Source organism: Theobroma cacao, chromosome 9, assembly GCF_000208745.1.
Source record: "Theobroma cacao cultivar B97-61/B2 chromosome 9, Criollo_cocoa_genome_V2, whole genome shotgun sequence".
Lineage (NCBI taxonomy): Eukaryota > Viridiplantae > Streptophyta > Magnoliopsida > Malvales > Malvaceae > Theobroma > Theobroma cacao.
This window is the reverse complement of record NC_030858.1, coordinates 36,775,341-36,914,056: the sequence shown is the minus strand read 5'-3', so window position 1 is coordinate 36,914,056 and position 138,716 is coordinate 36,775,341. Positions and strand designations below refer to the sequence as shown.

Sequence of the window (138,716 nt, the reverse complement as noted above, 5' to 3'; positions counted from 1 at the left end):
TTTAGGCCTAATGTGAAATGTAGACTATGTAATCAGCTTGGTCATGTTCAAAAGGTCTGTAAATTCAAGAAAGGCAGTGAAGAGAAAGTAGCAGTGGCTGAGCAGACTGAGGAAGCTGATGAAGTGTTGTTCATGGTTAGCTTAGAAGCTGAGTCGATTAAGAAGAATGTTTGGTTATTAGACAGTGGATGTTCACATCATCTCACTGGCAATGAGGAATTGTTTTCGAAAATTGATCGGAGTTTTGTAGCTCAGATCAAGATTGGGAATGGAGTCTTTCTGAAGATATCAGGAAGAGGAACTGTTGCTGTTGAGACACTATTAGGTACAAAATATATTTCTGATGTGTATTTGGTTCCTGAGTCAGACCAAAATTTGCTTAGTGTTGGTTAGTTAATAAGGAAACACTATGCATTGCTTTTTAAGGATGATGTATGCATTATTTTTTATCCTTCTAGTGATGAATTGTTGACTGTCAAGATGGAAAATAATTGTTATCCTTTAAATCTGAAGAATATTGAGCATGCTGCTTTTGTGAGTGAGGATAATGTTGCTGAATTGTGGCATAAAAGTTTAGGCCATGTGAATTATCAGTTACTGATGAGGTTAGCTGATGATAAGTTAGTTGAAGGCCTACCTGGTTTTGGCAAAGTAGAGAAGTTGTGTCAAATTTGTCAGCTTGGAAAGTAAAGCAGAAAACCTTATCTTAAGCATAGAAGTTGGTTTGCAAAACAAAAACTTGAGCTGGTGCATACTGACTTGTGTGGTCCTATGAGAATACCTTTTCTAAGTCACAACAGATACTATATTATTTTCATAGATGATTTGACCAAGTTTAGTTGGGTTTATTTCCTGAAAGTGAAGTCAGAAGCTTTGAGCAAGTTTTTGAAGTTTAAGGCTCAAGCAGAAAATTTTTCTGAGAAAAGGATTAAGATACTTAAAACTGATAATGGCTTTAAGTATACAGCTCTTAAGTTTGAAGATTTACTAGCTAAGTTGGGAGTAAAGCATCAGTTAACTGTAGCTTATAATCCACATCAAAATGGGGTTGTAGAAAGGAAGAATAGAACTTTAATGGAGATGGCTAGATGCTTGATGTTTCAGAAAGATTTGCCTAAAGTTTTCTGGGCAGAAGCTGTGAATACAGCAAATTACATCTTGAACTTGACTTATTCAAGAGTACTGCCTAATGTCACAGCATATGAACCTTGGTATGAACAGAAGCCTAATGTTTCACACATGAAGGTTTTTGGTTCTGTATGCTTTGCCAACGTACCAGATGAAAAGAGATCAAAGCTTGATCCTAAGTCTACTCTGGCTATTTTCATTGGTTATAGTGATTTGTCAAAAGGTTATAGGTTGTATGATTTGAAGTCAGAGAAGATTTTTATTAGCAAAGATGTGAAGTTTGATGAAGGGCAAAAGTGGAATTGGGAGAGTAAAACTGTGCAGGATTCTGATATGCAGGATTTTGATGTTATAGTTGCTAATGAAAATGAGCAGGAGCCAGGAGGTGATGATGAGTCACTTGATCTGGAGGATGAAAGATTGGCTGTAAGAGGGACTAGATCACTTGCAGACATCTATGAAAGATGTAATTTAGCCTACACAGATCCTGTTAGTTTTGCAGAAGCTAAATCTGATGAGAATTAGAGAAAAGCCATGGATTTGGAAATCAACATGATATTGAAGATTAGAACTTGGGAGTTGGTTGACAAACCAAGTGGACAGAATGTAATTGGTGTAAGGTGGGTTTACAGGACTAAGTTAAATCATGATGGATCAATTAACAATTATAAAGCAAGGTTAGTGGTGAAAGGGTATGCATAGATCTATGGTACAGATTTCTTTGAAACATTTGCACTAGTAGTCAGGCTTGATACAATTAGACTTCTAGTTGCTTTGTCAGCTAGGGAAGCTTGGAAAATATTCCATTTAGATGTTAAATCAGCTTTTCTAAATGGAATATTGAAGGAGGATATCTACATTTCTCAACCTGAGGGTTATGTTGTGCAAGGTTCTGAACAAAAGGTCTGTAAGCTGGTCAAAGCCTTATATGGACTTAAATAGGCTTCTAGAGCCTGGTATGAGAGGATAGATAAGTATTTTAGAAATCATGGATTAAATAGAAGTCTCATTGAGCTTACTCTGTATGTTAAAGGCACTTGTGATTCACTGCAGTTGATAGTTGCCTTATATGTTGATGATTTGTTGATTACAGGACCTAATGTAATGTATTTACATGAATTTAAAGTACAAATGATGATGGTATTTGAGATGACAGATTTGGGGGAGATGTCATATTTTCTGGGGATGGAAGTTCTACAAAAATCAGGACAGATTTGTTTGCATCAGTCAAAGTATGTTAGAGATTTGTTGAAGAAGTTTAATATGGAGAGTTGTAAAGCTGTTGACACTCCATTAACTATTGGAATTCAGTTAAGCAAAGATGATGGTTCTTCCAAGGCAGATGGTTCACTGTATAAGAGTATCATTGGATCATTGTTATATTTGTCAGCCACAAGGCCAGACATTATGTTTGCCACTTGTTTGCTTTCCAGGTTTATGCAAACTCTTTCAGTGATTCATTTCAAAGCTGCAAAACGAATTTTAAGGTATGTAAAGGGTACTTCTAATTTTAGATTGGTATATTTGAAGAATGAAAGTAGTGGACTTCAAGGATACACAGATAGTGATTGGGCAGGATCTGTGAATGACTCTAAGAGTACAAGAGGATTCTGTTTTTCGTTGAGAAGTGCTGTATTTACCTGGGCTTCAAAGAAGCAAGAGATTGTAGCTCAATCCTCTGCTGAGGCCGAGTACATAGCAGTTTCAATAGCTGCTAATCAAGCCAAATGGTTAAGGAAAGTGTTGTTGGATATAGGATTTATTCAAGGAAAGGGAACTGTTATATATGTGGATAATCAATAAGCTATTGTGATAGCTAAAAATCCTGTTCATCATGGGCGTACTAAGCACATTAGAGTGAAGTTTCATTTAGTAAGAGAATTTGTTAAGGATCAAGAAATTGAGCTTGTTTACTGTCAGACTAATGATTAGTTAGCAGATATATTTACTAAGGGTCTCAGTAAGAAAAGGTTTGAGTTACTTCGAGCCAAGTTAAGTGTTCACTAGATTTCAGATCAAGGAGGTGTGTTGAAAAGTGATCTGAAACTGGTTGAAGAAATAAGTTGAAGCAAGTTGAGTAGTAGAGAGCAGCTAGAAGCTGAGAAGGAAGCAACGACTAGTTGGAAAAGTTTAAACAGAAAGTCAAAACGTCATCGTTTCACAATTATTAACCAAGAATTGTGAAACGAATCGTTTAGTTTTTAATGTTTCTGTTTTTTTGTTTCTGTACGACTTGCTCTCATGTCATTTTAGTTTCTTGGTTCTAAACGACTTGTAAGCTTGCTGTTTTGTTCATCTTCTTTAAATGTTTGTTTTGACCGTTGTGTTGGTCGGTTGAGTTTGTTAAGAGTCGATTGAAAGTTTGTTTTGTGTGATTCCCGAGGCTACATCTTAGCTGAGGGTAGTTTGATTTGAATTCAAATATTTTTGTATAAATGTTGAGTTGGAAATAAAATGTCTTAAGTACAGTTCAATATTAAAAAAAAATTTTCTTCTTCTTTATTCTCTCTGTCCTCTGTTTCTTTGGTATTTCTTACTCAATCAATCCTCCGTTTCTCTACAAACTGATGTCATTTAGCTACTCCACTTTGGACAGGTAACTGAATCCCACATGGCTACCTCTGAGGGTAAAAGGATGAAGACAACTCTTTAGTATTATCTTTTTCCCTCCTGCAAAAGTAGAGAAACGCAGCAGCAAAAGGATGTTACCTGTCATTCTGTAAGGCGAAACTGTTTAATTACTTGGGACATACTTTATGTATTTGTTGCGTATGCTTTACTTCACTTCTTTATATACTTGTTGGTAACTAATTACCCTTTCTTTCTTTGACAATTCTTGCACTTGAAAGAGGACTTGATTCTGTCCAGTTTCCACTATGAAAAATATATTTATCCTTTTTATTATTCCAATTCCCAACATATATTCCTTTAGCAAAAAAGTGATTTCCTGGACAATACTGCAGCTATAACCTGAAGCATTACCTGCATCATGATAAAAGCTGTTAGTTGGTGAGATGCAAACCAGTTGGATGCTGTTATTTGATGGGTGCATTGAGATTTATTGATTGAAATGGCGAATCTAGCCAATCCAAGTTAAACATTTTGCAATTCAAGAGGTTTAGTGTGTAAGTTCGAAGCAGATTCCAGGTACATGATTGGATAACATATGAGTGTACCGATGGAGATGTGTGATTTGCTCGAACTCGAATCTTTTGAGACTGCCAAGTATTTGTCCTTCAAGTGGCAAATGAGATAAGAAATTAAGAAAATTAAGCGAAGAATTCAAAGCAGTACAAGTTTAATTAGTAGGCAAACTATGTAAGAGCCGAGGACTATAAGGCCAGTCGAACATAAATTAAGGATTGTCAAGCTTCTTCATCCAAGAAATGGCATTAAAGAAGCAATTAACAAATAGTTTTCAATTAAGAATTCATGATCCACACGTTAAAATAATTCGACAGCACGTGTAAATGGGTGAGCTGGGTCCATTTAGTTTGGAATTCATGGGTCAGGTTTGGCTTAAAGTCTCAAAAACCACATTGACAGAAGGTCATTCATGTTGGCGGGGCTGTACAGTTTAGTGAAAGTAAAGAAGAGGCCATGTGGGCAGAACCATAACTTTTTACATGTACAACAAATAAAGAAGTAAGGTGGGTGACATCTAGGTTTATGATAAACTGACCTCAATGAAGCATAATTTGTAATTGCTTTGTGGGGAAAAGAGAGAATGGTCCCATGAATGGGCTTGAGAAATCATCTCAGTCCACAACTTTTTGGACAGCACAGCAGCAAGTTAATCATGGCATCCCGTGTTAGCCCGTTAAAAGGTTTTGCATCATCAGTCCTCAGGGTATATGAGTAATTGTTTTGGTAAGAGAAGAAATGTATGACTATCCATAATGAAATATCTTTTCTTATGTTCAAAGCTACTATTCGGAAATACTCTTATGCTGCCATTGCCTTCATAGATGATTAGTTTTTTTTTTGTTTTGTCCCAACTGTTTCTTTATTGCCAAGCAAATTGTTCTCCTTTGACTTCATTAATGTACCCTCCATGGCTAGCTGTGGTCTTGGTCTTTATGTTTTAGTTCAATTGTTTGCATGTGCTTCACTGTATACAGATTAAAGAGTAATTACACTGCCATACTAGCTTTATTCCAAATCTCAATCAAGATTTTGGCCTTTTCCCACTAAGAACTACGTTAGCTGAGTCTTGGATTAGGCAAAGCAAACTCTCAACTAGCCTTATTAACTGCCATATGGACTGCCTTAGATGAATATCGTGTCAACCATATGCAAACACGCAGAATAGTTTCACTTGGCGGCCATAAATTGAAGCTGAGCACATGAAAAGTATTCTGGGGTTTGAATCCTATTTGCTTTTGAAGAGGAAATACTTAATTTACCCCTTCGAGAGACAATTAAAATGGTACTATTATCCTTGCAAGTCAAAAAATAATACCAAATTTTAAATCAATTGACAACATTAATACAGATTTAAGATTATTATAAATACATATGACAGAATTAAAAATTTATATAACTCATATTTAGTATAATGTTTGCTGAAGATGTTGCGGAAATGATAAGGACAGTAGGTCAGACCCATTCTCTCTTCCGATTGATAGGAATTTTTTGTTTTAGGACTTCACAATAATTGCTCCTTGTCTAATTAAGGGTTACTTCAGAAAATTTTGGCTAACTTATTGGCCGACAGAGGAATAAAGCTAGGAGAGTACCAAGCTTCTTGGGACATTAGGAACAAAAGATTCTTATCTTGGCATAGTAGAGGCAAAATCTTGAGGTGACCTTAACAGCATCTCTTTAATCATCTTTGTAGATTTGTTAGTATCTGAATGCATATTGACATCTAATATTCTTCAAAAATATCGAAAAGTAAAAAAAAAGTATTAATTAGGTGGCCATGTGTTTGTGTTCATCCCGAGTTGTAAATTTGTTTGAATTCATGATTTCTATCCCATGCCTAAAGAGGGCATTGCTTATATGATTTTCAATGACACAGGATCTTTCTTGTGTTAAAAACCAAAGGACATGGCTTACATTGATGTTCTTAGTACACCAGCTCAGGCATAAGAAACTTATCTAGATTTCTTTCATGGCCGCTGTAACTATACTGTAAGGTGAAATGCAAAATATATAAGCTTTCCTATAAATTTGCAATGCTGAAGTATTGGAAATTCAGTTTGTTAGAACACCAAACTGAAAACTTAGAAATTGGCTTCAAGACGTGTATCAATGCCACTGTCTTTAAGGTTTTATTCACCCCCACTTGTAGTGTGCAAAAGAGTTTCTGGCGTATAAACCTTGAAGATACAATGAAGCCCAATGATTGACGACGTTTTGCACTGACGAAATCAATACACTGAGCACTCACCGGAATATAACAAGATTATCAAACTTCTATAATATTTTTCTGTAGGAAAATAGTATAGAAGAAAACTTGAGAAATTTGAGAAAGAAAAGAAAGTTTTTTGTTTTTCTGATGTATGTTCTGTTGGATAAAGGGAGTCTCTTTTATAGGCATAAATGCCTGTTCCCAACAGACACTGTTTGTGTCTGTTTCAAAGAGTTGCTTTCTGTTGGTCTTTTTCAACAGACGTAACTTTTTTTCTTATTTATTTATTTATTTTTTAATTTTATTTATTTATTTCCAACAGACACAACCCTTCTTTTAATTTAATTTCCAACAGTCATAATTTTTCCTTTTATTAAGATATGAAATCATATTTTTTTTTATTTGAAAATATCCAACAATCCCCCACCATTTTCAAATTAACTCAAATTTTCGATAATCTTGGTAATCAATTGCATAAATGAAGGTATCTTCCGATTGAGCCTTCACTTAGTGAAAACATATTAAAGTTAATCGAAATTGCATGGTAGACTATACTTTGAACCAGCTATTCCATTTCGTAAACCGAATACATCTCACACAACGATTTCAATACCAATGAATGCACAGTATCTCACGATGCTTTTATGGCCATGAGTTTGTATCTTCTTTTCATGAGTGCTGTTAGAGCCAAGCTCTGGAACTCCTAGAAGCGGCCACACTTCACACTCACATAAGTAGATCCCATGAATGCCCCCGTAACTAAAACATTCTAACGAAATATGTTATGGGTCTATTAAGATATATAAATCATCATTTCCTTATCATTACGGGTACCTAGCACTTCACTTAAGATAAAATATAATATATTATAGTGCTAGCAGCCACATACAAATGATGTACTTTATCTCATTGAACTCAAGACTTGACGTTATACCAAGCATTGAGTCGAGTTTCCAGTACTAGTGACTTTCAATTTATGAGCTTGAGTCCCATCCCTTTTGAGGTCTTATTTACAGGATCTTTAGCAAGATTTTTTGTTAAAGGATCCGCCAAGTTTTCACTAGACTTCACAAAAGTTATAGTGATCACTCCATCAGAAATTAACTGTCGAACATAGCTATGTCTTAATCCAATATGTCTAGACTTTCCATTATACACTTGGCTATATGCTTTTGCTAGAGTTGCTTCACTATCACAACCGATAGAAATTGGAGAAATTGGTTTAGGCCATAAAGGCACACCATAGAGTAAATTTCTTAGCCATTCAGCTTCTTTAGTGGCAGCAGCCAATGCAATAAATTCGGCTGCCATGATAGAATCAGTTATACATGTTTGTTTCTTGGACCCCCAAGAAATAGCACCCCCACCAAGCATGAAGATCCATCCGCTTGTGGAAGCATGATCTTCTAAACTTGTAATCCAACTAGCATCTGAATATCCTTCTAGTACTGATGGATATCCATTATAGCAAAGTCCATAATTAATTGTTTTCTTTAAATATCTTAGTACTCGATTTATGGCTTGCCAATGCAAAGTACCTGGATTACTTGTATATCTACTTAACTTTCCAATAGCAAATGCTATATCTGGCCTTGTACATGTCATTGCATACATCAAGCAACCAATTACTCTTGCATATTGTAATTGATCAACAGCCCTATCGGTATTAGGTACTAATTTAATTTGAGGATCCATGGGTGTAGATGCTGGTATACAATTAGTAAGATTAAACTTTTCAAGCACTTTTTCAATGTAGTGCGATTGAGATAAAGTTATGTTATTTTTATCTCGAAATATTTTAATTCCTAAAATGACATCTGCTACACCCATATCTTTCATTGCAAAGTTTTTTGACAAAAACTTCTTTGTTTCCTCGACATGTTCTAAATTCGTACCAAAAATTAACATATCATCCACATATAAGCAAATTATAACACCTTTACGATTTTGAAATTTGCTATATATGCACTTGTCAAATTCATTTATGTTGTAGCCATTAGCTAAAACAATTTCATCAATTTTTTTATGCCATTGTTTAGGTGCTTGTTTAAGCCCATACAATGATTTGATAAGTTTACAAACTTTATGCTCTTGTCCTGAAACAACAAACACTTCTGGTTGTTCCATGTAGACTTCCTCTTCTAATTCACCATTTAAAAATGCTGTTTTGACATCCATTTGGTGAATTACCAACTTATTAATTGATGCAAGGGAGATTAAAAGTCTAATTGTAGCAATTCTTGCTACTGGAGCATAAGTATCAAAGTAGTCAATCCCTTACTTTTGCGTAAATACTTTGGCTACTAATCTTGCTTTGAATTTGTCTATGGTTCCATCTACTTTAATTTTCTTTTTGAAAATCCATTTACAACCTATTGGTTTGGAACTTGGTGGAAGATCAACCAAAATCCAAGTATTATTTTCCATTATTGAGTCTATCTCATCATTGATTGCTTCCTTCCAAAATGCAGAATCTTGAGACTTCATTGCCTCATCATATGTAACAGGGTCTGATTCTAAATTAAAACAATAAGGAATCTTATTGTCAATATTTTCCCCTATTCCTTCTACAAGGAACATATAAAAGTCTGGACCAAAATCTTTTACCTTTCTAGCCCTTTTGCTTTTCCTTATTTCTGGTCTAGATTCATCATTATCTTCATTTTGTTCCAATGGAATGACATTTGACTGAATTGATTGTAGTGGCTGTAGTTGTCTTAAAACAAATTTGAATATATTTTCATCAAATATTGCATCTCTTGATTCAATAACAGTATTGACATGAATTGAATCATTTAGTTCAATTACCATGAACCTGTATGCTTTACTATGTTGTGCATATGCTATGAATATGCATTCTATTCCTCTTTCACCTAATTTCTTTCTTTTGGGTTATGAAATTTTAACTACAGCTCTACATCCCCAAACCTTCATATAATTAAGGTTTGGTTTCCTTTTCTTCCATTGCTTATATGGGGTCATTTTAGTTTCCTTTATAGGAACTCTATTTACTATATCACAAGCTGTTAACAAAGCTTCTCCCTAAAAACCTTTTCCAAGTCCTGAATATGATAACATAACATTTACCATTTCAGTCAAGACCTTATTCTTCCTTCTGCTACACCATTATGTTGTGGTGTGTAAACTGCTGAAATATGATGGATTATTCCAATGGAGGCAAAATAACTTGGACTATAATATTCTCCACCTCTATCCGATCTTAAACATTTGATAAAAGATTCACATTGTAATTCAACTTCTGATTTATAAACCTTAAATTTATCCAGTACTTCATCTTTAGAATGCAACAAATATACATAGCAATATCTAGAGAAATCATCAATGAATGTGACAAAATATTTCTTTCCAGCTAATGTAGGTGTACTATGCATATCACACACATCACTATGTATTAATTCAAGTAATTTGGTATTTCTTTTAACTTTAGGAAAAGGATTTCTAGTTATTTTGTTAGCATGCATGTATTACATTTATCAATATTTGGATTGAATTTTGGAATTAAGTCCATTTTATACATGTCATCAAATCTTCTATAATTTAAATGTCCTAATCTATAATGCCATAAATAAGAAGATTCAACCATATAAGCAAAAACATCTATCTTATTATTGACAATATTTAGTTTGAACATTCCATCACACATATAACCTTTCCCAACAAAAATTCCCCCTTTGGACAGAATGAATTTATCTGCCTCAAATACAAGTTTGAAACCAAACTTATTTAATAGACTTCCAGACACTAAATTTTTCCTAACTTCTGGAACATAGAATACATCTTTCAAAGTTAAAGTTTTTCCAGAAGTGAATTGAAGTTCAACAGTCCCTTTGCCTTTAATCATTGCTGTAAAAGAATTTCCCATGTATAGGAAATTTTCACACTCACTTGGTACGAAATTCTTGAAAAGACTCTTATCATTGCACACATATTTTGTTGTTCAAGAATCAACCCACCAGACATCATTTTCTTCAAGCACATTGATTTCAGAAATCATAGCTATAAAATTTTCAGAAGCTATTCTCTTTGAAGAATTATATTTCTTCTTTAATAATCGACATTCATTCTTGAAATGTCCTGGTTTTTCACAATAGAAACATGTGCTTTTATTTTGTCCTTTGAATTTCAGACCATTAACAATCTGCTTGAACTTCTTTTTGGCAGGTTTAGTGGTCTGTCCTTCCTCTACAACATGTACTTTGGCTTCACCAAAAACAGCAACTTGTTCTTGTTTCCTGTATTCCTCTTCAATTCGAAGATGATTTGCCAAAGCCTCAAGAGTTATTTCTTCCTTTTTGTGTTTTAGACTTCTTTTAAAGTCTTTCCATGATGGAGGAAGTTTGTCTATAATGGAAGATACAATTATAGTTTCATCCATTTTCATTTTAAATTGTTTAAACTGATTAAGCATTCTTTCAATTTCTCGTAGTTGTTCTATAACAGAACGCCTATCAACCATTTGATAATTAATAAAGCGACTAACTAGAAATTTCTTACTTGTTGCATCTTCTGTCATGTACCTGGCTTCTAGTTTGTCCCATAATTATTTTGCAGTAGCCTCATTCTGGTATGTGTCAAATAAGCCATCAGCCAAACCATTCAAGATGTGACATTTGCACATATAATCGGCATTTTCCCATTTTTGCCTTTCTCTCGTTGCAGCAACAGACTCATTTTCTTCTTCTTCTGGTCTAGGTGTGGTCAAAACATAGACAACTGTCAAGGTTGATAGTAGGAAATGCATCTTCTTTTGCCATCTTAGAAACTTGCCACCATCAAACCGATCCAATTTTACAAAGTCAGAAGCCAATTCTCTTAGTGTCCCACTTGCAACAGCCATTGTTGGAACAGAAATAAAACCTTAAGATTGTTAGAACACCAAACTGAAAACTTAGAAATTGGCTTCAAGGCGTGTATCAATGCCACTGTCCTTAAGGTTTTATTCGCCCCCACTTGTAGTGTGCAAAAGAGTTTCCGGCGTATAAACCTTGAAGCTACAATGAAGCCCAATGATTGACGACGTTTTGCACTGACGAAATCAATCCACTGAGCACTCACCAGAATATAACAAGATTATCAAACTTTTATAATATTTTTTTGTAGGAAAATAGTATAAAAGAAAACTTGAGAAATTTGATAAAAAAAGGAAAGTTTTTTGTTTTTTTGATGTACGTTCTGTTGGATAAAGGGAGTCTCTTTTATAGGCATAAATGCTTGTTCCCAACAGACACTGTTTGTGTCTGTTTCAAAGAGTTGCTTTCTGTTAATCTTTTTCAACAGACGTAACTCTTTTTCTTATTTATTTTTTAATTTTATTTATTTATTTTCAACAGACACAACCCTTCTTTTAATTTAATTTCCAACACTCACATTTTTTTTTATTAAGATATGAAATCATATATTTTTTTTATTTGAAAATATCCAACACAGTTAGCTTGTACTACAAATTTGACAAAGTCTGAAAATGGAGTTCTGCAAGATTCTTTTTGCTGCCATCTTTCTTCTGCTATTTGTTAAAAGCAATGGTAATTAGGCATTTACATCTATTGCTTATTTGCAGGTTGTGAGCCATAGTTACAGGGAAAAAGCAAAAATAACCATGCCCCTACTTTTGATTGGTAACAGAAGAACTATTCCATGCATCCTTTCCAGTTGATTCATTTTCTAGGAGTATTTTCCATTATAGTAGACAGTTAACATGAATAGAAGAATATATAAACATTTAAGATAGGAGAAAGAACTGTAAGAAAAGATTTCTCCCTTTCATTTTTATTGTGTAAGTTTGCTCATTTGGTTGACTTTTTTCTTGTAGCAGCCAATTCCAAACTCTTCCAGGAGTATATTGGTGCGGAATCTGACTCGATCAAGCTGTCTGATGTGCCTATAAACTCGAATGTTGAATTTCACTTCATCCTGGCCTTTGTAGTTGACTATACTTATGACTGACTATACATCACCTACTAACGGAGAGTTCAACATATTTTGGGAAACCGACAATTTGGGTCCATGTCAAATTGCCTCAATAAAGGATAGCAACTCAAATGTAAAGATTGCTGTGAGCTTGGGGGGTGATTCTGTTGGCGATGGTAAAGCCTTCTTTGCACCTACCTAAGTCCAGTTCATCTTGGGTTCATAATGCTGTTTCATCTCTTACTGATATGATCAAGCATTACCATATTGATGGAATTGACATTGACTATGAGCATTTCAGCACAAGTCCTGAACTATTTGCAGAATGCATTGGACAGCTCATAACGAGTCTGAAAAGAAGTGGAACTATCTCTTTTGCTTCAATTGCTCCCTATGAGGATGACACAGTTAAAAGCCACTATTTAGCATTGTGGAGAAAATATGGGCAGGTCATTGACTATGTAAACTTCCAATTCTATGCATATGATAAGGTCAGTGTTCCACAATTTATAACAAACTTCAAGATGCAAGCTTCTAATTATGGGGGAGGACAGCTGTTGGCCAGCTTTCAGAGTGATGGTGGTGGAGGCCTAAGACCTAGTGATGGATATTTCGAAGCCTGCAATGAGTTGAAAGACCAAGGGAAGCTCGGTGGCATCTTTATATGGTGTGCTGATGAATCAAAAGGAAACAAGTTTCAATATGAGAAAAAATCTCAGGATCTACATGCTGCCTGATCAAATTTGTATCAATTATTTGTGTATTATAGTATGAATTACACTTCCAGTGTAATAAATTCCTGTAATAGCTGCATTGCCTAATAAAGGGTTCAATTTACTACTCTTTTTGTTATGTATTTACTGCCCACCGGCATTGAGTTTCTCTTCCTGCAATACCAAGCAAGAATTCTGTTGACTGGCACAGCAAAGTAATTATTTCATTTAAAATTGTAGATTAACATGACAGTTTACAAGCATGAATGTGATGCTGAAGCAGGAACTAATGCTGCAAATCTGTGCCCAATAATTGGATTTCTCACACTGTAGATGCCACTGAAAGGAGAACAATAGGACAAACTTATAAGACTTCTAATGATTGGGTCATAGGGTGCTGCCTTCCAGTCGGAAGCTTTTGTATGAGTGTATAACAATTGGACTTTTCACACTGTGGGTGCCATCTGACCATTCCAATGATGCAGAAACCACAGAGAAAAGACTCAAAGCATCTCCAGTAACAGTCACATTAAAAGACTTTTTTTCCTTCAAGGCCTTAAAGGAGAGAACTTCAGGGTCCACTTTTACCTCAAGTTTCGAGTTTGATGAGACTTTTGCCTTGTAAGTAGAGCTTGCTATGCCAACATTTGTAACTGTTCTATGAAAACCAACTGTGAACGACTTGTCTGGCAGAATTTGAGCTGTAAGTGAAGGATAATTGAGATCCCTTGGCAATATATTTTCAGAGGTCTTAGAGCAAGTGCTGTTATCTCCTGATATTCGTCTAAGTTTCTCTGAATCATATCCAATGCTGCACAAGAATTTTATATAGTCCCCTTTAACAACTTCATATACAAGCCCAGGATCGGTGGCTTTTACTGGGTTGACATGCCCTGATCCATATGCTAATTCACCATCTGGATTGGTAGACTGATCCATGGGAAAAGCTACAGAAAAAAGAAAATTTCGTGAGAAATAAAAAATTTAATCAAGTGAGATACACATGTTACAAGAATGTTATGATAATCTGAAGCCTACCAGTTGTCATAAGAGCAGATTGGATGGCTGAAGGAGACCATTCAGGATGAAATGTTTTGACATAGGCAGCTACAGCAGCCGCATGAGGGCACGACATAGAAGTTCCAGATAAAATGCTGTATTTGACTTGCCTCTTGTCTGCAGGATTACCTGAGGGTGAACCGATTGGTGAAAATGCAGCCAAGATATCTACTCCTGGGGCGCTTAAATCCGGCTGCATATATATAATTTAGAGCATTACTTCAGCAAATGCAGAAAAGTGATCAATTGGTCACAAAGGCTGCAGGTAATGAGACACGCATACCTTCATAATATCTGGTTCCATGAAATTCGGTCCCCTTGAAGAGAAGGGAGCAACTACAGGAGCAGCTGAATCTTCAATGGTTTCACTTCTCAATATTTCTGCTACAGGTCGTCTATAACATAAGACCGAGGCATCAGTTTATATTTGGTTAACACACACAATATGCTATAGAATGCTATTTCTAGATTCCACATACTTGGTAGAATTCAAGTAGGACTTGACTGACTCATAGTTATCTGTGCTTAGAGCCGAAGCAGGCAATGGGAGAACGAATGAAACATCATCAATTTCAGTTTTCAAAATTGATCCCGCAGCACCAGCATCAAGAGCGTCATTATTTCCTCGAAACTGATCACATAGAATAATTTTGTCCTTTACCAAAGTACTGTTCAGGCACCCTGTCTCACACACCCTGAAGGGAAAAACCAGTACCAAACATTATGGCTCATTCTAAATCACTTTATAGGACAAAACTAAATCAAATTGATTGTCCAGTTGAACTAACCGAGCAGTGATCTCCTCATTGCACGCTAGATTTGCTATCTCTTTCCCATAAACTAGTGGAAACTTGGTTTTTTTAAGATCAAAAGAATTAATTGAAAGCCCCTGCTTGCAAAATGGAAATAATTAGAATGAGCAACCATTAAATAAAAAATATCCCATTGTGCAGTCCAAGGCCTAATGGGTCTCCATATGTACCAAAAAGATATATAGTATGATACTTACATTGAGAGTCTTCCCATTCCCAAGGACAACCTTGCTAAAGAATCGACGATCAATGCTGCTTGCTGCAACAGAAAGGATCCATGGTACTACACTTGTCACTCCTTGTTTTCCTAACCTACCTTCATTACCTGCTGATTGTACAGTAAGTATTCCTTTCTCAGCTGCATGAAAAGCACCAATGGCTATAGAATCCTGGTAAAAGTCAGACCGAGTAGTTGATCCTACTGAAATTGTTATTAGATCAACTCCGTCAGCAATAGCATCATCAAAGGCTGCCAAGATATCTGCCGAAGCACAGCCGTTTTGTTTGCAAACTTTATATGCAGCAATCCTCGCGGAAGGAACTCCCCCTCTTGCAGTGCCTTGCGCCAATCCGAAGAAACTAGCATCCTCTACATTGTTTCCAGCGGCTGTAGATGCAGTATGAGTTCCATGACCGTCTCCGTCCCTGGCAGACTCTTCTCTAGGCTCCTCTGAGTTGTAAAATCGAGCTCCAATAAGCTTACTGTAAAATAAGCGTTAACTTTTTATGGCAAATTCACAAACATTTTGGGCAATATAAATATGAATATGATGGTACTTGAAGATGTGATCTTATAAAGTGAAAGGAAATATTTACTTGTTACATGTGAAATTTTTGCCACCACTGCAAGAACCCTTCCACTTTTTGGGAGCAGGACCAAAGCCTTTATCACTAAAGCTTTCAGACTCAGGCCAGATTCCAGAGTCAATGACACCAATAATGACATCGCTCTCAACAGTCGGATTACGTTTAACACTGTCTTTGAGTCCCATGAAGTCCCATGATCTTGTTGTTTGAAGGTGGTAAACTTTATTTGGAAAAAGGGCGACTACTTCCTTCATGCCTATATATCATAGCAATATGGCCCAATATTGGAATCATATCCTAAAGCAAAAATTGCGGAAAAAACAATAAAAGAGATTTTCTCCTCATACTTGCAAGTTTGTTTGCCTCTTCATTGGTGAGCTTGGCAGCAAATCCGTTGAAGCTTCTCTTGTAACTTCTGATTAAGTAATTTGCTACAGAGCTGGAGAGAAGGAGAGATTTCAAAAGAACAGTTAAAAAGTGGCTTATCTCAACAAGCAGATGTCCTACCTCTGCTTAATAACTGCTTGAAGCATGCTAAAATGGTGAGAGGATGGACTGTAATCTCGTTCAGGAAGTGATCCAAGGTATGCAATGTAAACCTGCATGATGACCATCATCGACATAATCAGACAACATCGTTCATCTGATCATTCATCATTTAAATAATAAACTCAATTGATAAAGCTGTAAAGATAATACATGCCTTTCTGTCTTCATCTGTAGCACCAGGCGAGAGGCTCATGCTAAGCATGAGAACGAAGGATAGGCCAAGAAACATTTCAAACACAGACTTTGCCATTGTTCACTGTATGACTTGAGTATCCACACAATGGTGAATGGGGTATTTTATAATGGGTTCAGGGAAATGAATCTCTGATTTCCATTCCTGGCGACTTAAATATCTTTCCTTTGATAGCCAATGCATCTTTGGAAATTCTGCCAAAGGCCTGTATAGGATGAATTAAGAGTGATTTATGACCATTTCAGGCTGATATTGTGATAGGCAAATCCAATGAATTTACAAAAATGCAACGAATTTAGCAATTGGAGGCATTTTTGCTGATACATTTAGGAGCCAATTAAGCTTTAGTTAGTTTGATTTAAAGCACAATCGTCGGCTTCCTCTTTCACATGTGGAATTGAGAGGAACAATATCAATCTATCACCATTATTTTCTATGCATTATAATGATATACACGAAGTTGAACATATGCTACCACGAATGCCATCACATCCCATGCAAAAATAGACAAAAAAAAAACATAATATTAAATATTATTCTTCCATGCTGCATGACTGTTGCAAAAAGGTGAAATCCCCCCTACCCAATATTTGTTAAAAAAGTGGTTAATTGGGGCAAGACTATGAACCTATATATGGAGTGGAACCTTATAAGGAAATTGGGGGAAAAAAGGGGAAGAAACCTTATATAAGGAAAGTGGGAGAGGCTGGCAATTGATTAGGGTTAGATTTTAGTATTTTAGTTTAGTAAGGTGAAAAATCACATATTAGTTTAGAATTTTCAGATTTTTCAGTAATATCAATATATCATTTCGATGATTTTTATTGTAAAATTTTTTTATCAAAATCTTTTTTTTTTATAATTTTTAGGACACAATTTGATCGAATATTTAAAAATATATTAAATTTTTAATGTTGTTGAAAATGAATTTTTGATAACTTTCACAACTCAACTTTGAATTATGGGAACTTCAATGTTTTGTTAAAGTTTTTGGTCGATTCTTTTTTTTAGTATGAAATGTAATCTTTATTTTGATTTTAGTGACTTGATAAATGCCTTTTGAGCTAAGAGAACATGGAGACTTTAAAGTAAACCAAATGATTATGAAAACTTAAGCATTGAGTATATTGGTCAGGTTTATATTTGGTGCACTGATAATATATAATTTTTATACACTGTTAAATCATCAAAATGTGCTATCTCATTAATGAGGTGAAATTAAGAATTTTTAAGAGCTTAACAATAAAGATTACAAATTTCTTTAAAAATATATAAAAAATTCATAAAAAATAATTTTTTCTCTCTCCAACTTCATCATCCTCTTTTCTTCTTTTTATTTTTCCATTATGAACAAATTTGATAAAATTGTGTAACTTTAAGTGTAAAAAGGCTTAGGAAAGTCTTAGATTGATTTAATGGACATGGGTTAGAAAAGTCTGGGTTTTGAGAGGGCTCTTATTTGGGACTTTGATTGCCAATGTTTTTGCTGCTTGTGTAATGGCAGCACTCTCCATAGTGAAAAGCTGGTAAGATTTAATTGAATGCTTAGCCTTTCAAAATAAAAATTCATTTGAATGGTTTTTGTCCCTGCTATTTGGGCCCCAATCCAAGATTTTTGCCAATTTTTTAATGATGATAAAATTTATTTGTTGTGGGGAAATAATCATTTTGTTTTTTTTATAATGAAATTTTTTTAAAATTTCAATAACTAATTTTGTTTCATATTAAACGAAACAAAATTTAAATTTTAAATCTCAATATTTTAAAAAAAGATAAGAATTATTTATTGCATAGTATTTGTTACGACTCATTAATATTTGTAAATGTATTAAGAAAAGTCGAATAAAGATAGGTGTGATTTTATAGAAAAATAATAAAGAATGAGTTGGGCTTTTATTGTATATGAATATTATTTTTAAAAAGATTTTTTATTTTATTTTTTTTACGTAATTGGAATATTGGATAACTAATTTAGGTATGAAAATTGCTACCAAAAATTCACCCGTTATGCCTTTTTCCCATGCATGAAAGCACCAAGCAATCAATGCTAATGGAGGAGTTCGTATTTATTAGAGTCTTTTTGGTCTATAAATTAATGATTTTGTTGGCTTGATTTTACATGATAAAGACTCCCAATTTTAACCCACTATTCTTTCTTTTGTCTCTTTTTTGAAAAAGGGATTTGAAAACTAAATTCACCAAAATTAACTAATTTTTTCAATAAATATTTAAAAAATGAATGTATTTTTTTCAAATATATTATTTTTTTTAGTTTTATCTATGGATGTTCCAATGTTGTATAGTTTAACTTATTTTATTCAATGCATAATTACCCGACTTAACGTGAGTCCAGTAATAATTACATTTTAAAAAAAATTTGCATCCCATTAAAAGGTATATTTTCATCATCTATTTAAAAAAGAAATGGATACTTGAATTTAGACAAAAACGTGGATGTATATGTACATGTACATATACCTACCTGAAATTGAAATAGACAACTTAATATATTTGAAAAGGAAAGCAAAAGAAAAATCTACAAATTGAAAGGATAATGTACCAAACACCATTAAAAGAAGACTAGGACAATTACTGATAAAAGGTCAATGGTTAGAATGCAAGTTAAGTGTCACTAGCAAACTCTTTGATCTCAAACAAGCATTTAACTACAATAATTAATTAATTCTAATTAATTTTTTCAGTCTTAACCAACAAAATTAAATTATGGGAATGAAAGGAGGAGGTGGTAATTTAGGTAAAATGTCAGAAGGATTGGGATAGAAAGAGGAAAANTGTTAGTTACTTGCTGAGTAGTTGGAGTCACCCCTTCCTTCAAATTTTTTTCGGGTTGTGATTTGGTCAACCACGCGGGAACTTTGGGGAGTGATGTTTAATTTAGTAGCACTTAAATTATCTAGGATTTATTTAAATATTATGAACATCGTACTATCTTAATTAGTATTCAGACTTTTATCTTGACTTAGTAGCTTTATGGTTTTGGAGATTTAATTTTGAATATTGTCGAATTATGATATTTGGAAATTCTGTCAACAGATATAGTTTATAAATCACTAAATTCTTCAGGTATATCAGTTTCTTTTAGTAATAGTTTAAGATATATATTTTAGAGCCTTGCATGTCTGTAGGATTATACCTTATAGGTATGCGGCGTTTGTCATGTCTCGGGTCTGGGGCGTGACAATATGCTACCACGAATGCCATCACATCCCATGCAAAAATAGACAAAAAAAAAACATAATATTAAATATTATTCTTCCATGCTGCATGACTGTTGCAAAAAGGTGAAACCACCCCTACCCAATATTTGTTAAAAAAGTGGTTAATTGGGGCAAGACTATGAACCTATATATGGAGTGGAACCTTATAAGGAAATTGGGGGAAAAAAGGGGAAGAAACCTTATATAAGGAAAGTGGGAGAGGCTGGAAATTGATTAGGGTTAGATTTTAGTATTTTAGTTTAGTAAGGTGAAAAATCACATATTAGTTTAGAATTTTCAGATTTTTCAGTAATATCAATATATCATTCCGATGATTTTTATTGTAAAAAAGTTTTATCAAAATCTTTTTTTTTATAATTTTTAGGACACAATTTGATCGAATATTTAAAAATATATTAAAACTTTAATGTTGTTGAAAATGAATTTTTGATAGTTTTCACAACTCAACTTTGAATTATGGGAACTTCAATGTTTTGTTAAAGTTTTTGGTCGATTCTTTTTTTTAGTATGAAATGTAATCTTTATTTTGATTTTAATGGCTTGATAAATGCCTTTTGAGCTAAGAGAACATGGAGACTTTAAAGTAAACCAAATGATTATGAAAACTTAAGCATTGAGTATATCGGTCAGGTTTATATTTGATGCACTGATAATGTATAATTTTTATACATTGTTAAGTCATCAAAATGTGCTATCTCATTAATGAGGTGAAATTAAGAATTTTTAGGAGCTTAACAATAAAGATTACAAATTTCTTTAAAAATACATAAAAAATAATTTTTTTCTCTCTCCAACTTCATCATCCTCTTTTCTTCTTTTTATTTTTCCATTATGAACAAATTTGATAAAATTGTGTAACTTTAAGAGTAAAAAGGCTTAGGAAAGTCTTAGATTGATTTAATGGACATGGGTTAGAAAAGTCTGGGTTTTGAGAGGGCTCTTATTTGGGACTTTGATTGCCAATGGTTTTGCTGCTTGTGTAATGGCAGCACTCTCCATAGTGAAAAGCTGGAAAGATTTAAAAATTAAGCGAAAACGAAAATCATATATTAAATACAAAAGTAGAAAATCATCCTCTTTGAAATTGATAAGGCTTTTATTTGATAAGGGCTCTTAATTTAAACAAAAGTAGAGAAGAAAAGCGAAAACGTCTAAATACAATACATATTTGTCTCTAAAAACAAAAAATACTAGACAAAAAACATAACATAGAAACCAATCCAAAAGTTTATCCTAAAACCACCATCGAACAAAAGCCATTATAACACCAACAATAACATAAATCTAAGTCTAATTTTCACCCCATAAGAACCATCAAACAATTTCCAAATCAGCATAGAACAAAATCCATCGAACCATTATAACATTCTTACCTTTTTTTCTCCTATTTTTCATCAATTTTTTTGTATTTAAATTTGATGATGGGCTCAAATAAATCCACCTCACTTACACCTTGACATTTTTTGATAATATTCTGCCTTCTTCACCATCCGAATCCGACATTGAAACCTGTAACCAGGGAAATGAATCTGATCAGATTTCCATTCCTAGAGACTTGAATATCTTTCCTTTGATAGCCAATGCATCTTTGGAAATTCTGCCAAAGGTATATACAGCAAGAATTAAGACTGATTTATGACCATTTCAGGATGATATTTTTCCTTCAATAAAAAATAAACGGATAGGCGCAATGCAATGACTGCACTATAGGTTGGCTTTACCATATAAATCTATGCAAATGTCAGCTATAAATGGCCACATTAATTCAGAAAGTAGGACTAAATCTCTTGCAATAGCTCATGTTGCCAAGTTTTAGCAATTGGAGGCATTTTGCTCGTATATTTTTACGACCCAAGCTTCATATAATTGGATTTGAAGCACATTCCTTGGCTTCCTCTTTCACATGTTGAGATGAGAGGAAAAATATCAAATATTAGGAGTGGCCATTATCTATGCATGAATGCCATCACATAACAAGCAAAAAAGAAAAACATAATATTAAATATTTTTCTTCCATGCTGCTGCATGAGTACTGTTGGTAAGCCTATAGTTAGAGTGGAACAAAGAAAAAAAAAGAATTGTTTGACAGTTTTTGGTCTAAGAGACAAAGAGAGAAATTGGGGGAAAAAGGGGTAGAGGAGAGACTGGAATTTGAGAGAAGTTCCCATTGATTGAAAAATTAAGGTTAGATTTAGTATTTTAGTTTTATAGGTGTAAAATCATATATTAGGTTATAATTTTTAGATTTCTCCACTAATACCCACATCATTCCAGTAATTTTCACCTTAAAAAGTCTTATCAAGATTTTTTTTTAATTTTTATGGTACCTCATTTGATCGAGTATTTAGGAATATATTAATTTTTAAATCTTTTTTGAGAATGAATTTTTTACAATTTCAATAACTCGATTTTGAGTTATCGGAATTATATTATTCATTAATGTTTTTAGTTGATTCTTTTGTAATGTTTATAATATAAGATATGATTTTTATTTTGAATTCAGTGATTGAATTAGGATTTTTTGTGTTAAAAGAATCAAAATTTCAATAATAAGTCAAATGATTTTGAAAATTCATAATTTTTAATTTACAAGTGCCGCTTTAGCGACTTTTAGCTATTGCAAAATAGGATTTAGGTCACTTTATTTGTGACCTAAATTTGGGTTTTATAGCAAGATATGGAAGCTTTGTTTTGATACTAATCACAACTATGAGTCAAACTTGGATTGTTTATTACGAGAGTTTAAAGTAGGCTAAATAATTATTTATAAAAATATGTTTTAATTATTTTAAAAATTTATTTTTAATCAATTTTTGATTAATTATACTATAAAACAGTGAAAATTTTGATATATAAATTTCAATGAATTTTTAACAAGAATCGATATATTTTTGAAAATAATTTTTGAGTTAGCATATTTTCGAAAAGTTTGTTTTTTTTCTAAAATTATAAAATTTTAAGTTTTAATATGCCAACCATTCATGCTTCATGGACATTCTCCTGCTTTCTTTCTTAAACATTTAAAGCTGATAGAATAAATTTTTGACCTTAACATAAACTGGGAGCCATGACATGATTGCAGGCTGACTAATAGGACTTAAGATCAAACTTGGAGAATCTGGAGCTTTTGGATGGCTGAATGGAATGTTCAAGGATGCATGCCGAATACTGCCTCAACATTTTTCATGGCTTGGAATGACATGTACGTTGAACCAAGGAAAAAAAAGGTATGGAAAATGTCGTTCTTTATTATTTTGTGGGTGGTATGGATGTCGAGGAATGAATTGGTGTTCGATGGTAAAGCTTGGGACACGACCTTACTTTTAGAGCTCATCAAGATGAGGGTGGCTTGGTGGGCTAACTATAAATGGCCTAAGGAAAATAGTTCCGTGCTTGATATCTGGAGGCATCCTTTAAATGCTTGTGTAAATTCAAAAGACATAATCAATAAAGCTGCGGTTTCATGGGTAATTCCCCCAAAAGGGTTGATGAAGTTTAACACGGACGGTGCTTGTAATGGTTCCACTGCCCAGATAGGTGTAGGGGGAGTTCTACGAGATGATACTGTGGCAGTGAAGATGACTTTCTCAAGATCAGCTGGTTGTGGTGATGCCATCTCAGCTGAAATCTTTGCCATTAAAAAGGCAATGGGCTTGTTTTTAGCTTCCTCCTGGGCTGCAAAGAAAAGTCTTATCTTGGAAACTGACTCCATAAATGCAGTACTCTGGATTTCTAAGCCTTCTGAAACCCCATGGAGGTTTCGGCATATTGTTTCTCAAATTAAGTCAATGAGTTCAAAGCTTCTGGGCTGGGATATCAAATTCATCCCCATATCGGGTAATGAAATAGCTGACAGCCTTGCCAAAGATGGGGTAGGAAGATCGGAGGATTTATTGTATTTCTCCCCTGAATGATTCCTACTGTCTTGGGAGTCTGGTCTTTGATTTCCTGGATCCTGTCAGCAAGGAAGGTAACGGTAGTTCTCTGCTTCCACTAATTACTGGTTTGTTTAAGATTTTGGATGCTTGTAAATAGATGTGGGACCGCTCAAGATACCATATACTGGTTGATCCTTATTTTGGCTGTGTTTTTTGTAAGCCAGGTTTGTAACTGACCGCTATCTTAAGTCAGATTCTTTTGTAAATTACAGGGACTCCCTGTCTTGCTCAATGAAAATCCTTACTTATTCAAAAAAAAAAAATTACCAGAAATTTACAGGATGCATAATCATGGGATGCTGACACCCCTATCAAAACCTTCAAATGTGTGTACAACAATCGGACTTCTAACACTGTGAGTTCCATCTGACCATACCAATGATGTAGACAACATGGATGATCCGTCCAAAGCTTTTCCCGTAACAGTAACATTGTAAGACTTCTTCTCCTTTAAGGACTTGAAGGACAGAACTTCAGGAATCACTTTGACCCGAAGTTTCGAGTTGGAAGAGACTTTTACCTTGTAAGTAGATCCTGCTACACCAACATTTGTAACTGTTCTATGAAAACCGACCGTGAAAGACTTGCCTGTTGGAACTTCAGCTGTGAGTGAAGGATAATTGAAATCCCTCGGCAGCATATTTTTGGAAGTTTCAGGGCAAGAGCTGTTATCTCCTGTTATTTGTCTAACTTTGCCTTCATCATACCCAATGCTGCACAAAAATCTTATGTAGTCCCCTTTAACAGCTTCATATACGAGCCCAGGATTGATAGCTTCTACAGGGTTGACATGTCCAGATCCATAACCAAATTCACGATCTGGATTATTGGACCGATCCATTGGCAAAGCTATAGGAAACAGGGAAAAGAAATGGTGAGATTGAAAGCAAGCTAGATGAAGTCAGACTTGTTACAACAAGGATGTTTGACAATATGAAGAATACCGGTAGTCATGATAGCAGATTTGATGGCTGAAGGAGACCAATCAGGGTGAAATGTTTTAACATAAGCAGCTACACCGGCAGCATGAGGACAAGCCATGGAGGTTCCAGATATTAAACTGTATTTAACTCGCCTCTCGTCTGTTGGAGTATCTGAAGGTGAAGCAACAGGTGAATATGCAGCCAAGATATCCACTCCAGGGGCGCTTATATCCGGCTGCATGACATTTAGAGCATTACTTTGTGAAAAAAAAAAAAAGCAAAAATGTGAAGCGAGAGCTATGGGTTAGAAGAAATGCATGCCTTTAGAATATCTGGTACGATGAAATTAGGGCCCCGTGAAGAGAAGGGAGCAACCATAGGAGCAGCAGAATCTTTAATGGTTTCACTTTTTAGTATTTCCGCTTTAGGTTGCCTGCGACAGAAAAGAATGATATCAGTTTGAATTTGCCTAACATATGGCAATGTGCTTTAGAAAGCTATTTCTAGAAATCTACATACTCGATGGAATTCAGGTAGGACTTCACTGAACCATAGTCGTCATTTTCTAAAGCTGAAGTAGGAAATGGGACAACAAATGAAACATTTACAAGTGACGTTGGCACAATTGATCCTAAAGCACCAGCATCACGAGCTTCTTCATGTCCCGAAAACTCATCGCACAGCACAAGCTTACCTTTTACCAAACTACTTTTCAGGCATCCGATCTGGCACATCCTGAAAGGGTCATCAAGTATCAAACATTTTTATTATTCTAAATCTTTGTGAATGAATAACTAAATCAAAGGCTTGTCAAGTGGAACCAACCCAGCACTGATTTCATCGCAATCAGATGTTACTTCTATCCCATAAACTAAAGGAAACTTGGTTCCGTTAAAGCTGAAAGGATGAATTGAAAATCCCTGCTTGCGAAGAGGAAATTATTAGAATAAGTTGAAACTATGATATTAGCAAATGGGCAAGAGCAGTATGGTGCGTACATTTAAAGTCTTGCCATTCCCTAGAACAACCTTGTCAATAAATCGGCGATCCGTGCTGCTTGCTGCAACAGTAAGTATCCATGGTGCTACACTTGACACTGACTGTGGTCCTGAGGTACCGCTATTGCCCGCAGCTTGCACGGTAAGTATTCCTTTCTCAGCTGCATGAAAAGCACCAATGGCTATAGTGTCCTCGTAAAATTCAGACGGAAATCCTGGCCCTATTGAAATTGTTATAAGGTCAACTCCATCAGCAATAGCATCATCGAAAGCTGCCAAGATCTCCGCTGAACCACATCCTAGCTCGCCGCATACTTTATATGCGGCAATCCTTGCAGAAGGAACCCCTCCTCTCGCAGTGCCTTTAGCAAATCCAAAGAAACTTGCATTCTCTACATTGTTCCCAGCTGCTGTAGACGCGGTATGAGATCCATGACCAATTATATCCCTGACAGAGTCTCCTACAGGTATTCCTAAGTTGTAAAATTGAGCTCCGATAAGCTTACTGTAAGATAAGTTTTCATTTTTGTTAGTAAACTCACAAACAAAACAACAAAATAATGAGTACTAGAATATCACTTCCAAGGTGTAATCTTGAAAACAAAGAAATATGTTTACTTGTTACAAGTAAAATTTTGGCCACCCTTGCAAGAACCCTTCCACTTTTTGGGAGGAGGACCAAAGCCTTCATCACCGAAGCTTTCTGACTCAGGCCAGACTCCAGTATCAATAACCCCAACAATGACATTACTCTCAACAGCCCGATTACGTTTAGCAGTCTTATTGAATCCCATGAAATCCCATGATCTTGTTGTTTGAAGGTGATAAACTTTACTTGGAAAAACAGAGACCACTCCTTTCATGCCTACATATCATGGCAGTGTGAAGATATATCATAAGGCATTCTAACTATTTCCTATATTAAAAGCTGCAGATAAAAGAGATTTACACCACTTACTTGCAAGTTTGTTTGCCTCTTCATTAGTGAGCTTGGCAGCAAATCCGTTGAAGCTCCTACTGTAACTTCTGATTAAGTAATTTGCCACAGAGCTGGAGAGAGGCAGAAACATCAGATTAATGGTAAAAAAAAAAAAAAACTGCCTTATCTCAAAATCCCTAAATCCTACCTCTGTTTCAGAACTGCTTGGAGCATACTGGAATGGTGAGATGATGGAAAGTATTCTCCTTCAGGTAGTGATCCCAAGTATGCAATGAAAACCTGCATCGTGATTATAAATATGAGGCAATTCAGATAACATTGTTAAAGGCTCAAATTATGAAAATCCTTTTTTTTTTTTTTTGAAATATCAATGTATATTCATAACAGAGGGGAATTAATCATTCACCTCTGCAAAAGCATACAGCAGATTTTGCCCTGTTACACTCTAGTTGTAAGTATAACATAACAAAATCAAGCTAATACTTCAAAAGCTATACTAGAATCTGGAGCTTTCGATACCAAGCCTCAAAATCTCAGTTTCTCCAGAACATCAGCAAAAGAAATCACAACAAAAACATGACCACTATACAGACTCATCAGACAAGAAATAATCACAATTATGAAACTCATTTGAAAGCTGTAAAGATAACACTTGCCTTTCTATCTTCCTCTGCAGCACCAGAGGGTAGGCTCATGCTAAGCATGAGAATCAAAGAAATGCCAAGAAACAACAGGATACCTGGTTTTCCCATTGTTCTATATTTCAGTATGAATGAAATTGAAAAACTGATAAATGGTATTTTATAGTGGTTTCAGAAGATTTAATCTCATGTCCAATTCACTGTATCTTACATTTTTTTCCATAGATAGCCAATGCATCTTAGGAAATTCAGACAACTGTAATGACAGCATGAATTGTTATAATTTATGACCATTTCAGGATGATATATTTCCTTCAGGTTCAGTATGTTTGGAAGGTTTGCTGTAGACAGGATTTTGCACCATCTGAAGCTACGCAAATGTAACGTATGAATGGCCACTTTGAGAAAGTAAGACCAAATTTCTTGCAGTATTTATTGCTGCTAGCTTTTTCTTTTAATAAAGGCGAGATCATTTCATTGAAAGAGCTGGCAAGGGGATTGCCAGAAAAGATGAGAGGGTAGAGAATTATCCCTTCAGTTGATTTCCCTGTTACAAAGAGACCGAAAGGCCTACACAATTCAGCCATGAGAAAGCTATAAGTCCCCTGTTACAAAGGGTCCTAAATGGCAACACAGTTCAGCCACAAATACACAGGACAGGATAAAAAACAAGGGGTGCCGAAAATATTAATACCCTACTGTTCATGGATAAATTAAATAGATAAACAACTGAAGAGTGGCCACAACAGATTTACAATAAACTCCCAAAAATGAATGTCCATCTTCCATACTCATAATCAAGGAAAAGGTAGGGATGAACTGGAAACCATCATATATCATTATCATCAAATCAGTGGCAAGCGAAGCATTAAAATACTACAGAGAATTTACCTGGTCACATAACAGCTGCTTTGGCAAGTCCATCAGCAAGGCTATTGTCTTCTCTAAAAATGTGCTTGAATATAGTACCTTTGACATCACAGTTGAGAGCCTCAATGCTATTTGATAAGCTCTTCATACGTCAAGGAACAAACTATGGTTACTCACCAGTTGATGGCATTGCTGCTAGCTTTTTAGCAGCTGGATAGATTGTGGTCATACTTTTACAATCCAAGGAATCAGCCTATAACTTCATAAAATTGGATTTTGAGCACATTCTTGCTCTGCTTCCTCTATTTAAAATGAGGGATTTAGGGGAATATTAACATGTTCTTGCAAGGAGTCCTAGTCCGCATGAACAAAAATGCTGTCCCATGCAAAAATCTGAGTAGTTCTTGCTACATGGCTGGTTTCCTGGTATTCAGTAATGGATACTAGAAACTTCTAATGGTCCAAAAGTATAACTTTATAACATAGATACAGAAACAATATTCTGCTGTAATCACAGAATAATTATACAGGTATCTAGTAGAAAAGAATTTAGTTATCAGTATTATGAGTTTACATAGGAGAAGCATTTTTGAGACACTGTTCTAGTATAAAGAAAAATTTCTTACACTTTTAGAGGTTGTAAAACAATTTTTCTGGATCAATGAGTTTAATTCTGCTAATTCAAAAAATTTTTACATTCACTTTTGTATTTTTCTGCTTCCAAACATGAAAATGTACTGAAAATTTCTTTCGAAAACTTTTTTATGCTTTCCAAGCTCATAAAGATATTAATCCTTGACCCTAAAATACCACAAAAACTTTCTGCCCAGGGACAAACTTCTGAAAATTTCACAAGAGGTAAGTTTGACTGCTGAGCAAAAAAAAAAAAAAAAGGAGGTAAGGTTGACTTGTCAAAAATGAAAGTTTAGCCACTTTCCCTAGGCTAAAAAATGAGTCACAAGGATTACCAGCAGATATTTTTCCAATCAATGGAGATTATTGTGGTTCAAACCTTCTTTGCAGTGGAGCCTTCCTCAGTGAAATCCTTGGCCTCTAATGCTGTCACTTCACTCACACGGATCATAAAAAAGTATGATCTGGATGGAATTGACATTGATTATGAGCACTTCTAAGCTGATCCTGAAACCTTGGCAGAGTCCGCTGGGTTGCTTATAAAGACTCTCAAGAGGAACAAGGTAACCTCATTTGCCTCTATAGCTCCATATGCTGAAGATGAAGTTCAGAGACAGTCCTTAGCCTTGTGGAGGAGATATGGGAACATTATTAATTATGTCCACTTCCAATTTTATGCATATGATAGAGGAACCACCATACCGCAGTTTTTGGCGATGTGAGCCGAAATGTGAATCTATTGGACATTAATCTGCTTTCTTTCTTAACATTTAAAGTTGATAGAATAAATTTTAGGACTCGAAAATGTGACTATTATTAATGCATTGCATGAAATTTGATTGTAACATAAACTGGGAGCCATGACATGCTTGCAGGTTGTACAACAAGTTTACAGGATAAATAATCATGGGATGCTGACACTCCTTTGGGCATCTACAAATGTGTATACAACAATTGGACTTCTTACACTGTGAGTTCCATCTGACCATACCAATGATGTAGACAACATGGTTGTTCCACCCAAAGCTTCTCCGGTAACAGTGACATTATATGACTTCTTCTCCTTTAAGGACTTGAAGGACAGAACTTCAGGAATCACTTTGACCTTAAGTTTCGAGTTGGAAGAGACTTTTACCTTGTAAGTAGATCTTGCTACACCAACATTTGTAACTCTTCTATGAAAAACGACTGTGAAAGACTTGCCTACTGGAACTTTAGCTGTGAGTGAAGGATAATTCAAATCCCTTGGCAGCATTTTTTTGGAAGTGTCAGGGCAAGAGCTGTTATCCCCTGTTATTTGTCTAACTTTGCCTTCATCATATCCAATGCTGCACAAAAGTCTTATGTAGTCCCCTTTAACAGCTTCATATACAAGACCAGGATTGATAGCTTCTACAGGGTTGAGATGTCCAGATCCATAACCAAATTCACGATCTGGATTATTGGACCGATCCATTGGCCAAGCTATACGAAACAGGGAAAGAAATGGTAAGATAGAAAAGAAAGCTAAATGAAGTCAGATTTGCTACAACAATGATATTTATATTGAAAATATGAAGAATACCGGTAGTCATGATAGCAGATTTGATGGCTGAAGGAGACCAATCGGGGTGAAATGTTTTAACATAAGCAGCTACACCGGCAGCATGAGGACAAGCCATGGAGGTTCCAGATATAAAACTGTATTTAACTCGCCTCTTGTCTGTTGGTGTATCTGAAGGTGAAGCAACTTGTGAATATGCAGCCAAGATATCCACTCCAGGGGCACTTATATCCGGCTGCATGACATTCAGAGGAGTACTTTAGTGAAAAAAAAAAAAGCAAAACAAAATTGTGAAGAGAGAGGCATGGGTTAGAAGAAATGCATACCTTTAGAATATCTGGTACAATGAAATTAGGGCCCCGTGAAGAGAAGGGAGCAACCATTGGAGCAGCAGAATCTTTAATGGTTTCACTTTTTAATATTTCCGCTTTAGGTTGCCTGTGACAGAAAAAAAGGTTTCAGTTTGAATTTGCCTGACATATAGAAATGTGCTTTAGAAAGCTATTTCCAGATATTTACGTACTTGGTGGAATTCAGGTAGGACTTGACTGAAAAATAGTCGTCAATTCTTAAAGCCGAAGCAGGAAATGGGACAACATATGAAACATTATCAAATGTAGTTGCCACAATTGATCCTAAAGCACCAGCACCCTGAGCTCCTATAATTCCCTCAAAATCATCGCACAGGACAAGCTTATTCTTTACAAAACTACTGTTCAGGAACCCAACCGGGCAGAGCCTGAAAGGGGCCACCAAGTATCAAACATTTTTATTATTCTAAATCTTCGTAACTGAAAAACTAAATCAAAGGTTTATCAAGTGGAACTAACCCAGCATCGGTATCATAAACTAATGGAAACTTGGTTCCATTAAGGCTGAAAGGATGAATTGAAAATCCCTGCTTACAAAGCGGAAATCATTAGAATAAGTTGAAACTATGATATTAGTAAATGGGCAAGAGCTGTATGGTGCTTACATTTAAAGTCGTGCCATTCCCCAGAACAACCTTGTCAACAAATAGGCGATCCGTGCTGCTTGCTGCAACAGAAAGTATCCATGGTGCTACACTTGACACTGACCCTAGTCCTGATGTACCGGCATTGCCTGCTGATTGCATGGTAAGTATTCCTTTCTCAGCTGCATGAAAAGCACCAATGGCTACAGAGTCCTGGTAAAATTCTAATGAAAATGGTGTTCCTATTGAAATTGTTATAAGGTCAACTCCATCAGCAATAGCATCATCGAAAGCGGCCAAGATATCCGCTTCACCACATCCTGCTGCACTGCATACTTTATATGCAGCAATCCTTGCAGAAGGAACCCCTCCCCTCGCAGTGCCTTTAGCCAATCCAAAGAAACTTGCATTCTCTACATTGTTCCCCGCTGCAGTAGACGCGGTATGAGTTCCATGACCCTCTGTATCCCTGACAGAATCTCCTACAGCTAAATCTAAGTTGTAAAGTCGAGCCCCAATCAGCTTACTGTAAGATAAGTTTTCATTTTTGTTAGTAAACTCACAAACTAAACAACAAAATTATGAGTATGAGAATATCTCTTTCTAGGTGTGATGTTATAAAATATAGAAATATGTTTACTTGTTACAAGTAAAATTTTGGCCACCCTTGCAAGAACCCTTCCACTTTTTGGGAGGAGGACTAAAGCCTTCATCGCTGAAGCTTTCCGACTCGGGCCAGATTCCCGTATCAATAACGCCAATAATGACATCGCTCTCAACAGTCCGATTACGTTTAGCAGTCTTATTGAATCCCATGAAATCCCATGATCTTGTTGTTTGAAGGTGATAAACTTTACTTGGAAAAACAGAGACCACTCCTTTCATGCCTACATATCATGGCAGTGTGAAGATATATCATAAGGCATTCTAACTATTTCCTATATTAAAAGTTGTAGATAGAAGAGATTTACACCACTTACTTGCAAGTTTGTTTGCCTCTTCGTTAGTGAGCTTGGCGGCAAATCCGTTGAAGCTCCTACTGTAACTTCTGATTAAGTAATTTGCCACGGAGCTGGAGAGAGACAGAAACATCAGACTAATGGTAAACAAAAAAAAAAAAAAAGTGCCTTATCTCAAAATCCTTAAATCAACCTCTGTTTAAAAACTGCTTGGAGCATACTGGAATGGTGAGATGATGGAAAGTATTCTCCTTCGGGTAGTGATCCCAAGTATGCAATGTAAACCTGCGTCGTGATTATAAATGTGAAGCAGTTCAGATAATCATTGTTAGAGGTCTGTCACTCAAATTAAGAAACTCATCTGAAAGCTGTAAAGATAATACTTGCCTTTCTATCTTCCTCTGCAGCCCCAGAGGATAGGATCATGCTAAGCATGAGAATCAAAGAAATGGCAAGGAACGACAAAAAACCTGGTTTTGCCATTGTTCTATATTTGAGTATGTATAAAATTGAAAACCTGATAAATGGTATTTTATAGTGGTTTCAGAAAATTGAGTATCATATCCAATTCGCTGGTATCTTACATTTTTTTTCTATAGATAGCCAATGCATCTTAGGAAATTCAGACAACTGTATAGACAGCATGAGTTGTTGTGATTTATGACCAGTTCAGGATGATATATTTCCTTTAAAACAAATAAACAAGAAGGCCAGGTTCAACGTGTCTCGAAGGTTTGCTCTGGACAAGATTGTTTACCATCTGAAGCTATGCTGTCAAGCAAATCTAAAATATGAATGGCCACTTTGAGAAAGTAAGACCAAATATCTTGCAGCATTCATTGCTGCTAGCATTTTAGGTGATTTTATAAAGTATAACTTTATTCTATAGATACAGAATCAATGTTCTGCTGTAATCACAAAACAAAGGATTTTAGTTATCAGTATCACGAGTTTACATAGGAGAAGCATTTTTGAGATACTGTTCTAGTATAAGGAATGCCAATTTATCAAGGAAAACAAAGCATGTCATCACTGCTTCTTGACATTCCCCCGGCTTCCTCTTTTAACCTTGCGGATTAGAGTGAAAGAACAAATTTTAGGGAATAAAGAACTTTTCACAGAATTTTTTTTCAATAAATTAATTTATATTAGCAAAAGGAATGACTCAAAATATTTTTCAAGCCCAAACCCAGACCACAATCCAAGCCCAATAACTTTTAGATTCTACATTAAGAACCCATACAAGCCCAAACCCAACCAACAAGGAATCTTCCACAGAGCTATAGTAAAGCCTTGCTGACTTGATAGTTCATTACTTCATTGTCATTTTGCCTATTCATATATGACAAAGTTGGCAGCCCATAAAGGATTATTCCTGACCCTCAAATGCCAGAGAAATATCTTCTTTCTAGGGACAAACTTTTGACAATTCGACAAGAGGTAGGGTTGACTAGTCAAAAAGTCAAAGTTTAGCCACTTTCCCTAGGCTAGAAAATGAGTCACAAGGATTTCTTTTATGATTTTTATCCCCTTGGTATTTCCCCAGCAGATATTTCTCCAGTCAATGGAGATTATTGTGGTTCAAACCTTTTCTGCAGTGGAGCCTTTAAGCTTTATGCTTTTGTCTTATCTTTGTTTGCCCTGTCAACTTTATACATGTAGCTCTATACATGTAGCTCTACAGTAGGCTTGCTTCAAGACTTTTGCTATATGATATGAAATCAAGGGTGCTTCCATAAAATAGAAAGAATGGCAGGCATCTTTGTCATTTGGTCTGATGAAGCAGTTCTGCAATTGCTCAAGGCATGATATAAGAGGAGAAACAAGATATTTGCATTAGGATGATTGAAAAGATAAAATATAAAAATGCTGCAAAGGAGAGATTAAGCCAAAAAGTAACATGAAAGAAAATTCAGAAAACTAATGTTTGAGAAATTGATCTTTAGTCTTCATATTGGTATTGTTTGAAAATTAAAAGATTGAAACAAACTTTCCTACTACAATTCGCTCCTTCTAGTCCACAACACAAAGTCATAGCTAAACGCTCTAGCCAAAAGAGAAAAACAAAAAAAACGCATTCCTAATAGTATATAAGTACACCTACATTATTTTCCTCTCACACAAAATCCTGCGGCATAGAACTTTTATCCCAACAGCAATGGAACCTTACAAGCTTTTTCTCACCCTTCTCATTCTTCAAGCTCTACTGATCTGCCATATATCAACCCTATGTGTTGCAAACTCAAAGCTTTTCAGGGAATACATAGGAGCTGAGTTCAAAGATGTGAAGTTTTCTGATGTCCCCATTAACCCAAATGTTGATTTTCATTTCATTCTTTCCTTTGCCATAGACTATGACTCCTTAAGTTCTCCATCTCCCACCAATGGAAAATTCAATGTGTTTTGGGACTCCAATAATCTCAGCCCCTCCCATGTTTCTTCCATCAAGTCTAAACATCCAAATGTAAAAGTGGCATTAAGCCTAGGAGGTTATAGTGTGGGCAGTGAATTTGCTTATTTCAAGCCTTCCTCAGTAAAATCCTGGGTCTCTAATGCCGTTGCTTCACTCACAAGTATCATAAAAGAGTATGATCTGGATGGAATTGATATTGATTATGAGCACTTCCAAGCTGATCCTGAAACTTTTGCAGAGTCCATTGGGTTGCTTATAAAGACTCTCAAGAGGAACAAGGTAATCTCCTTTGCTTCTATAGCTCCATATGCTGATGATGAAGTTCAGAGACAGTACTTAGCTTTGTGGAGGAGATATGGGAACATTATTGATTATGTCAACTTCCAATTTTATGCATATGATAGGGGAACCACCATACCACAGTTTTTGAGTTACTTCAACACCCAATCCTCTAACTATATTGGTGGTAAGGTCTTAGTGAGCTTTCAAAGTGATGTGAGCCGTGGGTTAACTCCAAAAGATGGTTTCTTCACTGCCTGCAAGATGCTTAAGAGTCAGAAAAGGCTTCATGGTATCTTTGTGTGGTCTGCAGATGACTCCAAGGCAAACGGTTTCATATATGAGAAGCAATCACAAGAAATATTAGCAGCTAATTAGGTCAGTCATTTAATAGCATTATATAGAAGCAATAAAGGTGCACTATCCTAGCTGATGAGATCACTTGTCTGGATATAGATTGGATCCTATTTCTCCAGGAATAGAGCATATGTTCTTTTTTAGCTGTAGAAGAAAGAAATGAAAAGAAATACCAATAAAAATTATCAAAAATACAAACTCTGTTTTTAGCCCAAATTTTTATCTGTCTGATCTAAAACTGTTGGATCTTCTGCCCAAGAAATCTAGCACTATATGTTGTTGCTTGGTTAAGCATAGGCAGGTTCAATGTGGTACTTTTGTAGTTCAGTATCCTCGTCTGTTGTGCCAAAAAAGGAACAAAAAGTGGCACTTCAGTTCCAAAGGGGGGCATGGGCTGGGACTGTATGAATGTGTAATTGTTTCAGCCCGTTTCTGTTCATGCAAATCCCAAGGCAAAAGTCGAAACGAAACAGCAAAGCAAGCTCAATAATCAGTCGGATCAAAGCATGACAATGTTGTGCTCTAAAGATTGAATAATAATTTGCTAAACTGATAAATGTTATCATGATAATGGCTTCCACAAATACTTCTGCAACAAATAATTCTTGTTGCTCTTCAAATCAATCTTGAAATTTCATTCTAATTTTACAAAATAACGATGTCTTCATTTATTGTTAATCAATTTTAAATTTTATGTTTGTCTTAAGAAGAATCTTTAAGATAGAAGAGTACTTTTCTAGTGGGAGGAGATGAGTGGTATGGCATTATTTGGTTAAGTGGAATGCCAAAGCTGTCTATATTCAGACCGCACTACTAGGTAAAATTAGTTTGTTGTTCATGCGATGATGCGTTTGGGATGGTCAAATTTTTTTTTTCTAATTGAATTGAGAATACTTTGTGAAATAAATATAAAATAGTAATTATATTATCATATCTAATTGTTAGTATACATTGACATGTACAAAATATTATTTTACAAAATATGTAACTGTTGTTATTCTAGTAACCATTACTTGTATTTTTTATTATTAATTTTGATATAATATTATCTCTTAAATATATTTTTAATGTTTTATATTTTATTTTTATTTTTTATTATAATCTTATATATTTTACTTTCATTTCTTAATGTAATTTTCTATATTATATATTTTATTTTAATTTTTTTGTTTAAAAGATAATATAAATTTTATTGATAGTCGCCATGACTATTAAGAATAAAAAAAAGACATTATCGAAATCCATATAAAAAATAAATTATAATATTATAAAATATTTTTAACAAAATAGCAAAATTGAACGGTAAAATTGTCATTAACAACTTTACAGAGTGCAATACAATCTAATTGTATTGATTTTAAACTGCAAGCACATTACATTCATTGGCTATAATGTGATTCATTATAATTTTACATTACAATAGTTTGCTGCAAAGCAAACACTATAATATAATTTAATTGAGCACGTTGTAAGGAATATGATTCTACTTTTTTCATACCAAACACTATTTAAGGGCAAACATATACTTTAGCAAAACTATATATGAGTCCATCATTTCTTTCTTTTTCTTTTTTCCTCCATCTTGATATGTTTGTAAATGGATACTAAAATTATGCCAATGGATATATTCAAATTCTCTTATATTGTTATTTTATTAGTTAGTATTTTTTATTTTAGAAAGTAAAAAATATAAAGTACATTTAAATATAAGAAAACTTATTTTTTAAAATTTAAGATTTAGAAAAATTAAAATTGAACATTTATAAATAACAGTGGCATATTTCAATTCGATAAAGAAAATTATATTATATAATTTGATTGAGTAATTGACATGTATATATATATTTTTTTAAGTAAATAGTTAGATTCAAATTTTTTAATTTTTAATGTAAAGAAAAGATAATTATATTTCAATTGTTATTTTAATATTTATTAAATATAATTTGATATTTAATAATAATTATTAAAATATATATATATATATATAATAATCATATGGAAGGAAGGAAGGAAGGAAGCCCTTGGGATTTTCCTGTAAATATAGTTATTGATAGATAGATTATAAATTAGTCAGAAACTTTTGTCTTGCTAGGTAAGCTTTTCATAGGCACCAAGTGTATGAAATATGAGATACTGACCCAGGCATTAGGTTTTCTAGGTGAGGTGGGAACTGAGTTGGTGGCTTAAAGCAATGTGGCCTGTGGCTGGGGCTTTCTCTATGATTTCGCCGAGTGTCAAGTAAGGAAGGCCTTGGAGTTTTCTTTAAATATAGTTATAGATTATAGATTAGTCAGAAACTTTTGTCTTGCAAGGCCGGCTTTTCAAAGGTGCCAAGTGTATGAAATATGAGATATAGACCAGGCATTTAGTTTTCGAAGTGGGGTGGGAACGGAGTTGGTGGCTCAAAGCAACGTGGCTTGAGGCTGGGGCTTTCTCTATAACTTTACCAAGTGTCAAGTAAGGAAACTCTCCGGGGCCTCTTTTAAATATAGTCATAGATAGACTATCCCCGCCCCACAAGCAGCAGAAGAAAACATTGGAAACAGAAAAGTGGAAAATCAAAGAGATACTATAATAATATGCCTTTAAGGCAATTCTAGATCCATTATATGTTGTTCCGATCATAGGATAAACTAACTGAAAATCTCTTCTAGAACAAACTGCCTGAATTTCAATACTATTGGTCAATTTAGAAGTTGACTTGTCAAAATGGGCAAAAAGGTGTTGATGAAGGTCAATGCGGTTGTGCATTGAACAATTAAAGATCGTGATATGTGCTTATCCTTTAACTACGAGCAACAAAATGTTGAAAAACACACAAAACAAATTATTCAAAGGTCAAAAATTGCGGATTCCTCTTATTCCCGTACCAGGAAACTAAGTCCGAGTCTACCATTCTGTCCAAGGCACTATTCTTCCTTTGTTTAGAAGATAAAGACGATCTTGGCTTAAATGCTAGTATAACCGAGCCACAAGACAAAGTAACAGTTCAAGATATTGAATAGTAGCCCATTTTGCTCTAATTAACCAGGATAAAGATCCCAGAAGCATGATTTCGGTGACGGCAAACAAACAATTTCTTTACTTTTTAATTTCCCCTTGCCCCAAACCTTTGTATTTCGTACATTGTGCCTATATAATAACCTTCTAACAAGAGTGATTCAACTCAAAGCCGACAGCAGTAATCTACTTGGTTCAGAAAACAATGGACCTTTCTAAGCTTTTCATTGCCCTTTTCGTATTCCAAGTTTTGTTTCCCTGCCACATGTCAATCCAAGCAACTCCTGCGAATTCAAATCTCTTCCGAGAATATATAGGAGCTGAGTTCAATAATGTTAGATTCACCGATCTTCCCATAAATTCGGATGTTGAATTCCACTTCATTCTCTCATTTGCCATAGACTATGAGACCACAGGTTCCCCCTCTCCAACAAATGGGAAGTTCAATGTCTTCTGGGACTCTGACAACCTCAGTCCTTCCCAGGTCTCTGCCATCAAGAGCCGAAATTCTAATGTTAAAGTAGCCTTAAGCCTAGGAGGGGACAGTGTGGGAGATGGCTATGCTTACTTCGATCCTTCCTCTATAGATTCCTGGGTTTCCAATGCGGTTTCTTCTCTCACAGATATCATCCAGGAGTACAACTTGGATGGAATTGATATCGACTACGAGCACTTCCAGGCTGATCCTCACACTTTTGCGGAGTGCATTGGTCGCCTTATAACAACCCTTAAGAAGAATGGAGTAATCTCATTTGCTTCCATAGCTCCATTCGATGATGATGATGTTCAAAGCCATTACAAGGCCTTGTGGAAGAGCTATGGTAACCTCATAGACTATGTCAACTTCCAATTTTACGCCTATGATCAAGGAACAACAGTTTCTCAGTTTATGAATTACTTCAACACCCAAAGCTCTAACTATAATGGTGGTAACGTTTTAGTGAGCTTTATAAGCGATGGGAGCGGTGGCTTGTCACCACAAAACGGCTTCTTTACTGCCTGCAGTAGGCTCAAGAGTCAGAACAAACTCCACGGTATCTTTGTTTGGTCTGCAGATGACTCTAAGAGAAATGGTTTCCGCTATGAGAAGCAATCACAAGCTCTACTTGCAAGTTCCCACTAGTATTTATGTGTTCCTATCCACTCTAGACCCTATTTTACTTTCTATGAAAGCACTAAATATGAATTAGACCCTAGGGGATGTGCTATACAAGTTACTACCTGTGTATTGCTTTCTGTTGTATAAATTCTATTACATATATCTATTGTCTGCCTTTCTGTCAAATTAATGTGCCTTTAAGTTAATTGCACTTGCTCCTACCCTTATGTAGTAAATCTTCCTCATGAAGATCTAGGACATGTTGATATTAGACAAGCAATCTCAAAAATCAGCCACAGTATTCAACTCCTATAGACATGAAAGATCTCACAACTTTCTGAAATTTAAATTTGCAGCAGTATTAAAGCTGCTGCAAATATGTTACAGCTTGAGTAAGAAATAGCATTTTGACTAGCTAATCATGACTTTCTGATATTGTAGATATTGATTTTGACACATTTTTTCTTAAATCTAGTAGCATATTAGAATGGATGATAAACAATTGGGCACATTGCTTCTCCAGAATGCCTGGCAAGCAATTTAATTAAACAAGGCTACTAACTTTCCTTTTTTTATGTTTCAAGTTTAAAGGTCAAATGCTGAGCCAAGGTCAGATGGATTCCCTCGAGATTGCTAAAACAGCTGAAAGACGTGCTCCATACATGATTTACCATGAAGCCCTGTTTGGAAGAAATGTATACAAAATACAAAAGTTTCATTTAAAAGTGTGATATTGCGAAGTCGTATTTTTTTTTTTTGAAAGATTGGAGTTTCATTGCAAAGAAGGGTGGAGTAATCCCTTTCAAAAGACATCAGAAAAGAACCAGTGATTTGTGGGCTATACTTGGGCACAAAAAGCAGGTATATTCCCCAAATCTTACTCATAGCTACCCACAAGAATCTACTATACAAAAATTTGACAACCATATACTTCTCATGACTGACACATGCACAATCCTACCTATACACAACACATCAAGTCATGGCAATAGAACAAAAAGAACCCGACCTTTCCAACCCTTAAAAACCATAAAAACTTTAGAGGAAATTGTGAGAAAAGAACTTCGTGATAAGGTGATTTCAAAAATAACCACCCATATAAAGTTATTTGTTTTTAGCTAAAAATAAGTATGAGTATACCAAAATGCCTTTAAAAACATCGTTTCAAATAAATGCTCTGCTGTTTGAGCTATTTGCCTCCCGTTAGAGAGAAAATAGAAAAAAAATAAATAAATGCGCTCAGCTGTTTGAGCTCAGTCATCTTTCTCTCTGAACTCTCTGAACTGTCTCAACTCTGGCAAGTCTCTGTTGAGCACCATCTTCGTCAGCTCTCTCATATCTCTAAACTGTATGAGCTCTGTCAACTCTCTGTTGAGCACCATCATCATTAGGGCTGTGGTCTATCTCTTGGCATCTGGCCACATTGTCGTAGATTAACAGATCCTATAGCAGAGATGACATCAAGGTACCTGTTGTCGGGTTTATTTCTACAATACACTTAAATTTCTGAAACATTTGGTGTAAATTAAAAGATGAATTAGAAACATTGCCCAGAGTTGTTACACGCCATGCATCTATAACATGTGTTAGCGTTATTTTAGCATGTCACGGCTATTCCTGGCGTGTTGTGGGTTAACTAGTTTTTTTTATTGTTAGCATGTCACGGCTGTTCCTGGCATGTTGTGGGTTAACTAAATTTATGGGTTTTTGGCGTGTCACGGCTCTTCCTGGCATGTTGTGGGTAAACTGGTTTTTTAGGTTTTTAGTGTGTCACGACTGTTGATGTAACGAGTTAGTAATTACAGTGATTGGCGTGTCATGATAATGATGCATGGCGTGTCACGATACTAATGCATGGTGTGTCAGTATATTTGACTTGATATGCATGACGTGTTACAACATTTTACGTTATATGCATGGAGTGTAACAACATGACTGACAAATTTTTGATCATGGCATGTATTGTGTAAAATGATTGACAATATTTTTTTTTTCAAAATTTCAGTGGGGTTCTAATTGTGCGCTTGTGATAAGACACTATGGTCAGTGGGTGGATGGCATTTACAAGGGTGGTAAGTCACGAGTGATTTGTCGTTTGCAAGCTTGATGAAGCTGGTTGAAGATGTTATTGGGGTAAACTCAAAAATTGACAAGATTGAGTTACATGCTATGATCAGTACACCTGGAGAGCTATCACGGCCAATTATCAAGGACGATAAGGATGTTGCATTAATTCTGCTAAAATAGAGGAATGTTTCGGCTATGTATGTCAGCATTAAGGGACGCCAAACAAATGTTATGTCACATGAAATAGTTAGACAACATGGTAATCAGCTCAATCAAAATGAGATTTACAATGCTTCACATATACCACAACATTCGTTCCGTAACCCACAACAATGGCAATTGAGGTATGCACAAGAGTTTGTGCAGCCTGGTAAACAGACGACATTCATATAACAGTTAGCTGCACAATTTCGATCAAGATGTGCATCAAATCAATTTCTTGTTTCTCTCAAACAAATGCAATGATCGAGTGAAACTGTAGAGTGTGTAATGCCACTGTCAAATGAGAATACAACAGTTGAGGACAACAATGTGAGGTTGGAGGGTGACACTGCGACGTTGGAGGATAATACTGCATTTGATGAAGGAAATGAGGATTTGTTCGTTGCCGATGAAGAAAGATTTGATGACACTTTAGATGATGGGCTTGAACAATGGCAAGATGACAATTCAGACGATGACTGCCTTTATGACAGTTACATTCCAATTTGTTATAATGTTGAAGGCGAAACGGAACCTGTTGGAGGTGTTGATGTATGAGATGTTCAGTGTGATAACCCCATATACAATAACCCATCATTGATGAGAACGGGATTCGTTCCCTTGATACATTGCTCGATGACAGTGATCAGGAAAAGGGAAATGCAAGGATATCTTGTACGTGGGTAATTGCAGATGCAAAAAGGTTCTTCTTCCAAACAATTACCACTGAGGAGTCGACTTGTGCCGAAGATCGTTTATACAAAGGAAGAATGTTTTCATCGAAGGCCGAGTTGAAACGAGCTTTGAACATGTTAGTTATAAAAGATAAGTTTGAGATAAGAGTAAAAAGGTAATGTAAAGCTCGTTATGAGGTTGGTTGCAAGGACAAAGCATGCAAGTTCAGTGTGCGTGCAACGAAGTTACCTGATAGAGGAGAATATTGGCAAGTTCGAACATTCCACAAAGTACACACCGTAACCGTTGATGGTTTGCAAGGGCGGTTTCCAACTACGAGTACAAAGATGATTGGTGAACTTATGTCACACAAGCTTCGAGCTAATAGAGTAGCATTAAGACTTAAGGACATAATTTGTGAAATGAGAGTTCAGTAGGGATTTGAATGCTTGTATGGTAAAGCTTAGTAAGCGAATAAGTATACGGAGAGGCTTGTTTTCGATCCACTGAAGGAGTCATTTCAACTATTACCCTCATATTTTTATATGTTGGAACAAGAAAATCCTGACACAGTGACTGCAGTGGCTACTAATAAGGAAGAAAGATTCAAATATTATTTCTGATCATATGGGTTTTGTATTCGAGGGTTTAGGGATGTAGTACGTCCTACGGTTGCAATTGATGCGACACATCTGAAAGGCAAGTTGAAGGGTGTTTTGTTTGTCACTATATGCAAAGATGCGAATGAGTGCATATATCCAGTTGTGTTTGGCATTGGCCATGTTGAGGACGAAGACTCGTGGACGTGGTTTCTTAGCAAGCTGCGTGATGCGATTGGTTGTCCTGAAAACACTATGTTCATTTTTTATTAGCATCTCGGCATTAAGAAAATAATCCAAAATGCAAACCCAGAAGCGCACCATGGTTTATGCGGTTACCACTTGAAAAAAAAACTTTAAAAACAAGTTCAAGCTCGACGATGTTTGTATGCTTTTCACCCTTACTCGAGATTGCTATAAGGTGGTCAATTTCAACAGACATATGAACCAGCTACAACAGATTCACTCGGGAGCCCACGTTGACCTTATGAGAATAGGGCTTAAGAAATGAGCACGTGCATGTTTACCGGTAAGGCGATACCAAATGATGACATCCAACATTGCGGAATGTGTTAACTCATGCTTGAAGCATGCAAGACAAATGCTGATCACTGTTTTGATCGAGTTCATCAGAGACATGTTCCAGCATTGGTTCCATGATCGGTACAAGGAGGCCGTCAAGGTGACCATACCCCTCAGCCCTTGGGTTGCCAGGTAGTTGAGCAAACGGTTCAATGATGCACATCGCTTTGTAGTTAAGCCTATCAATCGAGTAGAGTTTGAAGTTTAAGACAGGAAGATAGGCAGACTTGTAAACCTGTCAAAGAAAATGTGTTCATGTTATGAGTTCCAAACAGATTTACTACCATGCAGCCATGCCATTACAGCAATAAGGTTAAAATATCTTTATTTCTTATTTGAATCGTAATTGACATAGCATTTACATTATGCTTGAAGATTGAGTTTATTGTATTTTTTAGTAAATGTAATCGTGAAGCCATTGAATTCTGCGTTAACTACTACAAGACAACTGTTTTGGTGGAGGGTTATTCAGGATCCATTAGGCCGGTAGGGCATCCTAGTGAGTGGGACATCCCACCTCATGTGAAACAAATTATCGTCTTACCCTCACCTTGGCTAGGTCAAGCGGGAAGACCTAGGAGGTGAAGGATTCCATTAGCTGGTGAAGGTAGTCGAGCATGGAGATGTTCGCAATGCAAGAAGTATGGGCATAACAGATAGAACTGCCCATCCCCATTTGCAGTTCCATCCATAAATTCGGCACCATCTCTAAGTTAATCGGCGCTTTCACAAGTACGCCAACCCAAAACATGTTCAAGTTGTAGATAAATCAGTCACACACGTAACAACTGTCCAATATGAAGGACAATGTCTGAAAATGTATGGTGTGTTGTGGATGAAGACAGCTTGTCCACCTAACTAAATGTGTTTAAAAATTATAGTTGAATTAGTTTTGCTTTACGAATTTGTCTGCTCGGTCATTTTATAAGCCATTTTTAGTTATGGACTTTGTTGCCAAACATTTCAGGTAGATAAGCTTGTCAAGGCTTGTCTGATCAAGATCGTGTTAAAGTACATTCTTACATTGTTTGTAAGAATGTTTTCGATTATAATCTCCATCAGACAAGAGCCTTGACAGGCTTATCTGCCTAAAATGTTTGGCAACAAATTTCGTAACTAAAAGTGGCTCATAGAATGACCAAGCAAACAAATCCGTAAAGCAAAACCAGTTCAACTACAATTACAACATTAAGTACAAGTGGCTACACAAATCTTATGAAGGAACAACAAGCATGGAATGGCTACCAATATTAAGAGATAAAGTCCTTATACTGTTACCCCATTTGTCACATTTTATTACCACTTGTATTAAACAATTAATTATTTGATTTAATTCCTTTCTATTTCATTTGATTTAACTGTTTATGTTCTTACAATGAAATTTCTTTCTATTTCATGAGTAATTAAATTTCACCAATATCGGTTAGTCGACTAAGAGCATTCTGCTTGCAAGTCTTATGTTGACACGTTGAGTGAATGCAGACTTATAACGTGACACGGTGACCTATTGCAGTCTTGGCGAGTGACACGACAGGGGCCAATTATGGTGACACGTTGAGTAGAAGCATACTTATAGCATGACACGCTGAGTTAATTCAGACTTATGGAGTGACACGCTTACTTAATGCAGACTTATGGCATGACACGCTGACTTAATGCAGACTTATGGCATGACACGCTGACTTAATGCAGACTTATGACGTTACACGCTGACTTCTTGTAGTCTTGATGGGTGACACGACATGGGCCAATTGTGGTGACACGTTGAGTGCATGCAGACTTGGCATGACATGCAAACTAACCTGATATTTTAATTATTATTTGGGGCATTCCAGCTCTCATATGCTTATCCATACTCAATATTAAAACCCACTGTAAGTGGTCACAGCTGCATTACATCACAAAGACTCTTAAAGAGATGGAAGAGTTCAATGCAGTGAAGCTTATGTGCTTCGGGGAAGCTCCTGGATGTTTATCCACAAGCTTTTTCAATCAAACTTTGACCTTGCTTGCACAGTTGAGTTGATTGTAGTTCGGTACAGTTTTTCTAATACCTCAAGGGAAGCATACATGGGTTTGTCAACCCTCTACATGAAGTCTGAAAACTCCCTTAGTTTCAGGGATCAAGGCATCTCAATTGGTGCTTTTGTCTTTGCAAAATCAATAGCCATATAGTGAAGAGTTGTCAATTCTAGGTCCATGATTCGAGGTCTAGATCCAACCTAGAATTGGCAACTCTTCACTTTATGGCTATTGATTTTGCAAAGACAAGAGCACCAGCTGAGATGCCTCGATCCCTGAAACCAAGGGAGTTTCCAAACTTCATGCAGAAGGTTGACAAACCCATGTATGCTTCTTTTAGGGTACTAGGAAAACTGTACCAAGCTACAATTAACTCAACCGTGCAAGCAAAGTCAAAGTTTGATAAACGAAGCTTGTGGATAGACCTCCAGGACCATCCTAAACACATACGCTTCACTGCATGAACTCCCCCGTCTCTTGGAGAGGCAAAATGTCAAGATCCTCATATTGTTTGCGTTGGATCTGCAAAACATGGCACAAATGCACCAGTAAGTTAAGCCATAATGTGCAACAAGGTATACTGAAGAAATAAATAAGAAATAAATGTTGTGACACGTCATGCAAAACAAGTAAAATCTTGTGATACGCCGTGCATATCAAGTAAAATATTGTGACACGCCATGCATAACAAGCAAAATATTCTGACACGTCATGCATAACAAGCAAAATGTTGTGACATGCCATGCATAACAAGCAAAATGTTCTAACACGCCATGCATAACAAATTAAATTGTTGTGACACGCCATGCATAACAAGTAAATTTTTTTGACACGCCATGCATAACAGGTCAATTGTTCTGACACGCCGTGCATAACAAGCAAAATGTTCTGACATGCCATGGATAACAAATAAATTGTTCTGACAAGCCATGCATAACAAGTAAATTGTTTTGACACGCCATGCATAACAAGTTAAACGTTGTGACACGCCATGCGTAACAAGTAAAATGTTGTCACATGCTAACGCTGACACGCCAATAACTAACTATATATAAAAAGAAGCACAAAATTAGTAGTACTAGTGTGTAATTTTATATGTACTATTTTATATTGGCAGGATAGAATTTTGGCCTAGAAATAACTGAAAAAATAAGAGATGATGGATGGATGGAGTGGCTGAGCATGAAATAGTATGTGAAAATGGAAGGGAAGGGGAAAGTTTGAAAACGTTACATAAACATAAAGAATCAAAGATTTGGTCGTGGAAGGTTTGAGAAAAACACAACAAGGTAGGAAGAGATTTCATTAGGGAATATATATACATGTAATAACCAAGAAAGAACAAGTCGAACCCCAATTGGGAGATGAACGGAGACCTTGGATTTAATTATTGTGGCTTAATTCTCAAGTGGAAAAGTGATCTCAATGACATGGACACGCATCATTCAATTTCATCATCTAAACAGAATAATCCACACGAAACAAAATTCTCATGCTGTAGATGCAATTAAATGGATGGAAAAATCTATATATTCAATATTAATCAATATAATGTTGGGCTAGTGCAACTGGCGTGCCTCGAAGAGAAAGATGACGAACTTGAAAATTAATTAATGCCAACTTGGGTTGAATACAGAGACCACCGGAGTGAGCGAGAGATAATTACTACGTCTGAATCTGATCAATGTGAATTATATATGTGGACGTCAGAATCGGATTCGCCTAAAGTGATCTTGGCGCCTATGTTTATGGTTTAGACAATATATAATAAAAGATTAAGGAGAATTTATAGGATTCAGCTGTCATGCTTATGAATCTATAAATAGGCAGCGATGGAGGCAAATGCAAAAAACACCTTTCCTATAACAATTGAAATTAACTATAATAAGTGTTTAAAATGAAAAATGGCCTTAGAATATTCTCATTTATTTGTTTAAGGTTTAGGAATTAATTTAGTGGAAGTCCAAACGGTTACCACGTTAACTGTCTATTTTTTTTTAACTTCAGTGGAATTTCAAATGGTTACCATGGCGTGTCAGCTGTTCAAGCAATGGCGTGTCACAGTCTTGTCACATATTCTAACTGTGGCGTGTCATAAATTCTGAACTCTGCTGTTTCATAATCGTGACACGCTGAGTGCAAGCAAATTTATGGCGTGACACGGCTGACTTGGTGCAGTATCGTGGGGTCACACGTGATGGCCCAATTGTTATGACATGCCGAGTGAAAGCAAATTTATGTCATCACATGCTTAGTATCTGCAGATTTATGGCGTGACACGGCACGGTCCAATTGTTCTGACACGCTAAGTGGAAACAGATTTATGAACTGACACGTTGAGTGTTAGTGGATTTACAGCGTGACACGCTGACTTCTTGCAGATTTATGGGGTGACATGCTAAGTGCAAGCAGATGTATGTGGGGACACGCTGACTAGTAGTAGACTTATGGCGTCACACGTTGACTTTTTGCGATTGTGTATCAAATTAAATATATTGTGTATAGAAAAGAAAAAAAAATTCTTTGTATGAAATTAATTATGTATAGGCAAAAAAACTAATTATGTATAAAATATATTGTGTATACAGAAAGAATTAATTCTGTATACAATGAATTGTATAAAATAAATTGTGTATACAAAAAATTTATGTATAAAATTAATTGTCTAAAAATAATTTTGTATACAAAAAAATGTACAAACAAGGGCCAATATGTTCAGGGTTCACTCTCACAACTTTTCAAAAAAAATTTCTAGAGCGTATTACCGACGCATTTTTGCAATCATATTCTGCTTAACTTCGATCTGTTCCAATTGTAAAATATAGTCCATGTACCCTATCATGAACATACCGTAACTGACACTATCATTCTGCCAATGCACTTTAACTTTTGGCAAATGAATATCCAATGGCATCGGAGTCAAATCCCGTCTCTTTCGACGTCTGTTGTTGAAATAACTGACTTGGTGGCAGACGAATGGCATCATTGTCGTCAAGGGTGTCATCTGACCTGCACGAACTCCGTTATCCTTAGCATCCGAAATTCTTGCGAAGTCCAGCACCTTGATCGTCCACCTCACCAAGTCGATCTTCGCAACCACCCAATGCCCACCAACGTTGCAAGGTGCAAGGATGAAATCCACATCTTCCCATTTTTTGCCATATGTCGGCCTTTCACCCTTCACGTACCCCCATAACTCATCTGAAATTTGAATTGTGTCTCGGGCATCTTCTATTGGAAATTTCGTGTGAAGCATACGGATGGTGCCTTGTGAAACATGTAAACATTAGCTTTCACTTCATGCAATCAAAAACTTAGTATTTATAGAATTGAACAATTTTCAAATAAACTTACGAAGAATGTCATGTCAACCATGCATGCATGGGTAATGTACAGCTTCTACTTCAGCCTTGTCATTCTCTTGCAAAATAGGCTGAGGCATGCGTCGATATGTTCACTTATCATTTCCTCATTGGGATCCTCTAAGATTATGAAAAAGTCAACCCCTTGATCCCCTAAGATGCCGATGTTACGCCTTCATATGTAACATAATGAATTTCATAAGTCTTTGTTGATTAATGTTTCATTAAAAAACAATATTTGCAATGTTATTTATGAGCTTACCTCACGGACTCGTCTTTCTTGAAAGCTTCGTAGGCTTCTACGATTGTATCCTTCACATCTCGACGAGTCACTAAGGGGTCGACGTATGGGCTTGCCATGTATTTGCTAGCCATTTTCAGTCGTGCCTGCTCAATTAGGTCTGAAATTTCTGCTGCACCATGATGGACAGCAGATGACTCTGGTGATGACAACCATATCTCAACTGCATCAAGAGTGCTCTGATGATAAAGAACGATAGCTCCTGTTGTTGCCTCGACGAATGCATCGATCGGAGGAAGATGCTCTCCTTCAACCACGATTAAGTCAAGGTCCCCGTCCCCTCCAACAGATGCATCGATAATGAACTCGGGTAGAGGAACATGCTCTCCTTCAGCATCATCTGATTAAAGGGTCACATCCACTACCACAACTTCATCGACGACGTCATTGACATGAGTTACATGCTCTCCATCAGCACTAAGAATGTCATCGTCAATGTGAACACTAAGTTCATGATGCTACCCATCATTAGCATCATCGTGCTTAAGACCAGCACCGTGAGATGGACCGCCCTACAAAATGGGAAAAACCATTAGTTAGCTCATAAAATACCACAAACCATAACCAGTAAAATGTTGTAACAGGCTATGCATATCAACTAAAATGTTGTGACACGCCATGCATAACAAGTAAAATGTTGTGACACGCCATGCATAATAAGCAAATTGTTGTGACACGCTAAGGATAACAAGCGAAATGTTCTGACACGCCATGCATATCAAATCAAACATTGTGACACGCCATGCATAGCAAGTAAAATGTTCTTACATGTCATGCATATCAAGTCAAATGTTGTCACACGCTAAGGCTGACACGCCAATAACTAACTATAATACAAATGTCCTGACCCACTAATTACCAAAAATCAGTTAAACCACTACCACTTAAGCCCAAAAACCATCAAACCAACAAGAAAACATAATCTAAACAGTTACTAAACGTAAACCACCAGAAAACAAGCGAAGATAGAATAACGTACTTGTGATTTAAGGTCGTCAAGAATTCGAGCAACGATACGGTCCTCAAGCGTCTGCATTGCTAGACTCAATGACTGAATTAAAGCCTTCAGCTCTAACATCTCTTTTTCATGCTTGTGCATGATCCGTCGAAGCTGACGAGTAGTGACTGCTCGGTCATTGACTCTTCTCGACTGGGTCAACTGCAATAACATATATAATTGTGTTATTCAATAATCATATATGAAATTGTTGAACATTAATCATTACAACTTTAATATCCTAATCGACGGCTCGTTAGCAGTCTGTAGTGGAGCCGGATGGATCAGTGCTTGAGGACCTGTCGTTGCTTTTGTAAATTGTAATAACATATATAATTGTATTATTCAATAATCATGTACGAAATTGTTGAACATTAACCGTTACAATTTTAATATCCTTACCAGTGACTCATTAGCAATCTGCGATAGAGCCAGACCGATCGATGCTTCCATAAACTGCAATAACAGAAATTACTGTGTTACTCGATAAACATATGTGAAAATGTAGAACACAAATCATTAAACCGATCTTACCGATGGGTCATTTCCACTATGCGTCTGAGGAAGACAAGTGGGTGGTTCTAGAGCTACTGATGCATGGTCCAACTGTAAACATAGAAATATTATTCGATAATTACATATGGAATTAGAGAATACAAAACCGTTAGAATTGTCCTTACCAGCTGTTCACTACCTTGACCATGGTCGTCCCCTTCATCCATCAACTTAGGGCCCGACAACTCATCAACTAAAGCAACGGCGGTGCATATCTACTTCGTGCCACCAGAGGCTCTTTTCTCCTTCATGCTTCTCCTTTTTTGCCTAGCACCTAAGCCCCAATCCAACCGATCCTCCATGTGCCCTATTGACACGTACTCATGGCCCTCCAATAATGGGAAATCAAGGTCCACAAAATACTCACGGAGGGCCTCATCCAGGTGGGTTCCAATGTCTCCAGTGCCCACAATTATAAATAAACAAATTAAATGTTGTCATTATCGAATAAGAAAAATTATTATACAAATATAAAGCAAAAATTAGCAGCTATTCACTCACATACTCAGATGACTTTAACTTCTAAATTGCCTTGTAGAAGTCTTTTGGCTTCTGATTGCAATCCCATCTGCACATTCGTGGGTAGACGTTGTCCTTTGGACCAGAAGGGGTAACTATTTTTCAGAGGGCCAGAATTGCCTCCATTACCCAAAATTGCAAGTCATATGTAACCATTATCATACCATAAATCATAAACGAGTGCACCCATAAATTATTTTTTCAAAAGGAAATTGAAAAATGTTACGTGATAGTACTTGTCTCACCCATGCAAATCCGTAAATGTTGTAGCGTAACCAGGTTTCCTTTGTCACGCTTGAGTCAGGCACTTCGAATCCCTTCAAAAGGTAATGCAAGTTCAACTTCCAAACATAGTGCCCCTATGGGAAGACATTCTAAGTGTCGATGTCCTCCACCAATGACAACAACCAAGGCGTCACCCATCTACGGTAGTCTTGACCAAATAAAATATTATTCACAATCAAGACGAGTGCCATCTTGGTCGTGTCTTCTAGTCGTTGGAAGTTACCCCTAGGAACGTATCAAGCAAAGTTTGTAGCTTAACGCTCTCTTGCCTGTTCTAGTATCTGGCATGAATTCCCTCCGCAGCAACCTTGTACGGTCGTCTGAACACATAGAGCATTGGGCCAAACTTCAGCTTGGTGATGAGGCAGAACTCTTGCTTTAATAGTCGCGCCTTGCCCTTGCCAATGGCAAACCATAGCTCGTGGTCCATTGACTGGCTCTTGGTGATCCGACGAATCATGATCCTGGGCAGGAGTCCAACGCAAAAGTACCCCTGTGGATAGAAGTTCAGGAGCATTTCGAAGCACATACGCTTAACTGCATCGTACTCCCCCTTCTATTGGAGAGTCTTTGTGATGTAATGTAGCTGCTACCACTTACAGTGGGTGTTAATTACAACGTTGAATGCCCACTTCTCCCTCAGCATGATCAGCAAACTGTCAAGATCCTCATACTAGTTGTGTTGGATCTACAAAACATAGCACACATGCACTAGTGAGTTAAGCCGTAATGTGCAACAAGGTATACTGAAGACATAAATAAGGAATAAATGTTGTGACACCCCATGCATAGCAAGCAAAATGTTGTGATACACCATGCATAACAAGTAAAATATTGTGACATGGCATGCATAACAAGTTAAATGTTGTGACACGCCATGCACACGTCATGCATAACAAGTAAAATGTTGTGACACACCATGCATAACAAGTAAAATGTTGTCACACGCCATGCATATCAAGTATCAAGTAAAATGTTGTCACACGCCATGCATATCAAGTAAAATGTTGTGACACGTCATGCATATCAAATCAAATGTTGTCACATGCTAAAGCTGACACGCCAATAACTAACTATAATAACAATGACGTCACACGGTAAACACCCAAAACCCCTAAAACCACTACGACTTAACCCTAACAACCATCAAACCAGCAAGAAAACACAGTCTAAACATTATAAAAACAAAACAAAAAACACGAACATATCAAACAAATCCAGCAAAAAAGAAAAAAAAATTAACAAACACAAGAATGTTTTAATTTGAGACTCACTGACCTTTTCACTCATGGTCGACATTGTTGTTGGTGCTGTGGTGTCGTTACACTTACAAAGAGCCTTTTCGAACACTCCGATACCAGCGAGAATGAGAAATGAATCACACAGACGTTAAGAATTTTGAAAAAAAAAATTGTTTAAAATGAAAAATGGCCTTGTAATATTCTTATTTATTCTTAAAAAGGAGAATTAATTTAGTGGAAGTCTAAATGATTACCACGTTAATTGTCCATTTTTTTCCTTTCTCTATTTCAAACCATGACGTGTCAGCTGTTCAAGCACTGTAGTGTCACACACTCTAAACCATGACCATGGCGTGTCAGCTTTTCAAGCAATGTCATGTCACACACTTTAAACCATGACCATGGCGTGTCACCAACTCTGAACTCTGACATGTCATAGCTTCCTTCCATAACATGTCACCAACTCTGAACTCTGACGTGTCACAAATTCCCTCTATGGTGTGTCACCAACTCTGAACTCTAGCGTGTCACAGATTCCCTCCATGGTGTCTCATGAACTCTGAACGCTAACGTGTCACAGATTCGCTCCATGTCGTGTCACCAACTCTTAACTCTGACGTATCACAGATTCCCTCCATGACGTCTCACCAACTCTAAACGCTGACGTGTCACAGATTCCCACTATGGCGTGTTACTAACTCTTAACTCTAGCGTGTCACAGATTCCCTCCATTGCATCTCACCAACTCTAAGCGCTGGCGTGTCACAGCCGTGTCACACATTCCCAACATGACGTTGGACAAACTCTAAACCCTGCCCTACGACAGCCGTCTCACATATGGCCTGCTATAGCAGGACCATTTCCTGCTTTGGATTCACATCTTTTTCCTTTCAATTCACCACCGTATCAAGGATTTCTGGTTTCACATCATTAGCCAAGCTTTTTCATTCATCACTACCGGTTCCTCGTTCGATTTAATATCTCTCTTCTCCTATTATCTGAATGTCATGTCCCAAATCTCTAAAAACCCATCTCATGCAACATTATTTTGTTTTGCACAACCTTCGCAAAAAAAAAAATGGGTGTTTTGCACAACCAATCTTTACATATTTATTTTTTTTCTTCCATTTTCCGCCTATTTGAGAGTGCACGTTAACGAAGATGGCTCATTAAGGGCATTTTTGTCCCAAAATCTATTCTGATGACTAAAAACAGTTAAAATTATCCTGAGGGTTATTTACAAAAACACGTTTTTTTTAAGGGCTAAAAAAAAAATTCCCCCTAACAAACAATAAAGAAGCACAAAAATTATCAGTTCAAGAGCAGAAGTCGGATATTTTTAATAATAATAAATGTGAAATATAATTTTAAATTAAAAAAAGAGTGTTTATTAAAAAAAATGGAGGTTGAATTAAAATGAACTTATATGTAAATTAAACCATGTTCAAATCTTGATAGGTCTTGAAATTTAATTAAGTTAATATATTATTATTATTTAATAAAGGCACATGACAGGTGCAGGTACAAGTACGGTGATTAAATAATAAATTATTTTAAATTTAAAGTTTAAACTTTGAATTAAATGATTATTAATTAACTATTAATGGCTAGTTAACTTGTTATATCTAATAGTTATATTTTAATTGTGTCGAATAAGGAACTCATCTAGTTCACGAAAACACATAAACAATTAGTAAATAATCTCTCATCCTCCAAGTATTTCTTAAATTGTTCCTAATTTAATTTGTTATAGAAAAATTATATAGGAATTTGATAATCTTACCATGTATAGATGAATGCTTAGTGAATTGCTTTTGTCCAAGTAAAATGTAATTAATCACTGAATTTTATTATTTTCTCGAGACTTATTGCTTGTAACTCTTTACACACCAACGATGGGACGAATGAAATTTTTAAGAACAAAGTGTATTGTTACAGACCTTGAAAACATTTGATAAGTTTTTGTATTTTCAATCTTGTATTTTGAGGTGTAGTTCAAACAAGGAATGCCCCCAAACAAGGACGATTACAGTACAATTGAATAATAAATAAATAAAATGAATTCGTAAATAATAATATTAATTATAGATGAAAAATGAACATATTGAAATCACCCTTGTTCATCTTATATGGCCATGTTATTACCAGTGTTACCATCTTCACATCAACCAAAGCCTAAAAAAGTCTGTCCAAAATAAATCATGTAGAAGCTTTTCAGTTTTGGAATCTCCTTAAGCATATTTAACACTTTAACCTGCAAGAGCATGACATTCTGATAAGAAGCAAAACAAAATGTTCTGTTACTTCTATAATACTCCAGAATGTTTTGATATTAATAGCTCTACGCGAATGCCATTATGATACTTGACAAACAATGGTGGAGACAAAAGACTTTCAACTACTTTCAGCCATAAAACTGTAAAGGCATATAGTTCAAGCTTGAATGACCTTGCTTTAATCTTTACCATTTGTGGGAGAAAGAGAGTAGTTGGAATGTAGAAGTCCATTCCTGTTAACCGATACAATCAACAATTTGACATTGCATTCCCTACATTTGAATATCAAGCTGTCTTCATTTTACATTCCTTTATGCAGAAGCTTGATTTTTGTTGCTGTTATTAGCCTGTTTGCTTGTGGAAAAGTTACATCAGTAGGGGTTTCCCCGTGACTCCTCCATGACCTGTTCTTCATTTAAATTTTAACTGTGAAATGACTGCTTGATGTGAACCCTGAAATTTTGCTTTACCAGATAGCATAACGATTGGGACTTGAGAATGCCACTTGTGGATAATGTCAATCCACGCTTTAGATTTTTAACCTCTCATTTTATAACCCATAAATGAATCATGGAAACCATACCTATATCTGGTATAATTTACCAGATGTCAATCCAGTTTGATATAGCTGTTTGTCAAATATCAGAATTCAGAGGTTATTCTACCCTTCTTTTTTTTTTTTCATACTGAAAAGTTTGCCTTGATTAGCCTCTTTTTACTGCTGGTAGGAAACTGTCAGGGTCATGCCTAGGTGCAGCCGTAAAGAAAGGATGATTGAGGCTAAGGATACTAAATCAAATGTTGCAGAATGTCTTCATTGGTTCCAAGCATATAGCATGAAAGCATAGACATAGCTCAAAATCACGTCCATTATGGGAAATAGAAGAACATGTAGGTAAGAATTGTTTTTTAAGAGATAAAGCTTTGACTTACAAAGGAAGGTGGTCAGAGATATTGGTTATCTTTGACAGCACTCTAAAGTTGTTCTAACAACTGAGTCTGGGTCATAGAGCAGTCTCTATTCAAGCCGTGTGTTATAGTTTTTTTTTTCTTCTCATTTTAAACTGAGATAAAGAAAAATCACCTAATTAACCATACACCCTTGTCCCGTTCTATATATGTACTTCTTTGTATGCTTCGATGAATACGTACTCAAGGAGTAGTTCAAAGTTCACCCAATAGGCTCTCTTAACCCACTGGAAAAGGAAAAAGAAGAAACATCTGGAAAAATGGGCGCTTCTCTTCTTTCATCACCAGCATTTCTGGTTTTCTTCTCGTTTTTCGCTTTGTGTCTACTTCCTGGTCCTGTACTTGGGATCACCAGGCACTACAAGTTTGATGTATGTGTTTGGCATAATAGTCAAGCTAGCATTGTTGCACAAGAAACTTCTTTTCCATAAACCAATTATTTTGTTCAAGTAATTCTAATTAGTGTGTGGACCTTTCTGTTTTGTAGATCAAGTTGCATAATGTGACACGTCTCTGCCATACGAAGAGCATTGTCTCGGTGAATGGACAATTTCCAGGGCCTCGCATTGTAGCGAGGGAGGGTGACCAGCTTCTGATAAAAGTGGTCAACCATTTGTCGAACAATATTTCCATCCACTGGTATTGAACTTTCCTTTGTAAAGTGACATTTTTGCAGCTATTACAAGTTAAACAAATTATCTCATATGCTTAAAATTAATGAGGGAAAGTCTAAATTGCAAGTTATGATGGTGTCTTTGAAATAGGCATGGCATTCGACAGCTTCGAAGTGGGTGGGCAGATGGGCCGGCATATGTGACTCAGTGTCCCATTCAAACTGGCCAAAGCTACGTGTACAACTTCACCATTGTAGGCCAAAGAGGGACTCTCTTTTGGCACGCCCATATATCATGGCTACGGGCAACTGTCTATGGTCCCATAGTCATTCTTCCCAAGCGTGGTGTTCCTTATCCATTTGCTAAGCCATACAAGGAAGTTCCCATTACCTTTGGTAAAAAATTTTCAGAGCTGATTCAAACTCTACACCTATTCGCATCTTTACAAGATTTAATTATTTTGCTAACACAAATTAAACTATGATGATCCATTGCAGGAGAGTGGTTCAATGCAGATCCTGAGGCAGTTATTAGCCAAGCCCTGCGGAGAGGTGGAGGTCCAAATGTCTCCGACGCTTATACCATAAATGGTCTCCCAGGACCACTTTATAACTGCAGTGCCAAAGGTAGAAACTAGCTGAAAACATTGTATATTAAACTATATGTACATAATGGAGCTATTTGATTCAACTTGGAAGTAAAAAATTTTGACAGATACATTCAAGCTGAAGGTGAGGCCTGGCAAGACTTACCTTCTGCGTCTAATCAACGCTGCACTCAACAATGAGCTCTTCTTCAGCGTAGCAAACCACACACTCACTGTTGTAGACTTTGATGCTATTTATGTTAAACCTTTCGAGACTGAAACACTTCTCATCACCCCTGGTCAAACCACCAATGTGCTTCTTAAGACCAAACCCAGCTATCCAAGTGCCACATTCTTCATGACCGCTCGACCATATGTGACAGGCCAAGGAACATTTGACAATTCAACTGTTGCGGGCATTTTAGAATACGAGTTACCACCCGATAGCTTTCATTCAAGCATTAAAATGCTCCCTCTGTTTAAACCGATTCTACCGGCTTTAAATGACACTTCATTTGCTACAAATTTCGCGAATAAACTGCGTAGCCTGGCCAGTGCACAATATCCTGCCAACGTGCCCCAAAAGGTTGATAAGCATTTTTTCTTCGCAGTAGGTCTTGGAACAAGTCCATGCCAGCAGAACCGAACCTGCCAAGGTCCTAATGGAACCAAGATGGCAGCTTCAGTCAATAATGTATCGTTTGCAATGCCAACTACAGCACTACTCCAAGCTCATTTCCTTGGCCAATCAAATGGAGTTTACACCCCTGATTTTCCTAGCAATCCAATTATTCCGTTTAACTATACAGGCACCACACCTAACAACACTATGGTAAGCAATGGAACGAAGGTGGTAGTGCTTCCTTTTAACACTAGCGTGGAGCTGGTAATGCAGGACACAAGCATTCTCGGAGCTGAAAGCCACCCTCTTCACCTGCATGGCTTCAACTTCTTCGTTGTCGGCCAAGGTTTTGGCAACTTTGATCCGAAGAAGGACCTTGCAAACTTCAACCTTGTTGACCCTATTGAAAGGAACACTGTTGGTGTGCCATCAGGAGGTTGGGTGGCAATTCGTTTTCTTGCAGACAATCCAGGTAAGTAAAATGGAGAAAATCACTAAGATGCATTACAGAAAACAAAAATGACTTGTATGATCCTGTATTTTGCTTACTTGATTTGAGTTGATGATCATGACAACATGAAGTGCATGCTTGCAGGGGTATGGCTCATGCATTGCCACCTCGAAGTGCACACCAGCTGGGGTTTGAAGATGGCTTGGATCGTCTTAGATGGAAAACTTCCCAATCAGAAGCTGCTGCCTCCACCAGCAGATCTTCCTAAATGTTGACAATATCATTATCTCCTTGGTCTCTATGAAGATAGTCTTGAATTGTGATTTAATTAAGATTGTTTAATTTTAATTAAATTAGTATACCTTATTAAATTAGTCTTTAAATCTAATTAAACTAGAATAACAATTCTTAATTATATTAGAATAAGGTTATTATATTTGGTACTATAAAAAGACCCAATGGGGTTAAAGAATAATCATCACCTAGATTTAGAAAGAGTGATTTAGGTGTACATGGGATAAGGGTTGTGAGTTTGAGACTGTTCTTGTAATTTCTTGATTTTTCTCTTAGTGAATTTTGCTCTGTTGCTGTGCCCATGGACGTAGGTCATCAAAAGACCGAACCACATAAATTCTTGTGATCTTGTGGGTGTGCTTGATTTCTTTCTTTCTTTATTCTATTGATTGGGTTAGATCTTGGGCAATTCTTTAGAGATAATTTCGTAATTTCTCAACAAACTGGTATCAGAGCTTCAAGGTCCTAGGTCAATCTGAATCTTGCTATGGTAACTTCGTCGACAAAGTATGAGATTGAAAAGTTTAATGGAAGAAACGATTTCAGCTTGTGGTGTGTTAAGATGTGCGCATTGCTAGTGCAACAAGGACTGTTGAAGGCACTGAAGGAAAAAGAGCATCTTCCTTCGAATTTATCTAATGGTGAGAAAGATAACCTTATGGAAAAAGCACATAGTGCTATTCTCTTAGCTTTGTCTGATGAGGTGATAAGAGAAGTCACGGATGAAGAATCTGCTGTTGCAGTGTGGCTTAAACTCAAAAGTATTTATATGACCAAATCCCTGATGAATCGGCTTTATATTAAGCAACGATTGTATACTCTTAAGATGAGTGAAGGTACGTCCGTTAATACTCATATTGATGAATTTAATAGAGTTATTCTTGATTTAAAGAATATCAATGTTAAAATTGAGGATGAATACCTAGCCCTAATTCTTTTATGTTCTTTGCCTTCATCGTATGAAAACTTCATGGATACTATGTTATATGGCCGAGACACTTTCACTTTCGATGATGTAAGAGCATCTTTAAATTCGAAGGAATTGAAGAAGAAAGTTGGTAGTATCTAGAATGAAAATCAAGTAGAAGGTTTGGTTGTGAATAGAGGAAAAGATAGAGAGATGGGTATAGACAGAAAAGGTAAATTTAAAGTAAAAGGGAAAACTTGCTGAAATTGTGGTTAGAAATGGCACTTTCGTCAAGACTGTACCAAATTCAAAGATGATGAAAAGATCAACAAATTTGTGAATACTGTAAATGTGGTTGGAGATGACTTTGATACTTTTGAAGAAACAGATAATGTTCTTACAATTACCAACGATAACCTGATGGATACATGGATCTTGGATTTAGCTTGTTGTTTTCATATATGTCTTAGGCGTGATTGGTTTTCAACTTATCAATCTGTTGATATGGGCACTGTACAATTAGAAGATGATTTCTCTCTCTCAGTTGTTGGGATTGGCACAATTCGAATCAAGATATTCGATGGTATGGTAAGATCACTTGAGGTAAAACATGTCCTTGACATGAAAAAGAATTTGATATCATTGAGTTTGTTAAATAAGAAGAGCTAAAAATATAGTGGCCAAGATGGTGTCTTGAATGTATCTAAATAAGCCTTAACTATCATAAAGGGCAAGTTATCCAATGACCTTTATTGTCTAGTGGGAAACACGGTCATTGAAACTGTTTCTGTGGTCTCATCTAATGATCCTGAAGATGATGTAACACATTTATGGCATATGAGATTAGGTCATATGAGTGAGAGATGGATTAAAAAACTAAGTAAGCGTAGTTTGTTGTGTGGTCAAAAGATTGAAAAGCTAGATTTCTGTGAGCAACATATAGTGAAATTTAACACTACAACTCATTGAACTAAGAGTGCAGTAAACTACATCCATTCAGATTTATGGGGTCCTTCTTCAATGGCATCAAAAGGTGGATCATTATACATGTGGACCTTTATTGATTATTTTTCAAGAAAGGTGTGGACGTATCTTTTGAAGGCTATGAGTGAAGTGTTAACCACCTTTTTGCATTGAAAGGTATTAACCGAGAAGCAAACTAAGAAAAGGATCGAGAGCTTTCAAATAAACAAAGGTTTGGAATTTTGCAAAGGTGAGTTTGGTCTATTCTACAAGAATGAAAAAATTGTTAGATATTGCACTATCGTCAAAACACCACACCAAAACAGTATTGTAGAATGGATGAAGAAAACACTTCTGGAGAGAGCAAAATACATGTTCTCTAATGTTGGCCTAACCAAAGTATTCTGGACAAAAGCTATCAACAAGGCTTGCTACTTGGTAAATCGGTTTTCATCAACTGCAATTGAATTTAAGACTCCCAAGAAAGTTTGGTCTGGTAAGCCCGCTGATTACTCTATATTGAGAGTATTTGGTTGTCTTGTTCATGCTCGTGTAAGTGATGGTAAACTTGAGTTGAGGGCGACGGAGTGCATATTTCTAGGCTATGCATATAAGGTGAAGGATTATCGGTTGTGGTGTACTGATTGTAAGTTCCCTAAGTTTATGGTAAGTCGGGATGTTACCTTTAACAAGTTTGCATTACTTTGTGGGATAAAGTCTAGAATTGCAAACACAGACCAAGAAGTTGGCAAGCAAATGGAGCTTGAAATCAATGCTCTTGTGACAGTGCGGGATGATAGTGAAACCCAGAATGAATTGCAATAGTTACAATAATTGGTATCTCAAATAAGCATTACTTGTATTGATAGTGATTCTGATTCTTATGTTTTATCTATGGAAGTAGAGATTGATGAGCCTTACTTTTATCATGAGGAAATTACATATGTCGAGTCTTCTAAGAAGATTGAGTTTATACACTGGGATCAAACATGGGAGCTTGTGAAAACACTCAAAGGTACTATTGAAGTTGGCTTAGTGTGTGAAGGAGGTGCAAACATTAGTCGTAATGTAGTTGGTTTCTCCAAATCAGATTTTGCTAGTGATCTAGATAGTAAAAGATCTCGAATGGGGTATATGTTCACTTTCTCAAGATTTGCAATCAGTTGGAAAGTAGTAGTTGCTTTGTTTACAACTGAAGTTAAATATATGGCTGTGACCGAGGCAGTGAAGGAGGCCTTATGGCTTCGAGACTTGGTTAGTGATCTTTGTTTTGGACAAGAATCTAGATGTGAGATTGTAGTAAAGAAAATAACTACATATGAAAATCTGGCAAATATGCTAACTAAGTCAGTTTCTGGGATAAAGTTAAAGCATTGCTTGGACTTGATCGGTGTTCGTAGTGCTTGAGGCCCTTTGGGGCAGTGGCGGTGTCGACAGAGATTGGTTCGTAAGGTGGAGCTTGGTGAATGCAAGCTTAAGGTGGAGATTTGTTAAGATAGTCTTGAATTGTGATTTAATTAGGATTGTTTAATTCTAATTAAATTAGTATACCTTATTAAATTAGTCTTTAAATCTAGTTAGACTAGTATAACAATTCTTAATTATATTAGGATAAGGTTATTGTATTTGATACTATAAAAGGACCTTATGGGGTTAAAGAATAATCATCACCTAAATTTAGAGAGAGTGATTTAGGTGTACGTGGGATAAGGGTTGTGAGTTTGAGACTATTCTTGTAACCTCCTGATTTTTCTCTTAGTGAATTTTTATCTGTTGCTGTGCCTGTGGATGTAGGTCATCAAAAGACCGAACCACGTAAATTCTTGTGATCTTGTGGGTGTGCTTGATTTTTTTCTTTCTTTATTCTATTGATTGGGTTAGATCTTGGGTAATTTTTTAGAGACAATTTCATAATTTCCCAACAGTCTCTGCCCAAAAACCTGCCCTGATTCTATTTTTCCCTCTCTTTTTTTTTGTGGCTTTTTTGTGTATTTCAACATTTTTGATTTATTGACCCCCTTTTTGACTTTTGACATTGGAGTTAAGAGAGAAGTAATGAGGAATTTGTTTTGTAACATCAACATTTCAAAATGTCAATACAAAGAGGTCTAAATAATATCTTGACATTTATCCTTTTGTTCAATAAATTTAACCATTGAAGCATATCTGTATCATGGAACTCCCCCTGTCTAAAAGTTTGTGAACTATTTCCATGAGCAATCATCTAATCTAACTAGGGAGGGGGGCAAATTTTGGCTGGCTTCATTAGTGATGGTGGGCAAAGGCTGGGCCCAGATGATGGGTTTTTTTAAGCTTGCAATGAGGTAAAGAAGGAAGTAAAGCTTGGGGTTATCTTTGTATGGAGTGCTGATGACTCAAAAAAGCCTGGGTTTTAGACACGAGAAGAAATCTCAGAATTTGTTAGCATTTGCCTCATTGGATCCTGTTGTGGACTTAAATGAATATCAGGTCGTTTGCTTTATCTTTATCACATATGAGGCTTTAGACCCATTCATAAATTTTTTTTGAAAAGCAGGCCCAATCATCAATACATGTATTTGGGTTTTTTCTCAGTAAAACTGAAAAGGTTTCATAAAATGAAAAGAATTCTTCTTTCCTATTGGAGGGTGGGATATGCCTATTACAATTTTGGCTGATTCTCGCCAAAATCATGGAGGAAAAACAGAAATGTGCAAAGGGATTTTCTTTATATCAATAGATCAAATGTCTTTATAAATGTGCAACGGCTGTCTTTATAGTTCAGAAACGTTCATGACTGCAATTAAGGGAGCAACAAAACTCCAACTATAAAAAGTTACATCAAATTCTAATTGTAGCAGAAGAGCAAAAGTAAGGTGCCATAGGGAGAGGGATTGCAGATCAAATTCCAAGCCATGAGGATTCCAAGGCCAACCATTTGCATACTAATTCTATCACTGTTTGCATCATGCGAATACAGCACTGCCACCACTCTGGTCGTAAGCAATCAGGCCAGACCAGGCAAGGTCGCTTACATCACATGTCATGTGAATTCGACACGATTTTCCATCTGTGTAGCCCCTGGAAATGAGACTTCAATTTTTCTGCCTGATGAGAACATCAGTGTTACCAGTTGGCCACCGGTGTTCTGTGAAGGAACATACAACAACATATCACATGGTCGTTATCATGAACGACCCTACTATCTGTATGATTCCCACAAGGATTATGAGAAATGCAAGGAGAAGTGCTTCATAAGAGTTACAAACTTCACTTTTGATCGATGGGATGAGGGAAAGAAGGAATGGGAGCAAATTTTCCCTATAATGTGGATCCCATGATTGATTTTATTGTCCCTAATTTCATTTGAGAAACACAATCAAAGGAGATGCAAAGACACAGCACCTCCCCTTTAGATGTTATTGATGAAATAACTTAATTTTATGAATAGATTTTTGTGCAGAAAGAAATTGTCTAAACTGTCTGAACTTTTCCAGCGAGTTAACTATTCTTTTCACTAATGCATAAAGATAAGAAAGCATGCTGAATTAGAAGGCAAAAAGGAATGTGGACTAAAGAGAGATCTTGATTGTGACTAAAAGTACAAAATGGATAGGCACAGGAGAGCAAAATATCTTAGCTTGTGCTTGGTTTGTTGTTCTTATTAGGAAAAGTTATGCTAATGACCTACTCCAATTTTGGTTGTCAAAACTTTAAGCCAATGCACGAGTTTCCATGGCGAACAAGCAGCAGAACAAGAATTTAGAATTGCTGCGAAGCATAGCCGCAAGTCATCTTTGTGGCCCAAGGCATGACCAGCCAGCCTGCTTTAGGATAAAATTTTTTTCATTTTGGCCATGATGCTCAATGATTAGAAACCTAACCAACTAAAACAAAGAGTGAACTCAAGTTGACTCAGCGGCACACTCCCTAAGGCAAGCAGAGTCCTCGATCTTATTTCTCAACCAAGAACGGACTGCCTAGCTAGGGACAATGAAGTAGTTCCATTCTTTTCCTACTGAGTATGAAAATACCCTTGTGACAAGGACTATAATGCTTTCACCGCCTTATCTCAAAGGGCATTTTGCCACTTCTTTCTCCATCACTATTTGTCAAACTCCCACCAACAATTTTCTTTTGAAGATAGAATGAACTTGACAAATTACTTTGATGGTTGATGTTATTGCGAAATGACCCTTGATGTGAGGAGAACTCTCCACAGGGGGTAGAATTCGACCCTTTCTGATGTGGGGAGGTGCGAATATTAAGTTTCGTCATCTTTTTTCCGGATACGTAGGCACAATTTGATTGTTTTTGAGGATGAAATAACAGAACACTTATATTCTTAGCCTAGGGGAGGGCCGCCTAGCCTATTACATTTCTAAAATTCTTGCTCATTGTCAAGGCGTAATTAAGACCAAAGTGTTCTTTCAAGTCAAAAATCTATGTCAAGCAACTTCACATCAGTAGGACAAAGTAGAAGCTCCTAATTACAATAGTTTGGCATTCACTTTTGTCCTACTATTGCTTTTTATCAAAGTTTTACCATAATGGTTAGGTCGCTGTCAATCATTGGGATTTCTTTCTCTTTTTTTCCTTTCTTTTCAATCAAAAAACACAAGAACCCTTTGGTTCAGTGGTCACCCTTTCTTGTAATTACTTTCATTTGTATCAAAAACCAGATGCTTGAGGTAACTAGATAGGAGCAATCAAAGTGCCAAAGATTTTCTAATCTCTACAGAAATGAGGTCAATTCCTTGCAAATTTTCTTTTGAAGAAGGGTTTTCTTTCAAGAAAACACAAAGTTTTCTTTCTATATGAATAAGACACTTCTCAACCCACCATTTACTTTGATCAGCTCTATCATTACTGAAAAATGAGCAAAATGCTTGCAACGATACCCTTCATGGAGTTTTGACAAACAAATGCAACAAAAATGACATCTTCCTACTTTGAAACAGATTTATTTGCAACAATAATCCCCCTCTGGGAGGTTGACTGTCCAAATTAAGGGGAATGTCCAATGCTTTTGAAATCTACCCATTTTCCCCCATATAGAAAAGCCACTTCCAGAAACTTGCTCCTTTTTTCCTTTTCCCTTCTTTTTCTTATTTTTCTGGCATTATTTTCACATCCATATGGTGTTGAAGCTGATAGACAGTAGTATAACACGTTAACCACATGGGGTGGCAGAATCACTCATTGTAGTGGCGAAAACTGTTTAGCCTGTTGACCCCATTTGACAATCCCACAAAGAGCCTCTACCAAGTGTTGCGTCCCAGCCATATTTCAGTATCTTTATTCTCACCTTTTTCATTTAGAGAAAAAAAAAACCCTCACCTTCAATTTTTTTTCTTCTTCTTTTGGTGCTCCATGTTCCACACAATAATAAAGCACATCATTGCATAGTCGGTTATATAAATATATGGAGCTAGGCATTCATTATTTTCCATAGCCCTAGCTAAAAGTTTATTCAAATTCATGAAAACTCCTACTTTCATCAGGCTTAAACTTGAAATTATTTCCATCAATTTGTAACAATTAGAAATGAAAGCTTTATATTGAATTGCAAAAAATAATGATAAGACTAGTAAAATTGGAAAAAGTTCTTTATATTGTATAATTTTAGATCTAATAAGCCTCGAGTTTGTTGAAGGTAAATTGAAAAAGTCAATGAGTCAAGACGGAAGGGAAGAAGAGAAAGTAAAGAAATATTCAATAAGGTTATTCACCGAGTTAATTCTATTTGACTTGATATTAAATTTTAGATTCGTTAAATATATATAAATTGAATGATCAAAGTTAAATTTGAAAGTGTTGTGCGAATATAAATTAAGTAATCGGATGTACAAACTATATGCGAGTAATAATTACAATAATACAAAGTAATAGTAACAAGAAAAAAAGGAAGGGCCTTAGGGGCATGGTACATCAAGTTGGTAGCTTAGCACTGTTTTGTTCTCTTTTGGGGGGGGTTTGATAGGTTAGCACTGATAAAGAGTACGTCTATCTTGATATGAAACATTATGGAACGAAAGTGCAGTGATGGAGTGACTAAAGTGGACGGAAATCGTTGTTTCTCAAAGAAAAGTGGGTTCCTCAGTGTCTTTCGACCCTAGTTATTGACCAACCAAGGGCCGAAACGTCGAGCAACCTTAGTTACGTCGGATGGGATGCAGCAGTGCGTTCTGTAAAGTAGTCTTGAATGCTATCAATTTCAGTGACATGAGTTTTCCTCAAGAATAGAGAGAGAGAGAGAGAGAGAGAGAGAGAAAGAGAGGAGATACTCCATTTTGAAGTGATATAGATGATTCCCGTGGACCTACTACTATGAGAAGATGCTAATCTACCATTGGGGTCCCTTCTTTCATGGGGATTCTTACGAGTTCTCAAGTTTCAGAATTTATTTTCAATGTGTTCATCATCGTCAATGATATGAGTCAATGCTTATTTATATATATATTCCTTCACACTTTTATCGATTTTCAATTATGCTATTTTGATTCTTCAGCTTCATGTTTTTAAAAGTCCCGTATTTAATTCATACAAGTTAAACATAAATTTAGAAAATAACTTTTTAAATATAAGAAAAAACTTTTAAAAAATTAGACGAATTTTTGTTGAGACATGTACAAGTATCAAATTAACACTTATTTTAAGTTCGTGAAACATTGATTTTCAATTTGATTCAAAGTCAAAAAATTTGCAAGCTCGTGGATATGATATTCACTAACACTTTTATTGAAATTCAATTATATAGCTCTAACATTTTATATTTTTAATAAATACTCGTATTTGATGAGACAAATATAAATATAAAGATCTAACTTTCTAAATAATAAAAAAAGGTTAAAAATACTGAATATACTTAAATTGGGACGCATACCCCTGTCTGACACTTATTCCAAATTTGAATAACAATGATTTCAATTTGATTTTGAGTCAGAAAATTTTCAAGCTCAACAGTATTGTCAGAAGGTCAAGCATAGGTGATTTTCTCTTTGCAATTGGTGTAGGGTTGTATGTGGCTCTTATTGAGCAATGATACGGATGGTCCATGGCTACATTAAACATAGAAATGCCAACGGATTTTTTTTTCTTGGAGGACATCAAGTTGCTGCTTCAGGGGACCCTTTTTGTTTCTACCATGTGCTTCAAGGTCACATCTTTAGTTTTGAATTCACTTTGACATTAACAAGTTTCACATTTAATCAAGCTTAATTAATTGGCCAAAAAATTATAATCAAACTATGATGTAGCATGTATTCGTTTTCTATTAATTAATGAAAGATATATATTTATTATTAAACAAAATGTTTAAGTTATAAAAAATATGTTCGATTTAAGTTGAAGTAATTAATTTTTTTTGTATCTTTGATAGTGGTTATATGTAAGTGTTATTTTATCAATATTGTATGCATATTCATTTGACGAAAATCTTACTCAAATTGCTACTAGTAATGTATAAAACAACTCAAGCAGGTTTCATGAGTATACGAGAAGAGATCATGTTCCTCCTTGTGTAATTTTCTTTTAAAAATCCAAATCAATAAACAAGTGGGGTATTAAGTCATTCTAATAATTAAGATGAAAATACCTTGGGTCACAAAGAAACCTAAGTCCAATCTTTCCAAAAATTATAAGGGTGCATGCTATATGTCATTCTAATGATGATTATGATGATAATTATGTTCGTTGATCAAAACAAAACCCTAACTAATATATAATCAATCCTACCCTATATTACAAAAATAAACAAATAATTCTAACTATATGCTCCTCACATGGGCTTTGCATTGCCTAAAATGCTTTTTTAAAGTTCCATTTCCCTCTTGAACTGAGTAAAGTGGGTGTGGGGCATTCTCTGTTTTTTCCTCTTTGTCAAATGCAAGTTGGGCATGATCTCAATTTCTTTCATATCCTTCGAAGAGGCTATCTTGACATCGTTGGGAAGAGAGAGAAAGAGAAATATTACATTAATTAGGTTTGACCCCAAAAATGTGAATTTTTTTTTGTCAATATAAAATTTGAAAACAATGTCCTAATTAAAGTGTTTGCTAAACGTTTTCTCTTAGTGTGTACCGTAATCATTTTGCTTCTAAGAGTTTCTTATTAATCTTATAATTGTTTTAACTTTTATGTCCCTATTGCATGAGAAAGTAACTTATTGGGACGACCCAAATTCATTAAATTAATTAAATTATATAGGGAATAAAAAAGAAATTAATTAATATGAGAAAAGAGGTATATATATATTTTATGATTTTGGGTGGTGGTTTGTCTTAAACTATTGATCACTTTTACGAGTGATTAATTAGTTTAAACTCTATAGTTGTGTTGATACTTGCAATTTTTTTATTCTTTTTACTGGCAATGATTCTTGTTTATGTAGTTTAAGAATTTTTTTTTAAAAATTGGAGAAAGAGAAATTCAAATCCTATTTTTTAAATGGGAAGATCATGTACCGATTAATAAATCAAATGCTCGAATGTGATAAATAAGAATTTAAAAACCATGAAATAGCAGTCCAAATGTTGGAAATTTTTTTTAATGCTAGAAATTCTTGCAATACTCAACTATCCTGTTAAAGTTTTATTAAGAAAATAAAAATTATATACATAAAGGAGGGAGACATAAACCGTACCTTCAAAATTATATGAAATATCGAGAAAAGAAAACCTAATAAAGGTATTACTTCCTTTACATATTTTTTATAAATGCGCAAGCTAAGCAATATCCCCTTTTTACATAAATTAAAGAAAAATGAAACATAAATTAAGAGTACTACTCCTTTACATTTATTTAAATTTCACATAAGGTAAATTGAGTTTATCCAAATGTAAAATTTCACGTAATTCACCTTAAGCTTGAGAAAGCACTTGAAGATTCTGATATGAATAACCTTGGTTCGACAAGTAATCTGCAGCTTGGTTATCCTCTCGATGAATGTACAAGATTCTATAAAAAATTTATGCAAGCATTTTCTTATAGACTCAAGCAAATAAGGGATATCATGCACCAACTAATAAATTTAATACTCAGGTGCAAAGATCAATTGATTCTTTACATTAAGAGAACAAATACTTGGAATTTTATCAAGTCCAAAGATGGGTGGAAAAGGGTAGAATATATGCTTTTTACATGTATCACGGAGGGAGACTTGGCCACTAATTCAGTAAATAAATAAATAAATATATATATATATATATAATTAGGGTAAAATCTATTTCATTTTGTGTGGAGATACCTCAAGAAACAAAGGCCAGGCTGTAGAGCCAAAACAACCAAGTGCATTATCTACAATCAGCAAGGACACTTTACCAAACAATGTCTTACCAACAAAAAGAAAGGAGCAAAGATGTTCCAAGAAATCCAGCAAAAAACAGGAGTTGATCTAGAGAATGATGACCTCAAGTCGATTTTCTCGCTCGAAGAAGAACCCACAGACAAGACCCTGTTTGCTATTCAAACCTTGGTCTTACATTCAGATGATGAAACGAACCAGAAGAATTCTACATGATTCAACCTCAAGACAATTGCCTTCCCTAGCTAAAAATCCAAAAAATTCCTAAACCACCAGTACCCTCGTACATGTTTCAATTTACCCTTCGAAATACAACCAGCCTATTCCAACAATAGCTTTCTTCGACACCAGAGAAACAAAAACAGTAATGAAATCGGATACTTCCCCCAAAATTTTGGATACCTAATGAAAGGCACTTCAAAACTGCTTCAGATGAAACATTCACTACACATCTGATCAGTAAGCTTGTTTTTTCCACAGTGTTCCATCACCACCTAGGTTTTCGGGTCAAAACTACTTGGCCAAGATATCAGCATAGGTTTTGACATTTATTATCAATGCCAGCATTTGTGGATTCTTCCCAAAGGGATAAGGTACAAATATTTTTTCAAACCATTTGTGCAAATCCTTATATTATATTCTTTCTAGCAGCCATCAAATCAAGGCCAAATGATAGTTGATATGCTTAAAGAAAAAACATGCGCTAATTCTCACTCAAAGTCCCTTCTCAAATGCAATTATCCTTTATGGAAAAACTCAAAATTTTTTATTAAACTATCATTCAAGCTTAATGAAGATATTAATCCTACCAAGACCAGTCATTCGGGAATGAAACCAAATCACCCAAAGCTAGCTGAAAAAGAATGTAAAGAATAACAACAACAAAGGTTAATTCAGCTATCTAATTCTCAATAGGCATGCTAAGCTTTCTATGTTGACAAGAAAGCTGAACAAGTTAGAGGCAAATAGAAAGTAGTCATCAATTATTAGCATCTTAATCACTTCCTCCTTGATGACAAATTTTCATTACCCAACAGAAACTCCATTTTCTCAAGCCTTGCTAATGCAAGAGTATTCTCAAAATTTAATCTCAAGGCTAGATTTTGACAATTGGGTATTTGTCTTGAAGATAGGCCAAAAATAGGATTCTGCATACCCAACCATCACTACCAATGGACTGTATTACCATTTGGATTCAAAACGACTCCATCACTGTTCCAAAAGAAAATGGTAAAAATTTTTCATCCCATAATGGATTGGGCCCTCATTTATATAGATGATATCCTCTTATTCAACTCAAGTGAAAAAGCCTACATTCAACTACTTCATCACTTCACAGAATTGATCTTAAAATATGGAATCATGCTCTTAGAAAAGAAGATGCAAGTATTCAAGTCAGAGATTGCCTTCCTTGGAATGCATATTAACTAAGGAAAATACCAACCAAACCCTTACATTGCTCAAGAACTGATCAAATTTTCAAACCAAACCCTCACAAAGAAGCAAGTTCAACAGTTCCTTGGAGTTGTTAACTATCTCAAAGATTTTGTTCCAAATATCTCGAAATACACTAACCTTCTGAGGAAAATGCTAAAGAAAAACTCTCCAGAATGGGAAATCTCCCAAACCAAGGCCATCCAATAGCTCAAAAGTAAGTTACAGAATTTGGAACTTTTCCAAATTCCTTTTAATGGTAAAAGAATCATCCAAACTGATGCTAGTGATAAATATTGGAGAATACTACTTTTTGAAGAAAAAGAAGGAAAACGATAGATATGTGCATACAAAAGTGAAAAATTTTCAAATTCTAAAATGTACTATCAGTCCACCTTCAAAGAAATCTTGGCAGCCAAAAAGACAAACTCTAAATTCGAGTTTCATTTAATTGGACACCATTTTTTTTGTTGAAATATATATGTCTTCATTCCCATAGATGCTCAAGTTCAAACAAAAGGTAATTCCACATCCTCAATTATTAAGATGTGCAGAATGGTTCTCAAATTACTCTTTTGATACCAAACATATCAAAGCAAACAAAAAATAAACTTGCGAATTTCCTATCCAGACCATCTTAAAACCCTAAAATCCTAATGTTTAGACCAAAACCTTACAAGTTTATACCTAAACCAAGCACCTATATCACCAAGTCATCTTCATCTTCCTCATCCTCTACCCCAATGGCACCAAACCTCCATCTTGATTACCTTCCTGAAGTACTCAAACTAGCACAAGAAGGAACATTCCACTAAAAAATTGAACAACTAATTTTTGAATACCAAATTGAAGTCTTTAGAAAGCATGGTCATCTTATCCTCAAACCTTATGGTCTTCACCCAAAATATCCCTTCACCATCCTTTTTACTATGAATTCATAGAGTTTCTTGAGGAATTAAAATGGATATTTTGGTACTTGACCCATAAGCATCACATTGGTATCCAACTCCACATTATAGATTTCCTAAAATTCATGAAAAGAAGAAAATTAAGGGAGAAATAAAAACATGAAGAAAGAACTTTGTAGATTTCCTCATGTGGTTTTATCCATTCCCACACTAGAAGGAATTTGTCACATCAAGTTGTCATATTTATCCTCTATAAGCCTCAGTATTTTGTAACACATGGAAAAGCCACACAGCTTGACACATTCCCCTCTACATGGGCATACAAATCATTCCATTGCAATATCAGAGAACTTGATTAAGAACACAGAACATTTCAAAGACATATTTGTCAACATAATAAGACCATTCCAGATCATATCTGGTTTCATTGAAAACAGAAATGTCCTGGAATTACTTCCCCAAGACACCTGAACCATAATATGATCAAATAAAAGCAATATTAAAAGAATACAATGAAGGAATTCCTAATCCTCATGAGTGGTCCCAAGACCCTTGAGAATATGGAAAGATAAATAAATATAAGCTTGCACAACTTTTCACAAAGCCACTATGAGAAACATGCAAAGGACACTGTGATACAGACCCCAAAGCACTCTCTTTGCACATGTACATATGCATGGAAAGGAAAGAGCAGAAGATTGTGGAATTCAACCTTACTTCAAACCCTAACATAGACTATGACTAAAGAAGGCCATTAATTTTCCTTTATTAAAAAAGCTTGTACTAAATGTCTTTTATTTTAATTTTTACTTTAAGTATGCCAGATAAAAGTGTCAGTTTATCCTTATGGTCAGTTCATTGTGTAAAACATGTAGCTTTATCTTTTCACTATAGAAGGTTTGTTGTTTCTTACTCCTTAGCCTATAAAAGGAGAGGACCTCTTGTAATGAAGGGCATAGCACCTTAGAGTAATAAAAATCGAATGTTTCTTCCAACATAACTTTCTAAACCTCACTCTTCCTTCCTAGTAATTATCAAGGAAAATGTAAGTATATATCTCTCGTGAGTTCAGATCCTTTAGTATGCTCTGTATTTATCATCTTTGATGAACCCTGTACATTAAAAAAAGATTTGATCTCAAAGACGTCTAAGTATCAATATTGACAAGGTTTAGCAAGAAAGATGAATTGCTCAGAATATTAAAGTTATATCCTTATGACTAAAAGGCCCATGCCACCCTAGAAGGCCAGGAGAGTCGTATTTTGTGACCAATGCATACCTGTTACCAAGATCACCTTCTTTATTCTGATCCATTTTCTGATCTCTCTTAATAAGATTGATTAAAATTTACTTACTACATTTAGGGTTCAGTTAATTAGTGTGCATATGTACTTATTAAGATTAGTTAGATTTCCATTTTAGGTAATTTTTTTATTTAATACAACATTTTCATCAAATTCAAAAACAGATAATATATTAATTATAATTTTTTTTTCATAAATATCATCTTAACAAGTACTCAAAATATTTCTAACCAGACAACTCAAAACTATAAATTATTTATAACGAATTTGTGATATAAATTCGAATACATATATATATATATAAGAGTATAAAATTCTAACTTATTTTTCGAGTTATTAGAAGTGTGTTTGATAAACCATTGAAAATTTAATACCCTTTGGTCTTTAGAGAAAGTCAACGCCCAGTTGTTAAGCTGACGTCATCCTCCATGTCAGCATCGAGTTCTCTCTCGGCTCCTCGTATAAGTAGCAGCCCTGCAAGCCTCCGCTCTCTCCAACTTTCCCTCTCCTTTCTTCGTTTCTTTAGGCTTCAATAAAAAAAAAAGAAAAAGAAAAGAAAAGAAAACTCTAAGTTCAGCCATTTAAATTCCCTCCCGAGTGCACGCGCCATGTTCGGACACCCCACATTTCCACGCGCCTCCCCGGAGTTTCTCAGCGACTCCCAGACGTCTCCTCCCGACGTCATGTCGCAGTTCAACTTCCCCTCATGTCCGTTAACTCAACTCACCGTGGCCGAGTCGTTCGACTCCGTGACCGAGGCTCTTCACAGCGGCAGCAGCAGCGGGAGCTACAGCTCGCCGAGCTCGCTGGCCAGTTGTTGCTGCACTACTCAGAAACCGAGCTCCATGCAGAGGAGCGTCAGTAGCCATTCTCTTCAGAAGAACGGACTCCATTGTCATTTCGCCTCGACCCTTAACGAGTTTATTGACTCTGCTTCTGGTCCGGTGAGGAGAGTTTTCAGTACCGGTGATCTGGACCAGGTTAGGCCACCGAACTGGCTTAAACCGTTAAAACTGTTACGTTTGCCATGAGTAATTATTTTTACCTTTAATTTCTTAATTAATTTTGAGTTTAAGGTTATAAATTAGTATACTCTTGCTCCCTGCATTTAAATTTTAATTACTCGAAATATATTCACATTAATTTTAATCGATTTTTTCATTTATTTTATTAAATACGAGTAAATTTCAACGAATATTTTAATAATAATAACATCGGATAATATCCATTATACTTGTAATATATATTTTTCAAAGAATATATATGTCATATTTAATTAGGCATATCTTTTAAGTTAATCATACGAAAAAGAATTTTATTTTTCCACCGGCGAATTTAGTCAAAGATTCTTATTCCCACCTATTTTTCGATTTTTTTTTTTTTTTTGGGTGGGGGATTGCTTTCTCCTTTTTTTTTTTTTTTTGGGCTTTAATTCCCACTTAAATTTTGTATATGAGAAGCCTTTCCAGACATATATAATTAGTGCTAACTTGCTATGTTGACTCTTGTGTTTAAGCATTTTTCCTCTTACTTTTGCTTGGTGTGTTTGTGGGGTGGGCAGGGAATAAGCATGGGGCAGCACAGTCGGAGGTCAGAGAGTCCATTGTCAAGTGAGAGCAATGCAATCATCGAAGGAATGAGCAGAGCCTGTCGCTACAGTCCAGAGGAGAAGAAAGAGAGGATCGAAAGATATCGAAGCAAAAGAAACCTAAGGAACTTCAACAAGAAGATTAAGGTCTTAATTATCAGCTGCTTGATTCTCTTTACTTTTTCTTTTTATTATTGTCATATATATATATATTTATAAAAAGTACTTGATAAATAAAGTTTGAGGTTCAGTTTTAATTCAATTATTTAAGTTTGACTTATACGATTAATAAGCAAATAATAAGTAATTATTTATGGAAATTAATTTTGAATATAATATACTCTGTTTTTCTCCCTAGAAAGCCAAAAACCTAGTGAGTATTAATGTGCTTTTCTTTTCATTTCTTTTTTCTAAAAAGCATGATTGCGACGGTTCTTTCCCGCTCGTGTGATGCTTTTGGGTGTCCGTCGGGTTCAATTTATGCATAAATGCCCACTTTTTGGTATCAATCCATGAGTCAATTAGACAGACATTGAAATAGTTCTTTGAACTTGTGAGTGCATGCACACAAAGGAGTCAAGAATCCCTTTGAGTGAAAAGATAAGCGAAGCACGAGAAGTAAGTCACGCATTGGAATCCATCAACATAACGGCTAAGGAATATTTCTTATTGTAGTTAAAATGATTGACATTACATTTAAGTTGTAATCTCAATATTGTCATTCTTTTCGAAATTGTCGGAAAAAACTATTATCATGTATGTTTCTACACGTACATACATAGTTTTATCATGAACAATCTCAATTTTAACTCGATTTATACAACAGTATGTATGTAGGAAAACATTGGCAGACAGCAGGCCACGAATCCGAGGGCGATTCGCGAGAAATGAAGAAGCTGAAAAGAATCCTCAAGGTGAATGGAGCCACATGGGGGGAGAGGAAGAGGAAGAAGACGAGGAGAGTTGGATTAATTTCCTAGATTCACTCTCAACAAATCTGATTAATCCTTGATGTTAAAAGACTTTATTATGTGTCTTAGTGTGTTAGAATTGCTTGTTTTCTTAATATTTTGATGCAATGTTTAAGTCCCTTTTCAGCTTCAAACAGTTGTAAATATGATTGATCACAACTATTCATATGAGAATTATGGAATTGCAAGCCTTACCCTATATCTGATTGATCTGATTTCGAAATTTCTGAACTCAATCTGATGCTTGATGTGAGAAGTTTTAAACCATCAACAAAAGGATAATAATGAAAAGAGGTAAAATGGTTAAGGAGTAGTTGCAAAAGCTCAACTATTGATCATCCATTATGGGCATGAAAAGACTTGAGCAGAGACTTCCGGGTAGCTCACTTTTTCCCCTCGATGACTAGTCATGAAGCTCCTACATTGCACTTAATTACTCTCAAGCAACAAGCCAAAGTAAGTGGACTGCTTTGTCAAAGTTTCCTTGGAACTCAGGGAAATTGTTGGGGTCCCACTATGGTTAAAAGGGGGAGGAGTTTTTGTCGTGCAAACTTGACATATTGGTAAAAATTGCTACATGAAATCGTAAATTAAACAAGGGGAAAACAGCAAGTCAAGTCACCACATCTTCAATGTTGACGTTGGGCTGCTGTGATAATCCAAAAGGCAGATACACTAACACAAAGGGACACAATAATAACAGGTGATGAATTGCCATTTTCACCCTGCATGATCACAAAATACACTGAATAGGGAAGAGACAATTTCAGGTGGATGAAACATCTTGCCGTCTGAAGTAAGAACAACTCAAAAGAAACGCAGCTACCTTTCCCAATGGGAAATAACTATTTCCTTTTGACTGAGTTGCTAGACCACGGGCGTGACAACCCTTGGAAGAATTGTTAAGAAAAGGATCTCTTCACAAGATTTTTCTTACTTGACATGATCCTCTAATCATAATAACTGCATAAATTTTGAGGAGAAAACCAATTTGAAAACGAAAACACAGAAGAAACATTCACTTCATTCCTATAACTCATTAGTTAACCCTTCTTGCAATCCTTGTGGTACTGTCGGAAAGGGCCATTGACTACCCACCATGGCAATTCAATTGGTAAGGACATAACTATATGGGAAGTTGAGTTTTAGCCTTGATTTTTCAGCTCTCTTGACCAATTTTCACTGCCTTTCCAGGCTTTTTCTAAAGGGTTTTACCAACATATATCAAGTATTATAAATAAGCAATCTCACGTTACTTAATGATGAGCTTGATGTTTCATTATTTATTCCTACTATATGCTATATCAGAGAATCTGAACATTACTTTCTCTTTAGTTAAAGGCTATTACTCTTTCAAGGCAACCCCTAGAGATGGGAGTTGGGAAGGGGCGGCGATGTAATCTTTTGTCGGCCCGGTAGCGGCTGTGGGTTGTCCACTAAGTTTATGGATGACCTTTGTATTATTAAAAGACATTAAACTATGATATAGTTTTTAAGAATCCAAAGTTCCCATTATTCAAGTATAATTATTAAACTGAGTACCAGAAACTGTTAGGCCTCTCTTAATTTATCTGTCTTTTTGCTTTTGATTCATTGTTACCGTCAAAGATTTCTTCTTCGTAGTGTTTGAAACTTGCAAATGGACAGTAATCTTTGTTAAGAATACTCAAAAAGGCAACATCAAGTGTTTGTTTGGGGATTGGGGATGGGGGAAAAGGTAATGCGGAGTGTTGATTTTATGACTGCTTTTAATGTTTATTAAAATCTGGGTCTAATGAGGACATGATTAAGTTGCATAATGCCAAGAAAATGAGTCAAATCCAATGCGATGCCTGCCATTTGGAAGATGATACTCTAGCCATCTGGATGATAATGGTAGGAATTGATTAAACAAAGAGGCTTAAGCCATGATCATTATCCGCTTTTTGGCACACAAATTCATCTGCTTACATTTCACAAACTGATGTAAGTGTTCACATTGGCAAGAAAGTCAAAAAATCATAGTGGCACATGAGAAGCAGTAAGTTGGGGGGTGTCATTCTCTCTTTTCTTTTCCATTTTTTTGTTGAAAGTTGGAAAGTCAGTTGTTCAATGCAAATTTTGAAACTCCATTAATCAAATAGTTATCAGGGGGCTGAGCCTGAATTCTTGAATAGTTAGTTACCCTGTGAGAAAACAAGGAAGAAAGAACAGAGACATTGAAGGAAAACAATATCAAATCATTTGCTTACAATAATTTGTTTTAACGGCTTAAAATGAAAAACAAGTTGCAACATGACAGGATTGATGCCCATCCTCACAATTACAAATATGGAGAAGAAATGGAGATCCTGCAGCAAACAATCACCAGAAAGCTACCATAGCAGGTTTGCTATGCCGTAACACAACCTTCCACATTGATCATTGCAGACAGCCAACTCAATTCTCGTACAGTAGGCTCAATGATCTCACAACGTACCAGTTTCTGATGCATAAATCTTCTAACTTAGGAGGATACTATAAGGAAGAATAATTGGGCAACTCTTGCCTTGTGTTCACAAGGTCTTTCTAGTCAGGCCACATTCGAAGCATACTCGAGTATAGGCCTGGATTGACGTCATGATTACCAGGGAAAAGGCATTGAAGATTCAATTATTTGTAGGCAATCTTACATGAACAATTCTCACAAAGAGTCAAACCATTGAAATCACATTAAAGTTGAAGATTTTACATTAGTCAACCTTACAGCACACTCAACATTCAAACAGAACAAAGACACCCATCACATGAGAGGTGTTTCAGCTTTTAACCTTAACCAGAAATTACAACAGATTTAATCTCAGGTTTTTTCATCTCAACCTTAGGCACAGTAACAGTAAGAACCCCATTTTCCATGGAAGCCTTGACATGATCCATCTTCACATCCTCCGGCAGCCTAAACCTCCTCGAAAACTTCCCACTGCTCCGCTCCACGCGATGCCAAGTGTCGTTCTTGTCTTCCTTCTCTGCGTTCCACTCCCCGCTGATCTGAAGCACCCTGTCGTCTTCAATCTCCACCTTCACTTCCTCCTTTCTCAGCCCTGGAAGATCCGCCTTGAACACGTGCGCCTCGGGTGTCTCCTTCCAGTCCACACGCGTGTTGACGAAAGCAGAATTTTCTCGGGAAAGTTGAGGGAATGAAGAGAGTGACGGGAAATCGAAGTCTTTGAAAGGATCCCATACGTCCAGAGGAAACGGGTCGAAGATGCTGTTGCGGCGATTGCCAAAGAAATTCGGAATCATTGCCATTTTCTGCGAACGAGAGAGTGTATCGATTTGCTTGAGAAATTGCTGGTGTTATCCAACTTGCGACGATAATGGCAAAGGATAAGCCGGATAGTTATACCTATGAAGGGAATAATCTAGTAACTTCCCGAATAACCCTAACGGTTTCTGAAACATGGATATGCTAGACCCTTCTGGATTCTGGTTACGGGTTTAGACGCAGCACAACCTTAAATGGGCCTCATTTGGGCTTGCAGTAGTTTCTCTATTAGCCTCTTTCTGGGCCTAGAATAGATAGTTCTAATAGGCAGAGTAGCAAAGCGCAGAACAGTTTTTCCGATAATCAATAATGAAATTAAGAAAAATAAAAGGAATAAAATAAAAACATTTGCTCAGCTACTGTACATATCCCGGTAGACAAACACAATATGGTTATTCCATCTTCACCCTGCGCTTAGATTTTATAGCTTTCCTCTTGAAAGATACAGGATACAAGTTACGCCGTAAGGGAAATAAATGAACTCGATGAGGAGTCCTCCGGCTAGCGCTCAGTTTCCCTGCATTTGATAGACAATTTGCAGTCAGATAAGAGAAAGCAAGCATGTTGACAGGGAAAATCATGATCCAAAAAAGCAGAAATGTAAAAGCAGCTGACTTAAAACCTTGATATAGAAAGTCCCAGACAATAATATGTTCGGTACCTAATCTACGCTGGCCTAAAATAAGCTCATTACTTTTGCTATCATGTTCTCCATGCTTTCGCCCTTCCAATGCCACCTCTTGGATCTCATTAGTTGTAGTTGAAGTGATGTCCTTAGCTTTCATCTCCTCATTGGACTCTGGAAATGGATTCAAATCTGCTAGACCTCCATCATCTTCAGGTACTGTGGTTAGTTCTCTCCCAAGGACTTCTTTGGGGAAAGACTCATCACTTATGACGGAGGAAGGATCATTCATTCTGTCACCATCTTCTGCAAGCTTTTGCTCTTCCATTACCAACTCCACTTGGTTTTCATGGTTTTTCACCACGGAGTCATCCTTAACTCCCATCTCATCATTAGACCACTGAAACGTAATTTGATCAGCAATAACTCCATCATCTTCAGGACCCCTCGATGATATGCTTTCCGAAATATTATCAACCAAAGATGCATTTTCCTGGTGTTCCATATCTATATCCATATGGACTACAACATCATCCACCTTAATAGTCTCTGCGCCAAAATTAACATCAGAACCTTTTGAACTCTTAGAATCTTTCTTCTGAATAGAAGGTAAATTATTATCCTCAGATGGAGGAGAAATCTCCAAAGTAGCAGCATTACAAGCAGCATCTGATTCAATATCCATGGCTGATGTCTGAGATGTCACATTCTCATTTAGCATTACAGCATTTAGTGCATCGCCTGATGCCTCAATTCTCAAATTCTCATTTACTAACGCAGCATTTTGTTCATAACCAGGAATACAGTTGTCTGACTGCAGACCCAGACTTTCAGTTTCGACTGAGGCAAATACTACATCTGAGCCATTATGAGTCTCTGGTTCTTCCTCAATTGTGGTTGTATTAGTTACCACTTCCTCAGAATCAGTTGAAGTTTTTGTAGCATCTTTTGCCAGGTGTAACTTTTGAGAATCCCTATATAAAGAGGTTAAATGTTCTGAAGGTGTATCATCTAGTGAAGCCTTATTTGTTTCACGAAGAAGATCGAGCTTGCTGGGCTTTTCAGACAGCCGATCAGTTGTAATGGATAACTCAACTGGCGCAGTAGTAGACAAAATGTTCTTAAATTTTGCCAGTGACTGGGAGGCAGTCTTAGTTCCAGATATCAAATCCTTAACTTGGAAGCCATCTGATGGCATGTTGTCAATAACAGAATCAAAATCAATGGCTTTCACAGCTTTAGATACATTACCGGAGGCAGAGAAGGACTTTGCCATGTCATCCAGCAATAAATCACCTTCACCACTAGAGATTGGATCCCAGTTAAGCCAGTCCACAGACCCAGGTTTCTCAGAGTCAAATGGCCCACTAGATGACACCGCTTCAACTCTGATGACCTCCTTAAAGAAGTTCTTTCTCCTCAAAGCATTAATCAGAAGACTCCTGCAAGAAGAAACAAAAGGATTTCCACACGATATGAAACATTAACTACTGTCCCCATAAAACTACAAAGTTTTCACAAGTAAGCATACCTACAATTTTTGGAAATAGCTGATTTAGCTCGTTCTATAGAGAGACCAAGCAAAGATGCTAAGTTTGCGACATCATTTGGCCCTCTGACTTCACATACAGAAGGTGCAGCACTAGAAAATATGAGATTCTTTCCTCGAGTCCAATCCACCAGCAACTGAAACAGTATGCTTCAGATAATTAGTTCACATCAACAACATCCACTATTATACACTTATGAATGAACTCAAATTACCTTAATCATACCATTCACCAATCAAAAAATCATCATCTTAGTTAAATTCAGAGACTATATCCCAGCTGGTTTTAGAACAAGCATTATTTCTAAGAACGATAAGGGGCCAAAACTCGTGCACTATTAGAAATAGCATAAAACCCAACCATTTGAAAACAATGCAACAAGCACCCAATTCCTCACCTTAGCATTCGATATCATTTGCCTCCTTAGTTGAACATCAACAATAAGACCAGAGTACGTAATTTCAAAGTAAACCCCACGCTGCATGACAAGAAAACAGAACAATGGAAATTATCCACCGAAAAGAAATCAATATTGAAGGAATACAGAAATCCAAGTCAATAACAAACCTTAATAGCAGCTTTAACCATAGGCAGTTTCAATCGAAATGGCACCTTGTCTGAGAAATCAATTGAAATTATATCCACCTATTACACAACCAACAAAAAAAAGATTAAAAAATTCCTTTTTTTTAATTCCATTACTAGATTAAAATTCGATTCAATTAAGGACCTCGGCTTTTTCGCATGCGTTATCAAAAGCATTTTGATTCAACGGCCTAACCGCAACGATGTCGTACGTCTTCAATATCGGATTTCCCGAATTTAACGCTTGTGACTGCGACGCGGTGTCGACGCAAACGGTGAGGCGCGTGTACTGGCGGAAAGGCGAGGAGCGAGGGACGCCAAGGAGGTCGCGGTGGAGGTTGACGGAAGAGGAGAGAAAGGGGGCGATTTTGAGCAGAGAGGAGAGGGTGAGGAGAGGGATTGAGCAACGGTCGCGATCAGACATGACGCCCTTTATCGTACGGTCGTATGCGATCCCCGTGTAACCCAGCTCCATCGCTTTAATCACGATTTTAATGCGCGTGGATTTGGCGGCAGCGGACGTCGCATTGTTGGGCGGCGTGGAATCGGCGTACGGAATGTTAAGGTCGAAAAACCCCATAGTTTCTCAGACAGAGAAAAGGTGAAAGGGTGTAGGGTTTAAGGGTCATGAGGATGGTGGCAGCTCTGCGGCTTTGGGTTTAATTTCCGAAGAAAATCCAAACGACGACGTACGACCTTATTAATTTAACATTAAAACTTAAAAACCATTTTCGACTACATAATTATCAGTACATTTTTTATTTTTCCCCTATGCTCCTCTAGTAGTAGTACATCCTGTTTTTGAACATTTTTATCACCATTATATAAGATTTTCATTGGTATATAAATTTAAATTTATAATAATCATTTTCGATTTATAAATTCTAAAATTAAAAAACTTTACAAAAAAGACATTTTGTATTATGCCCGACTACGCTATTCCAATGTCTTGTTATATTGATCATATTATAAATAAAAAAAATATAAAATTTAATAATCTAACTCGACTTAATTAAATACTAATCATAAAATTTAAAATTGAGGAAACAACATATAAAACCGGTTTGAGCTTTGATTCATATGAGTTTTGAGTTATTAACGAGTTTAAACATGTGATGAATCATTGTTAAACTTGTAAAAATAACTCTATTCATATCAAATCCAATTAAAATTTAGTAGCATAAAAATAAATTTTCTCAATCTAATTACATATGTGGTTTGTACTTACTTTGTTTAAGAAACAAGATTAACATAGTAATTTTAAATTGGGTTGCTTGGATATGGAATCAAGTTCCAATAAAATATTATATCAATCACGAAATGTTCATGAATAATTACATTATATTACACCTATTCTTGAAAAACTTTAAGTTAGAAGATGAAAATTTAAATACAAAATTTAAGGATGAACAATATTGATTTGATTTGAATTCAATTTAAGTTCCGTAAGGCGAGCTAATTGAGTATTTTGGTATTTGATTTAAAGATTTGATTTTTTTAATTTATTTAATTTGTTATTGCTAAAAAAAAATTTCAACAACCCATCAAATAATCAATTATATATATATATAAACATATAATTTTTTTCTCACTTTCAACCTTAATATCCTAACCCATTATGCAATGACCCTTAAGCTCCTATCGGCATTGTTGCCTTGTCACCAATCAACCTCTCCCATGGCATTTCCTAACGCCCCTCTTTCGTCTTCTTCAGTCTTAAACCTTGAAGGGGCTTAAACCCTAAGCCCCCTTGGACATCTCCTTTTCTCTTATTTGTATGTTGATTTTGCAATTTATAAAAGAATAAAGTTGACAAAATTTTGATTATTCAATGTATGATTGCAATGGCCGAACTACCTCAAGGTTCAATTCTTTTTGATTGCCTCCCATAATTTTGTTAGTTTTTCAAAAATTATTGATTAATTCAATTTTTTATGATGATACAATAAAAAAATTAAACTAACTGTTTATTCTAACGTAATCAAATTAACTAGATACAAAATTAAAAAGATTTAAAAGTAAAATCCACTTGAAATTTTGCAAGATCTCTTAAAAAGTTTAGAAATACCCAAGGGTCAAATATCATATTTATAATTTGTCTATCCCTTTTACCAATGAAGATTTCAATATAAATAAAATGTTACAATGAAATTAAAATGGTATGCCAAATAAACATTCATTAGTGAATAATGGGCCATGGACTCTAGACAAACTAGTCCAAAAGTTGTCCCACAAACATACGGGTCGAAAGTTGTTAGTTGGCCTCAATTCTGGGCCTGAGTCAATTCGTAGAAGCAAGGCGCGTTAGTTTCCGCTCCGAAAACGTTTTCGAGTTTTCAACTCACAAAAGAAACACACAAACCAAAAAAAATAGGCGCCACAAAATAGCCACCAAATCTATCCATGTCACGTATCCGTGTCGATACCTCATCCTCATCTCAACCCTCCATTAAACTTATCTACGGCTATATTTGATCGTTAAAAACACCGCGCGGATTACTCTGTCAGCCCCAACACTCCCCACCTGGCCTATAAATAACCCCAACCAAATCCTGAGCACCCAGAGTTTCCAATTTAACCGCCAAATCACCAAATCTCAGGTAAAAACAAAGATGTCGGGAAGAGGAAAGGGGGGTAAGGGACTGGGCAAGGGAGGAGCAAAGCGACACCGTAAGGTCCTCCGTGATAACATCCAAGGGATCACTAAGCCGGCAATCCGGCGTTTGGCTCGTAGGGGAGGAGTCAAGCGAATCAGCGGTTTAATCTACGAGGAAACTCGTGGAGTTCTGAAGATCTTCTTGGAGAACGTGATTCGTGATGCCGTCACCTACACTGAGCACGCGAGGAGGAAGACTGTGACTGCTATGGATGTGGTCTATGCACTGAAGAGGCAGGGTAGGACTTTGTACGGATTCGGCGGTTAAATGAATTATCATATGGGTAGGGGAAGAATTGGGGATTTGAAGTCTTGCTGTCAAGAATGTTTGAGCTTAGGGTTTGGGTTAGTGTTTGTAATTAAGGTGGGTTTATTGAATTACTAGAAATTATAGATTGGTTAGTGGTTTTTTATCTTTGGTGATTTGTAATTCCTGCTCTTAATTTCCAATTTTAGTGAAATTTGAAGTTGGTTTTGTTAATGTACTTTCTCCGGTCTGTTAACTGGTGTTGGGTATAATGCCAAATGCATTCCTTTTGTTCTTTGGTTTTGAATTTAAATTTAAATTATTTATCTAAACTTTAATGGGATTTTATTCAAATTCAATTCGATTGAGTTAACGTTGCCATGGCTTTGTTAATGAATGAAATGCAAACAGAATTGAATGGGATGAAACATGAAGCAGAAACAGTAGAAAGAAATCAGAATTTATGGAAAATTTAGTGGAGACAAAAGCAATTGAAACGTCCATGCAAGTTCTATCTTGATCTTCTAGTGTTGTTGCAATTACTGTTTAACAATTACTCAGCTTTATGCTTTGATGATTTTCTTGCCCCAGAATACCGCAACCCGCTTGTACGTCTTCCAATGAATTTGAGAACCTCATCAATCAGAATGACTGGAAAAGCAACAGCTATTACCAGGAGCCATTCGTTGAGGCTGAGGGGAACAATCCCAAACACTTGAGCAAGGAATGGCACGTAGAGAATCAGAAAGTGTAGGCCGAACGATACCGACATGGCTAAAAGAAGCCATGGGTTGACCCAAGGTGGCATTGTGAATAAGCTTCCATCTTCGGAGAGGGCGTTAAGGGAATTGAACATTTCAATGGCTACCAAGACGGAGAGGGAAAGAGTTGAGGCTTTGATTTTCCCTGCCTGGAAGTAATCGCACGGGTTTGTGTCGAATGTGAACACTTTGGAACCTGCTGTGAATGGTGACACTGAGAAACCTTCCCAAGAAGAGCACTGACCCCAGTTGGCAAGCTGGTTGTAGGTAACGAGACTATGGCCATCTCCACTCAGATCAATGCCCAAGAAGCTGTGGTGTGTGTACCATATGATGAATACCCCAACTGTTGCTATCCCGACGTATAATCCAATCACCTGCACCAATGTAGGAATCAATTCAGCTCACATCTTCGGTAATTCCACATTAAGTTGTCAAGAACAAGTAAGAGGAACAAAGAACAAGTATAGATCAATTACCAGGTATCGGAATAAGATCCAAGCAGTGATTAACGAGTCATCGCTTCTTCTTGGAGGCTTCTTCATTATGTCTTTGTCTGGGGGATTGAACCCTAAAGCAGTTGCTGGAGGTCCATCCGTAACAAGATTAACCCAAAGAAGCTGAACAGGGATCATGCCTTCTGGAATACCCAATGCAGCTGTCAAAAATATAGAAGCAACCTCACCAATATTGGAGGAGATCATGTACCTGAAATTATGAGAAGTAAGTCACTCTACGTAGCAAATTAACAATAATCCAAATTGACCAAAATTTTTGGAAGAAAAAGAAACAGGTATGAAGATAACACTGACTGCATATGCTTCATTGAGTTAGAATCTAGCTTCGAATGAATGTAGCTTTGTCTTTAATAAAGCAGACTCAATGCAATTTGTTATTTCAGTAAAACAGTAGCACAAAACCAAGAAGATATGCAACAATACAAAAAAAAAAAAATAACAACCTTATAAAAGCCTTCATATTGTTGTAAATGGATCTGCCCTCAGCTACTGCAGCAACTATAGTGCTGAAGTTATCATCTGCTAAAACCATGTCAGAGGCTTCCTTTGCAACCTGGAATGAATAAAGCAACGAACGTGTGTGTGAGAGAGAGGATGGAATAAGAAACTAATGCATCATGAATATCTTAAGACTAGTATACTAAATTTCAGGATGTAGAATACTACTATAATAGCCTGATAATAGGCAAAATGCTACTTCATAAGGAAAGCCGACATATGGAGTAGTGAAACAGGGCACACAAGCACCAAACGAAATAACATATGAAAAGATGCAAGTAACCAGATGGACACTATGGATGGAATCCACCAAATTAAAATAAAATATATATAGAGAAAATAATGGTGTATACCTCTGTGCCAGCAATGCCCATTGCTACTCCAATATCAGCCAACTTCAAGGCAGGAGCATCATTAACTCCATCCCCAGTCATTGCAACCACTTCACCATCCTCCTTCAGCAACCTAACTATTTCTTGCTTGTGCCTTGGTTCAGCCCGAGAAAATAAGAGACCTCCACTCTGTCTCAGATGATTTTTCTGATCAGGATGATCCATAAAATCGTTTCCTGTTAAGCTTCTTGAACTGATATCTTCATGAGATCCAAATACACCGATTTCACGACAAATTGCTTCTGCTGTGTTCTTGTTGTCTCCTGTAATGACCATAACACGAATCCCAGCTGCTTTGCAGTCCTCAAGCGCTTGACGAACCTCTTTCCGAGGAGGATCCTTGATAGTTTGATCAAGTGATTAACATAAAGGTTGGACAGAAGTAAGAAAACAAAAATACAAATACAACCAGAAGCAACTCACCCTTAGCCCAACTAAGCCAACAAAAATAAGTTTGCTCTCAATTGAAGAATAATTGGATAGATCAAGCAAAAGCTGATGAGCAGGATGATCTTCGTCACCATTATATGTTGCAAACTCAAAAAGCTCCTCCTTATATGCAAAACCAAGACAACGCAATGCATCTGTTGACATTTCATGAAGACTCTGTAAAATAAGATCCCTTGAATATAGATCTAGTTCTACAATAGAGCCATCAAGAAGCTGGATAAAAGAGCTCCTCTCCAATAAATTCTCTACAGCACCCTGCAACATTAACCATGTAAAATTAGAGTGATATATGTCAAGGATGTGCACATGAACTTTATACCAGCAAGCAAGCATCATCTTAAGATTTGACTTAGGGCGTTTACTGGCACCCAAAAGCAAAAGGATATCGGACGAGTACAAATGAGCAGCTAAACACTCAAAAGTCAAATCTTTAATTTTACAAGTGGACAGTTGATGTCATGAAGAAAAAAGAGATGAATCAACCTTTACTAGCAATGACTTTCGTCCTGAGCTGGAATTCACAATAACTCCCATGGACTTCCGGTCACGGTCAAACTCTAGTGTTGCAATCCTTTGCTCCATTGTGCTCCATAGTTGACAACAACCTTTGTGCAGCAAAACAAAGCAAATGAGAAAGCTCAGTAAGATCTAGAAATCATCACCTAAGAATGATAACAATTATAGGAAAGAAACCAGCTAACATACGCTGAGGATCCCCATGACCTGAAGAGGGACCATACTCTTCAGGAAATCCCATTTTCTCAACCAGAACCTGGAACGAGAAAAAACCAAATAGGAATATGTCTCAGTGAGGGAAATATGCAACATGAACCTTTCAAATAAAAAACTGAATGTTCACACTATGCACATTTAGAAAACACATCACAGATTTCATGGGCAAACAAGCCATGCTTATTTGTATACAGCAGCATGCATCTGATGCAGTAAAAGGAAATAATGGAATTGTTGATGCTGAGATTTATGCGCTCCTGTTCTATTATTTAAAAAAATGAATTGAAGTTCAAAAAAAGCTACTTAAAAAGAGGTTCAAAGTTAAGTTTTTACATTTTCTCATGCTCCATGTTAGCTTGAGTTCATTCAAACAGATGCAATATACACAGACTAAAAGGATTCAATTTCAGAAAAGGGGTATTTTCACCTTTAGTGCTGCCTCTGTAGGGATTCCATTGGCAACATAATGATTCCCAGCCTGCTCAACACTAGCATCGTTGCAAACAGCAGAAATTTTAGCAATCATTTGAAGATTGACATCCATTCGACCAACAGGCCAACTTAGTATTTTCCCATCAAAAGGATCATAAGTAGTTCCTTCCACATCAAAAGATCGCAAAGTGCCAGGCCTTGAACCAATAGCAACAAGCTTTGAGGCAGCCATCTGATTGGTAGTCAAAGTTCCTGTCTTATCAGAACATATTACAGTTGTGCAACCAAGAGTCTCAACACTAGGCAGCTTCCGAACAAGTGCATTATTTTGAGCCATCTTTCGGGTTCCCAGTGCCAAACATGTTGTAATAACTGCAGGTAAACCTTCTGGAATTGCAGCAACAGCCAGTGCCACAGCAATTTCAAAGTAATATGTGCACTTCTCAAATGAGAACTTAAAGTTTCTTGGCCAACCATCAACATATTCCCAAGTAAGAAAGTATTTCACATTAATCAGCCAAACCAATGCACAAATCACTCCAATTATCATTGTTAGAACCTCTCCGAACTCATTCAACTTCTTCTTCAACGGGGTATCTTCCTCATTCTGTGATGCTTCATGAATCTGGGAGTGCACCTTCCCAATCTCTGTATTCATGCCTATCTGGGTGACCAAGCAAATACAGTTTCCATTGACCACAGTTGTTCCAGCAAAAAGCATACATTTCTTCCCTTGAATATCTGAATTCTCAGGAACAACCTTCACAGTCTTGCTCACAGCTTCACTCTCTCCAGTCAATGACCCCTGTTCAACTCTTACAGTTGAGCTTATTAAACTCAAAACCCGCATATCTGCAGGTACCTTATCACCAACTCTCAACTCTACAATATCACCTGGGACAAGTTCCTTTGCAGGCAAATTTGAGACCTTCTTGCCATCTCGAGTCACATTTGCATGCTCCGATTGAATTTCTTTTAAAGCCTCCAATGCTTTTTCCGCATTGCTTTCTTGCCATATTCCAACAATGGCATTCACTATCAAGATCAAGAAAATCACAAGCGGCTCCACAAAAGCTGTTATCTCCATCTCCCCTCCTTCTTCACCATCATACCAAGCCAAAACAAATGATACAATTGCAGCAACCAACAATATCCTAACTAATGTGTCATTGAATTGCTCCAAAATCAGTTTATATATTGGCGTGCCCTCATGTTTTTCTAACTCGTTCCATCCGTATTTCTGCTGCCTTTTTTCAACTTCAGCACTTGATAATCCCAATTCTCGATTCACTTGGTACTTCTCTTCACATTGTTTCACATCTCTAGCCCAAGCAGGAAAAGACTCTTGCTTGGAAGAGGCAGCACTGGCATTTTCTCTCTTCCCAAAGTCCTCCCCTCCTCTACCCATTGAAATTCAATGTCAAAGCAAACAATTCTTCAAGTAAATAAAGAAATATCAAAATAGCTGAAGATCAAAGTTGAAACTTTGTTTCCTTTCTTCAGTACTGGACCTGAAAGCAACGAAATTTAAAGAAACATCATGATCTACAAAGCAGATTAACAAACGCCCCCACCCCTCTAACTATTAAACTCTACCAATCCGTTTGGGCACTTAGAAAAGAAGAAAAACAATGAAAAAGCAAAACAAAAGATACCCTTTTTCTTCAATTACCAACAGTTCTTAGTTTCAGCTAAACCTTTCAGTTTTTACACATTAAAAATCAACAACCTGATAAATCTATGAATCAAAAAACAATTCCCCACCTCCCCACCCCACAAAGAAAATTCCCTTCACTAAATCTTCTCAGCAACCAAACAGAGCAAAATAAATTTATCAAAGGCAACGAAGAATTAGGGTCTGTGCTTACCAGAATTTTGGAGTTTCTATCTTCCCACTCAGCTACCAATTCATTCTCTCTCTCTCTCTCTCTCTCCCTTATTCTTTTAATTTGTAAAAACAAAAATTACAGCTTTAAGAGTCTAATAAATACAGAGAGAGAGACAGAGAAACAGAGAGAGAGAGAGATCTGATTTATAAAGAGCGATTCAATGGCTAAAGAACCTCGCTCTCTCCACAGTCCACAAGCATTTGTTTTCTCGTGTGTCTTTTGTCTTTTAGAAGAACCTAGATTCCACATTGCCTTAACCAACAGGGTCTCTCCACGTGCACAAATAGACAAAAGTGGGCCCCACTAAAGTCATTGCTTTTGCGCGGGCTTTTCCCATGTGGCATGCCATTAGAGGTGCCCTGTTCGCTTCAATGGTTGTGGCCTCTCGCACTGCATCTCCACTTCTCTTTTCTCTTCTTTATTTGTTTTCTGAGGAATTTAATTTAATTAATGCTTAAGAAATTTCCTGCTCCTTTCCTTGCCATTAGAAAACTAGTGAACATTTTGGGGCATATTCTGTTATTCCGGGTTCATGCTTCTGTTTATTTTGTGACCATTTTAAGTTAATTCTTTTTGGTGCTTGCTTGTGGGAATACGGCATCATGGAGTAAGTTTACTTCTTGCAACTAAATATTTGCTAAAAATCAATGGTTTTCTTTGTTTGCATGCTAACTTTTCCCAATGCTTGGAAACTATCATTAATTTCAGGAATGAAACTGGGTGGAGTCTCACCTTGGGCATCAAACTTGATTACGTAGGCAAGTCTAGTTTGCTTTCAATGAGTTTTGAGGATGAGTATGGCTATAAAAATCAATGCCCAAGTCCATAATTTTCAAGTTTGATGTCTTAATAAGGTTGTAGGCCAATTCAAGTTCTTGCAGATCAGATAAACAGGCTTAAAGTTGATGATGTTTCTAGCTGATAAATCTTGTAAATTCTCAGCCACACCGATTATAGTGTTGGTATCTGCTATCTAGTCAGTTGGAAAATTCAATGATTAGGTAGAAAGTTGCTAAATGTAGCGACACGTAACTTGATGCTTCTCTGTAGTTAATAGTGTGTTGCCTTTTTTTATGCGTCAGTAGTAACTAATGCATATCTTACAGATAAGGCATAAATAAATATTGGCCCACAAGACTCAAAAATTTGCATTCCATACTTCTTCTTCCTTGTGACTATTGGCTATGGTGTGTTGAAATCTGGAAAAGAGAAGTTTACTGCTCATATCTTTATGGCTAAACCACATTTTATGTCAATGCAAGAAAAGATAGGCCCTAAAGAAAAGAAAAGAATAGATATAGGAGTTAAGAGGAGGTGGTGGGACTAGTACTGACAAATGAGGGTGCACCCTACAATCTACATTGACCTTTCGGTGTTTGGGGGCACTGTATTATTCTAATCTAAATTGATGTGGCAGGGCATCTACTCCACAATTATTGACCTCTACAGTGTATGATGGTTTTTTGCAAGTGTAAGCTGTGAAAAGAATGAATCCTTGTTTTATTTTCACTATCCAATGGCAATCCTTGAGATCCTCTGGTATTCTCAATCATGATCACTTGAACTTCTTCAGTAGTTTCTTGGGACATTTCTGCTTCATTAGTCCATTTAACATGCTAGAAACATTGATTTCACTCAATTTGCATTCGGTGGAATTAAGAAATGGCATAGTCGAGCTGCACCCAAACTCAGAAGTCAAGTGACAGTAATGCTGGGGTCTTGGTGTAAACCGTAGTAACAAATTCAGATAAGGAACAAGTTCTTTTCTCACCCTATTGCCAAAGACTTTTCAACCGGCTATAATGTTACCTTCTTCTTGTCTCTTTCTGTCATTCTGAAGAAACAAATAAATTGCAGACTGAAAGTCTACAAGGGCTGTTTATTTTCTCCAATGCACTCAGCAGTCAACTCCACCATGGTCTACGGGAACCTGCCTGGAAGGGATAGCTGCAATACCCATCTCCCTAAGTTATTGAAAAACTTCAGGAACAAGGTGACTCGGTTGCGTCCAATAAGCAGTCCATGACTCTAGTGGCATTCCAATGTTACTTAGTTGCCAGGAAACTTACATGAATCTATTTTCCTTAGCTGACATGAAATTGGTATGAATGGAAAATTGCATTTCACTTTCATGCCTGGAAGAACCAGGTCATCAAATTGTAATGCTCTAGAGCAACGACAATTCGGTTTCCCTTGGGGAAAAATGGGACAAAACTGAAAAGCAAGTATGGGTTGGAAATTGTCATTGATTTTTCGGATGGTGGGAAACTTGTCAGCGGACAAGGTGAAAGAGATCAGTTCATAACGAAGACAAGACCAAGCCAACTACCTCTTGGGTCCCGCCCATTTCCTGGACTCTAGTTTCTATTTCTATTTTCTAAAGATCTTGTTCACGAGACAATCTTTCAGATGACCCCACAAAGCCCGGTTGAATTCACATTTCCATTTCCCCATTTGAACCCAGCCCATATCTTTAATTTCTAGCCCCGGATTGTTCTCTCAACCAGGATACTTTCGACCTTGCGTTGGGCAAAACAGTGTGGACCAATGCCCAATTCAAGCCCTGAATGCACATCGGCTTTGATCCTTTTCTCCTCATCTTAGTCTGCCTGGCCAAAACAATACTGCTACCATCTTTCTGTGAGTCGGCAGAAGTCAGACCAAACCAAAAAAACTTTTAGATCCCAGTACAATTCCAATATGGGCAAAAGATAGTAATTCTTGCAACAGGAGACAAATGAACATAAAACTTCAATTGGTTCCTATTTTTCCCTTGTCCTTGTTAATCTGTTACTATATTATTTTGATTAGAGCTAGGTCGACTTCGACATTGATCATGCATTCCTAGGGTTTTGTATGCTTACAGGGCTCCCATAAATTGCAAGAATCTCCGCTTTTAGTTCATGGCTGGCGGCATCAGCAGCATCTTAGCCTGGTGGCATGAAATCAGAAGGATAACTTCGGCCTAAAGGCACGGCCCTCAATGTAATTCTTTCTCTACATATTTCCTTTCTTGCAATGAATTTACAGCTGCCTGGGGTCAAGGCATAATATTAGTATATATTGTTTCAACCCTTAACGGTTGCACTATCTAAATGGAATCCACCATTGATTCATCTGTATCTTTGACTCTGCAACAGCCTATCCCTACTCGTTTGGCACAAGATATTCATCTCCTATTTCCTTTTTACTAGTATTTATTCACCCTTAGTATTAAAAATCATTATAAAAGAACCCAAATCTCAAACGACAATGACCTTAAAATTTCAAAAAATTGGAGAACAAACTTCAAATACGTAAGATTCTACCGTGTTTGCTCCTTGCTTAACAACATAGAACAATCAAATGACACTAGGTTTAATTAACAAAGACTATGAAGAAAGTTACTTGGTTTATGAGCATGGGACCATGGGGCAGAACATATAGAAATCCAAATAAATATATGGACCCAAAATGACAATTTGTTTTCTTCATGCATACACTCACCAAATGATGCCAAATCATTACATTTTTGCACAAAGAGAAAACCACTGTATAAACCCCCTGTAGGGAAAGCATCTCCCCCCTGTATCTCACTCTCAATCTCTCTTTCTTTATCTTTCATTTGAAGCAGTCTTTCACTCTTTCTAAAAGCCGGTTAGCTAGGAGCAAAGCTACCCGTATTTATCACTTGAAAGTTTGAACCCTGACCCCCCAAAATCAGAATGGCTTCAACCTGTATCTCAAACTGCATCAATGACACTAGGGTCCCAGTCAGGCCAACCTACGTGAACCTCTACAAGTGGCCGGAATCAGATGCTGAGTTTGTCAGGTCACTGAGCTCTGAAGGGCGCAGGGGAGGCGGCTGTCATGCACATCCCAGGGTTGTTGATAGCATTTCATGCAGGCAAATGTACCTCAGGAGCTACACGTTTCACAGGAATGAAACCGAGCCTGAAAAAACAAAATGTTTCGGCAGAGCTAAGAAGGAAAAGGTGAAGAGTCCTAGAAGGAAAAGGAAGTCCAAAACTGTCGCCAAGAAGAAGAAGTGTATGGTGCTCAGGAGGGCCAAAGAGGTCTCTTGTGCTGCTTTGTTGGCCATGTTTCGCAGGCTGTTATCTTTCACCACCAAGGTTGATGTGGCTGATCATGGAGATTGAACATTTCTGATCAGTTTCAGCCTTCAGGGCTTCCCTTTTTCTCTTTTTTTTTTCCTTTTTTTTAAATAACTTTCTAATAGCATTAAGTTTTTATTTATTTGATGCCTTCTTTTCGTTTCCCTCTATGTTATTTTCTTCGTTAATGGTTATGCGGTGATGATATGTTAATGGTTGTAGTACAGACAGAATATTATCAAGGAATGGCTTTATGCTAATATGTTTGGTTGCAAAGAAATCACATATCATATATAAAATTTCTCCATTTTCACCTTGTAAACTCTTCACCATTGAAAGTTTCAAGTATATGTCTGTCTCTGATCACATTTGCCACAGCAGGAAGAACAATACAGCTGGTTAATTCTTGTTTGTCTGGCCCCTTTCGTGCTAAGTGATTCTGTTTTTTGGCCATTTTTTGATTAAACAATGGTTCTTACTATTGGAAAAAATAAAAAACAAAATGGTACCGTTTATCCTTTTCCCCCCTTCTAGCCTCGATGAATCTTCATCATGTAACTGTACGTAGTCACACTTAAACATCCTAACCTCTGCTGACTTTCAGTGCAAGTTTTTGAGGGAATGTTTCTTAATTACAGTTACAGGAAAAATATTATAGAATCACTGATTCTGGACAATGGCTAGGGTCAACAGCCATTGCTGGGATGAGTCACTTGATGATCAAGATTTTAGACCGCCATAACGTTCTCTATAGAAATAAGGATATGATCAAAATCAAAGTGTTTCAAACTAAATTAACTAATCCTATCACTACCAGCACCCCTTTTTTATATATTTGGGTTAATATAATAATTAAAATATGGGGTCAACTCATTCATGTGTAACAACAAAACAAGAATACACAAGCATTGTTGGGCATGAACTTTGATGTGGAATTAAATTAAACACCAAAAAGTCTAAAGGTCATAGAAGATCTTAATTTTTAAAGAGTAGAGCAAAAATGTGTGAAATAAAAGAAAGACATGATGGTGGCATGGTGGAGGTGGGTGGAAGTTGGGGCCAAAAGATTTTGGGGAATTCTCACATGGCTTTAGCTTTTAAGTTCCTAACTTTCTATGTTTCTTTGACTATTTCCTCTCTTGAAAGGGATGGGAAGAAAGGGTCACCACCAGTTGGGGGGTATCATGACTCATGAATAGAAGAAGTAAGCCATAAGAAAAAAAAAAAAAAAGGAAGCAAAAGTGTTGAGGATCAATCATACTATAAACAATCATGAAAGTATTTTTAGTGTAAAAGGGACCAAGAAAGGAGTTTGGAACTTACAAAGCAAGTTTTCTTGGGGTAATCGACTTTGGAATTTTATATATTTCCTTAATCTGTCTGTATTTTGAATGTACCTTATTGGGAGCATGATGTCTGGAAGTAATCAGTGCTTAGGATACTAAATTATGGCTTGGGTTGTTATAAGTTAACCATTTTTGGGATTTCCTGTTAAGCTTTGAAGTTGCTTGAGTTTTATGCAAACTGAAATGTACTATGAAGAGCTGGAGACTGTAGTAGGTAAACAATGTGCTTATAATATTGTAATTAAACAGATTAGTTATTACAAATTCTCCATGTATTGCCAATGTCTTACCTCTTACTTTTTTTTCTTCTCTCAATATTGTGGGACATGCAGTACAAAAAAATATAGTGAATGCTATGATGACATTGGCATAATTGCGATTTCTTATGGTGATAATGGGATAGTAGGTAAATTCTTTGAGTATAATTTTTTCTGAGAAAAAGAAAGAAAAGATGAAGAAGATAAGGTTGATTGCTGGTCAACTATGGGCTTAGTTAGCATTCTTCCTTTGCATTTCTAGGGCTGTAACAGGAAAACCTGACAGCCTGCATGCACATCTTCTTTCCCCACCTTTACATGTCAAAGCTCTTTGAAATAAGAATATACCATCAAACTACTTGATCATATATATCAGAATTGAAAACAACAATGCATGGATGGTATGTAAACTTAATTTAGAGGGAAGTGGAAGAAAAAGACAACAGGGGAGGTGGGGATATGACTCATATGAGGGAAGGAGATATAAACAATCTCTGAAGAAATCTAATTTAAGTGGAGAAAACCATAATCCACAAAAAGAATTAGACAGTACTGTGCAATGTCACTAATAGGTTTGTTTAGTACTAATAACACCACGTTTTAATCTTGAACAAAAGGGAAATGAAGTCTGGTGATAGTCAATATATTACCCACATGCCAACTCATTTGCAGAGAGACAGATAAACATGAGTCTGTGAGACTCTCATAATTTCTTCCAAATGTAAATCCATGACTTTCTATGGGCATATACACCTCAGAATGATGAGAAAAGGGTCCAAAAAATTGAATGCTTGTTTTCAATTTATACCAAATAATTGGTGAGTCAAAAACTCAAAAGAAAATATCTGTTTAATTCCTTTGGAATCTGTACCTACATGGGAGATTACCTTGTCTGTTCTGGAAGAGGAAATGGGGTAGAAATGAAACAAAACCTTACCCAATATAAGTGCATATAGATCCCTTTAGAAACTGTGAAACTAAGGAACCTGCTTGCTGAATCATGTACCCTTTGTTTCCAGCAGGCTTCATCATGAATTTTTGCCCATTTTGCAGCCTACTCTAGTCGCAAGATTGGGCTGGATCCATAAAGATTTAAGGCAAATTCGGTGCATGTCATGTGCATTCATGCTCCCCCATCATTTGTTGCTGCTGCAGCCTGCTCTTTGATGGGTAATGGATTAAAAATTGTTTAGTGGAATCAATTATTCTCAAGGATGATTGTAGGATATATATTAACTGGCCCATTTACTTTATAATTTTCATTTTCTCAATATAAGATATCTCATTTGCACGAGTAGGTCTGAGTACTTGAGTTGCTTCTAAAACAAGTACGAAATTCAATAGCAAGATCCCAAAGCAAGCCAATACAAAGAGTATATTTAATTTACAACTCAATTATTAGCTTAATCAAGAGCATAGTGTGTTCTATTATTTGGCATTGGCCCTTATACCAACACCAGGAAGCTCAGTGATTATCATTTGCTGTAATACAGAGTTCAGATATTATTTAGTGGAAGAATGAATGTGAGAGAACAAAGTTAGAACTTTCTTTCAAGAAAGCCAACAAAAAGAGTTGTCATTGCTTGCTTCTTAATCCTATCAAATAATGCTTGAGATTCCAATTTTTTTGTCATAATTTAATTAGTTGTGAATCATGCATGATATAAATATAATTGGTTTGAACGTATGGAGAGTGGGATACCTGTATATATGCCAAGTAGATGTGGTGCAAGGTAATGCTTCAACCATTGAATTCATCATTCACAATCATGTTAGGTAAACTGGAAACATCAGACAACTGCAAATGCATAATACAAGGGCAGAACTGCTTTGCAGTATGAAATTTAAATGCAGACTCATAAACAACTGGAAAATGGAATTAATCAAGTTATTTAGATGTGATTCAAGGGCAACAGACTCCATGATTCACTCATTGATTTGTATCAACTTTGTTCTTCAATAAAACAAAAGCCATTGGCTCAATTCTTTTCTTTCTCCTGTAAGTTGTGGCTTATTTTTTGGGTGCAAATATATTAGGCTTACTAATTTGCAAAATTAGTGGATAAAGGTAAAGTAAATTGCTTGAAGTGTGAAGTTTTCCATGGTGAAAGGTGGTTGAACCAGGAAATCTTTAAGGAGGTGTCCTTTTTTAGAAACTCACAGATGGGTTTTTCCCAATCTTAAAGAGAACAAAGGAGGCTCTAAGCAAGAATCATGCATTAGCCGCTAAGCAGGTCATCGGGTACTTATGCAACAACCTGGTAGAACAATTTTATCTCGACAGTTCATGTTGATGCAGCAATATAAAGAGATAAAAGTACACCAAGCTGTAGAAAATAGGATAACGTTAAGAAAAGAATCAATTTGAAAATAATCACACACCCATTACTTGCAAAAGTCGAAATGCACCTTATAGCAAATTAAGTTATAGGAATTGCAAGTCGAAAACAAACAAGCTACAGGAAAATTTTTAAATTGCAACATCTCTGTCAATTTGCTAAAGCTCACTTTAAAACTTCCACCCCTGCTGTACATGAAAGAGCCCATAAACACTCTTTATGCAGTTACATTTTAGAACACAAATAGTTTTGAACGGTTGCCTCTGCAGTATGGGCACAGCCTCTCTCTGGCTTGTCTGATGACTAACCAAGCAAAACACATCATGGTATAGGATGATGAACTGACATACTAATACTACCAATGAAAAAACAAAGCAATTTGAACCATCCCACCTTTTTAAACAAAATAAAGAAAAACTATCCTACCTACTCAGATGTGGCAAGCTGTGATTAATCAGAGAAAACCATGTAAGCATTGTCAAAAGAGAAGCTTTACCCATAGGATTTTCCATCTCATACAACTCACCTGCCTTCAGACTTAACCAGCTGTGAGAACACTTTACTCATTGAAACACCTGAGAGGTCATCCACAGTTGACATCTCAAACTGTGCTGAAGAAACAGTGGAATCAAGCTGGCTGAAATTGTTGATTTGAGGAGCAATCTCGCCAATCATGTTTGTGCTGTTTTCTTCTGGATCACCTTGAACAACTGCCTCCTGAAGTTGAAGAGCATACTCCAGATTCCATAAGACATCTCCCATGGAGGGCCTGTCAACACCAAAATCAGCCAAGCACTTCTCAGCAGTTTCCCCGAACTTCCTTAGAGAATCGGGCCTGATATTTCCTACGAGGTTGGGATCAATTATTTGCTCCAACTGTCCTCTCTTCTGCCATTTCATTGCCCATTCAGCTAGATTTACCATTTCCCTTGGAAGTGTTGGATCTATTACTGGTCTTGCACAAAGAACTTCAAACAAAACCACTCCAAATGAATATACATCAGATTTTTCTGTCAGTTGTTGCCTTCTGAAATATTCTGGATCCAGATATCCAAAACTTCCTTTCACTGCTGTACTGACATGGGTCTGATCAATTTCAGGTCCTGTCTTTGACAGCCCAAAATCAGCAACTTTGGCCATGAGATTCTCATCAAGTAAAATATTTGCCGACTTCACATCACGATGAATAACTGCTTTTGCATAGCCTGTGTGAAGGTAGTGGAGTCCTCTAGCTGCTCCAATGCATATTTCAAGCCTTTGTTTCCAACTTAAACTTGGACAATCTGAGCCGTAAAGATGACTCTTGAGTGTCCCATTCTCCATGTATTCATAAATCAAGATCATCTCATTCTTTTCATCACAATAACCAATAAGAGAAACCAAATGGCGGTGGCGGAACTGGGATAGCATCTCAATTTCAGTCTGGAACTCAGCAAGTCCCTGTTGGGATCGTGGATTTCCCCTTTTAACAGCAACTTTAGTACCATCATTCAGTTCTCCCTTGTACACCTTACCAAAGCCTCCAATCCCGATAACCCAACTTTCATCAAAGTTGTTTGTGGCTTCTTGAACAGCCAGAAAAGGAATGCGGTAGCCTGTATTTGAAATGAGACTAGCAGTTGTTCCGTTGGAGTATTTGCTCCCCATGGTGTGAGAAGTTCCTCCATCAATTGAAAATGGAAGCCATGTCTTTGATTGGCGCTGGCGTGCCAGTTGTCTTCTTTTTCTACAAAACATGAAGAGAACTCCTGCCAACAGCACTCCTAAAGCCAACCCAACACTCATGCCCACTATAGCACCAACTTTCTTCTTTGAACTTGAACCAGAAGCAATGACAGTTCCTGAGCCGGAAAGGCTGCCATCAGAATTGTTCAGTTTCATGATTTCCAGCCCATTTAGTATGGCATCCGGGTAAGTACCATGTAAATTAGATGGGCCAATGCTTATACGAATCTTACTGCTAGTAGCTGACTCTGTAACATAATCCATATAGTACGCACCAGCCAAAACAGATGACAAATAAGTACTCAGATCAAGATCCCGAACAACCATTGAGGAGTCAATATAAACATTGAAGTACAGCTGGTAAAGAGCAGTGCTGACAATATCACAAAAGTGGAACCTAACAAGATACTGAAATCCTGGATCCACATCGAAATCCCAGGTCACATTGAAGTTGCTATTGGGGTCATTCAAGGAGTTCATCCTGGTGCAGGTACCATAGACAGAAGTTGGAGCAATTTCTTCTGTTGACCCACCATCCACATACTTGACAGCATTAGTATTTGATACACTTAAGGCGAAATTTTTTTCTACAAGGAAACGCTGATCAGGCACCCATGTTCGCCCAAGGGTATCGTTCTGAAATGAGACTGTAGGTCCCCCCATATTCACCCTAGCAACTGTCTCTAGCGCCTGCCGCATCAGACCTTGGAATCCCACTGATGATTTAACAGAACTGGCACCATCTGGAATGAGCTCATCAGGGACTGAAACAACTTCTAGGGCATTTATGAAAGCAAATGAATTCTCCGAAGGACTTAATGTGATGACAAGGGTATTGGAGGTTACATTAACAGAAAATTCTTTGACAAGAGGAGCTTGCACACCGAAACTGCTGAGAAGGACATGGTTTTCTGTGGATACAGTGAAATTTGCCAAACTCATATTATAACTAGCATAAACAAATGCATAGAAATAAAGGCGAATCCAATGTCTTCCTCGTTGGCTGACAGAAAATGTGTACTTAGAGACACCAGTAAAGACTCTTGCCGTTTGATAGAGTCGTGAATCATCAGAGGACGTGACAGCTTTTGAAGTGTTTCCAAGAACATTTTCTGATGTAGAAAGGAATTTTGAGGCCAAGTTATCAGCCATGAAAACTCGATCACCCACTGTAGTATTAGTAGGTGATCCACAATCAATAAGGTAATTGTCTGCCGGTGTAAATTCTTTAGCAAAGCATGCCAAAAACAAGACTGAAGAAACCCAGAAAAGCAATTCAAATACTCTAAAACCCATCTTTTCAAAATCCTAGAAAAGTAACAGAACACCGAAGGCTGAATCTTTTTGTGCTCAACAGGAGCTGAAATCCAGGGTTCTTACAGAAACTACTACTGATTAATAGCAACCCATAGCAGAAATCAAAAATCAATTAAGAGAACTGAATAAGGAAGACAAAAACTGGCACCTAGACAAATCATGTAAGCTCCAACATAGGTTCTTATACAGAATGTCAACAAAAGCAGCTAAAATGAGAAAAACCCATCAACAGAACTGAATAAAAGAAGTGAAAAGATGGAACCTTTGAACTCCAAGAGAGAGAAACCCGTGTGAGAGGAGCCCCCTGAGTGGAAAATCAAATCTTTTATGCACCTCTATGGGAATTTGACAGGGTTTCAATTGCGATTTTCAATACAGATCGGGTGCACAAATCCTACAAGGCACAAGCTGGTATGAACCTGGTGACAACCTCAGATATTGACAGTTTCCAAGACTTTTTATGTACTTAAATAAATGGGGGAAGCAAAATGAATAAATAAAACAGAACACAAAGGAGTCGAAAGGTGGTGGAACAGAACTGGAAACAAGCCAAGACAAGAAAAAAAAAACCCGACTTTTTCGATGTCTAATTTCAGGTTTGGTAAATCAATGTTGGATAAAAGTAAATTTTGGGTCGTAACTCGTAAGAAAGTGAAAATACAAAAGCAAATATTGAAAAAGAAAACAGTAGCATATTTAAGGCGAGACGTTTTTTGTTATGGCTTTTAATGGTGGTGGGTAGTAACAGAAAGGTTATTTATTCTCCTTACTGCTAGTGGGGTAATGGGGTTTCCAAAAGGTCACTGGGGAAGGTAAAGCCTTCTTCTTTGCTATCTTGATGTCAAATACTCAAATTGGAAAAATAAAAAATCAGAAAAAAGAAAATTAAAAAGTGAAATTTATATCTAGTTGACATTTTCTAGAAGTGATGGATGATGGAAGGGTGGATTGAAGTCGCTGCCTTTTTGCTTTTCTTTTGTTTTCCTAATGGAAATTCATACACAACAAACAAACAAAAAGCTTGAGCTTATCAGATAACAACCCCCCAGTGACACCATTAAAAAAATTAAATAAAAACAAAGAGCAAGTGGCAACTACTCCCAACTATCTTTACTTTAATTTTATTTCTCACAAAATGAAATCAAAACTCTATTTTTCTCAATCTTTATTGATTTAAGTTAGTGATCAAAAATGTCAACTTGAGCTCAAGTGGTGAATGAGGTCAATCCCACTCATTCAGTCTCACCAAATGATTGCAAAAAAGTTGTTTAAAGCTGTCAACTTTGATGTTGGATCAAAGTTTTAATCACTAATTTGGGTGTTTAAAAAAATATTAAAATAATTAAAATTTAAGATTTTAACTCGAAAATGTCATATTTAAATTTGAAAATATAACATGTAAAATTTAACGAAATAAGAGACATTAAAATAGTAATGGAGCAATAAGAGAGCATTGAGCTCTCTTTTTCCATGTCCTTTCTGAAAGGAAATCAAATCAATCATTTGGGTGTAATTTAAAAGGGTCACCATATTTGCTGCTATAATATTTCCCATTGTTTTTGTTCTGTCTCATCTCTCACTATCTCAGGGCTGCTCTTTTCCAATTCCTTTAATGGTCAAAGGATGAGTTCCATGGCTGTGACATTGAAGAAGAATCATGCTTAAATTAAGCGTATGTCACGGGGATGGATTTCCATCCATTGCTCCGTCTGAACAAGGAGAATTTAAGCAAAGGAATTCTATTAGCAAGTCTTGCATTCTTTTTCTCAGTCAATCATGCATTTCAATAGTCAATTATAGTGCTAATAGGATACTCGTGTATCACGATCACGATACTATTAACTTAATTACTTATCAAAATATAATTACGTTCGATTTTTTTTAAATTTCTTTCATATTAATTTAATTTATAATGTGTATAATTATAGTGCATGAAATTTACGCGTGATATTAAATTTTCCAAAATAAAAAAGCAAAATTTACAAAAACAAAAACATAAGAGTGTTGAGACTATAAAAGAAGACAGCGAAATGGACAGTGAAAGCACAGGCAGATGAATTAATTTTCAATGTTGATTTATTAAAATAACTTAAATTGTTTATTTATTGAGGTTTTCAATTAATTATTTCTTTACTTTACATAATGTTGGGATTGATTAAAGCTAACAAATATTTGCTGTCAGTCCACCTTAATGAACAATTTTTTTATATTTGTTTATAAAATGGGGTTAGATGCTTTAGCTTCTCTCACGTATAATAATTATTTGTTTCCACTGACTCCTCCATTTGTGTAAGCCATGTGAATTTGCCTCTTCATCTCATAAATCCCTAAATTAATTCATTAATTAATTATACTTTCCTTTTCAATTTGTTTCGCCGTGATTCTGGCTTAGCCTTCCGCGGGGTTATCTCTATCTAGAATTTAGTAGTAATTGATTAGTTGCTTGGATTAATTAACAAAGTCAATTATAAATTTATTTTTAAAGTGTTGTTTTTGAAAGGTAAACATCAATGTATTAATAAATTAGAGTATATAAATTGAACACGTAACAGGTGCACAACTTACAAAACAAAACTGTTCAAACTTTCGATTATAATGTTTTGAAAAATTTTTAAATTATTTTAAAAAATTTAAATAATTTCTTATTCTGTTATTGTATTCAATCAAATTTTTATATTTTTATTTTAATAAAATAAATATTTTATTAATGATTAACTAATTACCATTTATTAAAATTTAATTTTATTTTTTTATTATCATGTGACGTTGATATAATATTGATGTAAACGGTGAAAATATTACGTGATTATGTTATTATGTTATATTAATATGTATTATATCATATCAGTATGTCACGTAATATAAAAAAATAAATAATATTTTAATTAATAACAATAATCAACCCTTAATAATAAGGGTTTGTGTAACTCAAAATAAAAGTATAGAGCTTAATCGATCTTAATAAAAAATAATGATTTATTTGAATTATTTTAAAGAGTTTAGATTTTTTTTAAGTATTATGTCAAATACAAAATAGAGGTTAACGACATAAACTATATTTCATTAAAAAAAACGTAACAATACAAAATAATAATTTGTTTTTTAATCAATAATTAACTCATAATTTATGATTTATTACTCTAACCTTGTTTACTTATAATAGAACTAAATTAATTTTGTAGGCAAGCTTTCGCTTTCAACCGGCTAAGGACGAGGGATAGAAAGAAGAAAAGAAATGAATAATAAATTGAAGGGAAAGACAAGGAAAAGAAACGAGGGAAGGCAGTACGTGGAGGCCAGTTTCTGGTCTGTATTATAGACAGATGGGAGGCCATGAAAAATGGAGACCTAACTTTCAAGCAAGCAAGTCTACATTCCACAACAGTAACAAAAGAAGATGTTGGGGGACGACAGATCTTGCCTCTCGCTAACGTTTGCAGCCGCGTTAACGTTTTAAGCATCAATCAAACACTTGGAAAAATGACAAAACTAAGAGAATCTTGCATTATTAGTAATAAAATTCAATGGTTTTTAGGTTTAAATTCTAAACAAAAATAATTTTGAATTAAAACCCATATTTTTTTTTAATTCAATTAATACTAAAAGAAATACGAAATCAAGTTAATTTTCTTGAGATTTTTGATAAATGTTGTGACAAGGCGTGCATTGAACGCACTACAATACTAAAAAAAATTAATACTAAGATCTATTTGTATAATAAAAAACACCTAACTTGACATGAAAGAAAACGAAGTGATTAAATTAATAACTTAAAGTTTAATATGATATATATAACAACTTGGAAGGCTAAACTCATCCACATTTATATAACTTTTTTTTGGGATAATACATATAACTTTCACCTATTGAATGCCAGCAATAATTCCAATATATCATCTTAGCTGTTGCCAGGAAAAATTAGGGTACTATCCTGGCTCCCAATATCAATTAATTCTATGTTGATTTTTAGCAATTTATTTTTCTCTATTTGTCTCAATTTTTGGACAATTGACATTTTTTTTTTTTGCAACTGTCTAGCACTAACTAGCTACTTGCTATTATTGTTCTATTATTTCATATTATAAAGCATGCAAATTCAATTGGAATGGACAATGGAAATCAATTTCTTCTTCTTTCATAACTTTTTTTTTTTAAAAAAATCAAAACTTAGTTCAATTTCCACCACCCTGCATGCACACCATTTATCAGAAAAAAATTAAATAATTGATCAATTAGGGTTTAATATATGTACTAATGAATTCAAGATTTTATATGAAAAGTGACTAAAATATAATTATACAGAATCAAAAATCTATATATCTTAAATTATATATATATATAGTAATAAAAATTAAAAATTAAAGAGTTAGGACTGTCACCACTTTTAACTTCACCACCGATTGCATGGAGTGACAAATAGGAGGAAAAAAAAGTCAAAAGAAACATTCACATCAATAGAGTTGTTGGGAAGGTGGCAGATAGGCCAATGTTAGCTAATGCCCAGTTTGTCTTTCTTCCCTTGATATGATGTTAAAGCCAAGGCATTGTCAAGGAAACTGATCAACAAGCCATCAATTCATTTGTGTGTTTAGACACATATAAAAATGCCTAATTTACTAACATATATATGGTTTGATTACTCAAATTTCATATATTAGAAGGGAAGAACTTAAGATAACTACATTTTTTTTTGCCGAATTTGTTATTGAATATTTTTGTATATTTAAAATCTCGTTTGATTTTATATTATATAATTTTTTTGAAATTTTAGTTTTTTAAAATTAAATATAAGATCTTAAATGGATTTCAATTTTCACTTGATTTGACCTAATGTTTGGGGCTTGGGAAAAGTAAAGAGAAAATATTGGCCCATCATTCAAGATTTTATTTGTAGCCCAAAGTCAATTGGATAAAGTCTGAAGCCCATGTCAAGCATTTGTTACTGAAAGAGGCCCAAATAAATAAAAGAACATGGGCAGATTTGCCTTGTGTGATTGGGCATCGTGGGCCTTCTAAAAGGAAAAAGGTAATACTATGATTGATTTTCAGGCTTTGAATATAGAGCCAGTAAATTTTTAAGAATTAAATTAATCAAATTTTAATAAAAATAATCAAAACTAATCGAATAATAATAAAAATAAAAAACCGAAATCTATTTATTTCGATCGGTTAATTTAGTTTGAATGAGAGATTTTTTTTAGGTATATTTTAAAAATATCAATAATATTATATTTAAAACATATATTAATAATGAATTTTTTTGATCATTTCACTCGTAAATTTTGAATATAAAAAATTGATTGAAATAATTAAATAACTACTTCTCCTAATCAATTCATTTTGAAATAAAAAATTGTTCCAAATTAACTGAATTCAATTAATTTTTATCGGTTATTTTGATTTGAACCAATTAATACTCAATCTTACACGTTCATTATGAAAATAAAAACTAAAATCCTATAATTTTCAAGATTTGAATCTAAACCGTTAGTTAAACTTGACTAGTGATTTTTTTAAGCCATTAAATGATATCCAAAAAGAAAAATCCCATGAACAAAGGCTTTCCACATTTTGATCTATGAGTTAGTAATGTTTAGAAGCTAAATTAAACCAAAAAAAAATTATATGAAAAGAATATTCATCAAAAGAATATGCAATGTTGTTGACTCTATCGTATCTTATTGCAAATTTTATTCTTTTGATAGAAATATCTATGTGCTGTTTCTACCTTTATAACATAATAATTAAAAGGCCAGGGTTTCATTAAATTAAATGCTAGGATTCTCCCCAGTGCACAATTGATCCAAACTGCTGAAGAAATGGCCATTGACAGGACCTTCTCCCAGTAGAGAGGTACTGGGCAATTATCCTGTTTGCATTTTGATCTTTGAGTCTTCCCTTGTTTAATTTACTTGGTTTTTCCCTAAGAAAACTCCAAAGCTGTGATTCAAATTTTACTGCTAGTCAACATTCAACTTGTGAACTCTGCTCGCAATTTTGCAGCTTCATCGAGTGGCAGACAATATGCTTGCATATCCTTAGGAAATCTCCCTTGGTTTTCCTTTCGTTGACAAACACAGCCAGTTGCCCAAGAAGCAACGTGCATGTTCACTGCGCAACTGGCAACTTTTGCTATGTTATGCCTACTAATAATGGAAGAGAATATCAACGCTCTATGCTTTTGGAAAAACTGAACATTGAAGGCATTGACTGACGAAACTCTTCCAATGTCAATCCTTATAATATGGCGTGAATGGGTGTTTGGGATAAACAGCTAAAGAGACATAATATTGCACATCATTATTCTACAGGTCAAAGATATGGATTTCTATGGATCACATTCTTTAAACGCGTATGAATTTTATCATTATTTTTATAAAATAATACAATACATCCTCAATGGATGTAAATTATATTCGAACGTTTATATTTATGTTTTTGAAAAAAAAATAAATCATAATTTCGAACGAGCTCAAGTGCATAAATCTAGCTAGTGATTCTACTACTCAAAAACCAATAACCCAAAAAACCTTAGTAATTCGTTTTAACCAGCTTGAGGGAAATCCACCAAATCCCAGAAACCATGAGCTGGGCAAAAGCAAAGCTAAGGTTACAAGCCTAACTATAATGAAATGAGTCATGACATTTTTTTTTTGGGTTTTTTGTTCTTTTGTTAACCTCATGACTTGGTCATAGTCAACCAATACTCAATAGTGCATAGTTCAGTACTTTTCTATTTAAATTAAGGGCATTAAGCCTCATGCATGTCGACTGTCCAATCCCTCTCCCCCTTAAACAGCCATGGCTACCTATCTCTTATTCCTTATCATAGCAGCTTCTGCATTTTCCACGCTTAACGCTGATTGTAAGCTTATATCTATAAGCCTTTGATATTTTCTTGTACTAAAGTTTCGCTTTGCTTGTATGGTGTTTAATTTTGTTGAATTATTTTACAAGTTAATCAATGTTAAAGTATTTTTGCTATGGTGAATTTCAGTGAGCATTGACTGTGGAGAGTCTGATATTTACGCTGATGACTATTCCATGGGTTGGGTTGGAGATGAAAACTACATTCAACATGGCGAGGCAGTGGTGGTGCAATCTAGCAAATCAGTGTCTCAAGCCATGACCACTCTGAGGGTATTCACTGATAGGAAGAAAAACTGTTACTCCATTGCTGCTGGCAAGGGATCTCAGGTTCTTGTCCGGGCGAGCTTTTTCTATGGAAATTATGACAAGAAATCGTCTCCCCCAAGTTTTGATCTACTATTCGATGGGAATCATTGGGCCACGGTGGAGACTTCAGGTGACGAAGTTGTTTCCCATGAGGTTATTTATGTCACAAAGAGGGACACCGTGAGTGTATGTGTAGCTCAGACATCTCCCAACATGTTCCCCTTTATATCAGCTATCGAAGTACGGAGCTTAGACGAGAAAATGTACGGCCATATTGATTCGAATTATGCTTTGATGTTAAGGAGGAGGGTTGCTTATGGCACCAAAGAAATAATTAGGTATATGTTTTGCTTTAGCTAAAGTATCTGATTCGTAGCGTCAGATTCCCTTTCTGAGGTTTTTTTTCTCCCTGCACTGATAAATCTATTTCTGTTTTTTTGTACTTGTTAGGTATAGCGATGATCTTTACGACAGAATATGGGTTCCAGCTATCAATGGAGGCGATTTCACGGTGCTCACAAGTGATGAATCATTCATTGATGTTAGTTTAGACGATAACCCTCCAGGAGCTGTGTTTAAAAATGCATTTGCCCCTAACAGCACTTCCATATCCATACAATTAGGGACTAATCTTCCCGCAACTGAAGTTCCTATTTACATGAACATGTATTTCTCGGAAGTTTCAGTGCTTGATTCAACCCAGAGAAGATCCTTTCAGCTTTACATAGATGGCAAGTCTACCTCAAACCCCTTTATCCCATCTTATGGAAAAGCAGGAGAAATGTACCTGGCCAACTTCTCTGCCTCGTCCAACACTAACTTCTCTTTGGTAGCCACCTCTGTTTCCACACTGCCTCCTCTTATCAATGCACTGGAAGTTTTTACCGTCAGTGATGAGCTAACAGATGGAACCAATAGGGATGATGGTTGGTATCCAAGGCGTAACTAATTATCTTGATGTTTCATATATCCAAACATGAAATTTTGGGATTTTTGTTCATTGATTTCTTTATGCTGTTTTCTAGTGGAAGGATTGGCCTCTTTGCAGAATGAATTTGATGTACTGGGAGACTGGGGTGGTGACCCTTGCCTTCCTTCACCATATTCATGGGATTGGATCAATTGCACCTCTGCTTCCACGCCCAGAGTAACAGCATTGTAAGTTCCTTATAATTTTCTTGCTAAATCGTTAACAAAAGCACTCTAAGTTTCATGATAACCTCATGATTTAGAATTTTAAAAATCTTTCAGGTATCTCGGTAGCTTTGGTCTATCTGGTTTTCTTCCTGACTTTAGCTCCATGACCGCCCTCGAGATAATGTGAGTTTTATAGCTCCAACTTTATCAGTTAAATCTGCTTGATCTCAATCATTTGGTGTTTGAAAATTATCTTATCTTTTTGGTTGCAGAGATTTGCACAATAACAGCCTAATCGGGTCTATTCCTGAATTTCTTGGCACCTTGCCTAATCTGAAACAATTGTGAGTTTTCTTGACACTCTTTTTATCAGAATTCTCTTTCTCCAGTTTCCTGATAGTTAACTAAAATTGTTCTTCCTCCTTCAGGAACTTGGCTAATAATGAGCTTAGTGGACTAATTCCTTCCTCAATATCAAAGAATACCAAGTTAAAATTAGTGTAAGTAAATTACTTTTTCTTTATTCAATCATGCTACAAACTGGTTTGATTTCTCCAATGATTCACATTTTCATTGTTATGAATCTCAGTGTAACAGGCAATCCAGATTTGTGTGTCTCTGGCAAGTCGTGCAAAACAGCCAGTGCAGATGGTGATAGCCCAACTTTCTCCTCAAGCAGCGGCAAGAAAAAGAAGAACAACCAACCAGTAATACTTGGAACCGTAATTCCAATTTTTGTACTTCTCTGGGTAATCGGCGGAGGTTTTGCCGTGCTTCATCATAAGAGAAAATCAGCAGCCACTACAGGCGCTAATGCAGGTTAGTTATAATAAACAAACGTATTCTGAAACAGTAACTAACACCTCTTTATATGGGAGAAATCAAGTTCTGAATTAAGCACGATAAACGTAAGCTTTGTTTAAGAAACAATGTCACCCTGTTTTTACTTTTGGGGGGGTTTATTTTCAGGGCAAGCAGGAGGAGCCAACAGGCCTAACGGCACGCCACAGGCAGGGAAAATGCAAATGCCAATGCAGATGGCGGCTAACAATATGGCTCAAAATATAGTCAATGATTTTAGGGTGAACATCCAGGAGCAGCAACCAGCTCAAGATCAACCAGTTGACCAAAACGATCAACAAAATCAACAGGGAGGCGGGTATTGATGGTGAGAATCACCATGATCTTTAAAAAGCTCAAGCTGTTAGAGTGGCATCTTTCTTTCTTTTTTGGTTATTGTTATTACGTGAATGACTATTCTCTATAAATGAAAAGAGTGTATTATTGAACATTGGATTTATCAAAAGAGAAGAAAAAAATGAGTTTAAATTTTCCTGCTAGTCAACATTGAAGCTGTGAACTCTGCTAGCGTTTTGCATTTTCGTCGAGTGGCAGAAAAATGCTCCATTGCCTTAGAAATCACCTTTGGTTTATCTTTCATTGACTGACGCTGGAAGTAGCCCAATAAGCAGGGGTGGAGGCAATACATTTAGGGTTTCTTCCAAATTTTTAAAAATTTTTATTTATTATATATATTTTTAAATGTTCATCAAAATTTTTTATATTATATATATTTTATAATGATATCTTTAAAATAATTTTTAATTAAATATGCAAATAAGTTCCTAAACCATATCAAGAAAATCAATTTAGCCATTATCTTTGTATTACATTCAAATAAACGTATAAACTTTTATTTGAATCAAATAAATTCCTTACACTAACTGTTAACTAACTTCCGTTAGTTAACGATACAATCAGCAATTTTTGATATCACGTTATCTTCCATGTTGATAACGTCAATGTCATGTGATAACTAACGTGGCATAAAAAATTACTGATTAGTAATTGGGTTTTTTCCTTTATTCATTCAAATGTCCAAAAATTATTAATTAGGGACTTGAAACAAAAAATAAATAAAAAAACTAATTGTTTGTCGTTTCTTAAGTGATTACCATCTTCTTTATTTTTCCTAAAAAGACCTTCACTTTCTTTAACATTCCCTAAATCCATTGTAGCTTATAGTCAGAATGTCGTTTTCTGTTTACAATTTCTATTCCTTTTCTAAAAATCGTTTTAGAGGTAATTTTGAATTTTCAAAATCTGTAAAAGATGTGGAGAGAGAATCTATTATTGTTAGGAAATAAAATTTAACGCGATCAAATTTCTCTTACAAATTCTAAGAAAAAAAAGAGTATCATATTTCTCTTATAGATTCAAGGGAAGAGAAGATAAATATTTGACTTTCTTTTATCGTAGATCAACATTGTGTGTATTTGTTAATTTTAGTATTATAAACATTGCATGTCCTACCTTTACTCTTTTTCTTCTTAAAATCATTTTAAATATTTTTTGATTTCTTTACACTAACTTTCAGTCGAGTAACAATAGTTTTAATCAAACTGAAAAGTTAAATAAGGTTTTTTTGTTAAGAAGGATGAATTGTAATCAGTTAAAAAATGATATAATCAATTTGAAATAATTATTTTTTTTACTTTTTTGTCTCAAATCCAGAATTGATAATTTTTAGACATTTGGAAAGGAAAAAAACCTAATTTCAAGTTAATAGTTTTTGATGCTACGTTATCTGTTAAGTAGCATTGACGTCATCAAAATAACAAGTCAACATGCCACATGATAGAGGACGTGGCATAAAGAATTGTTGACTGTACCGTTAACTAAAAAAAGTTAGTCAACAAATAGTGAAAGGGTTGTTTGACTTAAAATAAAAATTAAGACGTTTATTTAACTTAAAATAAAATTTAAGGGGCTGATTTGAAGGCAATAAAAGAATAGAAGTTAAATTGACTTTTTTGATATAGTTGGGAGCTTATTTAGGTATTTAGTTATAATTTTTTAATTTAATAATTAATATAAATAAAAAATTAATGAAATGACTCTACAATCCTTATTTAACTTTATCTTAATTTCTCCACACTTTTTTTTCTCTTTCTTTTTTTTTCTTTTATTTTTACTTTTCTATAACTCACCACCGAAGCACACTTTATTCTTCAAAAGAAATTTATAAACTTGTCAGCTTGGACAATGAAGGACGGATATCACTCACCACCTTTGTGTGAAATTAAGAGAAGGTAAAGTTTTCTTTTATATTCTTCTTTCTATTATTATTAATTTTTTTATTTTTATTCTATTTGTTCATACGTTATAAGTTTCTATAGATTTTTTCTTCAAATTTCTACAAACTATCAACCATGTTCTTCTTTTTTCTTTTTTGTGATGTGAGTTCTATATTCTACTTACTATATATTTTTTTCTGTTACCTAGATTTTTTTTTCCATGATTTTAGTCTTTAAGAATTAAAAACTTATTATATATGTGATTCTCAACTATAAGTTATAGTGTACGTTGTACAATTGGTTGTTGCTTAAAATTTAATCAATAAATATTTTATTAATCTTGATTATTTTTATTAATCTTGATTATATAAGAGAAAATTATCTTAAGTATATTTTTTATGTGCTTTACATTTTATATTTAGTTGAAGGGAAATTATCTTGAGTATATAAGAGGGAATTATCTTGAGTATTTAATCTTTAAACAATCTTGATTATATAAAAAAAAATTATTAATAATATATCGTATTTAATTATTTATATTTTTTGCATTATAGTTTGATATTTAATATTTTAAATTTAAATAAAAATAAAATAAGAATATTGGATATTGACTGCATTAATTTTTTTCAAATTTGATTAAAGTATGAGTAACTTGAAAATAATTAATAAATTTTTTAAAAGAAAATATACAAATCGTTCAAATAATTCTCTTGCAGTTGAGCCAGCAAGTCTCAATATTTCAACTTATGAATAAGAGTAGCAAACGTCCTCGAGCACAACTTTTCAACTTTTCTAATTAAGGGACTATTATAAGTCTTTTTTTTTATTTGTATGTTATATAAAATTATTATCTATTATAAATATTTTGATTGTTGGTTAAATTCAACATATTAATTTTAAAAATTTTTAACTTTTATTCTTCTTCCTCTTTGACTTCAAACAAAAGTTGATTAGTTTTGTCCCACATGCATGCTTAATGCAAATTGCAACTTTTGCTATGTTGTACCTCTTACTAGTGAAAGAAAATATCTAACACCCTACACTTTAGGGAAAACTGAACAATTGAGGCACTGATTGAATAAAGTCTTCCAAACTCAATCCGTGTAATATGGTGTTAGGGAAAATATGAACAATTGAGGTATTGATTGACTAAAGTCTTCCAAACTCAACCTGTGTAATATGATACAAAAGGAGGTAGCATTCATGTCCAACATGTATAAGTTTATCAGTTTATTTATAAAAAGATAATATTTTTATAATTAATTAATAAAAATAAATAGTTTAATCATGAGTGATGATGTGTATTTTGAAATAGAAAATTAAATATTGATTTCAAATGGACTCAAATGCATAACCTTAGCTACTAATCTTATTACTCTCGACCAATTAAACCAAAAACTTTATTAATTCATATATATGTGTGACAAATTTCAATTTTGGACAACAATGATGACTTGTCATCGAGGATAGAAGACAATCCACCAAATCCTAAAAACCAGGCATGAGTAATTACCTTCTGGTTCTTTTTGCTGGAATAATAACCCCATGACTACGTCATATATAGTCGACCTAGACTAAATAGTGAATACTTCACTACTTTTCTATTTAAATTAAGGGCATCAAGTCTTATGCATGTCAACTGTCCATCCTTCCCCTCAAACAGCCATGGCTACCTATCTCTCATTTCTTATCCTCATAGCAGCTTCTGCATTTTCCACTCTTACCGCTGATGGTAAGCTTATATGCATATATATAAGCCTCAGATATTTTCTTTAGTTTGCTTGCATGGTGTTTAATTTTGTTGAATTGTTTTACAAGTTAATGTTAAAGCATTTTCGCTATGGTGAATTTCAGTGAGCATCGACTGTGGAGCATCTGATGTTTAACGATCATGGCTATTCCATTCGTTGGGTCGGGGATGAAAACTACATTCAACATGGTGAGTCCGTAGAGGTGAATCTATCACACCATTGTATCGACCCATAACCACTTTAAGGGTTTTCACTGATACGAAGAAAAGCTGTTACTCCATTGAAGCTCACAAATTTTCTAAGGTTCTTGTCCGGGCGAGTTTTTTCTATGGAAACTATGACGGGAAATCATCTCCTCCAAGTTTTTCTATGGAAATTATCAGAAGAGAAAGTCAGCAGCAGCCATTGCTACCACAAATGCAGGTTAGTAATAAGCAACTGCCACTTTTTTACTACAGTGGAATTCCTTGAAAGTACAGTTCCAAGGAAATTAACAAAAAGAAAACCTAGTTTGAAAATACAATGAATGTTAGCTTTGTTTAAGAAACAATGTCACCCTGTTTTTTCTTTTGGGGTTTAATTTCAGGGCAAGCTAGAAGAGCCAACATGCCTAATGGTAAGCCACAGGCAGGGGATAAGCAGCGGCAGGAGACGAATAACGTTATGGCCCAGAGTTTTGTCAATGATTTTAGAGTGAACATCCAGGTGGAGCAATCAGCCGCAGAAGAGCTTAGATTGGGCCGGGGCTACAAACCAGTTGACTTCTGGGTAGGCTAGGGCTTTGATGTTTAATCTTAGGCTTAGCTTAGCCTGGCCCATGTCATTGTTTTCTGACTCAGTTTTTTGTTTTTAATTATGATTAGTATATTATTTTAATAATAAAAGTTCAAACCTATGGTTGGATTAAATTATTGTATTGAGCCCACCTCAATTTTCTTAATAAATTATGGGATTAAACTTAAAATATATTTTCTTAAAATCACATAATATATTTGGAATATATTTGAGAAATATTAAGATAATTGAACTCGAGACTTGATAAATCTTATACATTTTAGGATGTAAAATCTTTTGTTAAAAAGTTTAAATATATATAAATTACATTTCAAAATAAAAATAATATATCATTATGAACTTTAATAATATTATATTAAGATATTATAAAATAAAAAAATCTTAATTTTTCTCTTACATCATCTTAAAAGTTAAATTCAAAAACTCAAAATTTTCATAATAAATACAGAAAATTGACGTACTATTATGAATTTTAACAATAAAATAATCAGATATCATAATGATTTAATTTTAATAATAATAAATAAAAATCTCGACTTGCCCTTTAGTCTCAAACAAAGATTTCCTCATAAATTATTCCATGAAAAAAGAAATTTCAAATATTTGGGAAACATAAAGCATATTTGTAACTTATCCCTTCTCAATAAAAATTTCACCACAAGTCAAAATCTCCTAAATCACGTCTCACATAAACCCTTCAAGATCGATAAAAACTCCTCACATCCAAAGGTCAATAAGTCGACGACCACAGTAAACGAAAGCAAATTACCGCACGCGAACATTGCCCATCTTCCATTATACTTATCATCGACAAGCAACCATGTTTTCTACTTTCCCTGCTCGACTCTTTATTTTGTTCTCTTCCTTTCGCTCATTCGATTTAGGGCAAAAAAAAAAAAAAAAGGAGAAATTGAACCCAAAGGAAAACGCAAGAACTCGCTCTTTGACTTAGGTCACAGGACAAATAGAAGGAAAATTAAATATCACTCTCGCTCGTTGATCTACCTTTGAGGTAACCCTCACTCTCTGTTCCGAGTCGATCTTAACTCGTCTGATTTCGATCTTCAATCGCACTGAGTTCATCTCTTTTTTTTAAAAAAATTTTTTTCGATCTATTATTTTTTTTGTTCATTTTCTCAGTGAAGATTTTAGATTTGTGTTCTTTTGTGAATTTTGATATTTTTTAAATTTTCTTTGAATATTTTTTAAAAGGAATATAACGGATAGTGGAGATTGTGTTTTAAGTCGCTGTTTGGCTACTGAGAAACTGTAGGAAAAATGTGGATACCGTCCTTTCGATTAGCTCAACTGAACTGACCTGAATGGTAGTCTAAGGGTTTTTTATTCAATACTTTTCAAAATAATTGAGGATTTAGTTATTGGAAATAGGAATCTAATAAAAGTCCATTTTCTTCTCATTTATTAAAAACCAAATGATTAGTTTGTTGGGATGACCTTCACTGAATTGCACTTATTCTCTCTTTTCTTGTTTGTTTTCTCATTTGTTGTCACTCCAAATGGTTTTGTTTTATTGATGTTATTTTTTATACTTGTTTGAACATTGCTGTCTTTTCTTATCATGAAAAATTTTCTTAATTTCAATACTGAGTAAAGGTTTCAAGGCCAAAGGATTTCAAATATGTGCTATAGAGTTTGATTTATTGGGAATGCTATCTGCCTATATTTTTTAAAGAAGGAGCAGATAAAAGCCCATTAATTTTAAGATATGTTACATTGTAATATGTCTCTCGATTTTTTTATTCTTTGGTTAGCATTTAATTTGAGAAAAAAATGAGTGGTATAAAAAGAATGTGATTTTGAGAATCTTAACTGGATATTTTTTCTCAAGTGTCAATTACATAGACTAAATAGGAAGAAAAAGTTTAGTTTATTGTTGTTATATGTATCTTAAGTATTTTGGGAGTGTATTGCTACTGACATTGGGTTGGTTCAGCATTGACTGCCGTGAAGTCCTCCCCTCCTTTATAGCATTTTGGGGTTAGTTTCTTACAATCATGTTGTCCTTTTCAGGCTATAAGCTGATACTCATTGTAACCGGCTTCTCAAATCAGGATTCAGTGTATTTATACTCAAGACATCCAAGGGCTGCTTCTCAACAAGGAATGATTTTTTGCATGACCTATTGACACCTGTGCAATGTCGGGGTTACTTAATGTATTGTCACTTTTAACCGAACAATTTATTTAGAATTGCAATTTTTTTGAAAATTAATCTAGTTTCTTGGACCAATTATTTTTCCGTTATCTTAATGAAGTATGTTGCTTCTGTAGGTGCACTTTATTCTTTGAGCGGTAGATAACTAGATATGCCTTTTTTTGTGGTTTTTAGATGCAACATATTGGGTTCTGTTGCTTCTATATGTTTATATATATGTGAATGTGCTTGTTGTTGATATTAATATGTTATGGCATGTTGATTTTTAGTACATTAGAGTATGAATGTGTTCCTTGAAAAGTAAATTGGTGGCATTTCTAGATCATAGATGGTTGAATGTTTAGAAATCTTCTTCTATTTTTGGTCTTGTATCTTTTAATTGATATTTACAATCAAATCGGAATGTGGTACATTTCTGTTGTCTGTATTCTTTTTCCTGGAAAATTCTGGTTTGTATTTTTAATTACATGTCTATTTTTTAACTGGAAACTATAATGTGCATCTGACTGCAGTCTTCTATCAACGGATCAGCATCAAATCTTCCAGACAGTAGCGGGCGTTCTTTTGCTACATCTTTCTCTGGTCAGTCTGGTGCAGCCTCCCCTGTTTTCCATCACACTGGTGGGTAGATTTGACTGGATTTCCACTCATCTATGGTCTTCTAAACTCATGCAATTGCATTTTGTTTTTGCAGGAACTATTCAGGGCCTGCATAATATTCATGGCAGCTTTAATGTTCCCAACATGCCTGGTACGCTTACATCAAGAAACTCAACATTAAATAATGTTCCGTCTGGTGGGGTTCAACAGCCTACTGGGAGCCTTTCTGGTGGACGATTTACATCAAATAATCTACCTGTTGCTCTTTCTCAGGTACGTGTAATATTCCTTCCATATTGTGATTGGGACCTTTTTACGCTGCATGTTTCCTTGCCCCTTCATGCATGGGCAATAGGGCAAACACACATAAAAATGAAAATAATAGGAGAAAATAAAAATCTTACATTCTTTTACTATGTACTTCATTTTCTTATGGATGCCACTTTTGCAGTTATCTCATGGCAGCTCCCATGGACATTCAGGAGTAACAAATAGAGGAGGTATTAGTGTTGTAGGAAACCCTGGATTTAGTAGTAACACAAATGGAGTTGGTGGTTCTATACCTGGGATTCTGCCAACCTCTGCTGCAATTGGTAACCGGAATGCAGTTCCAGGATTGGGAGTATCCCCAATTTTGGGAAATGCAGGTCCTAGGATAACAAGTTCTATGGGAAACATGGTTGGTGGAGGCAACATTGGGAGGAGCATAAGCTCTGGAGGAGGATTATCTGTACCTGGTCTTGCATCTCGTTTGAATTTAGGTGCCAATAGTGGATCTGGAAGTTTAAGTGTGCAGGGACAGAATCGATTGATGAGTGGTGTGCTTCCACAAGGTATGTTCCATGAACTATTACCCCTATATTTTGTTGTTGGCTTGAGCAAAACAAGTTTTGTTACTATTGCTGCTGGCTATAAATGCCCTTGCATTCTATTTTTATTTATTATAGTAATATTTTTTTAGCACAAATCAGTATGATGTGCATATTTTTGGTTAATTTACCACCTCTCTGTCTCTCTCAATTTCTTTATAGTTGAGGTTGAGGAGTATTCTGGCTTCCTTTCTTGCATTGTTCTTCGTGGCTGCTCTCTTCTGACTTCTCAGTATTAGAAGTTGATGTGATTCTTATTGTTAGCTGATCCTGACTACATGTTTCATTTTTTTATTGTTTGGATTATTGCGTTTATATGATTGAATTTATATCTTGTGGATTTACTGGTTTAGCTAAGTTAACATGAATGACACTCTCTGGATTCAGGATCTCCTCAGGTAATTTCGATGCTGGGCAGTTCTTATCCTGCTGCTGGGGGTCCACTTTCCCAAAGCCATGTTCAAGCTGTGAACAATCTTAGCTCTATGGGAATGCTGAATGATGTGAACACAAATGACAATTCCCCTTTTGACATAAATAATGATTTCCCCCAGTTGACAAGTCGTCCTAGTTCTGCTGGAGGTCCTCAAGGTCAATTGGGTAATTGAAGAAAGAGGCCTTCTTTCTTTTTTTATTTGTCTTTTTTCCTGTTGCTGAAGTTTTAATAATTTAAGTTCATAAATTTCAGGTTCATTACGAAAACAAGGTCTTAGTCCCATTGTTCAACAAAACCAAGAGTTCAGTATTCAAAATGAAGATTTCCCTGCTTTACCCGGATTTAAAGGTGCACGGATATTCTTTGACCTGGTTTTGATTTAATGTATTTTACTTACTGGTTCACAGAAATTAATGCTGTATTTATTTATTACTTTTTGTGTACTTTAGAATCTAGCTTCAAGTTATATCAGTACTTAGTTTTAAAGTCGTTCTAGCATATTAGCTGTCTCTACTGAATCTTTATAGTAGTTTTATCAATGCATTTAATAGCTTACTTTTCATTTGCATGATGCTATTATTGTTTTTTTAACCATTGTGTTCTTGACCATATTATTATTACAGGTGGTAATGCTGATTATGCAATGGATTTGCACCAGAAAGAACAACTTCATGACAATACCATGTCAATGATGCAATCGCAGCACTTCTCTGTGAGTTTCTACTTTTACAAATTTTAAAAATTCTGGTTTATTTTTATATTCTTATTTCTTTGAATGATTCCATGCTGTACATGTTATGGGTTATTTATTTCCTTTTCTTCATTTTCTTAAAAAAATAGAGTAAAATTTAATATTATCGGGCTGTATCAATTATGAGTTTTCTCTAATACTTGTGTGTAATTTGCACAGATGGGGAGATCTGCAGGGTTTAACTTGGGTGGATCCTATTCATCTCATCGCCCACAGCAGCAACAGCAACATGCTCCATCAGCCAGTAGTAGTGGTGTCTCCTTTTCACCTGTAAACAACCAAGATCTTCTCCATTTACATGGCTCAGATATTTTCCCATCTTCACATTCGAGCTACCACTCGCAGGTGTGGTAGTCTGGTGCTGTAAATGGTTTCTTGCAAATGTAACTAAGAGGTTATTAGGGGTACAGGGAAAAATGTCTGTTTTTTTTTGGTCTGCATCTTTCTCAAATGGTACATGGGAGCACAGATTCATAATTGATTTAAAACATCATAATTCATATGTGAAGAGTGTTTCAGTAGGTGGACTGATTGGAGATTCAGTGTTGGTCTGACTGGAAGAAAGTGAAATTCATCCTTTTCGTTTAATCTTAGTACAGCATGGGAAAGAAAGGATCCGTTGAAAGTTGAAGCAATTGATTTGAATTTCTTATGATAACATTGTTCATGTGTGCATTGATGTTTTTATCTTATTTGTAGATGATAAATAGAATTGGTCCTAACCAATCCTCTCATTTTTGTTTCAGACAAGCGGACCACCTGGGATTGGGCTAAGACCTCTAAACTCACAAAATACGGTTTCTGGTATGGGTTATGACCCGATCATCCAACAGTATCAGCAACACCCAAACCAGTCCCAGTTTCGACTGCAACAGATATCAGCTGTCAATCAGTCATTTAGGGAACCGGGCGTGAAATCAATGCAGGCTGCACAGTCTAATCCAGATCCTTTTGGGTTACTTGGTTTGCTAAGTGTAATTAGGATGAGTGATCCTGATTTGACTTCCCTTGCTCTTGGAATTGATCTGACAACACTTGGGTTAAATTTGAATTCCTCGGAAAATCTTCACAAGAATTTTGGTTCTCCATGGTCTGATGAACCAGCTAAGGGTGACCCAGAGTTCACAGTGCCACAATGTTATTATGCTAAGCAACCACCAGCTTTACATGTGAGCTGTTCTCCTCTTTTCGCCCTTTGAGAACCTGCTTAATGCAAGTGTCTGAATTTTCTTCTGTAGTTCTGATTTCTTTTTGGTGTATGCAGCAAGGTTATTTTTCTAAGTTCACAGTGGACACATTATTCTATATCTTTTACAGGTGTGTTTGTACTTCTATATGTTGGTTGCTTTTGTATTGTATATTCCAAGATCTTATTCTTAGCCATTCGTATTTCTCTGTTTCTAATGCAGCATGCCAAAAGACGAAGCTCAATTATATGCTGCAAATGAACTGTATGCTCTCTACTGAATGAATTGCATTGTGTGATATTTATGCACATTCTTTTTTCCAACCTTCATTTAACACTTCTTGTGGGCAGTTATAACAGAGGCTGGTTTTACCACAAGGAGCACAGATTGTGGTTCTTAAGAGTCCCTAATTTGGAGCCACTTGTCAAGACAAACACGTATGAGAGATCTTCTTATCACTGTTTTGATCCAAGCTCATTCGAAACAATCCGTAAGGTTGGACATGCTCTATTCCTTTGGCATTACTTATGTTGCTTCTTACTTTCTGTTTTCTTTTGAAAGTTCATGTTGCTTCTTGCTGAGACTCTAGTTGCTGAATGCTGACTGTATTATCTTGACTGCAGGATAATTTTGTTATCCAATACGAGGCGTTGGAAAAGAGACCAGCTTTACCTCAACATTAACAAGTTTTTTTGTCAATTAAAATGTAAAGCTTAAGCATGTAACTCATTCATTAGGACATCAGTTTGCAGCATTAGTGTTTTTCGGATTTAGCAATTTCAGCATCTATTAATCTTTTATCAATGAGGTCGCTTTTCAGTTTTCTCCTCCATAGCAATGAAAAATCTAATGCGCGATAACTGTTAGTACCATAATTACCATCTATGCTACTCTAGCCAGTCATTCATGCCCCTAGGATTCGAGGACTTTTTTAGAGTCCTCCTATCCCAGTGCCTTCAATGGTTCAACCCCTTTCTGTTTAAAGTATCATCAGTATTATTGGTTTTAACTATTACAGGGTTTACTCCATTTGTATTCAGTTCTTCAAGCACTTCCATGTTTCTAGCATGAAAGTATATTCGGTGACAGGTAATTTTATGTGCAATTCAATAACTATGTTGCTTCCTAAAACAATGGAAATGAATAGGAAAAATGCGAAATGCTAGGAATTTTGAGGATGATCTTTTATTGCTTTGTTTTCTCTAAGACGGACAAGTTGATTGCATTCAAAACTTGGAATCAAGTGATATGTACATGTGATGCATAAACATATGCAAAATTAATTCTGACGATGCTGTCGAAGCAGGTCATTAAGCTCTTCCTCATCAATCATTTGCACGAAGGGTGTATGATAATAAACGCTTCACGCATTAGCATCCATAGATGTTTCTTCCACGGTTGACATTGATCCAGGATCATCATTTTCCAGCGGTAGGTGATGTATGTGTGAAGAACCAGGATCGGTTGCGACACCATCTCCATTTGACATAGACGAAGTATGTTCAATGGCCAGTGATGATGGCCTAAACAATGCTTCTGTGCTCAGAGTGGTGGAAACCATCCCCTCCTGAGGCTGTCCGCCGCCTACCTCCACTTCTGTCACTTGTCCTTGAGTGAGTGTTTTCTGTTTTCGAACTAAGAAATAAACAAGGAAAATTACAAATACTATGAATATAGGTAAACCCACAGCCAACCCGACTATCAAGGCCAATCTTTCACCCCTGGATTGATTCATCCCCTTGTTTCCAATCCTGCAAAGAAATAATAAAAGTGAAAAAATAAGGTTTGATTACAGCGATTTTTCATGCCTGAATTTGAGTCAAGTGTCAAATCATGGGCCTTGTTTACATGTATTTTAGTTGTTTATTTCCAGTTATACTTTGCAGAACATCGCCGGTAAAACGATTATCACGGAGGTCACTGAGAAAGAGAAAGATATATCATTGAACCGAGGTGACAGAGTAATGAGTCATGTTACTTGTCCATATACGTTGTTACTTGTCCATATACGTTGACTCGCCTTAGATTGGGTAGCTTTCCCAGAAAATCTGGAATCGCACCATCCAGGCTGTTGTTCCGCAGATCTCTGAAGCAAGAAGGAAGCACAACAGTACAATGCATTAAGCATATAATGTAAAGAATATAATATGTTCTAAGAAGGCCAAGAAACTTTTACATTGTTTCCAGGGCAACCATTTGGCTAAAATCTGGGAGAGGACCATCAAGACCGTATCCCGAGAGATATCTGCAGAACAAAATGAACGTTGTTTCCAGGGCAACCATTTGGCTGAAAACTGGAGGGTTATCTCCACCTCAGTTCACCCATTGCCAGACCGTGTCATTTGGAAGACATGGTTCCCCGCTCCATTCATCTAGCTGCTTGAAGGCGTTTATCAACACTGCTAGTCCATCCACTGTTTAACAAACATAGCTTTCGACTTAGCCGACGAGTGTGTGTATATATATATGAGAGTGGAAGATCAAGAGTGGAAAATGCCACTTACAGTCATCTTTTGATGCATATACTGCGACGAGAGGATTGCTAGCTGTGTATACTTCGATTGGGCTTATTACCGGAGGCAGTGCGGAATTGTTGGTTGAAACTAGCTCAATGTTCAATTCCGAAGTACCAACAGACGTGACATTTATCCACACGCCATCACACCTCTGATACAAAGGGCTGATTGCGTATGCAATCTCATTATTCACGTTTATTGAATGATCTAGTTACAGTTGTATCCAGAGACTCAGTGAAGTACAGTTCCACGTGATTAAGGTGGTTCGTTTTGCTAAATGTGAAAGGCAATTCGATTCTGTCTGATGGACTTAGAGCTTGAACTGCTTGGATTATAGCTAAAACTGGGGAATCATTAGCGGTTGTAGCAGTAAGAGAGGCAAAAGTTGCAGTTATTGCCACCGAGCCAGGCGGAGTCATTGGTTTCCATTCGCGGTTGTGGGTATCAACAGGGTACCTGACAGATAAGATACATTGGTGCTGTCATTTTAAGGATTAAAATTTTCTTTTCTTCTCTGTTCACTCCCACGTTATGCAATTATGGGATCTTACTCTAGAATCCATTCCTCGGGTGCTGCTCCATAGTTGTATCTGTAGCCATTGAACCAGGCTCTATCTGTTGTCATCTGGGCATAGATTTTATCAGGAACTGGCCAGGATTTCAAGAGGGTGATAAAGGGGAACTGCTTATCATGAGTTCGAGCCAAACATATACTGGTGGTATCCCCTTTGGCTACATAAATCATTTCGTAATAGGAAATTGTAGACGTGTCAGTTACAACAGTCGCCCACTTGCTCCCATTAAACTCAAGGTCAAACGTTGGTGGATTGGAGAGTCCATCATAGTTACCATACAAGAAAGTAGCTCTTATGAAATATCGGATGGATGTTGTGTTAGGCAAAGAGTAGCAATTCTTGTTTTGTTCAGTGAAGGCGCGTAGGGTAGTAAATTGTTGTATTAGTAAGGTAAGGCTGTTTAGTGACACGACATAGTTTTCACCTGTTCTGATAAAATCCTCATCTGCCTGCCAAAACCCACTTTCATCAGAGTAGCTGGCCCCTGATCCACAGTCTGTTCTCACCCATTCTGATGTACCTGTTGCAGCCATTCAAAGTATCTATCAGAATTGAAATGTTTAGCAGATGATTTTTTTTGTTTTTTGCAACACATGGTTATGAATTAAGACTGTTTGCAATATGAAATCAGATGTGCAAATGAATCTCTATAAGATTAGAAAGTTCAAAGTGTACAGACTATATAGAGAAAGGAAACCATAAAATAGATTCTTTAAAGAGTGAGGACAGAGAGTGCAAACCCAATAATGCAGACTCAGAAAGGCCGGGGTAAGGAAAGAAGAGCCGAGTGCATTAATTTAATAGCATACCTTGAGATAGGCCTTTTAGAACAAAGAAAATCAGAAACAAGGAGTTTCTCATTGAAGCTCTTTCTCAGGACCTGTCATTAGATACTGATTAACTAATAAGCTGTCTTTTTGAGGACTATACGATGCACTTAAATAGGAAAATTAGTAGCGAGGAAGGCAACAGGGTAGTGGACCTCACACGTTTTGATGATCACAAAGACAATGTCAGATTGGGCTTCCTGTTATTGTCAGCTTCGTCATGGTATTGGCCAAGAAGTTGGTTTAAAAAGGTAGTAAAAACAACTTCCTGCATTGGCATTCACACTTCTGTTGTACTTTGTGTAAGTTCCAAGATTGTTGTCTAAGAAAAGAAAAGATCTTCTATAATTCAAGGCTTGATGCATTAACAGGAGATTTATGTCTTTTTCAGAAACTGATCTGTCATGATGTAAATATTTGTCTACCAAACCTCATATGATGAGAGTTATCAAGATATTGGAGTTCACAGTCAGTAGGATTATAAAATGTTGAAGGAGGCAAGAAAGAGATAAAGCTAAACAAACCAGAACATGATTATATATTGTTGGTTAAGGGTACAAGCTTCAATGCCATGGGTCTTAGCACTTGCTTTATCAAATGTGTTAGTGAAGCCATGGAATGTGGAAAAAATGTTGAACACTTAAGCACTCTTTGGACTCTGTTTCCATTACAATTGTTACAATCCCAGGAACAGGAAGATACTACAGACTTCCTCCATCAAATCCTTAATTATTGTAGTGATTTGATGAGGTAGCTAACTCAGTTATTATCTCATGTAGTACCTCCACAGTCTCCATTCATATCTATACGTCAGTCGCTCTGCAGGATCATTCTCATCTCTTATCGTTTCTATTTTTCCAGTTGGAGTTGGTTTTTTTCTTATTCCATATTTCAAAACCAAGAAAATAACAAGACACAGCACTAGTATTGAACCAAGAGACAACCCAATCTTCTCTGCCTTTTCGTTTTTTCCCTGACCCAAATTCTCATTCCCATCTATCCTGCTCGCCTCAGACATAAACAGGAAAAATGTTAAGATTAAAAAATAGCAAAGGTAGAACTTAAAGTAGTGCCAATGATTAGCCTGCTTACATGTATTTGATTTGCTTGTTATCAGTTATAGTTTGTGGAACATTGCCATAGAAATCATTATCACGGAGGTCACTGAGAAATAGTATAAAAGAAGAGAAAGAACAATGATTTAGTAGAGAGAACTCAGATGATAATAGAAGTACTTTACATTGTTTACTAACTACACATGTATTGAGCAGGTTATATGATACTAGCAGTAGCCGTAGGTTAGGCAGCTTTCCAAGAAAATCCGGAATTTGGCCAGTAAGTCTGTTATTATGTAGATCTCTGATACAAGAAATGAAACAAAAACAGCTGAACGTATTAGCATAAAACAATCAGATATGACAGTGTCATTACAGTGTAGTGGTGAATGGTTAAATAACTCACATTATTTCAAGGGCATCCATATGGCTGAAATCTGGGAGAAAACCTTGGAGACCATATCCAGAGAGATATCTGCAAAATGGTAAAGTTTTTTGTTTAGAAGTACAGTTATCTCATGCTACTGGAACTATCACATTTGAAACTGAAGTACAACATTTAGGTCTTAGGTGTAACTTGTAAGAGAAGTTTTCAGCCTGGAAGTGCAGCATTTAGGTTTCAGCCAACTTTCTAGCTAGGCATGTTAACAGTAAACTAGATACCAGGAGAGAGTTGTCCTCAGGACCATCAAGCTGAGTGGTCTAAAAGGGAATATGCTTCAATCTCTGGGTGAAATATATATGCAAGTAGCTGAAATAGATATACATTGAAATTACTCTTGGAGGTTGATCACTGCTGCAGTTCAACCATTGCCAGATGCTGTTATTAGGAAGGCATGGTTCCCCGCTCCATCCCTCCAGCTGTTCAAAGGTGTCAACGAACTCTCCTAATCCATCCACTTTTTTAACAAACACAGTGGTCAAGTTAAATTCAAAATATATATATTAGATAGAGAAAGAGAAAAATTTAGGGGGAAATGTGCCTTACAGTCGCCTTGTGGTGTAGTTGCAGTGACTAGAGGTTCACTAACAGTGTAAACTTCTATGGCGCTTATTATTGGAGGCAGTGTAGAAATATCAGTTGGTAATAGCTGAACATCCAAATTACCGACAGACAGGGAATTTGTCCCTACGTTGAGACAGTTCTGGTATTCTGGGCTGGTGGCATTCGCGACGAAAACATTGTTTACAGTTACATTGAATGATCTACTTGCATTAGTTGCCAGAAATGGTTCAGTGAAGTACATTTCAACATGGTCAAGGTGGCTCACATTGCCAAAAGGGAAACTCAAGTCGATTGTATCCGTTGAACTTGGAGCGTGAACTGCTGTGATTATTGCAGAATCAGGGGGGGCATTAACACATGTAAGATCAAGAGAAGTAAAATTTGCAGTTACTGGCTCCAGGCCAGATGGAATCATAGGCTCCCATATGCGGTTGTATTCATCGTCAGGGTACCTGATATATAGCACACAGTATGCAAGACATTATTTCGACTTTTAAGGTCATTAGGTTAGTTTCTATCTCAAACGCGTTTGCAAGTCAAACATATAAGTCTAAGATCCCAAATTTGTTCTATTCTCCCATGTCAAGTGTAGTGTCTTACCCAAGAATCTGATCATTGGCTCCATAATTATAGCGATAGCTATTGAACCAGGCCATATCCCTTCTCATCTGGGGGTACATATCAGCAGGCAATGGCAAAGATTCCAACCTGGAAATGAAGGGGAACTGCTGATCTTGAGTTCGAGCCAGACAAATACTAATGCTGTCTCCCTTGGTTGCATAAATCATTTCATGGTAGGTGAAACTAGTCATGGTAGTCACAACAGAAGCCCATTTGTTTCCATCGAACTCAAGGTCAAAGGTTGGTGGCTTGGAGAGGCCATCATAGTTTCCATACAAGAACATAGCTCTAACAAGATATCTGGTTGATGTAGGTGTAGGCAAAGTGTAACAATTCTTGTTCTGTTCCATGAAGACACGAAGTGTGTTCAGTTGCTCTACTTTGGAAGAGCTGCACTGGGGGACTTGTTTGTTATTGCCTGTTTTAATGAAATCGTCATCTGCCTTCCAAGTATCCCCGTTTGCATCTTTATAGGTTGAGTCTGATCCACAGTCTATCCTCACCCAGTCCAATGTATCTTACACAGGCATTCAAAGTATGCATCAGTGTGGAAGAAGGATTACATTTATATATTGCCATTGTTTGCAATGGCATATCTCATGGCTCAAATGACTTATGAGATTAACCATTTCAAATTAGTATCAGTACATAAAGGAATACGAAAGGGTGAAAAAATTGCAGGAGACAGATAATTTCATGGATATTTTGGCAAAAGGATTCCCCCCTTGGCAGGTTTGTAAGGAAAGAGTGCAAAAATAGTTTTAGCAGAATCTGAGATCCCGTATAAGGAGTGGAGAGTTAAGAAGAGACTGGTACTTCCGTAATGCTTGGTGTCACAATATGTATGACACGTCTCTATTATGAATTTAAAAGAAAGTTTGGTGCAATTTACATCTAACTATACCTAGCGCTAACTGAGTTATCATCTTTTGTTATGCATAACAAGTTTGATTAATAATTGAACTGAGTAATCTTGGTGACATTTCCTTTGGTTGATGGTGTTTCGTTCATGAGCTGTACACCCTATCTGCATTGTGTTCTAATGAATTTGAGGTAACCTGGAGTTTTCTAAGCCAATTATGACCTGAAGTAAAAAAGCAACAGGATAAAAGATTCTAGATAAGTTATCAGTAGCATACCTTGAGAAAAGGCTTTTTGAGCAAAGAAAATTGCGTTCAATGAAAGACAGAAAGTAGCAAACCAGGAAAACTTTTTCATTATTCCAACTCTCCCTTAGTACCTTCCATTGGGAAGTGAGCTGGCTTAAAAGGGATGGTGTGAAGAAAATAAATGCCAAGCCGATTGCATAGTAGCGCCCGAGGATACATTGGACCTTACACTTCTGATGATTGCAAGAAAATTAGGAGGCTTCTGTTTTGTCTGTTTCATCAAAGCCGAACAATCTACTGTTCTGAAAATGTAATGAAAACAACCTATTGCATTGCCTTCACACTTGCATTCCCGTCCCATACCAAGAAATGCTGGCGAAAGCTTTCTGAAAGTTCCTTGAAACCCTCTTTTGACTTCACAGAAACTACTCTGGAATTCTAAATCTTGAGATCTTATCAAACAGGCTTTCTATCAGTTAACAGCACATCTGTCAAGATTGTGACATGAGATATGGCTCCTAGTTATTAGGACTAGATTCCGTTTAAGGTACGAAATAAGACAAGAAGTTACAAGGATGAGAGTGAATATGGTTGATGAAGACGAGGGCCAAGTATGTATTAGGATAGTGACACAGGAAATGCCTCAAGCTGTGCCTTTCAAATTGATTATGCAGTAAAAGCACACAGAAAAATGTTGTTGTCATTGTCTCATAACAATATCAAGAGAATGGAAAGTTGCCTGTCAGCACTATTTGCCCAGCAAATGAAGACAGAAATTGAACATAAAGTGACACGACTACTAAGTTATAACAAGTTTATAATGAACAAACTGGCAGGATATGTGAAATTTGTTGAACACCCCCTTTGTTTTGTTCACCACTGAATTTACTGATTAGCATGCCAATTTTCAAACTAATCAAATATCTATAATCATTCCATCAATTAAACTATGTATGAATATCAAATACAATGGTTGATTTAGTGAAATATCAAAAAAATTAAAATAAAAGCTTTAGTATTGACTCTTGCAAACAGTATATTTTACCAATATATTTTACAGGAAGGAAGCTCAAAATAAGAAATGCAATATATGGAAGTTAACATCCCCACTTGTCTGGATTCCAGGTCAATTTTTATTTGTGTATCCTTGCGTTTCTTCTGGTTTTTCTTAGATTTGGTGGGGATGTAGTCCTCATTTTCTGAATCACCTTCAGCTGACACTCAACATGACATGGAAGTACCATGTTTGCTGCTGCCACTCTCACTACCAGTTTCAAATGGGCTTAAATCTTGTCTGGCTTTAGCTTCCTTAACCAGATGCGAATCATCACCCAGCATGTGATCAGAGGACCCTAAGTGGCTAAAGGTTTCCATCTCTTTCTCCATACGGTCATAGACATCCTAACCAACAAAGAGACAGTTGCGGGCACCGAAATCAAAGAGGGCATAACATAAATGCACACTTACTTCAATAGTACTGAAGCATCCAAACCTATATAATGTTAAAATGCAAAGAAATGGAGAGGGAAGCAAGGAAGGTTAGGCATTGGCTTCACAAATATTATTTTAAAATATTTTACATCAAAATAAACCGACTCTAAAAAAATATTTTTTAATAAAATCATTTAATATATTTAAATTTTTTTGAAAGGTAATGCATTTAAATTTTTTTATTTATAAATTGAATAAATTTTATTAATAATTATAATAAAAAATATTTCAATTATTATCATTTGATAAATACACATAAGTTTAGGTTTTAGATATCTTACACAACTGACAAATATGGATATTTTTATAGTGTTATGGTAAAAAAGTGATGGGATAGAAATGTTTTTTAAATTTAGAGCTTACTTTAATTATAAATAAGTGGTTAATTGGTTTTAGAAATATTACTTGATTTTGTTCATTTTCATGTTTATTCTTAATTTTGATCCCAAATTAGTGAAAACCAAAAGATATTGTTGCGTTGTGATTTATCATTTTAATACTCAAATAACTCTACAAGTGATGGTGGAAAATATTGGTCAAAATACCCATCCAAACTCTATATTCATGTATTTTATTCAATTTAGTTTCTATATTCAAAATCAAAGTAATTTAATTTATTAATTTTGAGAATTGCTCCAATTTAATTACTCCTCCTAACAGCATTCCATTTTGTCATTAAGGGGATAATGTCAACGATGATGTGGCACTGACATAACATATTTTAGTGACATGGCAAGGATGTGTGATTAACATGCTGATGTAGTACTATCACATATTTACATTTTAGTGGAAAATTTTTTTGTCAAAATATCCACTCAGTCCTTATATTCACATGGTTTTTTCATGAATAAGGAAATGAATAAGGTGTCAATTAATTTTGAGATATTCGTATTTAAATTTGATTAAAACATTTAATATTCATATCTACTCAAATCCGATTAATCATATTAACTTAGTTAAAAACGATGTGGACATCCGTTACATAATTCAACTTGATTGGAATTAAATAATGAAAAAAGAATTTCATTAGTTTTATATTTTATTAATTAAAATTAAATTAATAAATTTAAAATAAATTTTATATTTAGATAAATTATATATTTAATGAATAATTTATTAATTATTAAATTATATATTAATTAAAATAAATATTAAAAATCTCATTATTTATAATCAAGTTCGAATAACGAATATCAATTCAAGACATATCAATATTTACTCTGTCTAGCACTTAAATCATGGCAGGTCACAGCTGAACAAACTTGAAGATATCATTAACCAGGTGTAATTGAAAACACCTCTCTAATGAGGTTAATCATATCTCAATATGTGACTTTTATTTAATTTATGTTTGTTTACAAATTTATTTAATTTATTAGTTAATTTTTATATTAAATATAATTAATTAATAATAGCATCATATTTAATAGTAATGCAATTTTGAATTGTGAACATAATGTATAAATTATATATATTTATGAAGATTGGTTAAGCCAATCCTTACCAAACTATTGAAATAATTAAATATTAAAGGTTATGATATTTAAATATTACTTCATCTTTTTCTTTTTCCCCTTAAATTATATACACAAATTTATATATTTGATTGAATGATGAGCTTTATAATGGTGTGTCATGCAACATGTATATGATTATATAAATAATACAAAATCAATTAGTTTACATAAACTTGGAGTAAGCAGTTATTCAAAAATGAAATGCAAAAAAGGAATGCATACATTTATTATTGACAAAAAGATAGCATACTTTTTCGGCTATTCAAACCATAAGCTTTTCATGACCAAAATCTCAATTATTGCATGCTTTTTGTTTATAAAGCATGGGTTTGAATTTTGAAAAGGTAAGATAAAACAATCCTTAGAGCAAATTGTTATTTTAAGATGATATTTTAATCATGATTTAAATTTTTTTTGTTTTATTTTTCAATACATAAATTAAAAATTACAAGCCTAAGATATTAGGGTAAATTAATCTATCTATGCAAATCATTTCATTAACCGCAGCAGTGTCGTAGCTAGTTTTCATTCTTTAAAAGAATGTGTTGCCTTCGTCATCCCAAATATCACCTATGGTCTTTTCGTGAGCGTCTGCCAAAGTTCATATTCTACTTTTCCATTGTTCTTCATATGTTAGAGTTTGTAATCTGTCTCGTAAGCCTGACTATATCATCATCTGTAGATGTATTGCAGCTTCTGAAATTTAAAACACTAAAAATACTAGCTAACTTGTTTTTCCTGGATTGGAGCAGAACTCTTATTTAAATTATAAAAACCAGTCACATAGGCTAAACAATTGGAATACCGTAACTCCGAAAAACTTGTAGTTAAAAGAGATGCATAATAACTTGAGAACCACAAAAAACTTGAGAACAACAATCGTGATGAATTATTATTTTACCAATGAAATCTTAAATATATTCTGTTCTAAATCAAATCTACAGAAACAGAACACCTAATAAAGCTTTTCTATTGAAAAGAAAGTTTAAATTTTACTAAATATAAAATATTAAAGCAACATATAAACCGTACTGAAACCTTTAAGGCTCCAAGACGCTAAGAACTGCCTACAATCTCAGTGGTTGGTTCCAAATCTTGGACACAACTACCACAAAGTGGGCAATTCTCATGCTTAACCAGCCACTGATGTATGCAAAGTTTATGGAATTTATGTTTGCACTGAAAAAGAACCCTCCAATTATCCTCCTCCTCGAACTCTTCCAAGCATATAGCACACTCGGTGCGGTTTGATTTAGTTTCTTGATTGGTACCAACCAAGATTGCTTGACGTACTGGCTTGCGTTGTTGGCCGGTTTCAATATCTTTTAATTCACGTTCCGTTCCTCCCTACATTTAGTAAACTACCCAAAGGACAAATAATCCAATTGATACACCTAATGCGAATCCCTCTAAAATCCACTCCCAATTCTTTGGCAATAACATGGTTATGGTATAAGAGAAAGATCTCCAGAGAAATATTGAGAGATTGAGTCAGGCAACTCGAAAACAAAAATTTCTTTAGGATTTCTGTTTTGATTGTTACTAGATTGGTCTTTGAGGATAACTTTTTATGTATGTGCATGGCCGCTATAGTGTTATAAACCTAATTGAATGAGGACATAGTATATTGGTTAGACTACTCTTTGCTAATAGGTTTTTATTAGGAATATGCTCCCGGTAATCATGAACTTAATGGCATTAGATTGAAGGTGGAAAACAAATTATAACATAATACATAATTTTTAATTAAAAATAAATTGTCCAAAATAAAAAAATGTTTAAAAATAGGATATCTTAATTGAAACTAAAATCCTTTAAATTTTTTGGTTAAATACAATAACCTCTCTAAATTTTGTCCATAATTCCATGTAACTCTATTAGTTTCTAAAATGTAAGCATTAACGAGTAAATGTGAAATGTCTAAAATACTTTTCTTATTTTTTTCACTATTTTTCTTTCTCTCTCACACCGATCGGATCTAGTCTTTAAGTACCCAATTGTTTCTCCATTTGTATTCTCGTCCAAGAAATGGTGGCGAAAGCTTTCTGAAAGTTGCTTGAAAGTTGAAACCCTCTTTTGACTTAACAGAAACTACTCTGAAATTCTAAGTCTTGTGATCTTATTAAACAGGCTTTCTATGAGTTAACAGCACATCTGTCAGATTGTGACATGAGATATGTCTCTTAGTTATCAGGACTAGATTCCATAAAAGGTGCGAAATAAGCTATGAAGTTACAAGGAACGAGAGTGATATGGTTGATGAAGAGAAGAGGGCCAAGTATATGTTAGGATAGTGACACAGGAAATGCCTCAAGCTATGCCCTTTCAGATTGATTTTGCAGTAAAAGGACACAGCAGAGTGTTGTTGTTGTCATTGTCTGATAACAATGTCAAGATAATGGGAAGTTGCCTATCAGCACTATTTGCCAAGCAAATGAAGACAGAAATTGAACACAAAGTGACACGACTGCCAAGTTATAACAGGTTTATAATGAACAAACTGACAGGATGAGTGAAATTTGTTTAACACCCCCTGTGTTTTTTCAACCACTGAATTTACTGATTAGCATGCCAATTTTCAAACTAAGAGTCCTCTTATCTCAACGCCTTCAATGGTTCAACCCCTTTCTGTTTAAAATATCATTAGCATTTTTGGTTTTAACTATTGTAGAGATATTACTCCATTTGTATTCAATTCTTTCCAGCTCTTTCAAGTTTCTAACATGGAAGTATATTTGGTGCCGGGTAACTTTATATGCAATTCAATAACTATGTTGCTTCCTAAAACAATGGAAATGAATAGGAAAAATGCGAAATGCTTGGAATCCTGAGGATGATCTTTTGTTCTCTAAGACGGACAAGTTGATTGCATTCCAAACTTGAAACCAAGTAACATATACATGTGATGCATAAACATAATGCAAAATTAGTTTTGACCATGCCGTCGAAGCCGGTCATTAAGCTCTTCCTCATCAATCACTTGCATGATGGGTGGATGATAATAAACGCTTCCCACATTAGCATCCATTGATGTTTCTTCCACAGTTGACATTGATCCAAGATCTTCATCTTCCAAGAGTAGTTATTGTATGTATAAAGAACCATGATAAAAAAGAAAGCTGATTTGTGGAAAGCTTATACTTTGCAAGAAAGGCAATGGCATAAAAAATCCCGTGTTAAGTGGATTGCGAAAGGGGATAAAAACACTAGGTACTTTCATACTATGACATCGGTTAGAAAGAAATGTAACTTTATGGGGAAGATTGAAATTGGAGGGAAGATTTATGAAAATCAAGATGAGATTAAGAAGGGTGTTGCTGATCACTTTAAAAATGTCTACAACCAGCAGTGTGTGATGGGGTTGAAGGACTTGCATTGTGTATTTCACAAGCTTAGGGAACAATCCAAGTATCGAATAAAGAGAGAGTTCATAGAGGAAGAAGTATGAGAGACTATTCAGAGTTGTGACAGAAACAAAGCCTCAGGGCCCAATGTACTCAACTTAAATTTTTTTAAGAGTCAATGGGAGGTAATTAAGGAAGACATTATGGTGTTTATGGAGAAGTTTTATAGGACAAGAAAATTGGGAGAGGGGATTAATAATTCTTTCATAGCGCTCATTCCTAAGATATCTAATCCCACTTTATTGAATGCGTTCAGGCCAATAAGCCTAGTTGGAAGCATTTACAAGATCGCTGCTAAGATGCTTACTAACTAATTGAGGGTTGTTATTGGAGAAATTATAAGAATTAATCAATTTGCATTCACCAAATGTAGGTAGATTTTTGATTGCTTCTTTATTGCTAATAAAGTAATTGATTTGCTGATAAAAGAAGAGATGGGTGGGCTTTTGTTTAAAATCGACTTTGAAAAAGCTTCCGATAGCGTTAATTGAGAGTTTCTTGGCTTAATTATGGAAAAGATGGGCTTTGGAGGAAGGTAGAGAAAATGGATGAGAGAGTGTATTTCAACTACTCAAGTATCAATCCTTGTTAATGGAGTGCCAACGGAACCATTCCTTATGAAGAAGGGTCTTAGGCAAGGTTGCCCATTATCGTCATTTCTTTTCAACATTGTGGTAGAAGCATTCAACAGAGTCATGCACAAAGTAGAGGAAGAGGGTCTTGTTGAAGGCATCAAAATTGGAAATAATGGGATGTCAATATCTCACCTTTAATTTGCAAATGACACCATGGTGTTTTGTCAACCAGGATTGAGCAACTTGGTTAATGTGAAAAGGTTGTTGAAGTGTTTTCAATTATCTTCAGGTTTGAAGATCAACTTTATGAAAAGCAACCTCATTGGGATTGGGGTGGAAAAGGCTAATGTGATTGCATGGGCTGAAAGTATAGATAACTAAGTTGGACTGTTGCCAAATGTGTATCTGAGACTACCACTTAGTGCAAGTAATAGATCAATTCATACTTGGAGGCCAGTTATAAAAGAGTTTGGTGGGTTGGAAGTCAAAGATGCTCTCTATGGGTGGAAGGGTTAAAGTCCTTAAATCGGTGCTTGCAAGTCTCCCGATATTCTACATGTCTCTTTTTCAAATTGCTCAAGGAGTTAAAAAAGAACTCCAAAAAATGCAAAAGAGATTTCTTTGGAGCGGAACAAAGGAGAAAAGAAGAATGCATCTGGTGGAATGGGGGAAGGTAAGCAATTATAAGGAAAATGGGGGATTAGAGATTATAGATGTTGGGCTTAAAAAATAGATCTTTGTTGACAAAATGGCTATAGAGGTATGGAAAAGAAAAAACAAGTTTTTGGAAGGAGTTCATCATTGAAAAAAATGGCGAGGATCCTAAATAGCCTTCTGTCATCTATGGAAAGAAATAGGAGAACGTCCACCACTTGGCGTAACATCACCACCCCTCTTTCCCCTACTAACCTTTTTTTCTCGCAAGTGTCAAACAATTTAAGCATGCTTGTGGGTAATGGCACTAGCATTTGCTTCTGGTCTGAAGAAAGGGTGTATGGAATTATTTTAAAAAATGAGTGTCCTAGAGTGTTTGCATTGGTAGCTAATAAAAACGAAAAAGTCAAGGATTATGGCAGCTAGCAAATAGTTAATGGAGATGGGAAATACAGTTACGAAGAAGGCTGTTCGGTTGGGAGGAAGAGCAATGAAGGCTTTTTATGACAGTTTTGAATATTACCAACAATGTGAGGGTTTCTCAAATACATTAGTGTGGAGATTGACTGTCTTGGGGGTGTGCTCAGTCAAAGATTTCTGTAAGCAAAACCTTGAAGGAGAGAATGACAAAAGAACAATGCAGTTGAGTATTTGGTCTAATCTCGCTCCATTTAAAACTGAAGTTTTCGTGTGGCAACTGCTGCAAGGTAGAATAGCAGTTAAAGATGAATTAGTGAGGCATGGTCTAATGAACAACACAACTGTTCTCTGCCTTTTGTGCACTTAGGTATAGGAATCAATAAACCATCTTTTTATTAACTATATTGAAACTTGGACCATTTGGACATGATGGTGCAAGGATTGGGGTATTGTGTGGGTGATGCCAAATGACATGGAAACACTTTGTTCTTATAATATGGTCGTGGTAAAGGAAGGTGAAGTCAAAGTGTGGAAGATGGCTTTTTGTGCTCTGGTGTGGTCACTTTGGCTATGTAGAAACGATATTGTTCTTAATGGAAAATTTTGGGATGCTAATCAATAGTATATGCTGGTTAAACTATGGATTGCTACATGAGCCAATGCTAAGTGGCCAAATGAGTATGGTACGGTCTTGGATACTTTTAGTGCATCAAATCTGGGAGTAGTTTTAGTGAAACAGAAGAAGAATAGATGCATCAGTTGAAGGAGTGATAAAGTTCAATGTGGATGGGGCTACAAATAGGTGCCCTGGAAAAGCGGGGAGAGGGGGAATCTTAAGGAATTCGATTGAAGCAGTTAAAATGGTATTTTCCAAATCCATAAGAGTGGGTGATTCAAATCTTGCAGAGATGCTTGCTGTTAGAGAGGCTTTTTTTAGATTTCCGGCATCACAATGGGCTAAAACGCATATACTAGTTGTGTAAAGTGATTCATTTAATGTTATAAAATGGGTTAAGACACTAGACTCAGCCCCATGGAGGTAAAAAAGTGGGTTCTTCATATTGAAACTTTAAAAAGAAGAGTGAAAAAATGGAAAGTTAAACACACATTGAAGGAGACAAACCAACAAGCTGATATTCTTGCAAAATCTGCTATAGGGAGAGAAATAGAGTTGTTCATGGTTTGGGGAAATGGGCAAAGGGGTTCTGTCACAATTGAAAGAAGTAGTAGTTAAATTACGTGTTGATTCCTACTGTAACCTTTCTTTTTTTTCTCAAAAGGATATTTGTGTTTGCCCATTTCTGGGAATAGTTTTGGAGAGTGAAAGTTCACATTGTATTTCCTGAGTTTTGTTCCCTTTTTATCTATAGGGTTGGTTTTGTGTGGGA

At 35.8% G+C, this 138,716-nt stretch overlaps 18 protein-coding genes, 1 long non-coding RNA gene and 1 pseudogene across 24 annotated transcripts; 11 read left to right on the top strand and 9 right to left on the bottom strand.

The window, feature by feature from the left end:
* LOC18590797 lies at positions 12,140–13,149 on the top strand (annotated as a pseudogene).
* On the bottom strand, positions 13,168–16,602 carry LOC18590796 (subtilisin-like protease SBT4.13). Its single transcript, XM_007016530.2, has 10 exons — positions 16,507–16,602; positions 16,311–16,402; positions 16,151–16,242; positions 15,813–16,059; positions 15,194–15,698; positions 14,973–15,073; positions 14,664–14,879; positions 14,468–14,579; positions 14,164–14,377; positions 13,168–14,072 (listed from the first exon to the last, which is right to left on the bottom strand). Exons 1-10 carry the CDS (start codon positions 16,600–16,602, stop codon positions 13,513–13,515), a joined length of 2,235 nt encoding a protein of 744 aa, XP_007016592.2. The 3' UTR covers positions 13,168–13,512.
* Positions 23,368–28,563, bottom strand: LOC18590794 (subtilisin-like protease SBT4.3). The gene is made up of 10 exons (XM_018126688.1): positions 28,116–28,563; positions 26,771–26,862; positions 26,602–26,693; positions 26,262–26,508; positions 25,644–26,148; positions 25,471–25,565; positions 25,165–25,380; positions 24,967–25,078; positions 24,667–24,880; positions 23,368–24,571 (listed from the first exon to the last, which is right to left on the bottom strand). The coding sequence occupies exons 1-10, from the start codon at positions 28,200–28,202 to the stop codon at positions 24,012–24,014; spliced, it is 2,220 nt and encodes a 739-aa protein (XP_017982177.1). The 5' UTR covers positions 28,203–28,563; the 3' UTR covers positions 23,368–24,011.
* On the bottom strand, positions 29,523–32,667 carry LOC18590793 (subtilisin-like protease SBT4.3). Its single transcript, XM_018126945.1, has 10 exons — positions 32,572–32,667; positions 32,378–32,469; positions 32,206–32,297; positions 31,866–32,112; positions 31,247–31,751; positions 31,101–31,168; positions 30,794–31,009; positions 30,597–30,708; positions 30,292–30,505; positions 29,523–30,191 (listed from the first exon to the last, which is right to left on the bottom strand). Exons 1-10 carry the CDS (start codon positions 32,665–32,667, stop codon positions 29,632–29,634), a joined length of 2,202 nt encoding a protein of 733 aa, XP_017982434.1. The 3' UTR covers positions 29,523–29,631.
* LOC18590792 (chitinase 2) lies at positions 34,211–35,512 on the top strand. Its single transcript, XM_007016524.2, has one exon. The coding sequence runs from the start codon at positions 34,343–34,345 to the stop codon at positions 35,252–35,254; it is 912 nt and encodes a 303-aa protein (XP_007016586.1). The 5' UTR covers positions 34,211–34,342; the 3' UTR covers positions 35,255–35,512.
* Positions 38,293–39,492, top strand: LOC18590791 (chitinase 2). Its single transcript, XM_018127043.1, has one exon. The coding sequence runs from the start codon at positions 38,439–38,441 to the stop codon at positions 39,354–39,356; it is 918 nt and encodes a 305-aa protein (XP_017982532.1). The 5' UTR covers positions 38,293–38,438; the 3' UTR covers positions 39,357–39,492.
* Positions 56,072–58,852, top strand: LOC18590790 (laccase-17). The gene is made up of 6 exons (XM_018128416.1): positions 56,072–56,354; positions 56,471–56,622; positions 56,748–56,992; positions 57,095–57,223; positions 57,312–58,277; positions 58,401–58,852. The coding sequence occupies exons 1-6, from the start codon at positions 56,244–56,246 to the stop codon at positions 58,529–58,531; spliced, it is 1,734 nt and encodes a 577-aa protein (XP_017983905.1). The 5' UTR covers positions 56,072–56,243; the 3' UTR covers positions 58,532–58,852.
* Positions 63,315–63,740, top strand: LOC18590788. The gene has a single exon (XM_007016520.2). It carries the CDS (start codon positions 63,315–63,317, stop codon positions 63,738–63,740), a length of 426 nt encoding a protein of 141 aa, XP_007016582.1.
* On the top strand, positions 73,851–76,107 carry LOC18590787 (two-component response regulator-like APRR3). Its single transcript, XM_007016519.2, has 3 exons — positions 73,851–74,329; positions 74,911–75,084; positions 75,764–76,107. The coding sequence occupies exons 1-3, from the start codon at positions 73,958–73,960 to the stop codon at positions 75,947–75,949; spliced, it is 732 nt and encodes a 243-aa protein (XP_007016581.1). The 5' UTR covers positions 73,851–73,957; the 3' UTR covers positions 75,950–76,107.
* On the bottom strand, positions 78,568–79,351 carry LOC18590786 (18.5 kDa class I heat shock protein). Its single transcript, XM_007016518.2, has one exon. It carries the CDS (start codon positions 79,173–79,175, stop codon positions 78,699–78,701), a length of 477 nt encoding a protein of 158 aa, XP_007016580.2. The 5' UTR covers positions 79,176–79,351; the 3' UTR covers positions 78,568–78,698.
* LOC18590785 lies at positions 79,396–82,592 on the bottom strand. Of its 3 annotated transcripts, none has more exons than XM_018127149.1 (6): positions 82,097–82,592; positions 81,934–82,011; positions 81,764–81,844; positions 81,348–81,502; positions 79,814–81,258; positions 79,396–79,708 (listed from the first exon to the last, which is right to left on the bottom strand). In XM_018127149.1, exons 1-6 carry the CDS (start codon positions 82,529–82,531, stop codon positions 79,584–79,586), a joined length of 2,319 nt encoding a protein of 772 aa, XP_017982638.1. In that variant the 5' UTR covers positions 82,532–82,592; the 3' UTR covers positions 79,396–79,583. The 3 variants fall into 3 exon arrangements, with proteins under 3 accessions (XP_017982638.1, XP_007016578.2, XP_017982639.1); XM_007016516.2 differs by having other exon boundaries at positions 79,853–81,258; XM_018127150.1 differs by having other exon boundaries at positions 79,886–81,258.
* On the top strand, positions 84,497–85,148 carry LOC18590784 (histone H4). Its single transcript, XM_007016515.2, has one exon. It carries the CDS (start codon positions 84,564–84,566, stop codon positions 84,873–84,875), a length of 312 nt encoding a protein of 103 aa, XP_007016577.1. The 5' UTR covers positions 84,497–84,563; the 3' UTR covers positions 84,876–85,148.
* Positions 85,285–90,704, bottom strand: LOC18590783 (calcium-transporting ATPase 4, endoplasmic reticulum-type). Its single transcript, XM_007016512.2, has 9 exons — positions 90,506–90,704; positions 88,633–90,148; positions 88,179–88,245; positions 87,957–88,078; positions 87,447–87,728; positions 86,985–87,362; positions 86,577–86,686; positions 86,095–86,323; positions 85,285–85,992 (listed from the first exon to the last, which is right to left on the bottom strand). Exons 2-9 carry the CDS (start codon positions 90,043–90,045, stop codon positions 85,408–85,410), a joined length of 3,186 nt encoding a protein of 1,061 aa, XP_007016574.2. The 5' UTR covers positions 90,046–90,148; positions 90,506–90,704; the 3' UTR covers positions 85,285–85,407.
* Positions 94,013–94,880, top strand: LOC18590782. The gene has a single exon (XM_018127151.1). It carries the CDS (start codon positions 94,231–94,233, stop codon positions 94,663–94,665), a length of 435 nt encoding a protein of 144 aa, XP_017982640.1. The 5' UTR covers positions 94,013–94,230; the 3' UTR covers positions 94,666–94,880.
* On the bottom strand, positions 98,595–102,234 carry LOC18590781 (receptor-like protein kinase HERK 1). The gene has a single exon (XM_018127148.1). It carries the CDS (start codon positions 101,581–101,583, stop codon positions 99,085–99,087), a length of 2,499 nt encoding a protein of 832 aa, XP_017982637.1. The 5' UTR covers positions 101,584–102,234; the 3' UTR covers positions 98,595–99,084.
* Positions 108,406–111,154, top strand: LOC18590780 (probable LRR receptor-like serine/threonine-protein kinase At1g05700). Its single transcript, XM_018126944.1, has 9 exons — positions 108,406–108,469; positions 108,602–109,118; positions 109,231–109,706; positions 109,806–109,938; positions 110,032–110,100; positions 110,190–110,261; positions 110,346–110,417; positions 110,507–110,736; positions 110,887–111,154. The coding sequence occupies exons 1-9, from the start codon at positions 108,406–108,408 to the stop codon at positions 111,081–111,083; spliced, it is 1,830 nt and encodes a 609-aa protein (XP_017982433.1). The 3' UTR covers positions 111,084–111,154.
* Positions 114,584–115,656, top strand: LOC18590779. Its single transcript, XR_001929303.1, has 3 exons — positions 114,584–114,726; positions 114,849–115,168; positions 115,332–115,656. It is a non-coding gene; the product is annotated as an uncharacterized LOC18590779 (long non-coding RNA).
* Positions 116,371–122,526, top strand: LOC18590778 (probable NOT transcription complex subunit VIP2). Of its 4 annotated transcripts, none has more exons than XM_007016501.2 (14): positions 116,371–116,552; positions 117,572–117,715; positions 118,228–118,297; positions 118,410–118,588; positions 118,767–119,148; positions 119,572–119,784; positions 119,873–119,968; positions 120,244–120,332; positions 120,531–120,716; positions 121,118–121,540; positions 121,636–121,688; positions 121,781–121,822; positions 121,909–122,053; positions 122,182–122,526. In XM_007016501.2, the coding sequence occupies exons 2-14, from the start codon at positions 117,698–117,700 to the stop codon at positions 122,239–122,241; spliced, it is 1,956 nt and encodes a 651-aa protein (XP_007016563.1). In that variant the 5' UTR covers positions 116,371–116,552; positions 117,572–117,697; the 3' UTR covers positions 122,242–122,526. The 4 variants fall into 4 exon arrangements, with proteins under 4 accessions (XP_007016563.1, XP_017983589.1, XP_007016564.1 ...); XM_018128100.1 differs by having other exon boundaries at positions 118,228–118,336; positions 119,572–119,775; XM_007016502.2 differs by having other exon boundaries at positions 118,228–118,336; positions 120,531–120,641.
* On the bottom strand, positions 124,203–125,235 carry LOC18590776 (probable LRR receptor-like serine/threonine-protein kinase At1g51810). Its single transcript, XM_007016498.2, has 2 exons — positions 124,626–125,235; positions 124,203–124,530 (listed from the first exon to the last, which is right to left on the bottom strand). The coding sequence occupies exons 1-2, from the start codon at positions 125,180–125,182 to the stop codon at positions 124,260–124,262; spliced, it is 828 nt and encodes a 275-aa protein (XP_007016560.2). The 5' UTR covers positions 125,183–125,235; the 3' UTR covers positions 124,203–124,259.
* LOC18590775 (probable LRR receptor-like serine/threonine-protein kinase At1g05700) lies at positions 126,243–130,653 on the bottom strand. Its single transcript, XM_018126943.1, has 7 exons — positions 130,509–130,653; positions 128,138–128,675; positions 127,520–127,989; positions 127,298–127,430; positions 126,938–127,006; positions 126,569–126,640; positions 126,243–126,477 (listed from the first exon to the last, which is right to left on the bottom strand). Exons 1-7 carry the CDS (start codon positions 130,651–130,653, stop codon positions 126,243–126,245), a joined length of 1,662 nt encoding a protein of 553 aa, XP_017982432.1.

Coding starts and splice junctions, on each gene's coding strand:
- LOC18590790 (XM_018128416.1), top strand. CDS start 56,244: ATGGGCGCTTCTCTTCTTTCATCACCAGCATTTCTGGTTTTCTTCTCG. Junction 56,993..57,094: donor GGAAGTTCCCATTACCTTTG/GTAAAAAATTTT, acceptor GATCCATTGCAG/GAGAGTGGTTCAATGCAGAT. Junction 58,278..58,400: donor TTTTCTTGCAGACAATCCAG/GTAAGTAAAATG, acceptor GCATGCTTGCAG/GGGTATGGCTCATGCATTGC.
- LOC18590778 (XM_007016500.2), top strand. Junction 120,717..121,117: donor ATTCGAGCTACCACTCGCAG/GTGTGGTAGTCT, acceptor TTTTTGTTTCAG/ACAAGCGGACCACCTGGGAT. Junction 121,689..121,780: donor TTATTCTATATCTTTTACAG/GTGTGTTTGTAC, acceptor TTTCTAATGCAG/CATGCCAAAAGACGAAGCTC.
- LOC18590783 (XM_007016512.2), bottom strand. CDS start 90,045: ATGGGTAGAGGAGGGGAGGACTTTGGGAAGAGAGAAAATGCCAGTGCT. Junction 88,246..88,632: donor CTACAGAGGCAGCACTAAAG/GTGAAAATACCC, acceptor TTCTCGTTCCAG/GTTCTGGTTGAGAAAATGGG. Junction 86,687..86,984: donor TGGGCATTGCTGGCACAGAG/GTATACACCATT, acceptor TATTCATTCCAG/GTTGCAAAGGAAGCCTCTGA.
- LOC18590776 (XM_007016498.2), bottom strand. CDS start 125,182: ATGGCTGCAACAGGTACATCAGAATGGGTGAGAACAGACTGTGGATCA. Junction 124,531..124,625: donor CCCGAGGAATGGATTCTAGA/GTAAGATCCCAT, acceptor CTTATCTGTCAG/GTACCCTGTTGATACCCACA.
- LOC18590786 (XM_007016518.2), bottom strand. CDS start 79,175: ATGGCAATGATTCCGAATTTCTTTGGCAATCGCCGCAACAGCATCTTC.
- LOC18590780 (XM_018126944.1), top strand. CDS start 108,406: ATGGCTACCTATCTCTTATTCCTTATCATAGCAGCTTCTGCATTTTCC. Junction 110,418..110,506: donor AATACCAAGTTAAAATTAGT/GTAAGTAAATTA, acceptor TATGAATCTCAG/TGTAACAGGCAATCCAGATT. Junction 110,737..110,886: donor CACTACAGGCGCTAATGCAG/GTTAGTTATAAT, acceptor GTTTATTTTCAG/GGCAAGCAGGAGGAGCCAAC.
- LOC18590782 (XM_018127151.1), top strand. CDS start 94,231: ATGGCTTCAACCTGTATCTCAAACTGCATCAATGACACTAGGGTCCCA.
- LOC18590793 (XM_018126945.1), bottom strand. CDS start 32,667: ATGGCAAAACCAGGTTTTTTGTCGTTCCTTGCCATTTCTTTGATTCTC. Junction 31,752..31,865: donor CAAAATTTTACTTGTAACAA/GTAAACATATTT, acceptor CTTATCTTACAG/TAAGCTGATTGGGGCTCGAC. Junction 30,506..30,596: donor TTGTACCAGATATTCTAAAG/GTATGCATTTCT, acceptor AATGTCATGCAG/CCGGATATAAGTGCCCCTGG.
- LOC18590791 (XM_018127043.1), top strand. CDS start 38,439: ATGGACCTTTCTAAGCTTTTCATTGCCCTTTTCGTATTCCAAGTTTTG.
- LOC18590796 (XM_007016530.2), bottom strand. CDS start 16,602: ATGGCAAAGTCTGTGTTTGAAATGTTTCTTGGCCTATCCTTCGTTCTC. Junction 15,699..15,812: donor AAAAATTTCACATGTAACAA/GTAAATATTTCC, acceptor CTTATTTTACAG/TAAGCTTATTGGAGCTCGAT. Junction 14,073..14,163: donor ATCTGCTCTTATGACAACTG/GTAGGCTTCAGA, acceptor TTTTTTCTGTAG/CTTTTCCCATGGATCAGTCT.
- LOC18590788 (XM_007016520.2), top strand. CDS start 63,315: ATGAGGATTCCAAGGCCAACCATTTGCATACTAATTCTATCACTGTTT.
- LOC18590781 (XM_018127148.1), bottom strand. CDS start 101,583: ATGGGTTTTAGAGTATTTGAATTGCTTTTCTGGGTTTCTTCAGTCTTG.
- LOC18590784 (XM_007016515.2), top strand. CDS start 84,564: ATGTCGGGAAGAGGAAAGGGGGGTAAGGGACTGGGCAAGGGAGGAGCA.
- LOC18590785 (XM_018127149.1), bottom strand. CDS start 82,531: ATGGGGTTTTTCGACCTTAACATTCCGTACGCCGATTCCACGCCGCCC. Junction 81,503..81,763: donor AAATGATATCGAATGCTAAG/GTGAGGAATTGG, acceptor ATACTGTTTCAG/TTGCTGGTGGATTGGACTCG. Junction 81,259..81,347: donor GCTATTTCCAAAAATTGTAG/GTATGCTTACTT, acceptor TTCTTCTTGCAG/GAGTCTTCTGATTAATGCTT.
- LOC18590794 (XM_018126688.1), bottom strand. CDS start 28,202: ATGTCAAAGGTACTATATTCAAGCACATTTTTAGAGAAGACAATAGCC. Junction 26,149..26,261: donor CAAAATTTTACTTGTAACAA/GTAAACATATTT, acceptor CTTATCTTACAG/TAAGCTTATCGGAGCTCAAT. Junction 24,881..24,966: donor TCGTACCAGATATTCTAAAG/GCATGCATTTCT, acceptor AATGTCATGCAG/CCGGATATAAGCGCCCCTGG.
- LOC18590787 (XM_007016519.2), top strand. CDS start 73,958: ATGTTCGGACACCCCACATTTCCACGCGCCTCCCCGGAGTTTCTCAGC. Junction 74,330..74,910: donor GTACCGGTGATCTGGACCAG/GTTAGGCCACCG, acceptor TGGGGTGGGCAG/GGAATAAGCATGGGGCAGCA. Junction 75,085..75,763: donor ACTTCAACAAGAAGATTAAG/GTCTTAATTATC, acceptor TTTATACAACAG/TATGTATGTAGGAAAACATT.
- LOC18590775 (XM_018126943.1), bottom strand. CDS start 130,653: ATGGAGAAAGAGATGGAAACCTTTAGCCACTTAGGGTCCTCTGATCAC. Junction 127,990..128,137: donor GCCAATGATCAGATTCTTGG/GTAAGACACTAC, acceptor GCTATATATCAG/GTACCCTGACGATGAATACA. Junction 127,431..127,519: donor AACTACACCACAAGGCGACT/GTAAGGCACATT, acceptor TTGTTAAAAAAG/TGGATGGATTAGGAGAGTTC.
- LOC18590792 (XM_007016524.2), top strand. CDS start 34,343: ATGGAACCTTACAAGCTTTTTCTCACCCTTCTCATTCTTCAAGCTCTA.